Source organism: Crinia signifera, chromosome 4, assembly GCF_055691185.1.
Source record: "Crinia signifera chromosome 4, ASM5569118v1, whole genome shotgun sequence".
In the NCBI taxonomy this organism is placed as follows: domain Eukaryota; kingdom Metazoa; phylum Chordata; class Amphibia; order Anura; family Myobatrachidae; genus Crinia; species Crinia signifera.
In genome coordinates, this window is record NC_139220.1 from 16,262,069 (window position 1) to 16,390,575 (window position 128,507).

Genomic DNA, 128,507 nt, shown 5'->3' on the forward strand with positions numbered 1-128,507 from the left:
TTAAGGCCCTTCATAACCAGGTTCCAAGGCACCTGCAGGAGTTGTTGACTCCCATCTGCAGATTATGAAGGACTGGTAGCAATTGGCGCAAATGTGTCAAGTTGTCCACTGAGTTTGCGTTGGGTTTGTATAGAAAGATGGACACGTCTACAGAGGAGAAGGTAACGCATGCAGAAGAGATAGGTAAAGGTAATTCTAGCAAAATGCGGAAACTATTTTCTTTGGCATCATAAGATTATTACAGTTAGATAATGTAGTGTGGGGGGGAGGGGCTAACACCCGCTTACACTCTGCAGACCTACAGGAAAGACCGCCCAGAAGCAGGACCAACGCGTTTCATTGTGCTTAGTAAATTATGTATTTTCAATGCTACTGTGTTCGCCCATTAGTGATGCAATGATGTATTTATTTATAAATATATATTTTGTTATATATTTTTGTTCTTGCTCAGCCGCAAACAGACCATGTGCTGTGATTATACCCTGAGGGTTTAAATCCTGGGTCTGTAGACAAGTCCTAAAAAATAAGTATTATATAGAATTGCACCATGGTTGGCGTATTGGTTAGCATCAGCACATTTCTAACCAAGTCCCTAACTGTGTGGAGTTTGTATGTTCTCCCTGTGTTTTCATTGGTTTCCTCTGGTTGTTGTGGTTTCCACCCCCAATCCAAACAAGATCATTCTAGATTTAATGGATTCTGACCAACCCATGACCCCTCGTATATAGGTGCACGCGTGTCCATGTGAAATTGCCAAATAATGATTTCCAAACTGTGTTTGGGTCTGAATCAGGCCCTCTGTGAGGTAAATTGACTAAGATGGGAGTTCTATTGAAAATTTGATGTTGCTCATATCGACCAATCAGATTCTATTATCTTCTAGAACAGGGATGGGGAACCTTTGGCCCTCCTGCTGTTGTTGAACTACACATCCCAGAATGCTTTGCTACAGTTTTAGCATGGGCAAATAGCAAAACTGTAGCAGTGCATGCTGGGATGTGTAGTTCAGTAACAGCTGGGGGGCTAAAGGTTCCCCATCCCTGTTCTAGAAGATGCAAAATAAATAAGAAGTAGAATCTGATTGGTTGCTATGGGTAACATCCCATCTTCAGTAGAACTCCAATCTCCTACGAAGCGAAGGCAAAACCGATGTTAATGGCAGCAGCGGGCTATATCAGCAGTGATGTATGAATCTATAAAATAATTGAATTAAAGACGATCCATTTCAAAGAAAGAGGAGAAAAATTAAATAAATATGAATAAAAATCCACATATATGAATGGGAAATATCTGAGTTGCGCTCAGAGGTGAGAATGAATGGGGTCACCGGGTAATTATATGTTAATATTCAGTTTACTGGCTCATCCAGCTGTATTCTATTTATTAAGAGTCACATATGGTGTATTGTTTCCCTTTGCTGCCACACTTCCCCCATTGCAGCAGCAGCCCCCCACCCCTCCCCTGCCTGTTTTGCTGCCTGTCTCTCTCCCTGCAGCTAGGCCCCGTGTCCTTACTTCCCCCCCCCTGCCCTGGCGTCCCCCATCTCCATGGTAACAGCAGGGCCCGGCGCCAATCAGGGACGGCCGCACGTTCGGCACGTCCCCTGGCTGGCAGCCGCGTCTGCCCTCCAGTGTGTGAGGCGAAGGAGGGAGCGGGACGTACCATCTGCCCTGTAGGGGGGGACGGGCTGTACTACTATCATGCGCTCCTCCGCCCTTCCCCCTGACAAGGAATAATCTCTCGCCAATGGGAGGCTCAGGGTTACACTAGTGACGTATTGACCCCAAAATATCAACATCTACCCAAGTGTATGGCGTCATACGGTGGTTTCTTCACAGGGAATACCCCCCTGTGCGGCGTGGTACATCCCACCATGGGGTCCGCACTAGCATGTCGGTTTTTATTAATGTGTTCTATTTCTGTACTTGTGTGTGTGTAGACTTTTATTTATGGTGCCATTAGGATATTCGTGTTTTGCATTTTGCTGTTGGCTGGCTTCCTCATACATCATGGTGTCACACTGGCAGCACAGGCAGAGCAGGGCATTGCATGCAGAGCAAATACTGGATAGAAATCTGTGTCCATATGTATCACTAGCTGTAGACTTTATATAAATAGATATAATATAGCGATCTTCCCTCCCCTTCTGGAACAGCTGGGAGGCTCCCACAAATCGGGTGATTCTCCCAGCCCTCTGGAACGGTGGGCAAGTATGGCACAAAGCCCAGGAACCTCACAGGTTGTCATTGTACCGAGACCCCAAGCATCAGTGTGTCATTGTACCAAGACCCTGTCCTGGGGTCCAAAGAGTCAGTGTGCCATTGTCCTGGGGCCCTAAGATTTACTGTGCTATTGTACTGGGGCCCTAAGAGTCAGTGTCACAGTGTACTGGGGCCCCAAGTGTCAGTGTGTCATTGTACTGGGGCCCCAAATGTTAGGGTGTCATTGTACTGGGGTCCAAAGTGTCAGGGTGTCATTGTACTGGGGCCCTAAGAGTAAGTGCATCATTGTACTGGGGCCCCAAGTGTTAGGGTGCCATTGTACTTGGGTTCCAAGAGTCAGTGTGCCATTGTTCTGGGGCCCTAAGATTTACTGTGCTATTGTACTGGGGCCCTAAGACTCAGTGTCACAGTGTACTGGGGCCCCAAGTGTCAGTGTGCCATTGTACTTGGGTCCCAAGAGTCAGTGTGTCATTGTACTGGGGCCGCAAATGTTAGGGTGTTATTGTACTGGGGTCCAAATCGTCAGGGTGTCATTGTACTGGGCCCTAAGAGTCAGTGCGTCATTGTACTGGGGCCCCAAGTGTAAGGGTGCCATTGTACTGCGGCCCTAAGAGTCAGTGCGTCATTGTACTGGGGCCCCAAGTGTAAGGGTGCCATTGTACTGCGGCCCTAAGAGTCAGTGCGTCATTGTACTGGGGGCCCAAATGTTAGGGTGCCATTGTACTGGGGCCCTAAGAGTCAGTGCATCATTGTACTGGGGCCCCAAGTGTAAGGGTGCCATTGTACTGCGGCCCTAAGAGTCAGTGCATCATTGTACTGGGGCCCCAAGTGTAAGGGTGCCATTGTACTGCGGCCCTAAGAGTCAGTGCGTCATTGTACTGGGGCACCAGGTTGTTGCCTCCCCAATCTAGGGGGGTACATTTACTAAGATGGGAGTACTATTGAAGATGGGATGTTGCCTATAGCAACCAATCAGATTCTACTTCTTATTTACAATCTTAGAAGATAATAAATCCCATCTGTTTGGTTGCTATGGCAACATCCCATCTTCAGTAATACTCCCATCTTAGTAAATTTGCCCCTAGATACCTGGGTAAAGGGAGAGATAAACAAGCCCAGCTGGATCTTCCGGTTACCAGTGTATCTGAAGCAGCCGGTTCCCGGCTGTAATGTGTGATGTCTGTGTGTGTTTACTGTCTGCGAGACCCACGATTGTCATATCTTCAGTATAATAGCCTGATTCTTCCACATGCTGCAGATCTAGCGAAATAATCCTCGCAGAGAGATCTTCTTATTTGCAGGACATGTTACCACAGGATATACAGCGAGCGTCATATATAATGATAAATACCATATGTGACTGTTCTGAGTAGGATCTATGTATTCATTAGTCATTGTGTTGTCAGACAGCTCGTAGCAGTACAAAGCTGGGTCTGTGACGATGTGAATCACTACGACTGACTGACTGACTGGCCGGTGGGTGAGCGCGGGTGTGTCATGTGTGGACGGTGACAAGTCAGGCAAGTAAGTGAGCGTCTGCTGAAGGAAATAATCCCTAAACACAGAGGGGTAACTTCCACTTGATATATAAAACACTTCTAATCGGATTCAGTATTGAATCCCGGCGGTCGGGATCCCGGCGTTCAGAATCCCAACGCTGGAATCCCGACAGCCGAAATGCCGACAAGGGGGGGACGTGGATCGCCCCCCCTTGCGGGCTCGCTGCGCTCGCCACGCAGCGGGCCCGGTGCCTCGCTACGCTCGGCACACTAATTTATTCTCCCTCCAGGGGTGTCGTGGACACCCCAGGAGGGAGAATGTGTCGGCATTTCGGCGGTCGGGATTCCGGCGTCGGGATTCTGAACGCCGGGATTTTAACTGCATCCCTTCTAATCGCATATAAAGCTATTAACCATACTGCACCAGCTTATATCTCTTTACTTATCACAAAATATCTCCCATCTCGACCACCCCGCTCTGCACAAGATCTGCACGGATCACTAGCTCCCATTCACTATTACAGGCAGGGCCGGCGCCACCACTAGGCAGCTCTAGGCATTTGCCTATGGCGCTGGCTACTGGAGGGCGGCAGTTCGCCCCTCACCCGGAGGTGAGCGGAGGTGCGGGCAGGGGTGTCCGTGCCGCGGGGGTACCACTACCTGCGGCGCTGTGTCCGTGTCGCCATCTGGCAGGAGCGGGCAGGGGTGTCCGTGCCGCTGGGGTACCTTCGGCACTGTGTATTAAGCTGTCGGCGGCGGCGGGGTCCCTGCAGTGATTAGCAAATAACTAGCGCTATAGACCGACATAGACACCCCCAAAAATCAGGGGCAAAAAATCATGTCTACCTTTTCCCATGTCAACCTTTTCCAGTTTGACCTTTTCCTTGTGTCGATCTTCCGCCTGTTGACCAATAGTGATCAAACTAATGACTGTAGAACTTAACACTGTCGACACGCACTATATTGATAACTACGTGTGCTCCCATGGGCCGTGAGTGATGTCCTCCGTCGTCCTGTATGTACAGGCAATGGAGGACACTGTTATAAAGCATGGCCCCTCTACATACTGCAACTAATGCAGCACAGGTAACTAACACGGAATTAACTGGGAGCAAATCTGCATATTGGATGGTTTGCTAATTAGGGAAGGCCATCAATTGTTGCAAACTATTTAAAGGATGACCATTGATGGTTTTATCACCCAATGGTCATCGCTGTTCTTTCACTGGCTGGTCCATGGGCCAATCAGAACATGGGGGCAGGGCTGTGTGAGTGACAGTGGGTGGGTCTATGCTCTGTGCCCTTGCATCTTGTGAAAAAAAAAAAAAAACAGGTGGTTCTGTAACATCGATGGTGGGAAACAGTATGTTTCTGCTCCATCGATGTCTAAGTATTCACCATCTATTTATGTTTGACCTAAGGTAAACTTGACAACTTTTAGTTTCTCCTCTTCAGAAGTCTGGAAAGTAAAGGCTAATGATAACTCCAGGGGTGGCTCTGACCGCCTCACATCACTAGGCCATACCCATTTTGCAGTCATGGGTCTGTGGGAAGGTGGTGAATCTAAAAAGGCCTAATTTCTATCGAATCGCATCATATTGTCCCCACCGACTCCCTACTGACCTACGATTTGCAATATTATTCTCCCTATCATGCCTAATTCAGGAAACGGGTGAGATGAATTTGCCTTTGCCAGTGAACCAGAATAAGGGCCACAGACCGTGCAACATTAACCAATAAAAAGCAGGTAGGTCACAAGTCATGCAGAAAATTTATAACATAGGCCCTCCCTGGTTTAAAATAGGTTAAAGTGCCGGCAATAACGATTCTAAATAAATTAAAAAAATATATATAATAAAACTGTATATATTGTCTGTCTATAGCCGAGTTCTTGGAGAGATCACATAGCTGCGCCGAGGTGTAATTGGCTTTGTGTTTTCCCAAGCCAGATGTGGTTTTACTAGAGAAGATGACATGTATGATAATGTGCTTTCACTAGGCTGCAAACAATACATTTTTAATGTACCCTTTAGATCTAGGGAGAACATGCCATATCTGTGTGAGCCTTTCCCTGCTCCCCTCCGCCCCGACGAGGATGCTGGGAGCCGGGCGCTGCAGTGAGACCTCTTGACAGGGAACATGTGCTAAGCGAGAAGCAGAAAAAGGGCACTACTGAGATTTGCAAATATACAAAACCCTCAGCACCTGCACCGATAATCCAGGGAGATTTTACCGCGCTGAAAATAATGGATATTCAGAAAAAAAAAAAGAACAATTCTCATGGGGATGAAAAAAATCCCCACAGCAAATGCGTCCCTCGTCATATTACCTTAAACGCTACATTGCTCACATCGTCACGTACTGACGGTAAATGCATTAAATGTAGAACGTCGCAGCAGAGAAATTATTCTACTCCCCCCCGACCCCTATTGCATGTAAGTTTCTCTAATGCATTCCTGTAATGTAACGACGTGTGCCAACCTCAGCGTTTACCAGGCTAATGTAATTAGGGTTCCGGTAAAGTGTTTTTAGATTAATAGTTTCAGTATTAGGCGTGTGGTATGAAATGAGGGGCAGATTTATTAAGCTTGGAGAAGAGATAAACTGGAGCTAAAGCTGAGAAAAGGTAAAAGGAGATAAAGCACCAGCCAATCAGCTGTGTTTGAAAAAGACAGTTGGGAGATGATTGGCTGGTGCTTTATCTCCTTTTACCTTTTCTCTGCTTTATCTCCAGTTTATCTCTTCTCCAAGCTTAATAAATCTGCCCCTGAATGAGCAATTAGGACAGAACGGCGTTTAGGTAAACGGTTCCATTGAAAAAAACAACCTGTAATATAAGGCGGGTGGTATGTGCAGCTTGGATAAACAACTGCCATATTGTGTGTAGGAAATATACAATAAAAAGAAGCTGGACTTTGATGTTTAGTTGCTGGGCAGTAATACGGAGCGTTTCATCGTCACGATAAAGCAGATGAATGGTAACTAATGAGAAGCGCTGAGAGGCTTCCGTTACTGTGCAGAGCAGCGATCACGTGGAGATATAGGAAGATACTGAGGATGAGGAGACAGTGCGGGAGGCAGTTATTGTGGCACAGTTACATTGTCTGAGTATGAATGTGAAACAGTGACTTGTTTAGAATGGTGCACATGGGGCCCTGAGTCCAGGGGCCCACAACGCACATGCTGCATCCATTTTTTTAATACTTACCCCTCCAGAGACCCACGACATCAGCAGCAGCAGCGCTGCGGAAATACGCAGCAGGGTCTCAGCGCTATAGTACTCAGACGCTGCAGTGCGACGCTGGTGCCGGCAGAGAGGAGGAGGCCCGGTGGGAGGAGGATGCGCACAGGCCTGCTCCTCTCTTTAAACTCCCTGATGTGAAAGTTACTAGTACTGTAAATCATACTTTATACCCCATTTCCGCTACGACAGTGACCTGGATTCTTGCTGGGCCTACCCAGGTCACAGCTGATATAGTTCGGTGACGTCACTGGTGCCCGCTAAACATGCAGGTCGTTTGGCTAATACTGCATGTTCGATAGATATCAATCATCATTAACGATATTGAGTGTACACACTAGACTATATTGTGAAAGATATCGCTAAGAAATCTCTTCTAGTGTGTATGGGGGCTTATGTTTTGGAATACTCAGGTTACGAAGCCCCAAGCCAGCCCTGTCCAGGACACTACGTAGTGGAAAGGGGGTATAAGTGAGTTGGAGGCAATGTGGGGCAGCGGATGTTATGCAGAATATGTGGGCACTGTATAAATAACTTTTGTTCATATTATTATTAATAATAATAACAACAATATAATGTTTGACCAAGTGGTAGGCACCCTGTTGTGCGACGGGGTATTGCCGACGGGTAAGGGCTCGTTCTTGGCCGCGCAGAGTGAGTTCCCTGTGTTGTTCCCCCAGCCGTCCCCAGAAATGCAGTAGCCGGGTCCTGATCATCTACCAGGAGCAATGTACACAGAGTGCTGTGATCTATGCTGAGTACATAACAGGCCGGATGAATCCTCTGGGATCCGGCGGCTCGATACAACAGAGGAAGTAACTGTCATGAAAATGGTACATTCAGGAACTTGTCGAGATGACTTAATTCACAGCCTGTTCCCTCCTGACACATTGTGTAATAGAACACAGGGGGGTTTGTGTAGGAGGATGGCGGAGGACGGGGCCGCTGACTAGAGGAAGAGCGCTGACGTTTCTGTTTTTGAGAACAAGAAAAGCGGGGGAATCCTGAATCGCAAATTTTTTTTTTATTTTTTTTTGGCCCTTTTTTTTATTTTTGAGTCTTGTGTGGGCGGTAGTGTGACTCAGTCGTTTCAGCTCAATTCCAACAGGGGACGGCTTCTGACATCTGCAGGCGGCATGACAGAACTCTGAACATCTCAAAGGAATCATTCACGTTCACGCTGCAATAGAGGATAAAGGCAAATTGTATCAATCACCCCGTCAGTGACTTCAGCGTCCATTAAGGAGAAGCGACAATGAAACAAATGGACTTGGCGCAGATCCGGGGGGCGGAACCTTGGAGTCCGGTCATCTTCTAAACATAACAGGAGTCACCATGTAGGGCTAGGGTTAGGCTGTGGGGAGGGAGGGTTAGGTTTAGGCGGCTGGGTAGGGGGGTTAGGTGTAGACACTAACGGGGCAGGGAGGAAAGGGTCAGATCTCTTAGGTATCACGCTTCAAAAAGCGATACAGTGGAGAGTGATAAACAACCGGACAATCGGCTCCTAACTGCCATTTTTGAAACATGTGGGCAGTTGTGTCAAGCTTCAAATAGTGATAAAGTGGAGAGTGATAAACAACCAGCTCCTAACTTTCATTTTTTATAAAAAAAACGACTCCACAGTAAATCCCAACCCCTCGTCTCTTGCCATAAACTTTGGAAAACTTAAGTATTACACAGTAAGGGGTAAATTTCCTAAATCTTCTGAAAATGAAAAAAAAAAAAAAAAAGTGATGTTGCCCATGGCAACCAATCAGATTCAGTCTTTCATTTGCTATTGCATCCTAGAAAATGATAGACAGAATCGTATTGGTTGCTCAGAGCAACATCACAAGTGTAGTGATGAAATCTGCATAAAAGGGATGCCCCAGATCACTGTTGGAAGTGGATGGCAGCTATAGCGGACGCTCTAAATGTAATACATGATGCTGGATGGTGTGCTAAACTCTATTAAAATAAATATATTACATAAAGGCTCCTGTCACCCACAGCGGAGTGAGAATTTCCACAACTCCGGAATGAGTTATACTATGCCAGAGCCGCAGGGACTTTTAACCCTTTTCCACCCTTTTGCAGTATGTGGATTTTCCTCTTGGCAGTAACCATGTGTAAGCAGCGCTTGTTGCTGGCGTAGGAGTAGGAAGCTGGCTGGGCGACGTCTGTTAAACTGTGCATAATATGGATCACGGGGAAGTGACGGGCACATAAAAACATGATTAAAATGCAAGTGTATGTTATGGTAACACTTCCTGAGATCAGTGCGCAGTAACTCCGCCAGAAAGTGGTATCGGGGAAGGTGTACTAAGCCTTCCCGCCAAGCAATAGGTCGACATGTACCACATGTCCATGTCACAGTTTTTTTTCATACTTACATACTCCCATCCAAGTGGGCATAGAGGGAGAATACAATAGTTTGCAGGGAGCAATGCGAGCAGACAAAATACTCTTATACATTGTCCATGTTGACATAGACACAAAAATGTGAAAACTCATGTCAACTTTTTTCATGTCCACCATTTCCATGTAGACCTATCGCCCATGTTGACCTAATGTATGTCAACCTATTTTATGTGTCGACCAATAGTAGTCGACATATTGACAGTCAACCTTATTAGTGTCGACCCTATGACACATACCCGTTTAAAAAAATTACAGTTAGGAGCTGACTGGTTGGTGCTTTCTCCAAAGCTTAGTACATTTCCCCATACTATCTTTCATGGTGGTATCCAGATGGCTGACAGACAATGTTTAGGTTGCCTGTTAATAGGTCGACACAAGCAATAACTCTATATATGGCAATGGTTGACACATAAAAAGGTCGACATTAATTTTTTCGTGAATTTTCCCACATTTCTGGAGTTTTCCATATTTTACTCAATCCGACGTGTAACCATAAAGCGCGGTGAGTGCAGCAAGCCATGAGAGGGGTCACAGTACACAAACTGGAGGCACATATGCTGAGATGTCGCACCCCTCAAAAAATGCAGGTGTTTTCACGTGTTGACCTTTTCCGCGTCAAGCTTTTCCTTGTGTTGAACTTTTTCCAGTGTCGACTTTCTGCATGTCGGCATAGACTACGTCGGCCTGTAATACCACACCAACGTGAAACGGTTAGCATGCCTTCTCCAGAAGGGTGTAGGATAATAGATCTCCAGGTTTTACATAGACAGTTGATAGGTCGCCCCCATATGATCAACATCCAATAGACCAACAGGTACAATGGGTCAACTGGGTCAAAGGTCGACATGGGAAAAATAGACAGTAGAAAAGGCAGACATGTCCAAAATGTCGACAGGGTCAAATGGTCAACATAATACAAGTTGGCACAAGTTTTTAAAACGTTCGGGGGTGCCATTTTGTTTCACCACCGGTAACCACAATTAGGCCTTTATTCAGATCTGATCGCAGTACAAATTTGTTTGGAAAATGGGCAAAACCATGTGCACTGCAGGTGGGGCAGATGTAACCTGTGCAGAGAGAGTTCGATGTGTGTGAGTTATTTTGTTTCTGTGCAGTGTAAATACCGGCTGCATTTTTTTTACCCTGCAATTTAGATTTCAGTTTCAACACACCCCACCCAAATGTAACTCTCTCTGTACATGTTACATCTGCCCCAACTGCAGTGCAGCATGGTTTAGCCCATTTTCCAAACAAATTTGTACTGCGATCAGATCTGAATAAGGGCCATAGTGAAGAAGTTTACCCTCGTGGACTCGGTTTGCTTTCCCATAGCCCCAGCACCCGGATATAAGGTAGTTTTGATGCAATACAGAAGCAGACGCCACTTATGAATGAATTGCTATAGACACACAATACAGGACAGAGCAGCATCCAGGTACAATAGGAGTAAATGCAGCAGTAGCTCATCAGCAGAGCACACTGGCAGTGATGTACGTACAGCCGTATACACGGCTCATTACTGCGTGCCTGCACAGCGCTGGAACCTGAACACATGAAAATAATAATTGTACCGCAAAGCCTGTTACTATGGGAGACAAAGTGGTTGATCCTTTAAGTCTACATGTGACAGACACAGACAGGCCGCATTATACAGACTAGGCACAATGAGGGATGTACAAAGAGAACGGCACGCGCTTCATACATATTCATACAATATTATTGCTGTTTACATCCATCCGTCCAATGATGAAAGAGCCGTCAGCCTTCGTTATGTAATAACCAGCAATGCCTCTGTTGTGAAGCTGATATTATTAATGAGCAGGGAATGGCATATATATATATATATATATATATATATATATATATATATCGTGGGGGAGAAGTTTACGGGGAACCCATACACGGCTCTGATTTAATCTATTTTTCATCCGAATCAGACGGATCGGCCCGATATATCGGATGAAAACTGGGCAAATCGGACCTGTTTGACATCCGACCCGATGTGTGTTCCCGTTCCAGATCGGATCCTGTAGATACATACGTGCAGCAGGTATCATCTACAGCGGCACATTGAGGGCGCTTTTTAGCACCGGCGATGTATCGCATCCATTCAGGGCTGAAGGTGTGTGCCAGCAGTGCTGTATCGCTGGCACACAGCTGCAGAGTGGAGAAGCACCGTGTTGGGATCATTTGGCCTACAGCATTATGGTCGACAAATATTAGGTTGACACCATTAGGTCGACATGGGTCTAGGTCAACATTGGAAAATGTCTACATGGTTCTAGGTGGAAAGGTCATTAGTTCGATAGGTCGTTAGTTCGACATTGTCTAGGTCGACAGTCAAAAGGTCGACATGGGGTGTTTTACAGTTTTTTTACCTGAATGTCAACACAGTCGACATGGACACAGTTTAAAGTGCACTGCATCCCCTCGCATTTCTCGCTACGCTCGGCACACTATTTTATTCTCCCACCACGCCCTAGTGGATGGTAGGGCATGAAATACCGCCTGTTGGCACATGTCGGCTCATAAAACAGTGAAAAACCCCATGTCGACCTTTTGAATGTCGACCTAGACAACGGCAAACTAATGACCTGTCGAACTAACGACCTGTCGAACTAATGACCTTTCAACCTAGAACCATGTCGACCTTTTCACATGTCGACAAAGACCCATGTCGACATAATGGTGTCGACCAAATGACCGCATCCCCAGGGTAAGTCCTCCTCCTGTCTTCCTGCATACTACCAATCCACCTGTGCATTCCCCAGTGCATCCACCTGTGCATTCCCCAGTGCATCTACCTGTGCATTCCCCAGTGCATCCTCCTGTGCGTTCCCCAGTGCATCTACCTGTGCATTCCCCAGTGCATCCTCCTGTGCATTCCCCAGTGCATCTACCTGTGCATTCCCCAGTGCATCCTCCTGTGCATTCCCCAGTGCATCTACCTGTGCATTCCCCAGTGCATCCTCCTGTGCATTCCCCAGTGCATCTACCTGTGCATTCCCCAGTGCATCCTCCTGTGCATTCCCCAGTGCATCCTCCTGTGCATCCTCCTGTGCACCCTTGCATTACACCTCGTGCTCTTTCTGAATTTGTTTGTTTTGTACGCTATTCATTTATTGCAATTCCTACATATATTCTTTGCTTGATTTGCCTCTTGGGGACTGATTCGGACCTGATATACACGCAGCCTAGCGAACAGATAAGTGCCCCCACAAAACGTGCACAGACCCCAAACACGTGCAAATGAAGTGCAAATAAGTGAATATTGTAGGTTCATTTGGTTACAATTAAGGACTAGGCAACATTTTTCTTCTTTTAGACCTGGGCTGCAGCAATTAATTAAAAGCTCTGCCCCTTGGATGCACTCCGTATTACAGATGTCGCTTGGATGCACTCTGTAATGAATATAGGCCACTAGGATGATCTCTGTATTGTGTATAGGCTACTAGGATGATCTATGTATTGCATATAGGTCACCAAGATGCTGTCTGTATCGTACAGAGATCACTAGGGTGCTCTCTGTATTGTATGTCGGCTACTAGGATGATATCTGTATTGTATATAGGTCACTAGGAAGCTGGAATGCACTAAATTAATTTAGTTCAGAGAGCGCACTTACAATGACTTCCCTTTTCAGACTTCAAATTTATTAAAAATAGTTATCAAGTATATTGTATACCCTTCTGGATTGTATATAGGCTACTAGGATGAACTCTGTATTGTATATAGGTCATTAGATGCTGTCTGTATAGAACAAAGATCACTAGAGCAGACATGGGCAACTTGTGGCTCTCCAGCTGTTGGCAATGCATGCTGGGATGTGTAGTTGCACAACAGCTGGTGAGCTTTAGGTTGCAAATGCCTGCACAAGGGTGCTCTATGCATTGTATAGTCTACTACAGGGGTTCCCAAACTTTGTGGAATCACGGCACCCCAGAGTATCAAAAGTTAATAAAATTGTGTTTATAGCTCATCCTTAGGGACAGTTTTGTGGTAATTATCAGGATTCACCTCTGTTTGTCCACAATTTGGCTGTTACTTTGGTCATAAACAACTTAAATTTGATCATGGACCACCAATCCAGGGCACCCCTGCAAGTCCCCGAAGGCACCCCAGGGTGCCACGGCACACAGTTTGGGAACCACTGGTCTACTATGATGATCTCTGTATTGTATATAGGTTACTAGGGTGCTGTCTGTATAGTACAAAAGTCACTAGGGGGCTCTGAATTGTATATGGGTAGGGAGGTAGTGTATATTAGTAACTTGAATAGTCCATGCATTAAATACTATCCATAATCAACCTCTCTCTCTCTCTCTATCAATCATATGCTCTATGGACACAGTTCTGATTCGTCCACTACACATTTTCATTCATAATTACTCCAACTTACCCTCTCAATGCAGACGGCTGAGGACTCGTCTAGTTCCGGAACGCATCGGCTTCGTTCGTCAATTCTCGGCTATTGCTATGAAGCAGTTGGCCGAGCCCGCCCCCCATCCGACGCTGCAGCCAATCAGAAGGCAGGAGCTAGGGCAGAGTGTGGGCGCCGGCGCCTGCGCACTGGTCAGCTCGGCTCCGTGCTGTGTGTGTGATGTCTGGGCTGGAGAGTGGATTTTAAAGATGGCCGGAGCGGCTCCCGTCTACTGTGTCTGCCGGCAGCCGTACGATGTGAGCCGGTTCATGATCGAGTGCGACATCTGCAAGGACTGGTTCCACAGCAGGTGAGAGGCGGCTGGCTCAATTGGGGGAGACCGGAGGGATCTCCGTGGCCCCTGGGGGCGGAGGGGACGCCTGGGACAGGGAGAATAATAACAATAAGGTGGACGAGGAGAAGTCAGGGCCCCGGCTGGCTGCAGGCACACCGAGAGGAGTCGGCTCCCAGGGCTTGCTGCAGCCCCTCACTCTGGCACAGGGGTCTGGGGCAACTGGACCTTTAGAACTTAACTGCAGACCCCTAACTTGGTGGGGTCACAGATGTCACCTCCAAAGTAGTTGCTTGTCTGACATGCAGGGGTTTTTAGGTGCTCCCCAAAGTGCTGACATGTTTCGGGTATGGGCGTGTAGAATAATGAAACATGTTTTTGCGTTTAAGCACCCCTACCCCAAAACATATTGATATGCACCCCAAAAAGTATTGACATTATGGGGGATCATGGGTGCATCCCCCAAAAAAGCTTATGTCAAGTTGGGTGATGGGGGCATGGGTGTTCACTCCCCCCCCCCCCCCCCAAAGTGTTGATAATCTGGGGCTTTACTGGTCGTCGTCCCCCCCCCCCCCCCCCCCCAAAAGTCTTCATGTGTTGGGTTCACCCCTCAAAAAAGTTTGACATGCTTGGGTTGGTAAGTTGACCCCTGAATGTGTTGACATGCTGGGGGTGTTGACATGATGGGGTTCAGAGCTGCCCCCCCCTTCCCCACACACACACATGTGTTGACATGCTGCTGGAGTGCAGAGGTGGCCATCCTGAATGTGTTGAAATGCTGCCGGTACAGAGATGGCCCCCCTGAATGTGCTGACATGCTGGGGTTCAGAGGTGGACCTCCGAATGTGCTGACATGCTGGGGTTCAGAGGTGTCCCCCTAAATGTGTTGACATGCTGGAGTTCAGAGGTGGCCCCCTAAATGTGTTGACATGCTGGGGTTCAGAGGTGGCCCCCTGAATGTGTTGACATGCTGAGGTACAGAGGTGGCCCCCCTGAATGTGTTGACATGGTGGCGTTCAGAGGTGGCCCCCCTGAATGTGTTGACATGCTGGGGTTCAGAGGTGGACCTCCTAAATGTGTTGACATGCTGGGGTTCAGAGGTGGCCCCCTGAATGTGTTGACATGCTGGGGTTCAGAGGTGGCCCCCTGAATGTGCTGACATGCTGGGGTTCAGAGGTGGCCCCTTGAATGTGTTGACATTCTAGGGTGTAGAGGTGGTCCCTAGAATGTGTTGACATTCTAGGGCTTAGAGGTGGTCCCTTGAATGTGTTGACATTCTAGGGTGTAGAGGTGGCCCCTTGAATGTGTTGACATTCTAGGGTGTAGAGATGGCCCCTTGAATGTGTTGACATTCTAGGGTGTAGAGGTGGCCCCTTGAATGTGTTGACATTCTAGGGTGTAGAGGTGGCCCCTTGAATGTGTTGACATTCTAGGGTGTAGAGGTGGCCCCTTGAATGTGTTGACATTCTTGGGTGTAGAGGTGGCCCCCTGAATGTGTTGACATTCTTGGGTGTAGAGGTGGCCCCCTGAATGTGTTGACATGCTGCGGTACAGAGGTGGCCCCCCTGAATGTGTTGACATGCTGGGGTACAGAGGTGGCCCCCCTGAATGTGTTGACATGCTGGGGTACAGAGGTGGCCCCCCTGAATGTGTTGACATGCTGGGGTACAGAGGTGGCCCCCCTGAATGTGTTGACATGCTGGGGTTCAGAGGTGGCCCCCTGAATGTGTTGAAATGGTGGCGTTCAGAGGTGACCCCCCCCTGAATGTGTTGACATGCTGGGGTTCAGAGGTGGCCCCCTGAATGTGTTGAAATGGTGGCGTTCAGAGGTGGCCCCCTGAATGTGTTGACATTCTAGGGTGTAGAGGTGGCCCCCTGAATGTGTTGACATTCTAGGGTGTAGAGGTGGCCCCCTGAATGTGTTGACATTCTAGGGTGTAGAGGTGGCCCCCTGAATGTGTTGACATTCTATGATGTAGAGGTGGCCCCCTAAATGTGTTGACATTCTAGGGTGTAGAGGTGGCCCCCTGAATGTGTTGACATTCTAGGGTGTAGAGGTGGCCCCCTGAATGTGTTGACATTCTAGGGTGTAGAGGTGGCCCCCTGAATGTGTTGACATTCTAGGGTGTAGAGGTGGCCCCTTGAATGTGTTGACATTCTAGGGTGTAGAGGTGGCCCCTGAATGTGTTGACATTCTAGGGTGTAGAGGTGGCCCCTGAATGTGTTGACATTCTAGGGTGTAGAGGTGGCCCTATAATGTTTTTTTTGGTACTTCCTCATCTTTGCGGCCACAGCTTACGCTACAGAATGTACGTAGCGTAACCCGCACCACCCTGTGTCCACGCCACCCTCCGGTGTCCACACAACTATCGATTACCTTTAGTAAAGTTGTGGTGAGCGGCGCGAGACACCAAGCCTGAAACTTGGCGAGCGAACAATTGTGTTATTCCGAAAGCGGCTGACGTCACTAGCGTAAGCTGTGGCTGCAAAGACGAGGAAGTACCATTTTTTTTTTTAATACCCCTTTCACACCGGCCTAAATCCAGGGAAAATTTGCTTGGATTTTAACCCAGGGTTGTACCTGATCGGTGTGAAAGTGGTAGGGGTACTAACCTGGGTTGCCGGTCCTCGGTGTGGGCGGTCAGGCTGGGGATCCTCACAGGCGGTGGGTGCAAATAACAGGACAGGTGGCGGATGAAGATGACGCAGCTCTCCGGCGCCCTCACTGCAGCCAGAGAGCTGCGTCCTCTGTGCCCGCCGTCTGACCTGTCATCTGTGCCCGCTGCCTGTGAGGATCCCCAACCTGCACAGAGGAGCGGCAACCCGGGGTGAGTACTGCCCACCGGCTCCGCCGCCATCCCGTCTCCTACCCACACCAGAAAATGCAGGGACTTTTCTGGTGTGAAAGGGGCCAACCAGGGAATTCCCCAGCATGATCCCTGGGCCGTATTCCCAGGTAGGTCCCTGCATTTTCTGGTGTGAAAGGGGTATTATATATAAATGCTGGTTTGCTCATGGGGGCTCCCTATAATGTGTGTTGACCTGTCAGGGTGCTAAGTGCCCACTATACACATGCTGGGGTTTTGTTAGCATGTGGAATGCCAGGGTGCTGGTAGGTGCCCAATGTGTTGTCACTCTGGGGTGTACAGCCTCAGTGCCTTCTACTAGGTTATTACATGTGAGAATAGATTACCTCAAGTTGTACCCTGACATGTAATTGAGTATGTAGCATGTGTTGTGTGCTCAATGTGATGTCACTGTGTATGTAGTATGTGCTGTGTGCTCAGTGTGATGTCACTGTGGGGGTTATTTTGGTTCACTCTTTCTGACAAATTCCTTCTTAGAGGGACAAAACCATGTGCACTGCAGGTGGGGCAGATGTAACATGTGCAGAGAGAATTAGATTTAGGTGAGTTATTTTGTTTCTGTGCAGGGAAAATACTGACTGCTTTATTTGTACACTGCAATATAGATCTCACTTTGAAGTAAAACCCCACCCAAATCTAACTCGCTGCACAAGTTACATCTGCCCCACCTGCACTGCACATGGTTTTGTCCATCTAAGAAGGAATTTGTCAGAAAGAGTGAACCAAAATAACCCTCTGTGTATGTAGCATGTGCTGTGTGCCCAGTGTCATGTCAGTGTGTATGTAGCATGTGCTGTGTGCCCAGTGTTATGTCAGTGTGTATGTAGCATGTGTGGTGTCAGTGTGTATGTAGCATGTGCTGTGTGCCCAGTGTATATGTAGCATGTGTTGTGTGCTCAGTGTATATGTAGCATGTGCTGTGTGCACAGTGTATATGTAGCATGTGCTGTGTGTATGTAGCATGTGCTGTATGCCCAGTATTATGCCGGTGTGTATGTAGCATGTGCTGTGTGCCCAGTGTTATGCCGGTGTGTATGTAGCATGTGCTGTGTGCCCAGTGTTATGCCGGTGTGTATGTAGCATGTGCTGTGTGCCCAGTGTTATGCCGGTGTGTATGTAGCATGTGCTGTGTGCCCAGTGTTATGTCAGCCTGCAGACTTCTGTTTCCACCTGATCACTTTGAACGTTTGGCTGGTGGCATTCTGACCCACGCCCATGCCTATAGGTGCACGCTTCCCTGAGGACAATGGGCCATAAACTGCATTCCAGGTGCACTTATTTCCTTGTCTATTGTTGTGTGCGCATCTGACCTTACACTGAGATGTTACACAAGCTGCCGTGGGAGCTGCTGTTCTCCTCTCACCACTATGACAGCTGGAAACTGTGGAGGACTCATTCTATAGATGCACTGGATGGGACTTTGGGGAAGTTTGATCTTCTCTATGCTGTGCATGGAGGGGACAATGTGGTGCTGTTAAAGTGTTCATTTAAACAAAGGGAAGTAGTTTGGGGTTTGCTGTCCCCATCCACTTTGCTGTACACGTTTTCCCTTTGGTCATTGCACTCAGTCAGTTGTAGTTTTTTTTCGTGGGCTGTGTTTTGCTCTCCTCTGGTTTCCAGCTTTGTTTTCAGGCATCAGGCCGGGGTATTTGCTCAGACACAGGGGGGAGGTGGTGATTGTAAGGGGAGCTGCTGATTGACAGCATGGCTGGGAGGACATTTAAATCCTCCCCTTTAACAAAACACGCTGAGCGCACGCTGCTGCCCCCAGCGCCCACAAGCCGCAACTGCAGCCCAGTGTGACATAATCCAACTCTTCATTTGAAAAGTCACTTTTCTTGTTGAGTGACTGCAGTCTGGATTCTTGTGTGTGTGTGTGTGTGTTTTCTGGCTTGAATAAAACTTGATTGCTGTTGTTAAATGAGCACATTTTTTATCCTTATTTCAGTTTTTTTTATATTGGTTTTTAGGTTATTAATTTCATTCCTTCCCGCTGATTGCACCTATTTATTCAGTTATTATACAAACTGTTCATATAAATGATGTGGATTCACGGGCAGAAAGCTGGCGTGTCCTAATTATACATGGTAACTGATTGCAGACATACTACCCATCTAAAGCCCTGTACACATGCATCGATTTTTCTCCATTTGATTTTGCTTATAGAAGCAAAATCGAATAGTTTTTGGATGACTTTCGATCTACATTTGATTAGATGCGCGCTCCCGTTTTCACAAAATCAAACAGAAAAATCGACTGTGCAGCCAAGGAAATATCGAATTTGTTCTAGTAAATCAAATGTGTACAATGTACCATGAATGAATATCGAATTCGATATCTAATGCAAAAGTACAGATCTAATGCCAAATCGAATGGAAAGATCTAATAGAAAATTGAATCAAAACCAAATCGATGTGTGTGTACAGTGCTTAAGAGTTTGTCAGGTGCATGGATTTTTTAATGAGGGATCCCAGGGTAATGGTGCCCATACATGGTGCAATCTGTATTGGATCCCATTGCCTCTACTTCAAAATCGCATGTGATACGCTACAACAGAGTATGTTCCAAAGTAAATGCATTGTGATCTAGTACAAGATGTACTGCCTGTGCATACTTTTTTGTCCTACGATATGAACTGTAGATTGTAAGCTTGCGAGCAGGGCCCTCCTACCTCTATGTCGGTTTGTTTCTACCAAGTTTGTTTAATCACTGTTGTTTCTAATTCTAAAGTGTAATATATATATAAATAAACTATGTGGGAGCATGCATTGCAAGCCAAAATAACAGAGATGTGAACAACACGCAATACGTTTTGAAATACAAAGTTTAGAACGTATCCAACCATTGCATCATGAGAGTAGCCAGATATAAGGTTTTCGAGATGGGTGCATTTTCCAGTGACTTCGTCCCAACAAGCATAGTAGTATAGCGAAGTTGTTGTTCACATTGTACTGTAGCGGGTTTTCGGAGATACTACAGGTGCACGCTTCCTTCTAAGCATCCCTGGAAACACTACTTGGTAGCCAGATGGGCAGGTGGAAATTAGCAATGCTCGTTGGTATTAAGAAGGGATAAATTCTTCTTTTGGCTTTAAATACTGCAGAATATATAGCGAAACCCTGAAAGGAGACCTTTTTAAATGCAAAAATAATATTCCATGCACTGCATAAGAGGCAAAAGTAAAGTTGTATGAGGGTGCACTGCCAAAATGTAAAACTAAAACAGTGTTTTCCAAATCTGGCCCTTGTGTAACCCTAAAAGTGCATTTTTCCAGATTATCTAGGTGTGGTGATTGGCTTAAGCTGGGTACACATCTATAGATATATCTCTAGACGGATCGAGATGCGTATTCTGCATACACGGATACACACCCACCCAGTTGCGCTGTCAATCACCGCCGGCTTGATCGCCCGTGCACACAGCATGATGCACCGATGTATATTTGAATATATGGACTGTCATCTGATACCCACGATGCATTATGTTTGTGGACGACGTCTTAAGCTGACATATCAATGATACATATTGGCCGATGGACCAGCGATGATATATTTGTAATGTACAACTAAGCCTGCTCAAAGCAAATGCTTCGAAAGCTTGTATTTGCCTCTATGTTTGTGCATTTGTGAGAGAGAAAGATGTAGTTTCACTTGCTGCTAACCGATGGCAGTGTTTCGGAGACACACAATCAGACACTAGACCTATATAAAGATGATTGGCTCATAGCAACCTATCAGCTTCAAGGTAGTCTTTGTAAAGTACATTCGATAAAATGATAGGTAGAAGCTGATTGGTTTCTATCTGCAATCTCTCCAATGGTTGACCTCCCCACTGGTTACACTGCGGGATCCATCTCCACCTCAGTATTTTAGCCCGTTGCTCCCATCAATCAAAGTGCATGGGTTCCCAAACTTGAATCACAGCACCTTAGCGCGTTAGAATTTTTTCACAGTTCCCCTAGGATAAAATATACATAGAGTTTGAAATCGCTCCGTTCCTATAATGTAAAAGAGAATCAATTCCCCCCCTCGTCCCCTCGTCCCCTCCACACTCAGAGCCTCTGTTTTGGCATTTAACCAGTATCCACGGTTTTCAAAAAAATTGTTGTAATCACCTTTTTGTGTTTTGGAGAGATAAAGGATTTCCCTTTGATCCCAGAGAAGCGGATAATCCGTTAGATCAGTAGAATTAGCTTTGTATCATCTGTAAAAAGTTCAGCGTAAAGCATCAATCTGAGGATTCAGTAGGGATATTTTTCCCTTCTTACAATATCAAATGCAATAGATTAGGACATGAATTTGGGTATAGGTGCATTGGAAATGGATGATAATTATGGCCGTTCAGTCAACAATTTTTCTTTTTTTTCTTCTGAAATTTATATTTGTGAATTGGTATTTTGTTTGTTCCCTGGTGTGTGTGTGTGTCTGTGTGTCTGTGTGTGTGTGTGTGTGAGAATCTGGCTGGTCTAGTTCTCCTGAACTTTATATTGTTTGGTGTTAAGGTCATATAACACTTAATCATGACTTGTATTGAAAAATATTTTCTCTTGTGAGTGGAAACAAGGACAGTCAACTTTTAGGGGGCACAGTGTGGTCTTTATATCAGCACTGATATGCAAACCAGACCTGTGCTAGAAGCACCACAGCAGACAGCGACACCCCAGGCAGGGAAGAGGAACTGCATGGGTTTTCAAAGATGGCGGGTGCTAGAATGAACACTACCCCGGGGGTATTCAATGTAGAGTAACGACAGCCATGACCCTGTCCTGTTCTCGGCCGGCTCGACTGTGATTTTACAGGTGGGATTCAATGTTCTGCCTGCCGACCGCTGAGAAGGGGTCGTGGCCATGTGAAGTGGCCAGAAATTGACGAGCTGAGGCCGGGAGCTCGACAATTCCCAGCCGTTCTCTGCAGAACGTGCCCGTCTGCTTGTGAAGTTGGGCACGTTCTGCCGAGATCCCTGTATTGAATAGGAATTCTCCGCCGTTTCCCCCATTGGGAATGGTGGTGGGAGATTGAATATCCCCCTTAAGATGTTTACTTGAAGTTTGTCATTACAATCGTGTTTATTCATTTTCATCCAGATCCGCACCAATGGAGCTTACAATCGAATTACCTTCCACCAATGTTTGGCGTGTCATTCAACCTTTCATTGTTTTTTTTTGTAGGGGGGGGCAATGAGCAAGAGGGGTGTGGTATAGCCCACTGACAGTCAGGATTCCGACAGCGGGGCTAGTGCAATGAAGCTACGGTCGCCACCTATTCTATAATCGTGCACCCACACAAGGGAGAGTAGCGCTGCCTGTCGGGTTTTGACAGTTGGGATTCTGACGTCGGTGTAATGACTGTCGGTCAGTTGGAATCCCGAATGTCGCTCAGTCTTCCCGCACCCAACCAAGAGGTAGGGGGTATACAAACTCACTTAAGTACTTTAGGCTAAAGGTGCGTACACACTGGTGTCGTTCGCATATAAATTGCGTGCAACACAGATATATCAGTGCTGAGTGTGCGCGGCAATCTGCTGTCTGCCCGTACAGCCGTGCCGGGAGCCGCTGGTGATTGACAGCTCAGTGGGCATGCGCCCACCCATTTGAAGGATCTCCATACACGCAAAGATTGCTGCAATAAATATGGTTGCAGCGACCGAGGGTTAGGTGCCGTTGGAAGCAGTATGAATACAAATAGTCTGTTGCTGAGTACACACTAGACAATTCCCGCAGCTGCCGATCTAGTTCACTATATCTGTGGTGCCGCGGGAGGGTAATATTGAGCGTACAAACTGGACGATATCTGTCAGTGATGTCAGCCACCCCCCGCTCCCCCTTACATGCTGTCAGGGAGGTTATGTACATACCAAGTGAATGGTGTTTGTGTCAATTTTCCGTAACTTATAAATGCGTTGTGTAGGTTTTGGTGAAAAGCTGTAATATGGAGACTCTGCAGAGCGGCACCTAATGTACGTTCGCGCTCTGTAACGTCTCCAGATCACACCTCACTGGAAAGTATCACCGTTCGCCACTGCAGCCGTTGCCAGGAATAGTAATATTGCAGCATATTTCCACTATATCTGGTCTGAGAGTGGAACCTGCTCTCCTATAACATACGTACATCGCTTAATGCGTCTTATTCTGCCTTCAGTTTCTGCTTTTAAACTTTTTTTTTTTTTTTTTTAAATGTTCCATAATCACGGTGTCATCCAGTGCGGAGGGCTCCGCCGAGATTCCCCAATGATAAAAAGGCTTGGCTGAGAAATTCATCCACCGTAAGAGGAACTGTACAAGCCAATAGATGAGACGTCTCCGTGCCGGAAATCTTTTTTTACTAATCCCAAGCAGGGACCCCTAATTATATAATTGGCAAACTAATTGGTGGTAAACATAGGAAAAAAAAAGGTCACCGTTCCCCGTTCTACTCCGTCACCACCGGCTAAAATCCCCTGACATACACCTGTGTATGTATAGTTGGATGGCAGACCCCAGGGGGGTCTGGCAGCCTCGCAGAGCATCCAAACCGGCATTTAGGCTGCTAATCAGGGAGTCTCATGTGCGGCGGTTGGCGTGTGTGTATATGCATTGATTGCCGGCGTAACCGACACTTGGAATCAATTGCTGGGTAAATATTTAGCACGCTTGCAAAATTACATCCCTACAGCGGTTCTGCTGTTACATAATATTCCACCTGCCGCTTTCTGGCTTTTTTTTTGTTACTTATAATTTCTCTCCAGAACTTTCCCGTTGCAGTCTCCTGCCAAAGGCTTCTCATTCCACTGATCCGTCGTGTTCAACCTCATTTGCTTAAGCAAGTGTCTTAATTTCTGTTAATTAGTGTCGGGCATCAATAGCGGAGCCAATTCAGAACGTTCTGCTGTAAATCGCAGGCTATAAGACGTATTGCTCAGGCTTCCCGGCCTGGTTAATTAAACCGTTAATGTCAACACTTTGCATCAGAAATGATGCTGGTACTAACGAAGTAGAATGTTCTTAAATGCTTTGTAGTTACGTTATACAACCGCGTGGTACATGCAGACCGAGTGGCGAATACTACTTTTTAAAGGGGATTTGGACTATACGCCAACATAAATTAAATAAACCACTATTGTTTGACACTGACAATAGAACGGCACGGTAATAAACAACACAGGACTTAAGTCCTCGCGGCGATGCTGTTTGCACCGTCATAGGCGTTAAAACCGTTTGCACCCCGGGACAGGTGTGAGCAGAAATCCACCAGTCAGCATTTGCAGTGTGCTGATTAGAATTGCGCCGGGAGCTCTCTCCTGGTGCTATTCACAGCACGGAGAATAAAGCTGACCGCACTTTTAATACTTTAAACCACACCTAATTGTAAAAGTTTGCTGTCAAGTTGTACCAAAGGAACAGCGATGGCATTGGTGGATTTTGCAGCAGTGGCGGGCCACCACAATCTGCGAGATGCGGTACGGATGGTGGTACAGGATCACGAATACCGGCTTTTTCTCTAGCGATCAGCTGACCAGCTCTGATTGGTTCTCTCCTAATAATTGGTTTTGGGCCTAGTTGGACATTGGCGGCTCGAGCAATTGGTGCGGCAGAGCTGTAGAAGTATTGGGTATGATCCGGAACCGTACACAAACCTGATGGTTTATGTAAAAACCCATGTTTGGGGGTTTTCAAGGTGCGCAGGACCTGTTATGAGCAATTGTCCTGTAAGATCGCTCACAGTCGTCAAGGTTTGTACGATGGTTATTAGTTGGTCCAGGGTTTCCTAAACAGTCCTCATGTTACCATAGCAGTGCAGCTTGTATGAATATTCATGCTTATACACAGATGGTATAGTTCAGAGTTTCCAAAATTCCACCACTGCAGTCCACGTTTTAAGGAGATTCCTGTTTGTGCACTGGTGGTACAGACTGAGATAAAGTAGCAACTAAACCGCTTAATGTTAAAGGCTGTGATTGAAAAATTACAGGAGTTGGTTCTTTGGGTGGGATGTACCGAGCAGTGGCGGTACATCCCGCTGCCCATCGCGCAGATGCTGCTTTTTTTTTTTTTTTTAAGTGCAGTTCTCCCTTTATCTCTGTACACTATAACTCTCTAACACTTAGTACATAGGCCCCTAAGTAAGTCACCTGTGCTTAAGCACGGATATTCTTCTAACCTGGACTGTTATGGTCAACAAGTCAACCACTTGCTAAGAAAATGATAAATGGTTCTCTAGCCAATCTGCTCCTTCATGCCCCCACTTGTCCGATTTGGGCCATTTTCACCCGATTCCAATGGATCGGACTGAAACATCAGGTGAAATCGGCCCAAATTGTATTGCTCCAACCCAATACAAGGTCTGATGTGTACTGGGTCGGTGGTTGGACGTGCTGCATGTCCGACCCCCACCTGGCGACATGGAATGGGGGTCTCATGCAATACATCATATGCAGAAGACCGCATGCGATCCTGCCACCGAGGAAGGTCCTGAATGTGTTTGAAAAATAACAGGAGCGAATTGGCTGAAGCATAGCTTATCATTAGGATCGTGTGTTAACAAGACAATCAATTGATAAATAGGGGGGGGGGGGTCTATGTTATAGGTGTGTTAAGACTTCAGGTACCAACCAATCAGCTCCTTACTGCCATGTTACAGGCTGTTTGAAAAAAATTACAGGAGCTGATTGGTTGGGACTTTATCTCTACTTTTATCACTTTCCAAAACTTCTGCACCTTAGTATGAGACGTGTCTAAGCTCCTAGGTGTGTGCCCGACAATATGTCACTGATCGAACGCTGGGCAATTTTTACCAGGCATCGGTTATCCATAACCCAAACTACATATAAAACACAACATTAATTGCAACATGGGTGCATATTCTGACAAAAAAAGTGGCGTTCATTTTGTCTGTAACTAATTAACCTATCAGTATGTTTTGGGATTTTTTGCGGGGGGGAAACAAAATCACAGAAACATCTGGAGAACATATAAACTCCACACAATGGATTGTTCAGTATACACTCCTCGGATGTCGCCTGTTTGGCTTCAGTGCCTCAGATTAGACTCTGCCGTGTCTCCGTCCCTAGTGGAAAGGTATTGTCTAGAAGTGGAAGTGAGGGGGACGTAATGCCGCGCACTTGGCGAATGTTTTACATCTCATTGATAGAAGTCTTAGATACGTGTCTTGTCTGACTGCCAAATATCAGTCAAGGTATAATGTCCTGGCAGAGCTCCCAGGTGCGTGAGGGATTCCCCAAAGGCGCCCGCTCTGTGTTTGAGCCCTGTGAAGTATCTCACGGCGAATTCATGGGATAATGCTTTTTCTCTCTCTCTAGATTTAATCCCCAGCCGTCCCATTGGACAATAGGCTAAGAAGATGGATTGTGACCAAGCTTTTGTTCGTGTGACGGATGTGCCTTACGGCCTCGTATAAATAGTCCCACACCGGCCCCCTCCGCGCCAGCCATTTGCACTGATGTGTTTGCTCAGTAATTGCCACCTTTTGTGCTTTTTTTGAGTTTAATAAATAAAACGTTGTTTGTTGTTTTCGCTGGATAGAGCAGATATAATGGCAGCCCAGGGATTTCCCAGGTACGTCCAGGGGAGAAGTTCTCCTGACTCTCGACCCTGATTAATTAGGCCGGAAGTGCAGTTTTTGCTTGGTTACCACTCAGAGAAACGGCTTGTTCTCTAGGTGTGTGAGTCCCCATGGGTCATAGGGTTGACTTAATGAAGGCCGACATTCATGTGGAGTTTATATGTTCTCCTAATGTTTCTGTGACTTTTTCGCCCAACCCCCTGGTTTCCCCCCAAATATCTCAAAACATACTCATAGGTTAATTAGTTACAGACAAAATTAAAACCACTTTTCTGTCAGAATATGCACCCATGTTGCAATTTGTCGTATTTTTATAAGCCGTTGCTAGGGTAACCGATGCCATGCGAGGGGACACTGTACACTTAGACGGTTTCCATGTCGACAAAATTTTTTAAAACTCATGTTGACCTTTTGACTGTTGACCTTGTGCTTTGTATTGACCTTCCGACCCTATCCGCCTTAGCCATGCCGCCTTATTTCATGTGTAGAGCCCTGTAGACCTGAGGTGGTCCACCCAATGTATGCCGACCTAGTTACCTTATCCCTTTCAGATAGTGATCAGTTGCTCTGTACTATGAAGTACGGAGTGGGATCCATTAAGATCCCCCCGCCCCATGCCTCCTTAGTTTCCCTCATTGTAGGTTCATGACCGTGTAAAGCAGGGATGGGGAACCTTCGGCCCTCCAGCTGTTGTTGAACTACACATCCCAGCATGCCCTGCAAAAGTTTTAGGATTGGCAAATAGCAAAACTGTAGCAAGGCATGTTGGGATGTGTAGTTCAACAACAGCTGGAGGGCCGAATGTTCCCCGTCCCTGCTTCCCTGGTGTAAAGTGAGGGATTTGGGCATTGCTGGGTTGGCCTGGTAGGGTGTTATGATGAATTGCCCTCAGACAAACAGGTTTTTGGGCTTTTCTTTTTAGAAATTGGTATTATTATTATTATTATTATTATTATTATTGTTTATTGCAGTAATGAACGGATCTGGCATTTTGTGAGTGGCCTTTTATAAAATAATTTTTGCAGATTTTATCCATTCCTAGGTCTAAAGGAATTCTTGGTAGAACCCAGCTGGTCACAACACATACAGTATACCGACTAGGCACCTTAAATGCAAGTTGTTGTAAATAAGTGACAAGTTCAACCCCTACGCATCAGCCACCACCGCCATTTCTGAAAATTTTTTAAAAAAATGCCCAATTCCCACCATTTTCGGTTAAGATTGGGGAATCAGGATTATAAGGCTTCGCAAAAAGACCCCATCATTTTCACGGTCACTAGCCAGATGCCCAATAAGTAACGTTCTGGTGGAAGAATGGTGTTGCCCACTGTTGGACAATGCCACAGAATAGTGCCCCTTACAAAAGATCTTACTGGTGGTTTATCCAATTGCATTATCTGTTCTATACACATGTAGACAAGGGTATAGTGGCGATTCTTTATCGCCTTTTGGCCGGGACGGTACATCTGGGGGCAGGTTGGATATTGATCCCGTCTCTGGTGATGTTGAGTTGGTGCAGCGGAATTGTCTTCTGGATGCCTTTTAAAGCTTTTAACCCGATTGGCCTGCCGCTCTGCACGGTCACAACTACAGTGTTGCCTGACCAAATGCAAATTGAACTTCAACGGATTTGAAAACCGGCTTTAGCGATCAATCTGGTTGTCTCTGGCTACTGGACTGGTCATGGTTGCGGACACTTGGTTTTGGGTCAGACTTTGTCCTGTAGTAACATTTGTTCTCGAAGATGAGCGGTGCTTTAAATAAGGGCTACGTTATTGTTTTGTGTGTGTGTGTGTGTGTGTGTGTGTGTGTGCTCGCGCACATTCATTGTAGAGGGACACTATCCTTTGTTTCGATTGGTCTAGCCAGGTCTCTGTAATATAACAGTCAGCACTAGTGAGCTTTTAGTAAATAGATTGGGAACGGTATACATCCCCCCTGCTCATCGGATGCGTATAAGCTGAAGTTTTGTGCGGCACTCCTGATATGGGGAACCGGTACCATTGGTTTTGGGCCCACCTTTGGATTTGAGTGCTACATACACGCTCAACAGTACTTGAGCTGAACGGATGGAAATTAGCTTTTCAGCCAGATTATGGCATAGAGCAGAATGTATTAAGCATCACTTACTATCGCAAAACCCAACTGTCCTTTGTGATGTCAGGACTTGCAGTTTCAACCCTAGGAATCCCTCGGCACATCATTCGGGGGTGCTGGGAGGGATCTGATTGGATCGCTCTCTGAAAAAAAAAAAAATGCAGCAAGAAGCCCATAGACTTCTATAGGGTAACACCACCAAAAGCTGGCTTCACCCTCGGCATCCAAGTTCCAGAATGTATCGCTTAGTACAATGCGGCCTAAGTCTGAAAATAGTAATTTTCCATTTTTATACCTCATTTTCCCTTACGCACATCTCGCCGTATGTGTAATCCAGCTTATCTGTGGATAGGGGGCAAAATCAAGGAATCAGACATTTCTCCTATCACAAAGAATACATCTGCTTGGATCTATTGACGTTGAAGTCACACTGCCAGATGTAGCCTCAGGAATCCTGGGATCTCCACATGGCAATTTCTCTGATGGTTCTCAGATCAGTTGAATACACCAGCTTTAAATTCCAGGGAGCGGTGGAGGACCAATCGCGAACTACGTTCTTCTGACGGTGTCTTATGATTGGTCGTGTAGTGCGAACGCCACTCCTGCAGCATATAGCCGCCTTCGGGAGTGGGGCACGTTGCAAAATTCTTTTACGTTGCTGGTAGCAGAAAGAGGCACACCGGGGCCGCGGACATAATGACATAATTACCAGCTGTATTGTTTCAGCTTTCACACTTTACTGCAATGGTTTGCAAATGTTTGGTTAAGCAGAAGTATTTTTCCTCTGCATCTGCTGTGAAACATCAATGATTATTGCACCCGTGCCCAAACAAAACCCTTTTATTTTATTTGTTTTTATTTTGGCGCAGCGTTCAAACCGGGTTGGCGGCGCTCCGGGACAGCGTGACACGTAGTGGGCTTGCCAAGTGTTCTCCGCGGAGAACTTTGTGTCTTTTCGGTGTGGCACAGAGATGTGTTGATCCAGCATTCAGCCTGACAGAGCTGGAAAACACAGCACGTTCTGTTCTCGTTGCCTCTCTATCGCGTTATTGTTGTCAATGTCCCGGAAGTATCGGAACAAGCACTTTCGTTCCTGTGAAGTTCTTGTGATCTGATCGCTCCGTCGGCTGTGTGCGATTTTGTCCACGGCAGCTGGGTTCGGCCAGCGAAATATATCCAGGGCCCTGGGGCTGCTACAGTTTCCCCCGGCTCTGCCAGTGACACAGAATACATCAAAGAACTAGCTGGAGAGAGCAATTTAGGTCACTGCGCCCTTCCCCCAACAGCGTTACCTTCATCTTTATAGCTGAATCCCCTAAAACCTTCTTTTTATTTTCCCTATCGTGAAATGCGCTGTGTATGTGCTCGGTACTGTACACCGCGCCACATGTTCATCTTATACCGGGCCAGATGGGGGCTCATAAATTATTAGCAGAGGTCAGTGCTGCTCGCTCTGAAAAAAAAGCTGCCATAATGTAGCCTCTTAGAGACCGCAGTGTTTATATTCTGTACGTTTCGCCTGCGCCTGATTACAGCCGACGCTTGGACTGAACCAACATTAACAAGGGGGTTTACGGAGTCTTACTGGGCCCCTCTGTCTTATGTACGTGCAGCTCAATCTGACATTATCGGCTGATTTATAATGTGAATGATATCGGTCCGCCAATTATAGTTAACAATGGCGGGGATCAATAATACCCCTTTTACACTAGGCAAGCCGGATCGCACCCAGGATTTTGTGCCAGGGTGCGACCCAATTTGCTGACCCTTTCCTAGTAGTCTCCTGACCCGGCATAAAGCTGGACGTCATTGGGAGGCGGGGCCGACGCTGGGTGATGAGCGCATCTTTCAGTGGCGCCTTTACGTTGCAGTGAGCGGAACCTGGGTCACATCGACCCGGGTTCCCAGTTTCCACTGCCCCTGGGACTGGGAATGTCCCAAGTCCAACCCGGGTAACTACCTGAGTTTACCCAAGTTAGCACACTTCCACTAGCAAAAAATCTGATGCGCATTGACCCGGGTTATTTTTGCTAGTGGAAGAGGGGTATCCTAAGTGCATCCAGCTTTACTGCTACATTACAGGCTGTGTTTGAAAAATGACAGGAGCTAATTGGTCGGGTGGATCAAGTTTCAAAAAGTAATAAAGAGGAGAGTGACAAACAACCAGCCAATCTGCTCCTAGCTGTCATTTTTTGAACCCAGCCTGTGACATGTCAGGCAGGAGCTGATTGGTTGGCCTTTTAGTGCATCTGGCCCCAAAGCTTTAGAGTGTGTGTGTGTGTTCTATTTCATAATGCAGTAAATTGTACGGATGTTAGAAGTAGCCGAGGAGTTCTGGGACCATACAAGGCTGTTCGCTTCTGTTTGGGGTTACAGAAACTTTGAGGTGACTTTGAAGATCCATATTACACCAGTTTTCCCAGTGTACATAGCAGTTCTGACTTCAGGATCAATGATATTGCTTACAGGTGTATACATAGACCAGGACTTAGGGCGGGATGTACTAAAGGGAAAATGCGGTAAAACCCCCGTTTTACCGCAGGCCAGGGTTTCACCGGTTCGCCCCGTTTTCGCAGGCCAGGGTATCGCCACCCAGAGGGTGGCGATACCCTATAGAAGCCTATGGGCTTCTTTCGCCGTGCGCCGTCCGCGCGCCGCCCCCCCCTCCCGTCCTCCTTTAACCTCCTCGTCCCCCTGGTGTGACAGCTGGGAGGACATCCGGCTTCAGGGGGGAGGAGGAGATGCAGGGGGACGCTGGCAGCCACCGGGAGGTGACGGAGACCCCCGCAGCCCACATCACAGGTATCGCGGGGGTCTCCGTTACCGCAGCCCGATGCTGGCCGCATATGTTAGTACATATGCGGTAGCATCGCGGCGGCTGCCGTGCGAAGGGCGGGGATGTATGTTGATACATCCCGCCCTTACTCAGAGACTCTGATATCATCAGGCTGATCCGGGACGGAGCAGACGTCACATGACTTCCCCTCCAATGCCTGGGCACACCTGCATCTTCCCTGACACTCCCAGAAACGGTCGGTTACCACCTTCCAAAGGCCTGGTCCTGTCAATCAGATTGTCCCCCCGCCCCCCCCCCCTTGCATCAAAGCCTCCGCGTGACTGGGGGGAATATGACAAAGGTAGTAATCTGGGTGGTTTGGGCTTCTGGACTGCTGACGGACCTTGAATAGGTTTGTGTCCATAACCTGGCACCCAGCCTGTGAATTTTTCTATGTATTGTATGAGAATTGACAGATTTATTTTCATTGTAAAGTAGGCATGTGTTTCTTGGACATCTAGGTGGACCTTCTGGTGGGGATTTTGCCTTCATCCATTAATCTGGTACAATTTTCTGTAGCCTAGAGTGTACTATTCACCCCAACCCCCCCCCTGCGGTTGGTGACGTGGTCGTTCTTCCATTGACAACCCCCAGCCTGATTCAGAGATGTGCAACAGAGTTTGAGTCTGTTAAGAAGTCCTAGCCCATTCACTAGAAAATGAAGCAGGTTTGACCAACTGTCCCGGGGAGTCTACCATACGTTCCTCGAGAGCAGTGGTTTTCAAATCCTGGTCCTCAAGAACACCCAACAGTGCATGGTTTCCAGTCCTTGAGGACCGAGTATGGGAACCACCTCACTAGAGAATGCAAGTTAGTCTTTAACTCGGGTTCCTGTTACCTACAAAGTAAAGCACAAAGTAACATGAAGAAATCCACGTTAAAGGGGATCAAATATTCATTGAGTTTACTTCCTGCTTTTCCTTTTAAAGTTTCTTCCATGACCAGTGGTACAACCGGGAACCTCTTCCATCAAAATAGATCTCACTGGTGGTTATTGCAGTCAAGTCCCTATAACCAACCAGGCTTGCAAGTGCCTACAGTGATGTGTGCGCATGTTTGGCATCAGCCCAGTTTGCGACCACCTGTACAATCTACCGCTGCCCTGGTCTGACCACCAAGCAGTAGGACCTTTTGTCAATCCTGGCCACATACCTGGGTGGACGTATTGGATGAGATCCTGCCCTTTAAGTGCGCATGTTTGGTAGCTGGCTCCCTTCAATGACACATGTGGGCTTGCAAGCACAGTTGTGAGAGGATTGCACACACGGCCGTTGGTGGCCATTTTCAGACCAGTGTTATGGACATGTCCAATGATCAGATCAGTGTAGGGTGTCTGAGTTGTTGTGGGGCCCATTCGCGCTGCCATATTATATTTCCTTTTAACAAATGGAATACTCAGTGTCAGTAGGAATTGTAAGCTCTTCATGCAATGTCATCACTCCGACCGGGCTGCTTGAAGTGATGACATCATTGCGATTTTCACGGTTAGCGGGAGTGATGACCTCATTGTGATTTCCCAGTTAGCGGGATTAATGACATTGTGTTTTTTCCAGTTAGCGGGAGTGATGACATCACTGACTGGATTGATGACATCACTGTTATTCTTAGTGTAAATGATGACCATACTCCTCTGTAAAAACTGATTTGTTTCTGTTTGCAAGACAGGGTGTTCTCCTGACACTGGTTTGCCATTTGCGCTCGCTTATGGGCGTCTGGTTCTCTCCTACTCGCCCCGGCAGTCTCCCCTCATTTGAACTGTATATTTTACAGCTTTTTTGCTTTTTTTTTTCCTCCAACCTTGAGCAAGTGCCTTATGGAGACTTTTATAGCTTTAACTCCAAAAAGGGAGGAAAAAAAAAAAACTTTGGGGAGTTGACGGCAGTGGAAACAGACTCTCCACCTGGCAGAAACTATTTTCCAAGCTAGGAAGATCCGTCCCACACCAGAGACGGCACAGCTGTGTGTGACCGCTGTGTAGCAGCCAGCAGATCTGCACGTTAGCACAGCTGGACGAGTATGTCTTTCAGTCCACGGTATTAAGCTGCAATCGGAGAGGTTCACGTTATTGCTTTAAAGCACTGGGGTCTCTAGTTCAATTCCCACCAACGCTTTATCTGTGTGGAGTTTGTATGTCCCCAGTGTTTGTGTGGGTTCCATCCCATTTAAGTCCCTAACCCACCCCTGCATGCTTACGATCGAGATGCCAGCTGTCAGGGTTCCAGTGCATGCAGTTCTAGCGGTGTTGGAGTTCCGACGCCAGCGTTGTGGCTGCCGCACAAGATTCCACCACAGATGTTGTTGCCGCTAGACCGTATTCCGGCGCCTGTGTTGCAGCCACCAGTGTCCTAATTGAATCCCCTGTATACCACTAAAGTGCGTTGTTATAACATATGCCTGTTGATACCAACCAATCAGATTCTACCTATCATTTCATAGAATGTACTAGCTAAATGGTATCAAGAATCTAATTGGTTGGTAAGGAAACTCTTTTACATGTTCTCCTCGGAGCGTTTGTTAAAGCTCCCACTTAAGTTTAATTACGTAGAACTGCAAATTATTTAGGGGCCTATTCACAAAGAGGTGGAGAAGTTGCCCTTGCCAGCCAATAAGCCGCTAGGTATATATATATTTTTTTTATAGCACGCATTTGATAAATGTTACTTCAAAGCTGATTGGTTGCCACGGGCAACTTCATCACTGGCCCACTTCCCCAATTTTTTTCACTGCATCGTGAATAGACCCTCTTTTGAATCATTGGGGAACAAGTGCAAGCCAATCAGTTGATCTCACCAAGATTTGATACATCTCCTCCCCAGTCACTTACGAAGTTTCCACGAGTAATTTCAGTGTAACTGGAGGGCAATTCTGTCCCTACTATTAAACAGTTAACCATAGTGACTTCGCATCGTCTGCAATGTTCCGGCTCGGGAACCCTTGGTCCTACAATATTCTGTCTGTGTTGTTTTTTTGTTTTTTTTTTCCCCCTTTTATAAATGGGAATTGCCCTAATTACATTGTGAAGCCTGTTTCCTGTAATTAAGATCAAAGCAATGGTTCTCTCCCAGTCCTTCCATTACAGTCCTTGTACAGTGAGCACTCACTCAGGCATCAGTTCCCTTTTGGCTGCGTCTTCAGCCCCGTTTGTTCTCGCCGGGGTATAAATATCCTGGGATTGTATTGTTATGTTGTCTGTGTGCTGTTTGTGTAGCCAAGTTGCAGGAAAGAATATACGTGTGTGTGTGTGTGTGTGTGTGTATGTGTTAGCATTGTACTTAAAGTATTTTTTTTTTGTACGTTTGTGCTCTTTAAATGTGGAGCTTTGACTGTTGCCAAAGATTTTTGTGCAATGGTGGTGACCTGTAAATATACCTGGCAGGTGCTTAAGTATAACTTTGACGGGTGCCGGACGCGGTCCCGAGAGCATGGAGCTGTGAGGGGAAGCAGCAGGGTCAGCCTATGCACCAACACTTCACCCATCAATCCCTTGTAAAAGTGTCAGTCCCCTGCAAATGTGTGTTCATGTCTTTTCTCTCCCCCCCCCTCCTCTCCTGCAGCACACATCAACCCCACCATGTGCTTTTTCCTGTATTGTGTACCTCCGCAGATTGCACACCCTGCCATCGCTGACCTATGCAGTGCACCAAGCTGGTTGCCTCAGATGGTATCTCCGCGGACAGGATGTGGATCACGTGGATGTTTCTGTGCAGGGTTTATCATACTACTACAGAAGTATTTGCTTTCCAATATATGCATTGGGTCCTTGTATGGCTCGCCCCTTACAGTGTAACCTTCGTAGTGCGCCCTCCATGGCTGCCTCATCTGGTGCACTTGTGAATGGGATGAAAAATACATGGACCTGAGTATACATTGAAATCATCCATTTTGGGTAGTTTCTTTTAGGGGTAATCTATTTCACCCTGGGTAATCCTACGCAGAGCGCCTAAAATGGCTGCCGCACTTGGTACCTTGTCAGGGTGGAGTAGACAACCCATGGAAGTTATTATCCAAAATGCTGCACCACTCCTGCATTATGCTTACTGTGTGCTCAGGGGCTTTTGTCTGTGACATGTCTGTTACTGTACCTCCAACATCCTCTGTATTATGTGCATTGTTTTTTTTAATGTCTGTAAGCGCCTTGAGTCCTGCTGGAGAAAGTGCGCTATATAAATTTTACTTACTTACTTACTTACATTTACCCGACGTCGGGATACCGACTGTCAAAACGCCGACAGACAGGTGCCCGATGGCCACCCGCTATTTTCCCTCATGGGGGTCCACGACCCCCATAGAGGAATAATAGAATAGGTGGCGAGCCACCGTGCCCGCAGCGTGGCGAGCGCCGCGAGCCCGCAAGGGGCTTTGTTGCGCTCACCATGCTGTCTGAGTCCGGGCAGTCGGGATCCCGATGTCAGGATCCCGACTGTCGGAACCCTATACCACACCCAACTTTGACTGTCACTCTTGCTTGCTTTGTGCCAGTTGTTGCATTCTAGAGGACAGATGGGTGTATGTATCAAAACTTGGAGAAAGTTAATGTGGCAACCATTCCGCTCCTAATGGTCAGTTTACTAATTATTAGGAGCTGACTTTATCTCTCTCTCTCTCTCGGGAGTCTGTGTACTAAGCCTTGGAGAGGGATTAAGTGGACTAAAGTAGCAGTCGATCAGCTCCTAACTGTAGTCTTTCAACCGCAACCTGTGACCGTTTGCAAGTTATTGGCTGGCACTTTGTCTTTCTCCAAGACTTAGTACATAGGGGGTTTATTTGTTTTTATGTAGAAGGCCACACACTTTATTTATGGAATGGGATTGGTATACAGAGCATTACCTACCTACATGAAGGCTCAATATAAGATAGAGGCTGAAACATCTAAAACTCTGTTGGGATATTTTGCAAGTTGGCCCAGTTCGTGGACCTGGGGCTTGCATTAGGACCCTGTCGTAAATTGGAGCGGACTTGATCTTGGCCAGCGTGGGCAAGGGAGTAATGAGGTTTCCAGACTTGCCATGTTGACTCTGAAGATGTAACCAATTAGATTTGTATTTTTGAGGTTAAAGTAGAGAAAGGATGAAGCCTAAAGACTGGAAGTTAAGTGGCCATTTTGAATTACAAAACTGCTGGATGATTGAGCGAACTGAAACCAAAACTTTGTTGGGCAAGTCCTGGGATGGACTGGGGGCAAGAGTGGGCCAAGACGTTCTTTGGGTACTCACATGGAAAAATAAAAATATCAATGGGATATTCCTTGAAGGTACCATTGAAGATTGAGGGACAGTGGCCATTACTGTAGCCTGATTCTTAACTTGCATTGTAAGCAGGGTCAGACTAGGGGCCTTATTCGAGTTCACTCTTTCTGACAAAATCCTTCCTAGATGGACAAAACCATGTGCACTGCAGGGGGGCAGATGTAACAGGTGCAGATAGAAATAGATTTGGTGATTTTTTTGGTGATTCTTTGCAGGGTAAATACTGGCTGCTTTATTTTAACACTGCAATATAGATCTCACTTTGAAGTAAAACCCCACCCAAATCTAATTAGATCTGCACAAGTTACATCTGCCCCCCTGCAGTGCACATGGTTTTGTCCATCTAAGAAGGATTTTGTCTGAAAGAGTGAACTCGAATAAGGCCCTAGGTGCTGGCTGAGCGCTGATCTGGATTCTGTGTGGTATATGTACTAAAGTGCTGTTACCAGATTCTACTTATTTTTTGGGGGTTAGCTTTGGGGAGGGGACAGGTGTTGTTGGGGTAAGACTTCCAATAAAAAGTAAGTGTTGAGATTGATGGAAATCTATTATTTATTCTTCTACTGTGTCAGTCGAGCACAGGTATAGTGAGAGCTGGAGGGGAGACCCTGTTCAATCCCTTTCCACTTGCAGCTCTCACTGGCTGCCTGATGCAGCTCTCACTGGCTGCCTGATGCAGCTCTCACTGGCTGCCTGATGCAGCTCTCACTGGCTGCCTGATGCAGCTCTCACTGGCTGCCTGATGCAGCTCTCACTGGCTGCCTGATGCAGCTCTGCCCCATCCACTATAAACAAATGTAAGGACTGTTCACTCTAATCAGTGCTTGTAAGCAATATATCTTGGGCAAGTGTTTTGCCCTCTTGTTGTTGGCATTAGTCTTACCACCCTTTCTTTTTATGGGTGCAATCCCTAAATTGGACACCTTGCCAAAACCAAGCATCGACCACAGTAATCTATTAAAAAGTGGCTCCAACACCAAGTGAATTAAGCCATTTTGCGGTCTGGACCTCTCCTTCGCTTATGAAGGAACCAGCCAACATTCAGAGGTACCTGTTGAGCAGGGCTGGGCAACGCCGGCCCTCCAGATGTTGATGAACTACACATCCCAGCATGCCTTGCATCAGTTTCAGCATGGCCACATAGCAAAACTAATACAAAGCATCCTGGGATGTGTAGTTCATTAACATCTGGCGGGCCGGTGTTGCCCAGCCCTGCTGTTGAGGAATGTTTTTTGAGTACCTTGTTCCAAGTGTATGTAGGTGGCATCTTCCTGTCTATGTTCCCTGCCCACAAAATGGCCGCTGCCTCATTGCGTATGGCATGGCTTATTTTTCTTGTGTTTACTGGTAATTCCAGAAGTCCAGTCGGTGGTGGGATTTCATTTATTTAATTGAAGGTTCCGCAATGATCTGGTTCATCTGTGTAATCCTATAATCTTTTTCCTCTCTCCACAGCTGTGTAAAAGTTGAGGAGCATCAGGCGGCTGATATTGACCTCTACCACTGTCCAAACTGCGAAGTACTTCACGGATCCTCCCAGTGTAAGTATACTCTTTAATGACGCACATGTATGTCTCGCAAGTATTTTAAATAGAGCTTATTCTGCCGTAGCGGTCATCAAACCTGACCACTTAATGATGTTTTTAATGGCGTAGTAAATCACAAAACTTGATTTGTGCCCGTTATCTACACATGGTGGAGTCGGCCATTTTATTGGACTACATCTATACTTTATCTATAGATTTACTGAGAAGGATGACTTGCAAAGTGCCACTTTGCTGATGCCACCAAATCCTTTAAAATGGCCGCCTCCTCTATCAATAGTTTGAGGGTACCATGTGACTTCAGTCTGTAAAGCACCTTGTCATATTCTTTACTGCCATTGTGTCAAATCCGAGAAATTGTAATCTTTTTTTTTTTTTTGCAAATTTAAGTTTTGCCGTTAACAATTTATTTTTTCCTGGAGTCTGAGGAAATAATTTAATTTGAACTATTTTTTTTTTTTTATTACACTGGGCGGAGTAATATTTTAACTGCATTCTGTGGAGCCCACGCACCTCTGAGCTTCGTTTAGTCGTTTATTGGAACAGGCGGACACTCTCCTCAGCATAAGCCGATTTGCTCCGACGGTGACTCAATCCGACAGACTCGCTCAGCCAGGCGTGCGCCTGTAGATTGCTGTGACTTTAAACCCTGTGTGATTTTTTTTTTTTTCCTTTATTTCTGGATGAACAATAGTCCGTATTATTATTCACCCCCAGCTCGGGGGCGGGCAGCCCAAAAATGATAATGCATCGTCTTTATTACAACGAGAGACCGCATACAGATGTGGCGCCTGTCTAATAATTATACGCCGCGTAACTGTCTCTTTACTCTTGCTACAAATCTCTGCCGCGGCAAAGCAACAATTGTTTTAACGCTCCCTGTAAAATAGTCCGTTTACGTTTACAGTATATGTTATTACTGTGATTTAGTGGTTACACTGTACGGCCTCTTTCTTTACGATGATGTGTTTTGCTCTTCGTGATGACAGTAATTATTTTGACCTGAAGCGAGAGTTTATCATGCGTTTGCCCTGTGGCTGAAGACATGCAAGGACAATGCGAGCTCCCTGATTACAAACCACTCTGGTATTCAAATACCCGCATGCTCAGTGGGACTTTTTCTTCTATAAGCCATCGTCCGTGCTAAATGGATTTCCAAACTGGTGCGTGCTGATAAAACATCCCCGGGGAAACACAAGTCACAGGGATTTTTTTTTTTTTTTTGTTAATGCGAGGGGAAAAAAAAAAAGTGGTTCATTTGAATCTCACCGTAATAGAAGATCTTAATGGCATCAGTCACCTAATGTGTATATCCGCAGGAGAGCCAGACAGTCTGCTGTCCCTTCTTTTAAGTTAAATTGATTATTGTGGGAGGTTAAGCACTTCGCTCTGAAACCGGGATTCACTGTAATGGGAGAGATAACTGGCTCATTGATCCTGTGACATGGCTGTAATGTGCCCTGTGTCTGTTTTATCATTTTAGTCATTCGATCCGCGAGGAACATTTCGACTGCGTTTTCATTTCACTGTAATGAGGAGGCATGTCACGCAGATTTCTCTCAGTCGCACGTTTTTGTACGTAGGCGGCCATAGTTTGTCTTGACCACTGAGGCATTAAACCTTTTAAAAGCACAATCAAAATCTTTGTTGATCTATCCATGCGTGTCGTTTACACACACACACACACACACACACACACACACACACACACACACAATGGAGGTAGCCATTTTGTTAGCAGCATAAGTTCATAAGTTCAATTCGCGTTGAACTAATGATATCACAAGTGCGGCCATTTTGGTTTTTTTTCATCTTGAAGGAGATTGCAGCCTTTTTTCGTTTTCCGGGGGACCAATGATATCAGACTTGGTGGTAAATTGACTAAAACGGCTACAAATTTTAAAGCGGGGATGTTGCCCATAGCAACCAATCAGAGTGGTTGCTATTGGCAACATCTCTTCTTTTCATTTTTAGAAGTTTTAGTAAATTTCACCTCTAAGGTCTGTTGTGAAGGGAAACCAGCAGCATTATTGAGTTGGTTCATGCCATTACAGGAATCTGGGACAGCAGACTGACTTTAGACCATGTGATTACAGGAACTAGTGACATCACATAGCGATACGTGATAGCAACCAATAACATCATGGAGGTACTTAATGCCATCCCAGGGACCAGTGACAACAGTCAGTTACTCTATGCTATAACAGAGCCTCCGTAACACCACCTCGCTGATTCATGTCCTCACAGGAACCAGTGACATCACTGTCACTACAGGAGGCAGTGATGTCAGAGTTTTCTGTGCCTTCATGCTGTCATAGTAACCAGTGGCAGTGTGTTTTCTCATGTACATTTGTCCATGACAAAATGGCTGCCTCCATTCCATTAAGTTTGGTAGATGATTTTTTGAAGTAGCCCACAACCTGGAAAACCATTAACCTTCTGTATAGCTGCCACATAGCTCAATAACAACAACAAAACAAAAGATGGGCTCTGACTGACACAGGAAACATTCTCCGCCTGCAGTGTCTCCCCTGCAAGCCTTATATCAAGCCCAAAATGAAGAGGTGGGGTATAGTTCTGCATAACATGGGGCTCCTGGTGGTACAGCAAAAAATAAGTAAAAATATGAAAAAAAGTGTGTGTGTGTTTTATGTATAATTTTTTCTTCATTGAGTGGCTTACAATGTCCCTGTTTTGTCACGGATCCCTATTTTTGCTGCACAGGAAATGATCTATTACTCCTGAGAACTAAAGTTGCCATTTTTTTCAGCTAAATTTATCATCCATTTCCTGTGCAGGAAACCGCGGACACATTTTGTCCTTTTTTTTAGAAAAAAATAAATTAAAAAAAATCCCACTAATATAAAAATATAGAAAACAATTCCTCGAAGGATATTTTAAAGGAAGAGATGTTTCTTCTTCAGGGCCAGATGTTCTAAGCTTTAAAAGTGATAAAATGGAGAGTGATAAACCACCAGCCAATCAGCTCCTACCTGTCAGGCAGGGTCTAAAAGAATGACAGCCAGGAGCTGATTGGTTGGTGGTTTATCACTCTCCATTTGGTCACCTTTCAAGGCTTAGTACATCTCGCCCTCAATGAGGTCTGTGCGGAAGGTATAGGTCATTAGGGTGACCCGTATTAGGTAGACCTGCATTGGTTTAGGGTAACACATGAAATAGATAGCAGTATAATGCCCAGCTGTTCCTGACCCGGCGTGCGACCTGCGCAGCGGGACTTACGTCATAGGACACGCTGCACCTCCACCGCCGGAACCCTTCTCCACCTGACCTCTCACAGCCGCACACAAGCATCACACCCACCGCATTCCTCCACTGTGCTGCCTCCTGCCCGGCTCCACCGCTCCCCCATGTAATTCAATGTGGGGACAGGGGGCGGTTTTCTATTAGGGATGTCCCAGGATTGAGCATTTTTCAATCCAGATTCCTGGGATTGAGAAAATGCCCCGGGATTGGCAGTGTCAAGCGCATCGAGGCACCGTGCCGAAGCACGACAAGCTCAGCGGTACACTAGCGTAAAGGTAAAAAAATTGCTCTCCCGCTGTTCCGTGCAGAGGCTTAGGGTCCTTGGGCAGCATACTGGCTTTGACCCCTTTCCCAAACAAAAACAAACATACATGTACAGTTAGCTGCTTATATGGCGGTTTAACCATCCTATATAATAAGACTAACACTGCACCTTACCTCTATGGAGGGAATTCAAGCGTTGTGTGCGCCAGTGGCCACAAGATGGTGAAGCAATTTAAGCATTGCTCCGTTTGGCCGCGGACGACTGCTAGTGCTGACATTACGATTATGATCCATCATTGTGACAAGCCGGTAACTAACACTCTATATCGGTTTATTTGGCTCTGTAGAATGTCTTCCTTATTGTCACAATTCCTATAGAAAATTAAATGGCTGCCTGAATTGAAAGTACCATTACCAGGGCTCTAGATTATTTCCGCGCTTCCGTTTTGTTATGGGCCAGATGTACCAAGCTTCAAAAAAGTGGGGCGTGATAAAGTACCAGCCAATCAGCTCCTAACTGCCATGTTGCAGACTGGGGGCCAGTGCACTGAGCGTCAAAAGTGATAAAAGGGAGAGTGATAACCAACCAATCAGCTCCTGCCTGACCTTTTTCAAACAATCTGTGACACGGCAGGTAGGAGCTGATTGGCCGGCTGTTTGTCACTCTCCATTTTATCACTTTTGAAGCTTAGTGCATCTGGTTCTGAAAAATGACAGTTAAAAAGCTATTGGGCTGGAAATTTATCTCTCTCCGCTGTATCACTTTTTGAAGCTGGCCCAATTAACCCAGCAAATAGCGGTGTAAGTGGTATACATAACCTATCCGTGAAGGCGTATGAATATTTACCAAAGGGCAAATGATACAGGAGATCTCATAAATATTTGCCTCCTGTTAGACAAGGGGTTGACTGGAAACCGTCGGTAAATTGACTTTCCAGTCATGCGGCGCTGTAAAACAGGTGTGTGAAGGGGCTGTGATAGACGCAGATTAACAGCTGGAATGGGGGTGAGCTGACTGGACAGCTGTTTCCCTAAATCAATAGAGACCTATTTAACATGTCAGCTTGGATTATCCGCTGTTCTGGTCTTGGTTTAAATATATATATATTCTTTTTGTGTGCCGTAGCAAGCAAAACTGTTCCATGGTCCTAAGCAGAAGGGTGAAGTTGACAATATTTACCTCATGTCTTGTCTGCATGACGCGACTTTCACCCGCACTGATGATGCGCCATGTTGGCCGTTTCACCTTGTTCATTGTCCTTGGATTGTCACCGCTGAGAGACGCCATGACCTCTGACCTCCCGGCTGTCTGCCTTCTACTTATTAATGGTTCTTTAACGTCTGCATTATGTTATTTTTTTTTTTTTTTTTTTGATGTAAGCATCTGAAGGCTTCGCACCGAGTTAGCGTTGGAGGCTTCAGCAGACACAAAATACTTAGGTGTGATAATGATGTTCTAAAAAAAATTCTTCCCCCTGTGTTTGACTTTTGGAGAATTCTTGCCCCAGGCACTTAACCCCACGGTATACGTTGACCTGAGTTTGCTTTATCGAGTGAACTGTTTTAACTCCAAAATCTCTTGTTCTGGGAGCTGCGGTGCAGAGTGACACGGGATTAAATTACCCTCGTTTAACTCCTCGGCGCCAGTGTGTTTAAATGCTTGCAGCGGGCCGGGTGCCAAGAAACTGACTACCAGCAGAAAGAGGCCGTCATAGGGGTTTTTTCCCCACTTTGTTTTTTATTATTATTATTTTAAATTGTAAAATTACTTGTTGGCTGAGGTCACTGAAACTGCTGCTGTTCACTGTGGTCTCCCCCCCCCCCCCCCCCCCCCCCCCCCACAGTAGCCGCTTTACACGGACAAAGTGTAGTTTTATACCGGCTACTTATTTGGCTGTTGAAATGTTATGACCACCCCTCTCAAAATGAATTCCCTAATTCGCTGTGTACAGTATGATTTATTAGTCTGAACAGTTCTGGGTAATATCTGCAAGGATACGGTTAAAGCCGGACTTAACTCTGCTTTCCCTGGCAAAGCATGCTGGGAAAGTGTAGCAGCGGGAGAAAGATAAAATCGCCTTACCTGGCCCAATAAGTTAGAGTAGACTGAGGCAGGTTGGCTATTTGGGAATGCTTTAGTGCCCTTCCTACATAGTTTGCTTTCGGCAAAATGAAATCTAAATTGGTCAGTAGAGTCGGCCATTTTGTTTTCTCAACTAACATCTTGAAAACCTGTTGATAAACGAGTGAGGTAAAGTAATGCCTCAACCACTTTGCCAGCTCTTAAGATGTTAAGAACTTTACCTCAAAACATCAAATTGAGGTATCTTTATAACATTTTTTTTATAAAGATACCTCAAATTGATGTTTTGAGGGACATCAACCAGATTTGTGTAGGACAGGCCTGGCCTACCCCTGGCTCGCCAGCTGTTTGTGAAACTACATGTCCCAGCATGCATTGCCACAGTTTTGCTATTAACTTAATGCTAGAACTGAGGCAAAGCATGCTGGGATGTGTAGTTTCCCAACATCTGGAGGACCACAGGTTGCCAATGCCTGGTATAAGACATGTCTCAAAGCTCCTGAGATGGAACAGTGTTTCGGGTGATAATTGTCCTCGCATCCCGGTGCAGACAGGGCAAAACGCTCCCCTCTGACGTTTTGTGGAAGATCACCATATAATGGTGGAAAAATTATAAACTATTTATGAATTACATGGAGAAAGCTTAAAAAGTCTAAATAATGTACTCCTTACATTCTGGGCATGTGTATGAGAGCGGAGTGTTACCCCTGTGTCAGCCAGAACCCATCTTCAGCGGCACACAACACGCAGGTAGACATTAATATTAATACAAAATATTTCATTACGTGCAATATGAATCAAATACGGATTTAGCAGAATATCCACAATTGGCATGTGGCCTCTGTGGTGGTAAGGTTGCCGCAGTCGTGGGCAATGCGTCCGCAAACACTCTCATTGGTAAAGTACGGCTGTCTAGGCCACACCCACAACTGAAACCACACCTTTGTGGCGGTTACAACATTCTCAGTAGGCCCCTCCCATTTTGGCCACCGGGAATAATGGCCGTGATCAGGTAAAGGAGGGGCATGTGGCAGTGGGATCATGGTGGGCAAAGTACAGTAATGTAAAGATAAAAGGGTGGGTGCTGATGGGGCATTCCATGGTCTTGGACTGGTGTGAGAATTAAATGAATAATTTGTTCTCTATTCTTTCTCCTAGGTTCTTAGTGCACTATTAAATCTGCAGTGCCCCCTACTGGAAGTCCGGGTGGATTAACTGCAAGCTTCCACCAACACCGACCAGTACCTACCGGAGGGTCTTTACTCAACTGTGGGGCTGTGCTGGTGGCCATGACTCCTCCATGCTGGTTTATCTTCACTTGTCAAAGATGACCCACCTAGAGATTATAGCTGTTATTCTAAGGGGGTGATTCAGGTCTCTGCGATGCGCGGCTTTGCACATCCCGAGAATTGCAATAACCCATCGTCGCATATTTTCCCGGGCAACTCTGTGTGGTGCAAGGGAAAACATTCGATGTTGGCGGTAGCGAGGTGTCGGCGTTCTGACCGTTTCTCCAGCACTTCGCTGCCATTGCTGCTAATTGAATTGCCCCCTTAGGTTCTATTAGGTCATGTACAGCGGTCTGAACAAGTAAAATTAATGCATGTGGACAGGTTCCTGGGTCTTTAATTTTGTTAAAAAATTTTGCACTCCCATCTGCACCCCCTTCCTTTTAAACTGTGGCGGCCATTGAGAGAGCTGAACCAGTATTCAGAAATGTCTTCGAGAAGCAGAATTTGATGTTTCATGGACACTGGCTCGGCCCTACACTTGGCCATCCACTCACTGCACATCGGTGGCCGCAGATGGGTTTTCTGTTGTATGTCATGCAACCACTTGGTCAGCTGGTAAAATGTCTCATTGTAGACGTATTCTCAAATACAAAAAGAATAGAATATGTATTTATTATTTATTTGTTTGTATTAGCCTTTGCTGTCATTATGTTGGTTATTATTCTGTTTTGGGTGCCATTGTCTTCAGCTGTTGTACGTATATGGATGAAAATTGGTTTTAAGATTTTGATTGGTAGGAAAAAAAACAGTTTGCTACACAAGCTTGTGATTTAAAAGGTGATTATTGAGCAGGAACATATTCTCCGTTTCAGTTTTGGGGGACAGTTTACTTGGCATACTGCGTGTTTAATTGGAAAATTTCAAGCGACAATACTGTTTAAAGAAAAAAACGCGTCATGCTTTGCTTTGTATAATTTTGCCACTTTAAATTTCCCGCGGTTAAAAACGCCTAGAAGCAGCAGGTTTTGTAAGCTGCCGTCCCAGCCATTTATATAGCATAGCTTCTAGCGCATAGGCCTGTGGCGAAATGCGTGGTCTTAATGCTGAGTTGTACCTATCCGATTTAACCTGTACCAGAATGTGGGCGAAACGCGCCACAATGCTACTATTTATTTTATTTATTTATTTATTAACAGTTTCTTATATAGCGCAGCATATTCCGTTGCGCTTTACAAAGGAGACAGTGATACCATAAATAGGGTATTTACAGACAGTCAAAAGGTATGAGGGCCCTGCTCGCGAGCTCACAATCTATAGGGAAATAGGCATTGATACATAAGGATAGATACTGTATTCTTTATTGCATCGATTCCACCAGAATGCAAGGTTCTGTGACTGGTTCTGGAATTTGATAAGCTTGCCTGAGGAGATGAGTTTTTAGGGAACGCTTATAGGTTTGGAGACTGGAGGAGAGTCTTATTGTGCTTGGGAGGGCATTCCACAGAGTGGGTGCAGCCCGAAGAAAGTCCTGCAGTCGGGAATGGGAGCGAGTAATAAGTGTGGATGAGAGACGCAGATCTTGGGAGGAGCGTAGAGGTCGTGTTGGATGATATTTTGAGATAAGAGAAGATATGTATGTTGGTGTAGTTTGGTTTATGGCTTTGTGTGTAAGTAAAATCATTTTGTATTGAGCACTGTAGAATACAGGTAACCAATGAAGTGACTGACAGAGTAGCTTTGCAGATGATGAACGTCTGGCTAGGAAGATTAGCCTCGCAGCTGCGTTCATGGTGGACTGTAGAAGCAGGGTAGCCACCATAATGATCAGCAATGGCACATTCTCCTATTGTATAAATTGATGTTGTATTTAACTCTACATCTGTCGAATAGACGAACAGGCAGGGGCCCCCTAAAGCTTCCTTTTTAAACTTCTGACATTTGCAGACAGAGGAATTTTTCAAGTTGCCAAAAATCCTCATGACCCAGTTAGTCGCCCTGGACATAGAGGAATTATGGCGCCAACTGGACCTAAAACATTTTCAATTGGCGTTTTAACAATGCAATTGAACTCCTCTCAATCCCACACCCTAAGAGCGGAACGGAGGGGAGGTTGCGGAGTTCTGCAAAGCTAATGGAAAGATGACCATGCCGGGAAGAGGAAATGAGACATTCTACTTCCTCTCTCTGCTGAGACATCATTGTCCTCCATTACTCGGTAGAGCGCCATGGTCTTGTTCCGTCTCTGCTCTGGTGGAACAGTCTAATGACGGTGAATGGAGGGCGTGCACAGATTCCGGTGGCGTACGGCACATGTCCCGAGTCTGATCTAGGGTTTAAAGGTGTAAATGGTCTTATGATATTTAAGGGTAAGGGGAAACGCGTCCCGCAGGATGTGGTGGGATTTGTTGTCTATCAGAATGTCAACATTTGACTTAGTGCTGACGTATTCATTATGCCGACGTTCCAGAACTCTAAACTTTTTAAAGTTTTTGACAAATGTTTTCTATTCCTGCCGCTCTCGCTGCAGCTGTCAGTGGCGGCTGCACAGCTATAATGTTCTCATCACAGTGAAGTGTGTGATTGTCACTTGTCTCAGCGGCACGTCTGTCGGTCCGGGACGTGTGTGCGTGCTGAATGACACTGTTAGTGTACCAGTTTAGTGTGCCTTTTTTTCTGGTAACTTTTGAACCAAGTATCTAATTACACCGCAGTGCACTCATTGGGGTGTAATTACTAAGTTGTTCTATTGAAGATGGTATGTTGCTAAGGGCAACCAGTAAGAATCTAGTAAGGGGTAGCTGTGCTCAGGGGATATGGTCACTAGGTTGACACCTTAATTATGTTGACTTGGCTAAGGTCGACACAAGTATTTGGTACCGACAGTCATAAGGTCTCTAAGAGTTTTTCAAACGCAGCCTGCGGCATGGCAGTTGGTGAAGCGGATTGGCTAATACTTTATCTCTCTCCACTCTATTGCCCTAAGGCTTAGTACATCTGACCCTATAGGAATAGAATTCTAAAACTAGTGGGTAAATTTACTGAAGCTTCCGAAAATGGAAAGAAGTGATGTTGCCCGTAGTAACCTGATTCTGTCATTTCTTTATTGCATCCTAGAAAATGATAGACAGAATCTGATTGGTTGCTATGGGAAACATCAACTCTACTAATTTTTAGTAGCGTAAGTAAATGTACCCCTGTGACCAGTGCAGGGGGTCGCCTCTCATTTCATTTTGGTAAATGACTGATCTGCTGTTTAACTGTCTGAGTGATCCGCTTGTGTTAAGGCCAAGGAAGCACCGGGCTAGGGAGCTGAACATGGTGGCAGAATGCGTTGGGTTAGAAGTGAAATGCGCCAGCCGTTTGGCGGTGTTTAGGTTCTCGCTAGGCAGCGAATATACTCTGCCTTGCGAGCCAACCTGAATCCGGTCCTGAGGACTCTAATGACCACAGCTGCCACTGACAAGTGTCCTGTGTTCGGTGATTGGCCAAGTGGTTGACGTGTGGGGGTCTCCGCAGCGATACCTTATTATTGTGATCAAACCACCATCCCGCGGTGAAGTCAGACATTCCTTGACAGAACCAATGTTCTTGAGCGTGCATTTATATAATCGCATCTGTGGCTTCGTCTAATCCATAATGAGTGACTGTTTTTGCGTTGTTGACATGACCTCTATCATAAACGTTCTCATTGCACCTTCCAGAGCCAGAGAAAGGCAACAATCAAATGGGTCGACACTAAATATGATGTGCTTTACGTTGACATTGACAAAAGTTCTAGTTTGAGTAGATAGACTGATAAAAGGTCAACATTGGCAAATGTCGACACAAGAAAAAAATGGCGCCATAAGTTTTTTTGTTTGTTGACACACAGATCCCTAATTAGTGTTGTACATACGCTCTATATGATACAGACATGGCGCCGCACTCCCTACTAAAAAAATTGTGAAAAGCTGCTGTTGGCCGTTTGTATAGATCATTGTGATTGTTGATATTTGCGTAGTGCATGTGGCGTGGCATCTGTAGCCTGCTGTAAGCGGTCGCACGTCTCCTGCACCTAGCGTGGCTGGAGACTGCTGACTAGTGGGTTCTGCTCAGGCCAGAGAGAATGCCGTGCCCCGCTGACCAATCAATGGGCCCCGTCAGCCCGCCTGCAGGGCGCAGGAGATTAATATCACTTGGCTCCGTCCCTGTGAGATGGGGATGCAGATAGCAAACATACAGACATCAATGTATAGCAAAAGACCCCCCTTCCAGCAGGCTTGAGTCACCCAGAGGAGGCTGCAATTAGCCTTTAATTAAATATGGATTTTTTTTTTAATTCTAATACTTATTAGTTGGGGGTAGTTTATTACATACATTTATAAAAAAAAAAAAAAACATCTGAAGATATATATATATATTAATTTTTTGTGTGTATTCTTTTAACCCCTTTTGCCGCTCCCTCTAGAAACATTCTCTGTTGTAGTCTAGTCTTTAAAAAGAGGCAGCGCGCGTAGTATTGATGCGTGAGATTGACGCATTGCACCATTATAGACCTGGTGCTCGACCATTGACCTTTGAACCCTGGAAAAGGCTTGCGATATTGGGGGTTATTCTGATTCACTCAGAAAGGCACAATCACTCTCTAATGGGCAAAACCATGTGCACTGCAGGTGGGGCTGATTTAACATGTGCAGAGAGAGTTAGATTTGGGTGGGATGTGTTCAAACTGATATCTATATTGAGTGTAAAAATAAAGCAGCCAGTATTTACTCAGCACATAAACAATAAAACACCCATGTTACATCAGCCTCACCTGCAGCGCAGCATGGTTTTGTCAATTAGAGAGTGATTGTGCCTCTCCGAGTGAATCAGAATAACCCCCATTGTGTCCAGCAATACACCCAGGTGACCAGTGATTTCCTTGAAGAATTCCCATTCTGCATAGATTCCTCGTTTAATCTGTTTCCTTTGTTTTTTTTGGCCGACTGTCAAAGCGTTGGGGGTCCCTTCCTGTTTTCTGTAACCCGTGTTTCCACCTACTTATCTGTTGTCACTGTCTCCCCCTAGTGAAGAAGAGAAGGAACTGGCATCGGCATGATTACACGGAGGCAGAAGATGGTACGAAGCCAGTCCAAGCTGGAACGAGGACCTTCGTACAACAGCTGCGAGCGCGGTCTTTCCCCAGGTACGTACGGTGGCGCCAGTATACAAGGGCTGGGGTACCGGCAACCAATTAGATTCTGCCATTTGTTTAGGGTGTTCTGTAAAATCGTAAAGGCTAATGTTGCTTCTCCCATCTATGAGGGATTCAAGTGTTGCTATGTTCGCCCCCACGTAGCCGCTGGCGCTGAAATAACGGTAATGATATTCTGTCATTTTAACGGGTTGATAACCAGTAACCGCTATGCATGTGACTAGCAGGGACGTGCAGGCAGGGGAGGCAGTGCTTCCCCTGTCATTTTTGTTTTAAAATAATACAAAGAATATACCTACAGATGGAGCTGGCCTTATTATTGCTGGCGGAGCGCCAGGACCGTGTCCCTGGCGATCCGCCAGCAATCTGGCGCTCTGGCTGAATGAGACGCTCGTGCGTCTCCCACGCACGAGCGTCTCAATAGCCGGGCGGCGAGGCGGCGCGGCGGGTGCAGTCCTGCCCGTCTCCAGCTTCAGGGAGACGGGCAGGGCTGCGGGGGGCTGCGGGGGGGCGGTGTGGACCGGCGGGGACCCGGGGAAGCCGGCGGGGACCCGGGGAAAGGCACCGTCGGAACGGGACGCGCGTGCACCTCGTGCACGCGCGTCCCCTTCCGACATACAGATGGCGAGGGGCGGGGGATGGCGGGTGGCGAGTCCTCCGCCATCCCCAGCAACGACAAGCCCGGCGCTATCTGTATGACCACATATTCTGTATCATAAGTATTTTCTTTATATTATTTTACTAGTTTCAATTATTTAACCTACTTTGGGAGGCATCGATAAGCGTGCCTCCTACAAAGAACTGCAAGGGCATGAAGCGGAGGAGTGGGTCTTGGGGTGGGGCTAAATAAGCCCATTAAAAATAACACCAAAAGCAGCACTTCTAGAAGTGCCTAATTGACAGGGGCTGCTGTGATTGGACAGCAGATCCAACTGCTGTCCAATCACAGCAGCCCAGTCATTAAAGCTTCTGATAGTGACGCTTTTGCTCCCCTGTGACCTGTGCCCTAGCTCCCGAGTCCCGCTTCCCTGCCTGTGTGCGGTATGCCTGCTCCCCTCTCCCCTGCCTGCGGGGGGGGGGGAGTGTCTGCGGGTGGGGACAGAGGTGGTGGCAGGGAACGGCTGCTGCGGGCACTGGTGTCAGTGGGGGTCAGGTGCAGGGGGGGAGTGTCAGCGGGTGGGGACAGAGGTGGTGGCATGGGACGGTTGCTGGCTGCTGCTGGAGGTGGTGGGGGACAGCGGGTGTCGGCGGCCATCAGGTGCAGGGGGTGGGGGGCTAGGGAGGTGGCTGTGACAGTGCCTTTCCATTCACAGCCACCACCGCACGTCACTGGTGACTAGATTACTTGTCCAATTTAGGTTGCTAAATCTCCCCCTTTTTGTGTTTTGAGCGGGGTCATTGTGATCGCAAGCTGCGCCACATTCCCGATGTATCAGCTTTTAAAAAATATAATTTTAATGCTGTGACTTTTGCAGCGCTGACGATATTCTGTTGCGGATGAACGGCAGCCAGCTGACGCAGAGGTACTTGGAAAAGCATGGATTTAATCAACCGATTATGGTGCCGCAGCTCGACGACCTGGGCCTCAGACTACCGCCTCCCAAGTTCTCGGTGATGGATGTGGAACGCTACGTCGGTAAGGATTTTTGTTTTGGCCAACAAGCTGGGAGTAGTCGCGCTCTCTTTCTTGGGAACTTTTTTTATTTTTTTTCTGCGAATGATCTTTACATCGCCGTTTCTGTTTACAGCGCCAGCGTGCTTACGGTTGGTCACACGGGCATTTGTTATTCTGCGTATTGTATACACCATGCTGCCATTGTGTGACATGGGTTACAATACGGAGCCATGCCTTCAGTCGCAGCAAAAGAGAGAGATTTTACATTTATTTTTAATTTATATTACGCTGTATTCCCGCACAAAGGAATATTCTTGGTAATTGTGTCTAGTCGCAGAGTGTCGTCAGGACAGATGTGAGCCGTGTCTGAGATCGAATTATACGCCGTTATCTGAACTCCGCGCTCGCTCGCTCAGTGCCGTCGTGGGACCTCCGTGGCATTAATCTGCAATATGTTTCCCCGCTCTCTCTGTGCTTTACCGAGGTCCAGACGCTATAATCTGCATTTGGCTGCGTTCCCACTGCAATTTGGCCCCGCTTATTATCAAGCCTGGAACTCGATTCCACTTCATACGTGTTTATCTGTGTTTTATCGATGCAATTATTTGAATTGTCGGTGCGGCTTCTGGCATGGGTGCAGCGAGGGCAGCAGATGGCGTAATGCCCATGGGTGAGGAGGGGGACGGGCATGTCGATGCGAAATGTGTGCAGATCAGGTAACCCGGCAGCTGTACGGAGTTTGATCTGAGTATCGGAGCCTATTAGAATGAGTTAATGACGGTCGATCTGATTCGTCACTGTGTTCTGTAGGTGACATCTCCATCCAGTGCTGTTTGTGTTCAGCTACCGGGCTTCAACTTGCTTCTGTTTTCCTTGACAACTCTGTAAGTTGTCAGAGTGTAACGGGGGAGATGGCTCCGTAGGTGACTGTGCATGCAGATTGCAGGAGATACTCATTTAGGTGGTAGCTTTGTAGGTTAGTGTTCATCTGGGGTAAAGTCCTATTGAAGATGGGATGTTGCCCCTAGCAACCAAACAGATTCTATCTAGTATGTTCTAGAAGGCGCTTAATAAATAAGTAGAGGCCCTTATTCTGGTTCGTTCGCAAAGGCAAATTCCTTCTCAAATGGACAAAACCATGTGCACTGCAGGTGGGGCAGATGTAACTTGTGCAGAGAGAGTTAGATTTGGGTGGGGTTTTACTACAAAGTGAGATCTATATCGCAGTGTAAAAATAAAGCCGTCCATGTTTTCCCTGCACAGAAACAACATAACTCACCCAAATCTAATTCCCTCTGCACATGTAACATCTGCCCCACCTGCAGTGCACATGGTTTTGTCCATTTGAGAAGGAATTTGCCCTTGCGATTGAAACAGAATAAGGGCCACAATCTGATTGGTTGACATGGGCAGCCCTCCCGTCTTCAATAGAACTCCCATCTTGGTAAATTTACCCCATATCGCTGGCACTCGCTTAACAATATATAGGCAAACCAATATATCCATTAAAGTACCAGCAAACCTAAAATGAAAGTTTATTTGACTGGTATCTTAGCGGTTTTTATTTTTTTTGAAGTTTTTGATTTTTTTCCCTTCAAGACAAACGTCCCTGTGCCCGAACGATGTGAAATCGGTATTCTTTAAATGAAAGCTTCTGATGAGACTGGTAATAAAATACTTTGTTGACTTGCGTCGCCCTTTCTTCCAGGTGGGGACAAGATCATTGATGTCATCGACGTGGCGCGGCAGGCCGACAGCAAGATGAAGCTGCGGAACTTTGTGAAATACTTCATGAACCCCGAACGACCCAAAGTATTAAATGTCATCAGCCTGGAGTTCTCCGACACCAAGTGAGCAAACCTGCTAAAAACGAGCGTTACTATATTCTAAAATGCATGTGGAGTAATACCGTTTATTCTGGTTGCTCTGGGTAACGGATGTTGCCATGCACATTTTGAACGGTCTACTCTGCCCCCTTCAAAATTTTTTTTACCTGGTTGGGTAAGGCTTCCTTGGTCACTTGCCCTCCAGACCAGTAGATGGCGCTCATAGATCTTGGTCACCAGTGATGGCACCTTGGTAGGCCACTCCCCTTCCTATTGTCCTTTTAGGGTTTCACACCTAGTTTATTAGGGCCGTTGGGTAGATTTATCTTCTCCTGTGATTCCAGGATGGCGGATCTGGTTAAAGTGCCGGACATCAGTAAAAAACTGTCTTGGGTGGAGAACTACTGGCCTGAAGATTCGGTCTTCACCAAGCCCTTTGTGCAGAAGTATTGCCTGATGGGAGTGGAAGACAGCTACACCGACTTCCACATAGACTTCGGTGGCACTTCTGTCTGGTATCACGTCCTGTGGGTGAGTACTTATATGGCATTTGAGCCCTCCGCCGTCACGCTTGCACAGTTGAGAACCCGCGTGAAGTGACGATACTTTATACCGGCGTGTGGAAGGTCCGCTCACTGAGTACTTGTGTTAATCCGCAGGGGGAGAAGATCTTCTACTTGATAAAGCCTACGGACGAGAACCTGGCTCTGTACGAATCGTGGAGCTCCTCGGTCACTCAAAGCGAGGAGTTCTTTGGGGACAAGGTGGACAACTGTTACAAGTGTGTGGTGAAACAGGGGCACACGCTATTTGTACCAACAGGTAAATGGGGTTTCCGACAGACATTCCGCTGGTCTCGTTGGTTTGACTTGCGGTACAGTCGCTACGATGAAAGTTTAAGATATAGAGTACACCGGTATGTACGTACACGGGTCAATCCGGTCTTGAAGGCCTCAGATAGAAATTAGCAGTATGGACGCAGTTGAGGTTTATTCTGACATCATAAACATTAAGACGATACAGCAGGCGGACTACAGGGACAGTGCCACGTGTTTCCTAAACGCTGTGTTGTACATTCAAGTGATTGTTCCTTTTGTGGTTTTTAGGCTGGATTCACGCCGTCCTCACGTCTCAGGATTGCATGGCCTTTGGTGGGAACTTTCTGCACAACCTAAACATTGGCATGCAGCTCAGGTAAGTGCGTCTAACCAATTCCATTCGGCAATACTGCCCGCATGATCCAGGCTGCCGCCCCACCACCACCGTATGTGCAATGAGCACCTCCCCCATTCTTACATTGAATTAGAGATTATCGGGAGGATGAAATTCGATTTTTTTTTTTTTTCATTTTTTTTAAATTATTGTTATTTAGGTTTTTTTTTTTAACTCTGTAATTTATAAATTGTTCAGCGTGTTACCCGACCAAGACAAATCTCTTATTCTCAGGTGTTATGAGATGGAAAAGAGGCTGAAGACCCCGGATCTCTTCAAGTTCCCTTTCTTTGAGGCTATTTGCTGGTTTGTGGCCAAAAATCTACTTGAAACATTGAAAGGTAAAATTTCCGCCGCAGATGTCGCCGTACTTGAGTCTAGTCATCAATGGAAGCTGCGCATGTGAATTGCGAATTGTGTTTTTTTTTTTTTATTGTGTAAATGTACCGCTTCTGGTTAACCCTTTGAAATGCCGGCGCCGCTCACAGCTTTATGTAAATATTGCACCCAAAAAAAGAACAGTCTCTCTGTGAGCGGCGCTTGCATTTTTAGCAGATATTTTGAGGATCTCTCACAGCAACTCATTGGAACTCAAAGGGTTAATTTATTTTTCGCAAGTAAGCGGTCCAATTTTGAAGAGACCGGGAGAAGTTTGTGCGCCCAGAAGCCCAGGCTGACCCGCGCACGCACATACTCTATGGAGCTTCATCAGGTCCGCCTTGCTGTCACGCGGGAACCAATGGTCGTGCTGTGCGGCTGCGCGTTTCTGCACCGAACAAACTGTTTGCAGGTGCACACACCCAGGACAGCGAGCGGAGAGGGGGGGTGGGCTCCATTAGCATATGGGAACACCCAGCTTTTCTTGGGCGTTCTCCTGCTAATGTGGGCATGACGGACAGGCGCGGGGCGGGCAGCTGACATCACGTTACTGTGCCCAACGAGTGAATCACGCTCGTGAATGGGTGGTGGCAGCCAACCATTCGCAAGGTGGTGTTTGGTTGACTGGCAAGGATGCAAATTCGCATCCGAGTGAACCAACCGGAATAACCCCCTGTATGTCAACCATTGCATGGGCTTCATTTCCACCAAAAATCTCCCTAACCCGGGATACAGGATTTTCAAAAATAAAAGTCTGTAGTAACTGTAGTGCACTTGTAAAGCCCCATCGCCGCTGCGCCAAATGCTGATCGGGTTTCACTTTCCTTCCTACAGAGCTAAGAGAAGATGGTTTCCATCCGCCGAACTATTTAAAGCACGGCGTGAAAGCGTTAATTACCGCTCTGAAGAGCTGGATGAAAAAAGAGGTGAGAGTTTGTTTTGTTTTTGGTTGTTTTTTACGACTGGGGGTTTATAAACCAAATACAAATTTAAAATTGTATTTAAGAAAGAGATTACACATGGAAAGCAAATAACATTGTTGTATTGTGATACATTTGCAGTACTGTGTCCTGTGATTATATAACTGTGTATTTACTAGTGAGCCAGCTCGAAGCAAAAGCTTCGAAAGCTAGTCTGCTACCTCCTGTGTTTGTGCATGTGTGAGAAAGAGATGTAGTTTCACGCTGTGCCAGCAGATGGCAGTGTTTTGGAGACTCACGGACACTAGACATATATATGACAGATATAAGTGTGTAATGTAAATGGGGCAGTCACAGCTAGATGGTTATCTCTGGTCTGGTGATCCAGGTGGCTGCTGGGCTTCACCTCCCACCAATGAGCACACTGGCTTTACCTGTCCCAGCCAATGAGGACATTGATGAGTTACAGAGAATGTTGCCAGCATCTGATCCATCGATGTCTCTTCTTTCCCCCAGTCTGTAGCAGAACATGCATTTGAGATCCCAGAAAACATCAGACCCGGGAATCTTATTAAAGAGTTATCTAAAGTGATTCGCTCTGTTGAGGTAAGAGCACTGGGAGCGTTCGGCTCATTTGTTTTAATTGCATCAATCCTGTAACCTAATAATATAAGCTGTTATAGTGCGGCAATGATAAATCACAAACGGAACGCCCAATTAAAAGCTGGTTAACGGAATTTCTACATGTGATAGCCTGGCTGTTTCTTCAGCTGGTACACACAAGGCGATATGTGGCGGTCTAACATATCGGACCCTAGGGACGCACCAGAACAATGTACGAAGGATGGATTAGGCCGCTAGAGTAATTGCCTACATCTTTCAGATTGGGCTGAGATTGCGCCATTGTGTACTTGGCTTAAAATGTGACGCGTAAAAGAAATGTCTATGCCAGTGGTTCCCAAACTTGGTCCTGAGGGGCTCCAATGTCACCCGGCAGGTGCACTCATTTCTCACGGACACATTTCCCAGGTCACCCGGCAGGTGCACTCATTACTCACTGACACAATTCCCAGGGCAGGTGCACAGGTGTACTCATTACATACAGACACGATTCCCTTGTCACGGCCCCCCCCCCCCCCCCCTTAATGTAGGATTGCCATCACAGGTGTTTCACCACAAGTGACAGCAATCCTATATTAAGAGTAAGGTGCAGGAGCAGAGCATTGTGTCCTCCTGGAGAGGGTCATGCTGGGAGGTATGGCGTTGTCTCAGCACCCAGATGTTCCCTCTGCACCCTTCTGAACTCTGCGTCCTGTGCTGTTATACACTCTGGTTACTGTACAGTTATTCACGTGAATAGTTCCTACCCTCTTGTCCCCTAATAACCCAGCAGATCATTGTCTTCTGCATGGAAAGGCGTCGGAAAGCAATGCCGAGCAGAAAACCTTTATCCTCTGTTATTGGCGGCTCCGCTTCCTGTGCTGATTTCATCAGGGATCTTAAAATTCAATTACCTAATGCGGAAAGTATCTCAGGAGCAGGGAGTCCCTGCGGACTGCGGATGTGCACCTTCAGTCCTAGCGAGAGAGAGCTGTAATCTCTGTGATATCCGCTTCCGCCCGCTAGACGCTACATGCTTGACAAACGTTCATTGCGTGAAGGTGATACAATGGCCGTGTGGCTGTTCCCGCAGCTGCCGATGTTCTCATTACAGCAATAGGTAGACAAGTAATGACAATGAAAGCTTAGCAATTACAACCAGACTTGGCGATTGTTGCAGGCACTATGTGGCTGGAGCACATATCGAAGGCCTCACACTATGCGATCTTGGCTTTGCTAGCGATGCTGTGGGAGCGTGCATCATCGTTAGTCGGGCATCGGTGGTCATACACACTTTCAGATGAAAAAAGTGTGTATGGGCCTTTACAGACATTGGCAATGAGCCCTTAGTAACTCCGGTAGGATGTTATAGAGCAGTGGTCAGGGAACTCGGTCCTCATTACCCCACCTCATTACCCCACGCAGTGCATGTTTTCCAGGTCTCCTCACAGAATCACAAGTGAAATAATCAACTCCACCTGCGGACCTTAGAAAATGTGTCTGTGAGTAATTAGTACACCTGTGCACCTGCTGGGTTACCAGCAAAACATGCACTGTGTGGGGTAATTAAGACCGAGTTCCCTGACCACTGTTATAGAGGAAGGGGTTAATAATTTAGCAAGCACGTATTCTACAGAGCTTTTGCACCAGTGGAGCTTACAATCTGTATTCCCTTACACATGTACATATACACACACATTAGGGTTAATATGTTTCAGAAGCCGAGTAACCTGCCAGAATGTTCTAGGAGTGTGAAAAGAAACTGGAGCATCCGTAGTAAACGCACGCAAGCATTCAGAGAACGTACAAACTCCACACATAAGTGGATGTGGCATTGTGCTTCTGATCACAGTCTGAGGCTGCGTCTAACCACCGTGCTACCCACATCCATCCTGTTAATTGTCTGTGATTGTTTTGTGCTGACATGTTCTACTTTCCGCCCAGCTACATTTAAAATGCCGGTTTGGAAGGTTGGGTTTATGGTCGTTAGAAATGTCACCTTTTATTAAGTTATGTGTTAGGACGAGCAGGTGAGGTGGGGACTTCCGCGGCACAGGGCAGATTATTTGATGATAATTTATCAGACGATGTTCTCCTTTTAGTCCAAATTTCTAGCATGTAATAGAGACCCCTTGTGTTCTGCCTCACAGGAAGAAGGGAGCAAGCCAGTCAAATCTCAGGGAATCCACGGGCTGTGCCCGCTCTCCCTATCCTCGCCTGAGAAATCATCACATCTCTCCAGACGGAAAGCCAGGCAGCTGCGAGACCATTCCAACAAAGCCCCCTCTAACCTGGACATCCTGGAGCATCACACCAGGGAGGTGCTGAAAAGGTTGGAAATGTCTCAGTGGGAAGAGGTTAGTATTGGTATTATGGCTGTCCTGGAAACCGCTGCCACCCCCAGAAGTCCCTCGCCAGCTGCGAGGAGACTTGTGCGTAATGTCTGCGTGCCAGGAGACTTGTGCGTAATGTCTGCGTGCCAGGAGACTTGTGCGTAATGTCTGCGTGCCAGGAGACTTGTGCGTAATGTCTGCGTGCCAGGAGACTTGTGCGTAATGTCTGCGTGCCAGGAGACTTGTGCGTAATGTCTGCGTGCCAGAAGACTTGTGCGTAATGTCTGCGTGCCAGGAGACTTGTGCGTAATGTCTGCGTGCCAGGAGACTTGTGCGTAATGTCTGCGTGCCAGGAGACTTGTGCGTAATGTCTGCGTGCCAGGAGACTTGTGCGTGTTCTCTGCGTGCCAGGAGACTTGTGCGTAATGTCTGCGTGCCAGGAGACTTGTGCGTAACGTCTGCGTGCCGGGAGACTTGTGCGTAATGTCTGCGTGCCAGGAGACTTGTGCGTAATGTCTGCGTGCCAGGAGACTTGTGCGTAATGTCTGCGTGCCAGGAGACTTGTGCGTAATGTCTGCGTGCCAGGAGACTCGTGCGTAATGTCTGCGTGCCAGGAGACTTGTGCGTAATGTCTGCGCGCCAGGAGACTTGTGCGTAATGTCTGCGTGCCAGGAGACTTGTGCGTAATGTCTGCGTGCCAGGAGACTTGTGCGCAATGTCTGCGTGCCAGGAGACTTGTGTGTAACGTCTGCGTGCCGGGAGACTTGTGCGTAATGTCTGCGTGCCAGGAGACTTGTGCGTAATGTCTGCGTGCCAGGAGACTTGTGCGTAATGTAATGTCTGGGTGCCAGGAGACTTGTGCGTAATGTCTGCGTGCCAGGAGACTAGTGCGTAATGTCTGCGTGCCAGGAGACTAGTGCGTAATGTCTGCGTGCCAGGAGACTTGTGCGTAATGTCTGCGTGCCAGGAGACTTGTGCGTAATGTCTGCGTGCCAGGAGACTTGTGCGTGCTCCCTGCGTGCCAGGAGACTTGTGCGTAATGTCTGCGTGCCAGGAGACTTGTGCGTAATGTCTGCGTGCCAGGAGACTTGTGCGTAATGTCTGCGTGCCAGGAGACTTGTGCGTAATGTCTGCGTGCGAGGAGACTTGTGCGTAATGTCTGCGTGCCAGGAGACTTGTGCGTGTTCTCTGCGTGCCAGGAGACTTGTGCGTAATGTCTGCGTGCGAGGATACTTGTGCGTAATGTCTGCGTGGCGGGAGACTTGTGCGTAATATCTGAGTGCTGGGAGACTTGTGCGTAATGTCTGCGTGCCGGGAGACTCGTGCGTAATGTCTGCGTGCCAGGAGACTTGTGCGTAATGTCTGCGTGCCAGGAGACTTGTGCGCAATGTCTGCGTGCCAGGAGACTTGTGCGTAACGTCTGCGTGCCGGGAGACTTGTGCGTAATGTCTGCGTGCCAGGAGACTTGTGCGTAATGTCTGCGTGCCAGGAGACTTGTGCGTAATGTCTGCGTGCCAGGAGACTAGTGCGTAATGTCTGCGTGCCAGGAGACTCGTGCGTAATGTCTGCGTGCCAGGAGACTTGTGCGTAATATCTGAGTGCTGGGAGACTCGTGCGTAATGTCTGCGTGCCAGGAGACTCGTGCGTAATGTCTGCGTGCCGGGAGACTTGTGCGTAATGTCTGCGTGCCGGGAGACTTGTGCGTAATGTCTGCGTGCCGGGAGACTTGTGCGTAATGTCTGCGTGCCGGGAGACTTGTGCGTAATGTCTGCGTGCCAGGAGACTTGTCCGTAATGTCTGCGTGCCAGGAGACTTGTGCGTAATGTCTGCGTGCCAGGAGACTTGTGCGTGTTCTCTGCGTGCCAGGAGACTTGTGCGTGTTCTCTGCGTGCCAGGAGACTTGTGCGTAATGTCTGCGTGCGAGGAGACTTGTGCGTAATGTCTGCGTGCCGGGAGACTTGTGCGTAATATCTGAGTGCTGGGAGACTTGTGCGTAATGTCTGCGTGCCAGGAGACTTGTGCGTAATGTCTGCGTGCCAGGAGACTTGTGCGTAATGTCTGCGTGCCAGGAGACTTGTGCGTAATGTCTGCGTGCCAGGAGACTTGTCCGTAATGTCTGCGTGCCAGGAGACTTGTGCGTAATGTCTGCGTGCCAGGAGACTTGTGCGTAATGTCTGCGTGCCAGGAGACTTGTGCGTAATGTCTGCGCGCCAGGAGACTTGTGCGTAATGTCTGCGTGCCAGGAGACTTGTGCGTAATGTCTGCGTGCCAGGAGACTTGTGCGTAATGTCTGCGTGCCAGGAGACTTGTGCGTGTTCTCTGCGTGCCAGGAGACTTGTGCGTAATGTCTGCGTGCCAGGAGACTTGTGCGTAATGTCTGCGTGCCAGGAGACTTGTGCGTAATGTCTGCGTGCCAGGAGACTTGTGCGTAATGTCTGCGTGCCAGGAGACTTGTGCGTAATGTCTGCGTGCCAGGAGACTTGTGCCTAATGTCTGCGTGCCAGGAGACTTGTGCCTAATGTCTGCGTGCCAGGAGACTTGTGCCTAATGTCTGCGTGCCAGGAGACTTGTGCCTAATGTCTGCGTGCCAGGAGACTTGTGCGTAATGTCTGCGTGCCAGGAGACTTGTGCGTAATGTCTGCGTGCCAGGAGACTTGTGCGTAATGTCTGCGTGCCAGGAGACTTGTGCGTAATGTCTACGTGCCAGGAGACTTGTGCGTAATGTCTGCGTGCCAGGAGACTTGTGCGTAATGTCTGCGTGCCAGGAGACTTGTGCGTAATGTCTGCGTGCCAGGAGACTTGTGCGTAATGTCTGGGTGCCAGGAGACTTGTGCGTAATGTCTGGGTGCCAGGAGACTTGTGCGTAATGTCTGCGTGCCAGGTGACTTGTGCGTAATGTCTGGGTGCCAGGAGACTTGTGCGTAATGTCTGCGTGCCAGGAGACTTGTGCGTAATGTCTGGGTGCCAGGAGACTTGTGCGTAATGTCTGCGTGCCAGGAGACTTGTGCGTAATGTCTGCGTGCCAGGAGACTTGTGCGTAATGTCTGCGTGCCAGGAGACTTGTGCGTAATGTCTGCGTGCCAGGAGACTTGTGCGTAATGTCTGCGTGCCAGGAGACTTGTGCGTAATGTCTGGGTGCCAGGAGACTTGTGCGTAATGTCTGGGTGCCAGGAGACTTGTGCGTAATGTCTGCGTGCGAGGAGACTTGTGCGTAATGTCTGCGTGCGAGGAGACTTGTGCGTAATGTCTGCGTGCCAGGAGACTTGTGCGTAATGTCTGCGTGCCAGGAGACTTGTGCGTAATGTCTGCGTGCCAGGAGACTTGTCCGTAATGTCTGCGTGCCAGGAGACTTGTGCGTAATGTCTGCGTGCCAGGAGACTTGTGCGTAATGTCTGCGTGCCAGGAGACTTGTGCGTAATGTCTGCGTGCCAGGAGACTTGTGCGTAATGTCTGCGTGCCAGGAGACTTGTGCGTAATGTCTGCGTGCCAGGAGACTTGTGCGTAATGTCTGCGTGCCAGGAGACTTGTGCGTAATGTCTGCGTGCCAGGAGACTTGTGCGTAATGTCTGCGTGCCAGGAGACTTGTGCGTAATGTCTGCGTGCCAGGAGACTTGTGCGTAATGTCTGCGTGCCAGGAGACTTGTGCGTAATGTCTGCGTGCCAGGAGACTTGTGTGTAATGTCTGCGTGCCAGGAGACTTGTGCGTAATGTCTGCGTGCCAGGAGACTTGTGCGTAATGTCTGGGTGCCAGGAGACTTGTGCGTAATGTCTGCGTGCCAGGAGACTTGTGCGTAATGTCTGCGTGCCAGGAGACTTGTGCGTAATGTCTGCGCGCCAGGAGACTTGTGCGTAATGTCTGCGTGCCAGGAGACTTGTGCGTAATGTCTGCGTGCCAGGAGACTTGTGCGTAATGTCTGCGTGCCAGGAGACTTGTGCGTGTTCTCTGCGTGCCAGGAGACTTGTGCGTAATGTCTGCGTGCCAGGAGACTTGTGCGTAATGTCTGCGTGCCAGGAGACTTGTGCGTAATGTCTGCGTGCCAGGAGACTTGTGCGTAATGTCTGCGTGCCAGGAGACTTGTGCGTAATGTCTGCGTGCCAGGAGACTTGTGCCTAATGTCTGCGTGCCAGGAGACTTGTGCCTAATGTCTGCGTGCCAGGAGACTTGTGCCTAATGTCTGCGTGCCAGGAGACTTGTGCCTAATGTCTGCGTGCCAGGAGACTTGTGCGTAATGTCTGCGTGCCAGGAGACTTGTGCGTAATGTCTGCGTGCCAGGAGACTTGTGCGTAATGTCTGCGTGCCAGGAGACTTGTGCGTAATGTCTGCGTGCCAGGAGACTTGTGCGTAATGTCTGCGTGCCAGGAGACTTGTGCGTAATGTCTGCGTGCCAGGAGACTTGTGCGTAATGTCTGCGTGCCAGGAGACTTGTGCGTAATGTCTGGGTGCCAGGAGACTTGTGCGTAATGTCTGGGTGCCAGGAGACTTGTGCGTAATGTCTGCGTGCCAGGTGACTTGTGCGTAATGTCTGGGTGCCAGGAGACTTGTGCGTAATGTCTGCGTGCCAGGAGACTTGTGCGTAATGTCTGGGTGCCAGGAGACTTGTGCGTAATGTCTGCGTGCCAGGAGACTTGTGCGTAATGTCTGGGTGCCAGGAGACTTGTGCGTAATGTCTGCGTGCCAGGAGACTTGTGCGTAATGTCTGCGTGCCAGGAGACTTGTGCGTAATGTCTGCGTGCCAGGAGACTTGTGCGTAATGTCTGGGTGCCAGGAGACTTGTGCGTAATGTCTGGGTGCCAGGAGACTTGTGCGTAATGTCTGCGTGCCAGGAGACTTGTGCGTAATGTCTGCGTGCCAGGAGACTTGTGCGTAATGTCTGCGTGCCAGGAGACTTGTGCGTAATGTCTGCGTGCCAGGAGACTTGTGCGTAATGTCTGCGTGCCAGGAGACTTGTGCGTAATGTCTGCGTGCCAGGAGACTTGTCCGTAATGTCTGCGTGCCAGGAGACTTGTGCGTAATGTCTGCGTGCCAGGAGACTTGTGCGTAATGTCTGCGTGCCAGGAGACTTGTGCGTAATGTCTGCGTGCCAGGAGACTTGTGCGTAATGTCTGCGTGCCAGGAGACTTGTGCGTAATGTCTGCGTGCCAGGAGACTTGTGCGTAATGTCTGCGTGCCAGGAGACTTGTGCGTAATGTCTGCGTGCCAGGAGACTTGTGCGTAATGTCTGCGTGCCAGGAGACTTGTGCGTAATGTCTGCGTGCCAGGAGACTTGTGCGTAATGTCTGCGTGCCAGGAGACTTGTGCGTAATGTCTGCGTGCCAGGAGACTTGTGCGTGTTCTCTGCGTGCCAGGAGACTTGTGCGTAATGTCTGCGTGCCAGGAGACTTGTGCGTAATGTCTGCGTGCCAGGAGACTTGTGCGTAATGTCTGCGTGCCAGGAGACTTGTGTGTAATGTCTGCGTGCCAGGAGACTTGTGCGTAATGTCTGCGTGCCAGGAGACTTGTGCGTAATGTCTGGGTGCCAGGAGACTTGTGCGTAATGTCTGCGTGCCAGGAGACTTGTGCGTAATGTCTGCGTGCCAGGAGACTTGTGCGTAATGTCTGCGTGCCAGGAGACTTGTGCGTAATGTCTGCGTGCCAGGAGACTTGTGCGTAATGTCTGCGTGCCAGGAGACTTGTGCGTAATGTCTGCGTGCCAGGAGACTTGTGCGTGTTCTCTGCGTGCCAGGAGACTTGTGCGTAATGTCTGCGTGCCAGGAGACTTGTGCGTAATGTCTGCGTGCCAGGAGACTTGTGCGTAATGTCTGCGTGCCAGGAGACTTGTGCGTAATGTCTGCGTGCCAAGAGACTTGTGCGTAATGTCTGCGTGCCAGGAGACTTGTGCCTAATGTCTGCGTGCCAGGAGACTTGTGCCTAATGTCTGCGTGCCAGGAGACTTGTGCCTAATGTCTGCGTGCCAGGAGACTTGTGCCTAATGTCTGCGTGCCAGGAGACTTGTGCCTAATGTCTGCGTGCCAGGAGACTTGTGCCTAATGTCTGCGTGCCAGGAGACTTGTGCGTAATGTCTGCGTGCCAGGAGACTTGTGCGTAATGTCTGCGTGCCAGGAGACTTGTGCGTAATGTCTGCGTGCCAGGAGACTTGTGCGTAATGTCTGCGTGCCAGGAGACTTGTGCGTAATGTCTGCGTGCCAGGAGACTTGTGCGTAATGTCTGGGTGCCAGGAGACTTGTGCGTAATGTCTGGGTGCCAGGAGACTTGTGCGTAATGTCTGCGTGCCAGGTGACTTGTGCGTAATGTCTGGGTGCCAGGAGACTTGTGCGTAATGTCTGCGTGCCAGGAGACTTGTGCGTAATGTCTGGGTGCCAGGAGACTTGTGCGTAATGTCTGCGTGCCAGGAGACTTGTGCGTAATGTCTGGGTGCCAGGAGACTTGTGCGTAATGTCTGCGTGCCAGGAGACTTGTGCGTAATGTCTGCGTGCCAGGAGACTTGTGCGTAATGTCTGCGTGCCAGGAGACTTGTGCGTAATGTCTGGGTGCCAGGAGACTTGTGCGTAATGTCTGGGTGCCAGGAGACTTGTGCGTAATGTCTGCGTGCGAGGAGACTTGTGCGTAATGTCTGCGTGCCAGGAGACTTGTGCGTAATGTCTGCGTGCCAGGAGACTTGTGCGTAATGTCTGCGTGCCAGGAGACTTGTGCGTAATGTCTGCGTGCCAGGAGACTTGTCCGTAATGTCTGCGTGCCAGGAGACTTGTGCGTAATGTCTGCGTGCCAGGAGACTTGTGCGTAATGTCTGCGTGCCAGGAGACTTGTGCGTAATGTCTGCGTGCCAGGAGACTTGTGCGTAATGTCTGCGTGCCAGGAGACTTGTGCGTAATGTCTGCGTGCCAGGAGACTTGTGCGTAATGTCTGCGTGCCAGGAGACTTGTGCGTAATGTCTGCGTGCCAGGAGACTTGTGCGTAATGTCTGCGTGCCAGGAGACTTGTGCGTAATGTCTGCGTGCCAGGAGACTTGTGCGTAATGTCTGCGTGCCAGGAGACTTGTGCGTAATGTCTGCGTGCCAGGAGACTTGTGCGTAATGTCTGCGTGCCAGGAGACTTGTGCGTAATGTCTGGGTGCCAGGAGACTTGTGCCTAATGTCTGCGTGCCAGGAGACTTGTGCCTAATGTCTGCGTGCCAGGAGACTTGTGCCTAATGTCTGAGCGCCAGGAGACTTGTGCGTAATGTCTGAGCGCCAGGAGACTTGTGCGTAATGTCTGCGCGCCAGGAGACTTGTGCGTAATGTCTGCGTGCCAGGAGACTTGTGCCTAATGTCTGAGCGCCAGGAGACTTGTGCGTAATGTCTGAGCGCCAGGAGACTTGTGCGTAATGTCTGCGTGCCAGGAGACTTGTGCGTAATGTCTGCGCGCCAGGAGACTTGTGCGTAATGTCTGCGCGCCAGGAGACTTGTGCGTAATGTCTGCGCGCCAGGAGACTTGTGCGTAATGTCTGCGCGCCAGGAGACTTGTGCGTAATGTCTGCGCGCCAGGAGACTTGTGCGTAATGTCTGCGTGCCAGGAGACTTGTGCGTAATGTCTGGGTGCCAGGAGACTTGTGCGTAATGTCTGGGTGCCAGGAGACTTGTGCGTAATGTCTGCGTGCCAGGAGACTTGTGCGTAATGTCTGCGTGCCAGGAGACTTGTGCGTAATGTCTGCGTGCCAGGAGACTTGTGCGTAATGTCTGCGTGCCAGGAGACTTGTGCGTAATGTCTGGGTGCCAGGAGACTTGTGCGTAATGTCTGCGTGCCAGGAGACTTGTGCGTAATGTCTGCGCCAGGAGACTTGTGCGTAATGTCTGCGCCAGGAGACTTGTGCGTAATGTCTGCGCGCCAGGAGACTTGTGCGTAATGTCTGCGCCAGGAGACTTGTGCGTAATGTCTGCGCCAGGAGACTTGTGCGTAATGTCTGCGCGCCAGGAGACTTGTGCGTAATGTCTGCGCGCCAGGAGACTTGTGCGTAATGTCTGCGCGCCAGGAGACTTGTGCGTAATGTCTGCGCGCCAGGAGACTTGTGCGTAATGTCTGCGCGCCGGGAGACTTGTGCGTAATGTCTGCGTGCCGGGAGACTTGTGCGTAATGTCTGGGTGCCAGGAGACTTGTGCGTAATGTCTGCGCGCCAGGAGACTTGTGCGTAATGTCTGCGTGCCAGGAGACTTGTGCGTAATGTCTGCGTGCCAGGAGACTTGTGCGTAATGTCTGCGTGCCAGGAGACTTGTGCGTGCTCCCTGCGTGCCAGGAGACTTGTGCTTGTTCTCTGCGTGCGAGGAGACTTGTGCGTGCTCCCTGCGTGCGAGGAGACTTGTGCGTGTTCCCTGCGTGCGAGGAGACTTGTGCGTGTTCTCTGCGTGCGTTCTACTAGTCCTGTTGGTGTGTGTTATATTCTTTCCCCAGTACTTATTATTCTCGTGCTTTTTATCTGCAGATGTAGCCGCCGTGGTGGGCCACACGGAAATACCATTACACAAAAACGTGAATTTTTAAAGCACGCTAATGCAAAAAATAAAAAATATATCCCTATGTATAACTTTCCCTTTGTTAGTGTGTGTAATGTGTATAATAATGCTGGTTTTCTTGCAGAAATGTTTTATGTTAATATGTATAATATTGTTACTTTATTTGCTGGCAGAGCTTGTCCTGTGGCGTGGTGTTTTATGCCTTTTTGTCTTATAACTCCTTTATATTCTCCTGAAGCCCTCCTGTCAGTCTTACTCATGCCAAATAGTCCCTTCACAACCCAAGGGCATGGAGGAGTGGCCTAGTGGCAAAGGGCGGACATGGCTGGTCCTAAAAGTTAACAGAAAGCAGGTAACGGGGAGTCGGTCGCTGGTCTACCCCTAAAGCGAGAGACTATCAGACTATAATCGCCACATGCATTCCGCCTTAAGCAAGTGCCTCAAATCCATCATCCTAGGCCATTACCATAGAACGCCAGGTCGCTGAGAGGGACGGACTGGAAGACTTGCTGCTCTCGGAGACTAATCTTTTGTCTCTCTTTTCAGGACGTGGGCACTTATAAGTTGAATTTGAAATTTAATAAACCACTGCAACCTTCTTCGACTGTGCCTGACCAGAAAACGAAAGACAACGACATCCGCCTGCTGCTGTCTAACGGGAGGATAATAAGGTATGCAGACTACTCTCCAGTGACCGTGAGAGATACTTAGGGGCAGACTTAACGAATGCTCCAACCAGTCAGCTCCTGTCATGTGTTCAGCTCCTCAGCTGATTGGCTGGGGCACCATTTATCATTCGTAAAGAGTGATAACAAGAATATAATAATAAATGTGCTCTGAGGTATTTTTTGTAAGACGGGTATTCAACCCTTGCAGCAAATCCTGTTTAGGATTCGCTGCCCAATCGCCGGGTTCCGGAGGGCTGGAGCATTCGCTGGCAGCTTTCCCTCTCACCCTATTCAACGTGTCAGGGGCTCGCTGCCCCTGGCGGCGAATTTTAACCCTAGCCTGACTGCCATTAGGTACCGAGATGAGATCCTCAGACCCCTTGTGAGACCATATGTTGGTGCGGTTGGCCCTGGGTTCCTCCTAATGCAAGACAATGCTAGATCTCATGTGGCTGGGGTGCGTCAGCAAGACGAAGGCATTGATGCTATGGACTGGCCCGCCCGTTCCCCAAATCTGAATCCAATTGAGCACATCTGGGACATCATGTCTCGCTCCATCCACCAACAGACTAGGAGTGGGCGGATGCTTTAGTCGAGGTCTGGCAGGAGATCCCTCAGGAGACCATCCGCCACCTCATCAGGAGCATGCCCAGGCGTCGTAGGGAGGTCATACAGGCACGTGGAGGCCACACACACTACTGAGCCTCATTTTGACTTGCTTTAAGGACATTACATCAAAGTTGGATCAGCCTGTACTGTAGTGTGTTTTTCCACTTTAAGTGTGTGACTCCAATTCCGGACCTCCATGGGTTAATAAATGTGATTTCCATTTGATCATTTTTGTGTGATTGTTGTCAGCACATTCAACTATGTAAAGAACAAAGTATTTAATAATAATATTTCATTCATTCAGATCTAGGAAGTGTTATGTTAGTTTTACCTTTATTTTTTTAAGCAGTGTACTATAAAAACCAAACACTGCCAATCCAAGTTTCACAACTAATCCCCCGATGTTACTCTTCCATACACAGAGACGAAAGGCAGCCATTCACCGACCGGAGTCTCTACACTGCCGACAGTGAGGATGAAGACAACCGAGGGCGATCGAAAAAAACAAAGGACATCAAATCGGAGACGCTGTGCCCCAGCTTGGGGACGGATGGCAAAGCGGAGATTCAGAAACCACTAAATAGTAAGCCAAAACGCGTTACCTTCTTCTGTAAAACGCGTTTCTCCTCTGCTTCTGGGACAGTCGCTTCTAATTTACATTTTGTTTTTGTTTTTCCCGTTTCAGTGTTTTTTGAAAGTGTCAAATCGGAGCTCAGGAACGGAACCTCAGAATATTCCGATATTTCCGATACGGAAGGATCCAATACCAGTTGCACTAACCAGGTACGTTAATCGTGTTTGCGCCTTTTCTGGAATATGCGTAAAAGTCTTTCTGGGGTCATTTTTATTTAGACCAGAGATAAGCAGTGTTCCAGATTTTTTGTCGAACTACAAGTTACAGCATGCTGCGCCAGCCATCCAGAGTTTTCCCGCAAACGTTAAATATGGCAGCTGGTGGGTGTTCTGAGCCTACACCTAAAGTAACGGGCTCTAGGAGAATGAACGTACCAGCATTTGTGCCATTTAGCAGGGAGATATAAATCGGCCATTTTTTTAAATAGGAAAAACGAACCTGGTTTTATCACGCTCACAAAAAAAATTTCAATTCAAAATCTGCGAAATATCTGCACTTTCGGGAACCGGTAGGCTGTTACATTTGCATTCGGAGACAGCCAGCAGCTCTCCAGAGAGATGGCTTTGCCAGGGGTTAATTCTGGTGTCTGCAAATTTCTAGAGTAAGTCTGAAACAATGGCCATCCCTTCATATGAAGGAAAAGAATCATTAGATAATCCATAATAAAAAAAACCCGTTGCTTAATAATTAAAGGTCATTACATTTCCTCCCTCCGCCACTGCCCCTGCATTAATGGTGTTACCGGTAATAGTGCGGCTGTTCTGGGAATGAGAGGCGTGTAAACCATTGGGAATAATTTTTTTGCAAGGTTCTGTAGCGCCATCTAGTGGACATTTATTAGAATTATACTTATTTCATACTTTATATTACGCATTAAAATTTGTTGACCAAAGTTGTTTTTGTGATGTCCGTGTAAATGTTTAACAAAGCTGGAACTGCAATCTTCATATTAGATGTAGATTGGTTGAGATCTAACAGGAACGGCAATTTTATATTTTTTTTACACTGGGGATTTCAGACCGCGGAGTTGTGACTGTTGTATTTCTTTCGGCTTCTGTACAACATCCTGAGTATTTCTCACAGTATTTCTCTATTGGATCCAGCAGAACGACTCCTCAGAGGATACGGACAGCTCGGGTGATGAGCAGCCGCAGGAACACACTGCAAGTGTTAAGGAAGAGGACACAGGGTCAACCTGTGATGAGGACAGTTACTGGTCCGCTAGTGAAAGGACGCAGACAAGGTTAGATGACGTTGGCAGGGCCACTTACTGCTTGGGCCGTTACAGTTCTAGTTACACCCTTGGGTACATCTCAGATCTGGGAGGCGGGACTTGAGAGGAGACAGTGCGGTTTTGCTTTGCAAAGATGCTGTCCGGGCATGTGTGTGGATTGGCGGATTCATACTTGGGCAGGGCCAGTGAGGTCACAGTAGCTCGAATGACTGCAACCTCTGTTTTGTCCTGCATTGCCTCCTGTTCAGAAACTGCCCTTTAGATGTGAGAGGCGATAGTGCTGTGCTTTTTATTAATTCATTTTTATTAGTTTCAACATATAAAATACATACATTTAGATTATCACGCAGACCGTCACTATAAAATGAGAAAACAAAAAACAAAACACAAAAAAAAAAAAAAAAACCAAGCATATACACTCAACAAAAAAAGAACCCAGACTACCCCCTCCTATGCTCTTCATTATTACAACAGTGGATCAAGTTTCGCCACTCAGGGGCGCTCTAGCGCCAACTAATGAGCCCTACTCTCTGGGCATCTGCCCAGACCAATGTGCCCCTCCGGTTCAGGTCTGTCCTATTCCCTTAACAAGGTTCAGTTCCTAGAAGGGAGACAATGCCTAATTTAACTAGTCGCCCATCCAAGTTGTAACCACTTGTGCACCTAAGTTTAGACATCCAATTATAGTAATCGACCAATGCTCTTTCTTAATACTATTTTGTGAATATTCCTAACCAACAGAACAACAAAGAAAAAAAAAAAAAAAAAACTATACTAATTGTGCACAACCGAGGTTAGTTAAATCTAAACATCTATTCCATATTTTCCCAAACTTAGCAAGTGTTTTCCTTTGAGTATGGACATATTTTTCATGTTTTATTGTGTACTCTAAAAGTGCCAACCACTCCACAAACTTAGGTCCCGTGTCTGCCAGCCACGTCCTGGCTATTATCATTTTAGCGAGTGCACATATATTAATAGTGAGAAGTTTATCTTCACTAGACATAACCATATTATCAAAAATATTCAAAAGACACCCTCTATCCGTAAGGTGCTCCCTTTTCACTCCCCAAGCCTCTAGAGCATCTATAATTTTCTCCCAAAACTCCTGAACAGATGGGCATTGCCATATTAAGTGATAAAAGGAACCCGAGGCAGAGCGGCATTTTGGACACAACTCCGAAGTTCTTCCACCGATCTTAAACAACCTTGGCATCGTCATATAAGACCGATGCAATATGAATAATTGCACTTGTTGTATTTTAACAGAGTTGGTAGCTTTTGGTATAACTGCCAGAGCCCTTTGCCACTCATCTGGATCAACTTGTCCTAAATCCCCCGCCCACTTCTCCCGCAACATATCTAACTCGTCTCCGATCCCCAAAAGAAGTTGATTATAGATTTTAGATATCAAACCACGTTTTCCTGAGTTAATAAGGGTCTTAAGAGAGGCCGTTACAAAACCGGGAAGTTTGTTCTTAAAATGTGCCCCCAGCGCTTCTCTTAGCTGCAAATATCTAAAGAAGTAACTCTTAGGTAACGCAAACTCGTCCTGTAGTTGTTTAAATGATTTAAATGCCCCATTTAGATATAGTTGGCCTAGAGTGTATATACCGTATGGCTCCCATACTACTACTACCTGGAGCTGTGCAATTTCTTTTATCCTCTGGGGGTCATTTAAAGGATGTTCAAAATCTATGTCATAAAACCCTAGTGTCTTATTTGCTTCTCTCCACACCCTCACGGCCTGCACCACTATTGGTAGATCCAACTTCTGAATATGACCCGCCAATAATTTTTGTAGGGGTCTAATCCCTTTTACTTGGTGAGACACAACATCCACTATTGCTGCGTTATTGCATACAGGCCCTACCCAATCTTTTAATAATGCCAACTGGCTCGCCTTGTAGTAGAATCTAAGGTTGGGTAGGGCTAGACCCCCTTTATCTCTCTTTCTCATAACATCTTTTAGTCTGATTTTTGGGCGGCGCTTATTCCATATGAAAGATCCCAGTATACTATTGATTTTTCTAAAAAAAGAGTCTGGGACATACTTAGGGGAATGTTGCAGTGCGTAGAGAAATTTCGGGAGTATGACCATTTTTATCAGATTAACTCTTCCTGAGGTTGTCAAGGGAAGTTTACCCCAACTTTTAATTTTACTATTTAGATATCCCACCAATGGGTCGAGGTTTAACTTCCCATAACTACCAGGATCACGTGCTATTGTGACCCCAAGATATTTAAATGAATGCACCCATTTAAGCGGGGTATTAATTAATGGTGAGTTTGAGTCCATGGGCCTAACTGCAAAGATACTGGACTTAGTCCAGTTTACCCTGAATCCAGAGTGATCCCCGAATTTTTTAATAAGGCTCATTACTATAGGGGCAGCTTTAATACCGTCAGCTAAGAATATTAAAAGATCATCTGCATAAAGGGCCACTACTTCCTTTTTCGATCCTACATTAAAGCCCTCTATTTCCGAATTTTTACGCATAATACAAGCCAAGGGTTTAATGGCAAGCGCGAAAAGCGCCGGAGACAGTGGACACCCTTGTCGTGTGCCTCTCGAGAGTGGAAATGACTGCGACATGTCCCCGTTAATGGCTACTCTAGCGCAGGGGTCTGAGTACAAAAGTTTCACCCATTTTACATATTTGGGACCAAATCCCATTGCGCCCATCACCCCCCAGAGGTAATGCCACTCGACCGCATCAAATGCCTTGACTGCGTCCAGCGACATCACCACCGGGAGGGGATACACTGCATTTGGGGCCTGCAGATGCATCTGCAATTTCCTAATATTGATTGACGTAGATTTCCCGGGCATGAAACCAGTTTGATCGTCACAAATCAGTTCCTCAATGACCCTATATAGCCTAGTTGCTAACATCTTTGCTAAAATGTTTGCCTCGGTTACAATTAGGGAGATGGGTCTGTATGAGTCTAATAACAACGAATCTTTTTCTGCCTTAAGTAGAACAATGATTTTTGCTTCCAGCATGGAAGTGGGCAATCTATTCTCCTCAAAACAAGCATTAAACATTTCGAGAAGTAATGGAGCTAGCACATCAGAGTATTTTTTATATATTTCAGCAGGTATGCCATCGAGCCCTGGGGATTTCCCTCCTGGTAATGAGCTAATGGCTTCTCTGACCTCATGTAAACTAAAAGGCACCTCCAGTTCTAACATATTATCCCGAGATAGCTTTGGTAACTCTATATTGCTCAGATATTCACTAGTCTCGACCTGACTGGATTCAGTATTGGATTCATAAACCGCCTTGAAATACTCCCCAAAGGTATTAACAATCTCTCTACTATTACAAATTACTTTACCGGTGGGGTCAAGTATTTTTAGTATAGAATTGGGGGGATTTTCTACTTGTGCCATTTTAGCCAGGAGCCTCCCTGATTTATCCTCTGAGATATAACTAATTTTCGAGCTGTGCACCATCATCCTAGCGTTTTCTTCATTTTCATACATCACCCATCTCTCCTGGGCATCAAGCCATTTTTTTTTTTGACACATCATCCTTCTTATTTATATATTCTGCTTCGCAGATATCACATTCTCTTTCCAACTCCTGCCTTTTAGCCCATTTCTCCCTATTTAACTCACTTACACCTTTTTTAAGTCCGCCCCTCATCACAGCTTTAAAACAATCCCAGGTAATTCCAGCCGAGGCCGTGCCTCTATTGACATCCCAATAACCTTTCCACTGTTCACGAAGGTTATTTCTTTCATCCAATTTGTCCAACCATCTAGCATCAAACTTCCAGAATGAGTTCTGCTTACTCTTACTATCTGAGAGTTCGAGAGCCAGCGGGGAGTGATCGGATATCCCCCTTGTTTTATAGCACACATTCTTAACAATAGGCATTAGTTCCTGGGATATCAATGACATGTCTATTCTGGATAAGGAGTGCGTGGAGGATGAGAAGCAGGAGTACACTTCCGCATCCGGATTTCTCAACCTCCACGGATGGACCCAACCCATATCTCCAATGAAGGTATCGAAGCCCTTGTTACTTCTGCTGCTGGCCCCTGGCGATCTACTCCACCTATCCCTCTCAGTATCTAGCACGTTGTTAAAATCCCCGATGCAAATTATAGGAAGATTTGGTACCACAGCCACAAACTCCATTGCTATCTTCAGCACCTCATACGAGAAGGGTGGTGGAATATAGACCGCCAGTAGCAGCACCCTATTGGAGCATATCGTGCACTCAAGAAAGACATAACGGCCGTATGGGTCGATCTTCTTGCGATTGCAGGCAAATGGCAAGGACCTCTTGACTAAAACAGAAACCCCCCTAGACGAGGAGGTAAACGAAGAGTGAAAGGCCCAGCCTACCCAGGGTTTTTTTAAACCCAGTAGAGAGTTCCCTGTCAGGTGAGTTTCAACGAGGCATGTAATGTCAGCATTATATTGCCTTATTTGCTTCAATACCAGGGATCGTTTAACTTTGTTATTCATGCCTCTAGTGTTCCAGGCTAGAATTACCACCATTAACTATTCATTTCTGACAGTTTTCCCCAGAAAGATTTTCCTTTATATTTTTCCTTCCCCTGAGCAACTTCCATTTTACCCTGAGTGCGCAACACATTTACTAAAAATCCAAAGATGAGTGTAGCTGGGTACCAATACAGGACAAACTTACACATGCAACCCTCCCCCCACCCCCCCCGTCCCCCCCCCCCAACCCTGTATGCCCAATCCCATAAAGCATACTTGAAAGAGCAAAGAAAGTAGGAGAAAAAAAAAAAGAAACAAGAGAAAATTACCAGTCACGTGAAGAACTCCCCCAGGCGTTTGTACTGCCTTCGCACACCAAAAGAACGGGGAGCTCCCTGGACATAAAACTATTAATCTAATACATTAAGTTACAACATTTTGCAACAATTAGCTGCTAGCTGCCAACTGATAGGGGCCCGGGGCCCATTTATCCAGCCACATTGCAGCTTCATTTACTGACTGAAAGAAAATAACTTCTCCCCCCGCCACTACCCGCAACTTTGCTGGGAACATCATGGTATATTTCAGTCCTTTTTCATGAAGTCTCCGCTTGATTTCACTGAGTTTTGCCCGGTCTTTTTGTACTTCTATAGCAAAGTCAGGGAATAATGAAAGTTTAGTCCCATTGTATTCCAGTGGGCCTCTCTGTCTTGCTAAGCGGAGTACTGTGTCACGGTCCTGAAAGTTCATAAATTTCATGATGATTGTCCTTGGTGGTGCACCTGGGGGGGGCGGTCTGGAGGGCACTCTATGGGCCCTTTCGATATTGAAGACTCGCTGCCCAGTTTGTCTCGTATCCACTTATCAAGAAAGGATATCATCTCTGACCCTTCTTCTTTCTCAGGGAGCCCCACTAGCCTCACATTGCACCTTCGGAGTCTCCCCTCCATATCTGACATCTTTTCTCTGATGTCACGCATCTGATCAGATAATTTATCCACTTTGGTGGCTAGGACACTATTGCTGTCCTCTAGCTTAGAGACACGTCCCTCGGCCTCTTTATTTTGCTCCTTGACCTCTTTAATGTCTAGTTTTACCCGACTGACATCGAGCTGAACTGCATCAATTTTTTCGGTCAAACGTTGTTCGCAGCCATTTATAGCTTCTAACAGATGTTGCAGCGTAACTTCGCCAGAGTGCTGTGCTTTAGAGACCTTAGTTGGAGTCGACTGAGGAGTGGTGACCGGTGTCTGCCCATTAGTGTTTGTTTGTGTTCTAGCGAACTTTTCTAATCGCGCTGCTGCTGCTGCATTCCCACTCTTCCCCATATTGAGGGGCCTTGCACTGTATGGCCGTTAAGTGCCTTTACTTATAGGGATTACGTAATGCGCTCTTAGATGTCACTGCACACACTTTCTTTCACTCCCTTTTAGTACTGGGGAGAACTGGAACTAACAGAGTTCTGTTACAAAATAACAATAAGCGATATGTCCCTAGGAAATGCTCTAATTAAGACTCAGCCAGATAGACTCAGATAGACTCAGCAGAACCAGGTCACTTATGCACCGTACAGTAAAGAAAATAAAGGCAGCGTCCTTGTGCCTAGTAAAGATGTATACCACCAATTACTCTTGCATTTCCATGAGTCCTGACAGAGACACAGGGCCACTTGATCAGATTGCACAATTCAAAATAAGAGGCTTCTGACTTAGTCACACTCTTAGGTTGTATAAGCAGTAGCGTTTAGCGTTCAGGCTCCCCACATGTGGGGTACAGCTACAGATCACAGTCTTGCTCCAACAATCGTAAATGCCCCACACTTTAATCCGCTTTTCAATTGGATATAACTGTACCTAGGTACACAGTATAAGTTTTGCAGCAAGTGGACCCAAAAAGAAGGAAAAAAAAAAAAAAAGTTCCAACGCCCTCCAGCAGACCCCCGCACACACCACTTATCTCACCACCGGCACAGCACAGATCTTCCTGGGTTTAGACCCTCTCCTCTTGGTTGCCCACACAGCCTGGGGGTAGCTTAAGTGGTCTCCACAGCCGTCGAGCAGCACTTGTTAAATGCCTCTGAGCCTCTCTCCAACCTCTGCAGATTCTTCAGCTGGCGCCACTCACCCGTGCTAGCACGCCGGCAAGTAAACCCACCGGTATAGTTCGTGCAGCAGGGGCATGACACGAGCCCTAAGGTTTCCACCGGCGTCTGCCACGCGCCTCGAAGGGAGCCCGCGTCGCCCGCTATGACGCGCGTCCACTCCCGGAGCCCATCACACTGCAGCCCCTCTCTCCTCCGTCCAGCCGCCAGCCGCAATAGCGCTCCCGACAGACCTCTATCACAGGCGCCTCAAGCGGGTAAAGGTAGGGGGATCACGGAGCTCTTTCATGGGCAGGGAAGACTCTCAGTCACCCCAGTCTAAGTAGCTTGTCGGATGGTTTGTCCAGGGAGCTCACACTTCACTCCCTCACTCCCGCCTTGCCGTGGCCACGCCTCTGTACACAGTGCTGTGCTTTTTAACAGCTGCATAGAAATGTAAGCATTACCCTGAACAAATGTATGTAATTCATGGTCCTTATCTGAAAATTGAAAAATGTGGGTTTTGGTAGTTCCTATTAATATAAGCGGACAATAATAGTGCACACGAATGGATATTTTTGTCCTGCCGAGCACGCCAATTTAGCTGGTCCCATCCTTTGCCACAGGTAGCGCTTCTGCTCTTCTGGTCCTACCACCGTAACATACTTATCTCAGTACTGCAGAGTGGGCATTGTTTAGGGTAAATTTACTAAAGCTTCTAAAAATTAAGAGGTGATGTTGCCCATAGCAACCAACCTGGTTCTGTCTGTCATTTCTCTATTGCATCCTAGAAAATGATAGACAGAATCTGATTGGATTAGAATGGAAACTCATTGTTTTACAGCAGTAGACAGGCAGTGCCCTAATGGATCTATTTATAGCCTCTTCCTCACCTTGTTACTTTTTCGGATACGGGTCTGGGCCATTACAGCGCTGGTCACTAATGGGTTACATTAATATAAGCACTCGCACAGATCCACGCCACGAGTCCCACGCCCCGGCCACAGGATGTCAGTTTCTTTTTGTTCCACCAAGTGACCGGTGTTCTTGCCACCCGCAGGGAACGTCCAAGCTCCACCAGCATGGAGGAGGATGCCATCGAGGGTATGCTTTCCATGGCCGCTTTGCACTACTCTTCTGGGTCACCCGCCGAGGTGAAGAGCACAGGCTACAACCTGGATCATATTTACCCTCATCTACGCATCAAACTGTCTCAGGAGAAGCTGGATTCCGAAGAGCCCAAGTTGCTGAACAATGGTGAGAATTGGTGTCTTGATGCAGCCCGTGTGTGCTGGCGCTAGAAAAGGGGGCGGCTCTGTTAATCTGTTTGGTCACTAAGCAATGCCACCGATGTATTGAATATAAACCTTCCGCTGACATAGACTTGGTGGCCGGCGGGTCTGGCACGGTTGTGTTTCCACAGGTCACCATGGGAACGATGACGCCGACCTGACCAATTCAGAATGGATGAGTCGGAGGGATTCTTACAGGTCAAATCCTCAGGTGAGACTGGCAGAGGTTGCGCCACTGTCATACTTATTCTGGCGGGCAATATCAGTCTTCTCGATCATCCTATTAGACAGTATTTAAAAACAACCTTAGGCTGTTTTTTATATTTCCCCCTTATTTATCCTGGTGTAAGTATTAACCTACCAATCACGGCATAGACATACTGCTGGTATATATTGAGGTGTAATCCGCTATTCTTACTGGATCTACTTTAGTTTCTGTCTTATCCCTACTATATCTCTCCCCAAAATTGGGGTCTATGTACTGTACGAAGTCCTTGAAGAGGGATAAATGACCAGCCAATGGCTCCTAACTGTCATTTTTCAAACAGCCTGTAACGTGACCGTTAAAAGCGGATTGGTCACCACTTTATCTCTCTCCAAAGCACACACACACACTTACTACAAGGACAAATACTACAATGCTGTTGATTACTGACCAGGTTGGGAATGACATGTTGATATCCGCTGATATATCGACATGAGAATGCTGACACGGGTCTGACGCTACTTAGCGCTATTTCCTAACATCAATATAATTACACCCTAAAACTGTTGTTGTTGTAGCCCGTAACAGGATCCCAGCAACAGCGTTGTCATGTCAACATACTGACTGTGGACATGTCGAGGTGCTGACCCCATCCCTTACTGACCATTGCTGTCTCACCACAGGATTACTGCCACATTGTAAAAGCTCAGAGGCGGGAACATTCTACGGAGGCCAGCAGGAACCATCACAAGATTAAACGCTATTCGGAGAGCGACGGTTGGGACTCCCCGAGTTACCAGCCCGAGAAATACGACCAGGAGTCCAGCTTGAGCCCCAGCGACTGTCACCTGAGCGAGGGCAGCCTGAGCCCAGACAGGATATATGGAGACCCCTCGCCAACTGTCCCCTTGCATCCTACCAAGAGACCTGCCTCAAACCCACCCCCTATAAGTAACCAGGCAACAAAAGGTACAGAGATTACGAATGTCAAAATAGACGTATACATATATTTAGGTGTTTTTACTAAATCCGGCACTGTGTGTATAGCAATTAATACAGATCTGTCCCTATTACTAGATATAACGGATTGGCGTTTTTGGTGTGGGTAGTAGCAAATTGTTATACTCTATAGCCAGGGGTGTAACTAGAATTGTGTGGGCCCCATAGTAAACTCTAGAAGAGGGCCCCTCTTTACACATTGCGCCAGGTAGATCTCCCATTACACATTACTCCCCGACACACAGCCCCCATTACAGGTTATGCCAGGTAGAGCCCTTGTTGCATGTTATGCCTGTCAGGACCCCTGTTACCCATTATGCCTGGAAGAGCCCCAGTAACACCAGATACAGTCCCCATTACACATAACGGCAAGTAGAGCCCCTGTTATGTCAAATAGTAAAGGACCGAGGGAGGGGGAGAAAGAGAGAGAGGGGGCAGCTACTACTACCTGACTCCAGCTGCTGTGCTGCAGAAGATGGGGACGGGCATTTCCTGACCGTAGGCACTAAATACCTAAATGCCCCCACTTGAGTCCATGGAGGTTGTCCCTCCATGCGTCCTTCGAGGACGGGGTGGGGAGGGCATGATATAGGGTCGGCGGAGATGAAGCAGGGGAGCCGGTGACTGAGGTGCAGGGAGATTAACTTGGGCACCATAGCTTCTGCGCCCTCTGTAGTTACGCCATTGGCTGTAGCATAAATTGCCTTTTTTTATTAGTGAAATAAAACATAAAACTTTTTGTTGGAAACAATAGACACACTACTCCACCAGGCCATACAATTGTGCATAAAAACGTCAAGGTACTGCCAAAATATTTAATTCCAAAATTAAAACGAGATGCGCGCGCGTCCCCTTCCGACGGCACCTCCCCGCTCTCCCACCTAACCCTGTCCGTCTCTCTGAAGCGGAGACGGACAGGGTTCCCGTCGCCCCGCCGCTCGGAAACTGAGACGCGCGTCTCGGTCAGATGGAGACAATCTGGCGATTCGCCAGCAAGAGGGAGGCTGGCTCCATCTGTAGGAACTTCAGGCAAAAAACATGGAAACACACTAGGGCACCTGTGCCATCTTGATTTTATACTAATCCTTTGAAATCCAAATGGATGCTGAGGTCACGCTCCTAGTGTGTAGAAGGCATCGTCAATCATGAGTTTGTATTCCACAGAAAGGAAGTCAGTTGGGCATGAGGGGAACAAAAAGTTTCAAAAGTAGTTTTTGTATAGAACGCACTCTAGGCCTAACTTGCTTGTTTTTGAAGGGATTTCAGAATCTGGTGAAGACCATGTAGTTTTAATGTCACCAAAGTGAGAGACACCTGAAGAAATATCCAGCTGGCCATCACCCAGCCCGTGTAACTTTTTTGTAACTTTTTTAATGTTTTCAGGTAAACGGCCAAAGAAGGGCATGGCAACAGCCAAGCAACGCCTCGGCAAAATTTTGAAGCTCAACAGACATGACCATGCACGCTTCTTTGTTTGACGACCTACATTTCTTGCTCATTACTTCTTGCATATTACAGTATTGAGGAAAGCGTAGGCCTGGAGCCTTTTGCCTTCCATTTACCAAGGGTGGACCTACAGGTTCCACACCAAACACTGCCTGATGAACAAAGATTTTTTTTTTTTTTTGTTATGCGGTTTTAGTTGTTTTGGGGTTTTTTTTGTTTTTTTTTTAAAAGCTTTCACTGTGCCACACCCATTCAGCAATAACCGAAGATGAATTTCCAATCAGAATTCTTGCATGGCAGTTGGAGCCCTTTTAACTTCGGGTATGGATTTGGACTAAATTCGCTCTTCTGATTTTTCTCTGATTTTCTCTTTGTGCAGCTGGGAGTGGCGTGGGAGTATGGCACTGCGGGTGCTTCGGGGAAGGGGGGGGATGTTAAATAATTTATTGCAAACAGATTTCTAAATGATTTTTTTGCTCCTAGAAAAAAAAAAAATCATTTGGGTTTTTTAAAATTATTTATTTCAGACATTGTTTTGTAGGGTCTTATTAATTTTTGGATTTTAAGCAATGTGAATTTTTTTTATTTTTATGTATTATTGTATATGTTTTCGTGTGGTGAAAGGGAGGGCCACAAATTTGGGGAGATTTCTTGCTTTCTTTTACTTGATATTCAGGATGTAGTCTTAAACAGGGATTTGATGCATTTTTATTTTATTTGTTTTGTAAATTAAGACATTAATATGAAATCTATTCTATTTTTTTGTTAACATTTTTTTTTTTGCTTTTTTTTTGTTTTAAATGATGTAAGCTATTGGCAGTGTCACAGCCAAGAAAAGTAAACACTGTATTTTATTAAAAGGTGGGAGTCTTTTTATTTTTTTTCTGGAGATCCCTCCATGCTCTTCCTGGAAGATATAAGGGCTAAGCTAATTTTGTCATGAGGTTTCTGCTTTTTTTTACCAGTTGTTTTTTTAGTCCACTGTTCATTGTTTTGATCCTAGTTTCTCCCAACACTGATAGAGACATTGGTTTGATGCTCATTAGTATGCGACGGAACCTTTTTGAAATGATCTAATTTGTTACTTTTTTTTGTGCTACTTATGAACTTTTTAGAAAATGCTCCTCCGTGTAATACTGCGCCCTGACTTGATATTGAAATGCAATGCTTTTAAATTGTCTGGCTGGTAATTTGAATTTAGTTTTATTAGGAGGATTTTTTTTTAAATCATAACCTTGGCTTATTTTTTGTTTTAATGTAAAATCTGTATTTTTTTTTGCTGTTTTTATTTAAAAAAGAAAAGGAAGAAAAAGCTTTAACTCCATGATATAGACATCATATTAAACAAACAGGCTTTCATTAAAACCATGTGGATCTCAGGGTAATTGAATTTGGAAGTTGGCATAAAGGTGCCCGGTACCTGTGTTCAGGTTGTATCAGCCCCAACACCAATCTTCCATACACCCCCACCCCTACTTGACATTAAAATGTTTTAGCATTGGCTCATGGAAGAAAATGACTGTTATACACTGAGCATACTTCATTTGTAGAACTCAATTTTTTTTATGTATTGTGTGATGTTTTGTTTCTGTTTCTATTTGATTGTTTTTGGTGTTTCTGTATATTTATGCATCCATTCAGTCCCATTTTTGTGCCAGTCTCTGCAAATGCCAGTCTTGATTCTCTTGTATATAAACCGATTCTAGATTTTTGTATTTCTTGTAATATAATATTAAATATTTAACACTTCACCCCCTTACTTTTTTATTTTTGGCTATCTACTTTTATTTTTTTTATTTTTCAACAGTTATTAATTTGAAACTTTAGCAGATTTGTTGCTGCTATTCGCCACGTTAATTTAATAAACAAATTACAATTCTGGTATTTGGATTTAGGCCCAAGTATAATTTTTCTTCATTTTTATTATTTATTTATTTTTGTTTGTATTTTAAATTTTATATCAGAATACATGGAAAAGTCCATTCACTAGTACTTTATCAATGTTTTAAACTTCCAGAAATAATTCTGGAACTTGAATATTTAAATAACTATGTGGCCAATATGAAAACGTGAGTTATTTTAGTCCACATTTGACCTCATCGTAAAATTTCTTCCATCTAGCAAAATCTTAAAAATGTTCAGACTATTTATTTAATAATTGTAGGGTTGTTCTCTCTTCCTTTTTCATGTTTTCTTCTTTCTTCCAATTTATGGTCATGTGCTTATTATTGGTTTTCAGTCAAAATCAGTTGGAAATATTAAACTGTTTCCATCAACCATAGACTGTGTTTTTGGAGTTTATAATTTGGAGCGGTCGGATGGTTTATTATGAAATGATGCAAATTCTTTTTACTATGCTTCAGTTTACCCGGGGGTTTGTAACATGTCATTTCTGACTTTTTCCAATCCCACTTTTTTGTACAAAAATTCTATTTTATTTCTTGGATTTTCATAAACAAAACAAAAACAACAAAAAATTCTCAGTTATGCAAAGTACCATAGGGATAAACACATCAGTATTGAATCACAATCAGGATGCCTCACATTTTAGGTTATATATTCTTTAGTAAAATATTTTATCTGCAGGTAGAACATTTTCAGTGTTAATTGGAACCACTGATCAGAGAGACCAGACTGTGTGTCTGCTACATATATAAAATACATATACATGTGTAAGGCACAGACTGATTTTACAAGTAGCCTCCGATACTGGTTCTAGTGGTTTATAAAATTATCACAATATTAAAGAATACCTTTACGTATGCTCAGATAAAAATAAAATTCTGGCATTCCACATTAATTGATACAAAACTATTGAGCATTTATTATGATCAAATCTTCACCATTAGATGTAGGGGGGGTGGTTGATGAGCATTTTTTATTTTTTTAGGATTTATTTGCACTGAATGCATCTGATCATACTCTATAGTTAGGACATTACTGATTTTTATGTATATATTGTGGGATTCAAACTTTTATACAGAATATACCAAATGTGATTCCGCCTACAAACGTTTATAGCAGTAGCCTAAATTACCTGTTTTTACTCAACAGCATGATTTATACTCTAGAACTTTATCCTTGTTTGAGTTTTCTCCCTTCGTATGACTCGATCTTGAGATTCGAGGCTATTACAAAGCAACCTCAGTACTTACCTATGCAGCCTAAACGTGTCTACAAATGCCTACTTATACATTGCTACTTATGAGCCACAAAAAAAATGTTTTTCTAAGTTTCTGTTTTTGTTTTTTCTTTTTATTGTGAATTTAAAATTGTTGCATTACAAAAAGGGACCTGGAAAACATTCACAATGAAACCTACAGACCGACACTTTGTGTATTTTAAATTACTGTGTAAAGAAATAGAATTCTTTTTATATCTCAGCCATTCAAAAAGTTGCATGTCTGTGAAACATCAGTGAGATTGGGGTGTTGTGACCAGCTCACTGTGTTTTTAATATTACAATGATTTATGAGTTGTAGGTGAACAGGATATGCAAAAGTTTTAAGAAAGCTGCCACAAACTATTGAAGGGGTTTTTTTATCAATTTTTCTTAATAACCCGCTGTAAATTTATACATTTTTTAAAAAAATATACAGAAAATTGAAAACATTTTATAAAAAAATAGCATTATTGGTAGAAACGACTTTGTTGGAGCCTATATTTTGTGACTTTCTCAGTTTGTCTCTTAGCAGAGATCCACATTTTAAGGTTTGTGGTCTTCAAAAAAAAAATGAGATACAAATTCCATTACAGGATGTTTTTAGTGATGGATCTGGTAGGAACCCTAACAAATATCGATGGAGAATATGACATCGTGATGCTTGGTCAACACTTTAAGCATGAATCGTGCGTCCATTAGTATTTTAGTGTAGTATATTTTAACACCTCCCACCATTTTGAAACACCTCAATATTTCTCGAATTCTGTTTAAACCTAATGAACTTTGTGCTGTAGTCATAGAGAGGGGTCTCCTTGATCTAGCTTTAATTAATAGTATTTAAAGTCCTGTGTTTTATACCTATCCTGTTCACCTGCAGGCAGGAATTACTGTACATATATAAATATAGAGATTTTCTGTTTGTATGGGGTTTTTTTTACAGTGGCTCAAGAACAGTCGGTGTAATTTCTATTTTATATTTCTCTTCACCTTTTATCAGTCAAAAATTGCAATGAACTGTTGTACTTTGTTTTATTTATATGTAGCGTATAGATTAATTTCCCTCCTCCTTTTGCCAGATGTGTGTTTTTATCTTTTTTGAATGTGTAAATATCGTATCTGTAAATAAGGGCTTGTTTGAGAGAAAAAAAAAAAAAATTTGAATCACATTTGTTGTGTTTTTTCTTATTTCCTTACTGGGATATGTAAAAAATAAAAATTACATTTTAAATACTCTGAAAACAATTTGTAAAATTTGTGGCCGCAGAAGGTATATTAATGTGTGACAAGGGGGCTTATTACTTGGACATGTGATTGAGACTATTAACTTCTGTAAATGGGGATATGAACATATTATTCAGCTATTTTTAGAAACCCCCCCCCCCCCGGAACGAATTCTAACTTTAGCACTATAATTCCAGATTAGAAAAAAATGTTATCCTGTTTTACAAATGGATATAGTTTATTTGTAACCTTTTTTTTATTTATTTTTTATATACTTTATTAAATGGGTTTGGTGGTTGTTGTAATACTAACACACAGGTTCTCAAACTCGGTACTCGGGGACCCCACGGGGTGCATGTTTTGCAGGTCTCCTCACAGAACCACAAGTGAAATAATTAGCTCCACCTGTGGATTTTTTTAAAATGTGTCAATGAGTAATGAATGCACCTGCCGGGTGATTTGGGAAACGTGAACTGTGTGGGGTTCTGAAGACCGAGTTTGAGAACCACTATACTAACATATTGGAAACTTCTGATTTTACCTTATATAGGAGGCCAACTTTCCCTGTTATCTCATAGGTATAGTTCTAAAAGAAAAATGCAGAAACCAGGGTTTTGCAATGGTTGGTGGGGGCTATTCAGTCTTCCAGGACGTGCCACTGCAGAGTCATTTATCCTGTAGACCAGGGGTTCTCAACCTCAGTCCTCAAGTACCCCCAACAGTGCACGTTTTCCAGGTCATCCGGCAGGTGCGCAGGTGCGCTCATTATTCACCTACACATTTTAAAGCATCACAGGTGGAGCAAATTCTTTCATTTGTGATTCTGTGTGGAGACCTGAAAAAAAGAACTGTTGGGGGTACTTGAGGACCGAGGTTGAGAACCACGGCTGTAGAAGACCATGCAACACGACTGTGGTAGAGAAAAAAAAACTAGTCAAGCTCTTAGCATCTTTTATTGTAAGATGAATAGTGGATTGGCCTATGAATAACGAGGGACAACGGCAGCTGAACAATCACCTTTAGTAGGTTTTCTTTTCTTGGGGTACAACTTCCATCACTACTTGTAGCTTCATTGTCAGTCGATCTAGGATTGTTTAAAAAAAAATTACCAAAAATTATGTATATTTTAAAAAGGTGTTCAGGTGAAAGCATAAAGTCTGACAGGTGTGCAATACCACTAGCACCTAGGTTGCTTTATGGCGGTGACTATTACATTGCTTCAGCTTATATTACCATTACATACCGAGATTTCGGCACAGAAAAATATCCATAAAAGCCAAGGTCATGAGTGTAAACGCTTTAAGTGATCACAGTGTGTATAGTTTTGTTGGTTTCAGCAGAAATTTTGGCCAAGAGAACCAAACCGTTTTTTATTTAATAAATTTTTTTTTAAAAACATCAGATTTTGCCTAGAAAATAAGTGAATTAACTTCAATAATTTTCTACGCTTAATATAAAACTTGATGTTTGAGTTACTATAAAATTGATTAGTAAGGCATACCTTTTATAGAAAGAATATACATCCTTAAATACAAATTTGTTTTCATTATAAGTACAGGGAAGGGGGGGTGCTATGGGAGTCCGACAGTCGGGTTTCCGATGGTCATTACACGATGTCTGAATCCCAACTGTCTGTACTCCAACAGCGGGGCGAGAGCAAAGAAGCCCTTTGGGCTCAGTTTTCACCCTATATGGGGGTTGTGGACCCCCACAACTATGAATAGCCCCTGAAAGTCTGCATCCCGACATCTGTCTACTGACCATCAGAATCCCAAGTGTCGGGAGGTCATCTGGGTGGTTGAAGGTCTCTTTAAAGTTACATTAAAATCCACTTGAACTCAATGAACACTAGTACTTACTAAATGCATGTCTCCATCGCTCGGGCAGCCGTTGCCTGTGTACAGTTAAGTAATACACGGGTAATCCACTTAAGGTGATGAGACAGCCAATGCCGGTATTCACTGGATCGGAGTACAGCGACAGCGCCACAATGAATAAGCTCATCGTACTGAAGACAACGGGGATGATTAGTGGCACCTGTAGCGGAGTGGATCGGAGATCTTACATTTCATTGACTTGAGGGGTTTTCACAATTACATTTCTAAGATATAATCATTAAACATTGAAAAATAGACCCTGTACAAATGTAACTTCTATCATTAATCAATGGATTAATATATATACTATATATGCTTTAGTATTATTAACTTGTATGTTTTCCTTCCAAAAGGGTACAGTAATTAATTTAGTTTTTTATTTTGTACCCAGGCAGGTAAGCAGTGTAACAAAGCAATGAGGAAGGTTAGTCAGATGCATACATCACAAAAAGACGACCCGGCAAGTCAATTTTTTTTTTAACATGTATAGATTTGAGCAGCGAAGTGAAAGGGGAGACATGATAGAAACTTTCAAATACACCAAGGTCCAGGAGTGAGATGTTCTTCAAAGGAAGAGAATGATCAGAACATTTGGACATGAAAAGTGGAGGAAGTGAATTTCAAGGGAAATTTGAGTAAATATTACTTCACAGAAAGGGTAGTGGTTAAGTAATGATCTCCTATCAGGTGGTAGAGGCAGTAGAACAATTTTTGGTACTTGTGGCTCCCACGATGTGCATCACATAGCAAAAAATCGCATGCGGTTTTTAACAGAAAAGCATCCAAATGCATTGAAATTAGTATCAAACATGTTCAATGGCCCCCAAATGTAATTTTTGAGGCTGTACCACCCCCACTATCAACGCGAACCCGAAGCGTGGCGAGCCCGCGAGGGGTGGCGGTACGCCTCCTACGACCTTTTCATACTCCCACTATCCACGTCGGCGTGGAGTTGAGAATAGAAAGTGTGGCGAGCGCACCGAGCCCGAAGCATTGCGAGCGCAGCCGGATACCTTCACAGGTATACGCGTCCCCTCGCGGGCTTTACAGGTGTCCGCGTCCACTCGCCACACTTCGGGCTCGCTGCGCTCGCCACACTTTCTATTCTCAACTCCACGCCGACGTGGATAGTGGGGGTATGAAAAGGTCGTAGGATGCGTACCGCCGCCGCTCGCCACGCTTCGGGTTTGCGTTGATAGTGGGGGTGGTACAGCCTCAAAAATGACATTTGGGGGCCATTGAACATGTTTGATACTAATTTCAATGCATTTGGATGCTTTTCTGTTAAAAAACGCATGCGATCGTATGCGATTTTGTAAAAAAAAATTGGTAAAAACTGCAAATATCACATGCCATCGCATGCCACTATATACGGCATGCGATGGGAGCTGTGATAATCCACAAGTACCCAATTTTTAAACTTGTTTGGTATAGACCTAAATGGATCAAGGATGAAAGAAAAGGGTAGACTAGATGGGCCAAGAGGTTTTTTGTTTATCTGTCATTACATTCTGTCTTCTAGAAAATGTATCTAACCTATGATAAAATCTGTAATGGCCTGTCCAACTTTTAGACCATTATTAACCGATGATGAACCTTACTTCCAAGAAGTCTACAATTTCTATACAAAGAAAGATCCAACGATAACAGATTCACTCCCACCGCAATATCTTTAGAAAAACAAGTCACCTTAAAGGGTCGAGGGAGATCAGGATATTTCCGTTGATGAATAATCAGGCCGACCGTGCACAGTCCCATGAACAGCCATCTTGAAAAGCTATAGAAATTCAAGAGTCCATAAAGATCGCCAATTCCAATCATCAAGAAGACCAGCGGCATCTGGAAGAGACGTACAGAGATGTATACCAGTGAGGACGCAGTGACCTTGCCCAATGTTCCCAGCACAAACATAATGGATTTTGGTCTGCCCACCACAAGTTTCTGGCAGTTGAATGGGAATCAGGCTGGTCTCCACTGATGATATCTGCTCACTTTTTTATATGAAATGACTGAGATGTATATATCTGATTGTCAGTGGCTAGGACCCTAGATTACATGATTACTCCAACGGACCTGCTCTCTACAATAAAATCTTGGGGGGAAAAACTACGTACCATTAATAACAAGGCAGGAAGGGGAGTGTTCCTTCGGATGTGGATCATTGAAAACAGAGGCGGCCACTGCCCTTCTCTGGATGCAGCAAACAGCATCCTAAGTACGTGGGAGAAAGAATGATGAATCACAGAACAATGTTGGTTATGGTAATATATATATATATATGTCCAACACCATGGAATTTGTGTAACAGTATATGTTCTGTCTTGCCCATGTGGGTTATACTATGTGGGGGGCAAAACAAAATGCAAAATGTCAATTTAAGGAGCGGGTGGCGAACCACCGCTCCGCAATACGGCCAACTATCCGTTTAGGCACCAGTGACCAACCAGTTGCGAGACACTGTGTCCAGAAGGGACACCGTATCCCCAAGCATTAGATCAAAAATTGTAGACCATGACCCCGAGGTGGGGACCAAAGCAAACGCCTGTTACAAATAGACTGCAAGTGGATCTACAAGTTAGATTTACTTGCACTAAAGGGTCTAAATGAACAGACTGGCTTACATTACTTTCTGTAAATGCCAGCTCACGCAGCTTCTTCGTTCTGTATAAAAGTAAAAATGAATGTGACCGCTTCATGTACTTATTTATGTATATTAATATTTGTATTGCAGCAATTTTCTTGTTGGCGTATTGTACTACATTTCATGTAATCTGTTTGTAATTTGTATGTCTTTTGTAGAATATGTTTCACTTAAATCACCATTTAATACTGTTTTTATATGTGTTGATGGTGCGGCTCTATATATAAATTTATTTTTATTTTTTTAAGGCTAGCGAGGTTAAACAGAAGTCTAATGAAATTAGTAACTAAGAAAAGCTGTATAATAATCAGAAGGGTACAAAGCACATACTAAGCGCAGGAGGGGGAGCGAGGCCTACAGAAAGCACATACTAAGCGCAGGAGGGGGAGCGAGGCCTACACAAAGCACATACTCAGTGCAGGAGGGGGAGCGAGGCCTACACAAAGCACATACTCAGCGCGGGAGGGGGAGCAAGGCCTACACAAAGCACATACTCAGTGCGGGAAGGGGAGCGAGGCCTACACAAAGCACATACTAAGTGCAGGAGGGGGAGCGAGGCCTACACAAAGCACATACTAAGTGCAGGAGGGGGAGCGAGGCCTACACAAAGCACATACTAAGTGCAGGAGGGGAAGTGAGGCCTACACAAAGCACATACTAAGTGCAGGAGGGGGAGCGAGGCCTACACAAAGCACATACTCAGTGCAGGAAGGGGAGTGAGGCCCTTCACGAGGTGGAGATCTACCCCATTCCATGAAAATTGATCAAAACGCAGACATTATTTGATTAGACTTTAGTACCTGGAGGAAGCAAATATCCCACCATTTAGAGCTCCAAAACAGGACAGCGCCACCAGTATAGAGATGATGGACGAGGCTTGTTTCAGTGTTTGATTGGCGAAGCTCTATAATGAATACAGAAAGTAAAGAGAGAAATATATTAGATATATATATATTTCATCTTCTAGGACAATTTGTCAAAGTTGGGTGTGATATGTTTCTCCGACAGTCGGGATCCCGACAGTCATTATCCCGACGTCGGGATCCTGACTGCCCGGACTCAGACAGCGTGGCCAGCACAACAAAGCCCCTTGCTGGCACGGTGGCTCACTACGCGAGCCACCTATTCTATTCTCCCTCTATGAGGGTCGTGGACACCCACGAGGGCAAATAGCCGACGGCCGTCGGGAACCCGGCCGTCGGTGTTTTAACAGTTGGGATCCCAACGTCGGGTTAATGACTGTCGGGATCCCGACCGGCACCCGTCAAAGTTAAATTACTTGAAAGAACACACAATAGGTCAACAAAGCACAAAACTGTTGTGTTCGGCCAATGATAGGAGGAAGGTGATGCTCCTGACAAAGTCACAGTAGTGCAATTTTTTATTTTACTTTTATAAGGTAAAAAAAGGCCCCCATTTGCACCTTGCAGCACTTTGATGAAGATGTGCAGTTGTAGGCACGTTGGCCAATGGTAAAGAATCTAGCAACGTGTATTAAGGCACTAGCCTGATTCGGACAGTTTTCACCTGATTCCGATGGATTGGGAAATCCGATGGATTGGTCTGAGAAATCGGGACAGAGCGCACTTTGATATCCAAATAAACCCGATTTGTGGACCCGTGCGCATCTGGGCGGAGGTAGGACATGCTGCACATCGTGCTTTTTAGCACTCAGATGTATTGCATCAACTTAACTTCCCTTGAACTCCGCAATAAATTGGATGTAAAATATGGAACATCAAGTAACAAGCTGGATGAAGGACCCCCGCGGAAGTTGGAGGGAAAACTGGTCCGACTTGTGCCTCCTTCCTGGCTGTTGGCCATACACCCACCTTCTTTCCTACACAACTTTACAGTCCCACGCTGTCCCCACACCCACCACTGCATATCTCTAGATATTGAGGCGTGGAATATCCAAGCAGCTATGCACAGCTAAGAACCACCTATTTCTAGGTCACTAGTTGGAGGTCCTTCCTGGCTGTAGGCCATACACACACCTTCTTCCCTACACAAGCCAAGCGCGCTGGTGCACTTTTTATTGGCTTCCATGATTATGTTTGCCCAGACCACCCTACAAGCTGGCACCAACCAGTGGCTATACTTTCAGCCAAATAGCAAATCTTACCTTCTGGAACCACACTAGTTAGCCATCTACAGTTCAGGAAATACTAAATGGAACATGGTGTGAGGAAACCAGATCTTCTAACCCATTTCACCTACAGAAAGTCACCCTCATTGGGTAGTTGATTATGGAGGTAGGTTATGCTCACCATGGCCACCGCTTGTGAGGTGAGAACTTCATTGGGGGTCAGGATGGTGTAGTAGGAGACATTTGTGAGAAGGTAGCAGATAGTGACAATGATAAGGGAAACCACCACCGTGATAGGGATGTTCCTGCAAGATACAAAGAAATGATTGCACAAGCTGGACCTTATCCTCAGTGAGGGTGGAGATGTATCAAGCCTTGTAGAGAAATAAAGTTTAGAAGTTGTCCAAAGCCACCAAATCGGCTTCTTTGAAATTACAAATGCTGATTGGTTGCTTTGGGAAATGTCTCCACTTAATCTCTCTCCAAAGATTGATGCTTCCCCCTCCTGAGCCAGATTTCAATAGGAACTTGTAGCAGCTTTTGCATATTAAATAGACGTCCATCTTCACTCCTGCCTGCACACCGCCCCCCTGGCGCTGCTGAGCGCTATGTGGTTTTGTGGGCCAACAGTCCACCCAAAGGGTGCCTACCACTAATCTTGTCGCAGACTGTTTCCATGCCCGTTCTGCCCTGGCCGGACATGATCCCACATCAGCTGCTGCACGCAATTATTTCTTCCATCGTCTTCTCTTGACCTTCTCGAAAGTTGTTCTTCTGTACTGAAACATTTGGAAAATGCAGCCACCTCTACCACTGCCCACAGATCTCACACGCTCAAAGGCTGGCCCTCGTGGAAAAGGAGAATGGGCATCCCACGTCCTTCTGCTCATACAACTCCAGTTCCTCTCCTTAGGACTGGAGCGGATTGGTTGCTACTTTACCTCTCTCCGTGCTTTGATAAATCTTTCCCCAAATCCTATATTCCCTGTGGAAGTAGAAACCCACAAACCCAACATTGTTTTCCATTCCATCCCTTTAAGCTCCAGGCCTCTTGCTTATTACAGATCTCGTACAATCCACAATCTCTGACTGACAGCTATCATTTCCAAAAGTTTCTTTATGATTGGGTTTATGTTTGTTTGGTTGTTTTTTTAATTACAAGAGAAACAAAAGTCTGACTTACCTCTCGGGATTTACCACTTCCTCCGTAACAAAGGTGATGTAAAACCTGAAATGTAAAACCGAACTTAGTGACACATTTAATGTACAACCGAACTTAGTGACACAGGTAATGTACAACCAAACTTAGTGACACATTTAATGCACAACCGAACTTAGTGACACAGGTAATGTACAACCGAACTTAGTGACACAGGTAATGTACAACCGAACTTAGTGACACATTTAATGCACAACCAAACTTAGTGACACATTTAATGCACAACCGAACTTAGGGGGTTATTTTGGTTCACTCTTTCTGACAAATACCTTCTCGGATGGACAAAACCATGTGCACTGCAGGTGGGGCAGATGTTACTTGTGCAGAGAGAGTTAGATTTGGGTGGGGTTTTACTTCAAAGTGAGATCTATATTGCAGTGTAAAAATAAAGCAGCCAGTATTTACCCTGCACAGAAACAAAATAACTCACCCAAATCTAATTCTCTCTGGACATTTTACATCTGCCCCCCTGCAGTGCACATGGTTTTGTCCATCTAAGAAGGATTTTGTCAGAAAGAGTGAACCAAAATAACCCCCTTAGTGACACAGGTAATGCATAATCAGAAATAGTGACACAGGAACTAGTTGCACAGGTCACATAGGGCCGGAACTAGTAGTCGCACAGGTCACGTAGAACCAAAACTAGTAGTCGCACAGGTCACGTAGAACCAAAACTAGTAGTCGAGCAGGTCACGTAGAACCAGAACTAGAAGTCGCACAGGTCACGTAGAACCAAAACTAGAAGTCGCACAGGTCACGTAGAACCAAAACTAGAAGTCGCACAGGTCACGTAGAACCAAAACTAGTAGTCGCACAGGTCACGTAGAACCAAAACTAGTAGTCGCACAGGTCACGTAGAACCAAAACTAGTAGTCGCACAGGTCACGTAGAGCCGGAACTAGTAGTCGCACAGGTCACGTGGAGCCGGAACTAGCAGTCGCACAGGTCACGTGGAGCCGGTACTAGTATTCGCAAAGGTCACGTGGAACCGGAACTAGTAGTCGCACAGGTCACGTAGAACCAAAACTAGTAGTCGAGCAGGTCACGTAGAACCAGAACTAGAAGTCGCACAGGTCACGTAGAACCAAAACTAGAAGTCGCACAGGTCACGTAGAACCAAAACTAGAAGTCGCACAGGTCACGTAGAACCAAAACTAGTAGTCGCACAGGTCACGTAGAACCAAAACTAGTAGTCGCACAGGTCACGTAGAACCAAAACTAGTAGTCGCACAGGTCACGTAGAGCCGGAACTAGTAGTCGCACAGGTCACGTAGAGCCGGAACTAGCAGTCGCACAGGTCACGTGGAGCCGGTACTAGTATGTGCAAAGGTCACGTGGAACCGGAACTAGTAGTCGCACAGGTCACGTGGAACCGGAACTAGTAGTCGCACAGGTCACGTGGAGCCGGAACTAGTAGTCGCACAGGTCATGGACAACTAAAAAGTAAAAGGATAAAAGTACTTGCGTTGTCTACGTATTCTCATTTCACTATTATGAGATATTGCTGGGAGTTATGACCAGTGATACATGGAATATCTGCAATCTGTTATCCTGATGTGAATTTCCAACTGGCGCCTCTCCGGAAGTTTTGAACCTTTGCTTACCCCATAGGTAGCCATATCTCCCTTACATTCACCTGTTGCTCTAGAACCTGCTCTTATTTTGCCGCCATTGGTATAATGTCTCGGACACAAGCGAGTTAGAGGGGAGCAACCTACCAGCCTCCGTATGCAAACATCCCAGAGTAGAACGCCAGCGGAATTTTGTCCAGGGCCAGAGAGGTTGTGTCAAAAGCATCTTGGAAGTTCTCGGTGTGCCCTGTAAGATAAACACCCAACTAATACAGATAACGGAAGACAGCACTAAGGTGGTGGCTGGGTGGGGGTGATGGTGGTCTTCTGTTTTACTCATTGACATGATAAAAAATTGTTTTTGCAATGACAATGATGACCCAATCGGTTTATTGTCTTCTGCTGCAATTCTTAGACCAGGAATGTCTGCGGCAGCCATACTACTACAGAATTTATTTTTTTAATGGAGGTGAATGTATCAGGCAAAATACCTGTACAATTACACCATTAGATCAGGACTTGCAGCACAGAGCCCCGAGCCTGACTAGGCTAAGACCTCGATTTAGACGTGTTTCCTGAATCATGCATGTGTATTGCACAGGGGAGGGGGTGGGGGGGGAAGGTTTCTGGTTGGTTTGCTGCAATGCAGGTGGGGCAGATGTAACATGTGCAGAGAGCTTTACATTTGGGTGTTATTTTGTTTCTGTGCAGGGTAAATACTGGCTGCTTTATTCTTACACTGCAATTTAGATTTCAGTTTGAACACATCCCAAATCTAAAGGCCCCGATTTGCCCTAAGGGCAAGTCGGACCAGTTTGCCCAGAGCCCCCGGCAGCTCCCACACTGCTGCGGTGGCGGGGTGAGGGCAGTGGGGTCCGGCCAGCTGGTGGTGGCGGGGGACAGGCAGCAGGGTCCGTATGAGCGGCAGTGGCAGGGAGGCTGGTGCATGTAGCGGCATTTTGCCAGGCGGCGGGATGCGGCTGCTGAATATTTTTAAATGTTGCTACAAGCTCCAGCCTCCCAGCCGCCGCCGCTTGGACGGACCCCACTGCCCCCCCCCAACCGGCCAGGCTCCGCAGCCCGCCCCCCTCCGCAGCCCGCTGCACAGGACTACACGCGACTGCACATCGGGCCTGAGGGGACATCAAACTGAGCCGATTTGGGCTGATTTCATGGCCCAATTCGTCGCAATCACCCGAAATCGGCCCAGTGTATGGGCACCTTTACGCTCTCTGCACCTGTTACATTTGCCGCACCTGCAGTGCCCATTAGAGAAAGACTTTGCTTTGGCAAGCCAACCTGAATTAGGCTCAGGGGCGGCATCTTGCCAAAGACGAGCGCAAATCGCTAAAGTTATTATCAAATGTGATCTGTATGTGTGGCTGGGTTCCACTTTTATTCCATTCCCTCCATGTATTTTTATAACATATATGTGTGGAGCTGTGGTGAAGATCCCAACAGACAGATTAAAAAAAAAAAAAATGGTACTTATGTATTATCTGGGCTCCCATGTTAAATGCACCCCATTTTTTCATACCCCTACTATCCAACTACGCATGGAGTTGATTTTATATAGTGTGGCGAGCGCAGCATGCGAGCGGACGCGGTTTCATAAGAAAAACGGGAGCCCAGATATTACATAAGTACCAAAAAAAAATTCCCAGCAATATGAGACATCGTATATAGTTTTATTATCGGTGTGCTGTAAGTGCTGTAATATGTTTTCTCTAATCTTTATTATTACTAATTATCTGTTAAAGCCATTATTACTTACCAGCTGTTAGTGCCATCATCCCGGGTATTATAATGAGTCCTACCGCCACAAATTTCAGAACTGTGAAAGCCGTCTGGAGGTTCGCAGACCAGGAGACACTCCAACAGTTCAGCGCAATGATCACGGCTAGGGATAAGAAAAAAGTCCCCAAAAATATCTATATTTGGCTAAATAACATACACCTGTAACATAACCACTGTGGAGGCAGCCATTTTGTTGTAGCCTATCAACGAAGAGTTCGTAACATAACAGGGGCACAAGGTACCAGTACTCCATCTCCTGGCTAGGTGTGGGAATGACGGACGTTATATAGTCTCATCAATGTTTCAGGAAAGACGGCATCCCCGGTATAAGAATACATGCGATCCAGTCACTAGGTCTACAAGCATTAGGTCAACACCACTAGGTCGACATGCATGAAGGTCGACATGACTGAATGCCGACATGGGGTTAGGTTGACAGGGTCATTAGGTTGAAATGAGGAGGGTCGACAGTCAAAAGGTTGACATGGGGTTTATCACTGAAAACCCAATGTCAACCTTTCGACTGTCAACCTTCCCCATGTCGACCTAATAACCTTGTCGACCTAGTTGCTGTCCATTCAATGATCCATACCTGAATACATTTATACACAACTCACCGATCCCAAGGGAGCTGATGAGCTTGACGGCCGTGTCCGGCGCATTACAAGGCGTAAAAAGGGGCTCGATTAAGTAACGTCCAAATGCTAAGCAGACCACGGCGATATTTGCTGGCCTAGAAACACACAAAAGTTACAACAACTGTTTAGAACGCTTGATACAAAGTCTGATCAACACTGGACCTGATAAAGCTGTGGATGTCGGAGTACAGAAATGTACTTCCGGTCGGGGCTGGGGATGGTCGCACACATGCGAGCTCCCATCCACCGGAGCTTACATCCCCGGCCCACAGAGAAACGGCTTCCCGTGGAGATGCAGACGGGGGAGGACGGAGGGGGAGAAGGAAGGGAGGACCTGACGGCAGCTACCGGCTTCTGGCGACACGGTGACCACCCACCCGGCCGGGACGAGCGCACTGCCACGGCCCGGCATGAGGACCACCTCTGTGCAGGGGGGTGCCTGGAGGAGCCAGAAGGGGATGTGGCATTGGACCCGGCCGCCGACGAAGACACCCGCGGCACAGAACTCGGCCCCCGGGATGACACCAGAGGCTCAGGAGGGAGGACCTGCATGACCTCTGAGTCAGCTGTGACCCCTATCATCGGCACCCGGCTGACCCGCCGATGAGAAGAGACCAGGCCCGCAGGCCCCAGCTGCTGATCCCCAGCACCAGAAGTTGCAGGAGCTTTTTATGTCTCTGGCGGCGCCCCCCCACCCCACCAGGGAGGAGGTATGACCAGACCATTGAGACTCAGCCCAGGGAGGGCCCAACTCCAGCCCTAGGCCCCACTGACTCCCTCAGGCCTCAGTGACTCTTTCGCCCCCTCCCCCCCCCCCCCCATGTTGGCTCTCCACGCTGGTTCTCCTACAGGAAGCTGGCGCCGCAAATGGCTGCCTAGGATCTGTGCACTCAGCCATATGTAACCCCCTATGTCCCCTGTGTGATACTGTACTGTCTCTGCTATAACTGCTGTGTCTTTGCTCATACTGTTACCACCCGGCTGCTGCAGCGACCAGTGGCGCCGCTGATGGCTGCCTAGGCGCTGTGCAGCTTGGCGGGTATATGTTCTCTGAGTGATAATGTACTGTAAAAAATTAATACTAAACACATTTAAAGAAAGCGTGCCCCAGGTAAGACTTTTTCAGTCTTATTCTTGCACCTCACCGCAAGAAAACCCCCCCTTTTTTCCAGTAAAGTTCTCTGAAACTTGTTCTGGGAGCACCACCAACAGGAAATACAGGAGATCATCTCTTCATAAAAACTACGTTGGTCTAGCAAATAGATAAACACTCACAAAAGTTTATGTGCGGATTCACACAAACCCCGTTTTTCCAATGATAATGTACTGTCCCTGCTTATACAGCTGTGCTGCTCGGCGGGCATGTGTTGCCAGCATGAAATGTGTCAATGTTACTTATGTAATGCCTCCCCCCTTCATCCCTGCTTGATGCTGCACTGTATATCCACAACAAATTCTGAGTGTGCGCAAGCACACATGGCCAATAAAGTTGATTCTGATTCTGATATTGGAGGGTGGGGACATGGGGGTTCTACAATTACCAGCCATTTCCAGCTTGGATGTTGGACAGAACGTTGTAGGGGGACCCCGTTTTCTGCGCAGGGGACACCTATTTGTGCATCTCTGATATTATCCTATGCTGTAAGGAATGATAAACGTTACCGGATCATGACGAATTCCGCCCATAGTCTCAGGAAGGCTGGCACAGGCCCGAGGGTCTCCAGTAAATAGATGTAGTGCCCACCAGACTTCTTGATAGATGTGCCAAGGTCTGCGTAAGACAAGGCACCTAGAACACAAGCAAGAATAAACCACATTGATATACTGTGCTCATATACTATATCCTACTTCCCAACACATACTGGCCTGTGATACCATATACTGCTCTGTACAGTACATACTGGCCTGTGATACCATATACTGCTCCTTACAGTACATACTGGCCTGTGATACCATATACTGCTCCTTAAAGTACATACTGGCCTGTGATACCATATACTGCTCAGTACAGCACATACTGGCCTGTGATACCATATACTGCTCCTTACAGTACATACTGGCCTGTGATACCATATACTGCTCCTTACAGTACATACTGGCCTGTGATACCATATACTGCTCCTTGCAGTACATACTGGCCTGTGATACCATATACTGCTCCTTACAGTACATACTGGCCTGTGATACCATATACTGCTCCTTACAATACATACTGGCCTGTGATACCATCTACTGCTCCTTACAGTACATACTGGCCTGTGATACCATATACTGCTACGTACAGCACATACTGGCCTGTGATACCATATACTGCTCCTTAAAGTACATACTGGCCTGTGATACCATATACTGCTCCTTACAGTACATACTGGTCTGTGATACCATCTACTGCTCCTTACAGTACATGCTGGCATGTGATACCATATACTGCTCCTTACAGCACATACTGGCCTGTGATACCATATACTGCTCCGTACAGCACATACTGGCCTGAGATACCATCTACTGCTCCGTACAGCACATACTGGCCTGTGATACCATCTACTGCTCCTTACAGTACATACTGGCCTGTGATACCATCTACTGCTCCTTACAGTACATACTGGCCTGTGATGCCATATACTGCTCCTTACAGTACATACTGGCCTGTGATACCATCTACTGCGCCTACAGTACACACTGGCCTGTGATGCCATATACTGCTCCTTACAGTACACACTGGCCTGTGATACCATATACTGCTCCTTACAGTACATACTGGTCTGTGATACCATATACTGCTCCTTACAGTACAAACTGGTCTGTGATACCATATACTGCGCCTACAGTACACACTTGCCTGTGATGCCATATACTGCTCCTTACAGTACATACTGGCCTGTGATACCATATACTGCTCCTTACAGTACATACTGGCCTGTGATACCATATACTGCTCCTTACAGTACACACTGGCCTGTGATACCATATACTGCTCCTAACAGTACACACTGGCCTGTGATGCCATCTACTGCTCCTTACAGTACATACTGGCCTGTGATACCATATACTGCTCCTTTTACAGTACATACTGGCCTGTGATACCATCTACTGCTCCTTACAGTACATACTGGCCTGTGATACCATCTACTGCTCCTTACAATACATACTGGCCCGTGATGCCATCTACTGATCCTTACAATACACACTGGCCTGTGATGCCATATACTTCTCCTTACAGTACACACTGGCCTGTGATACCATATACTGCTCCTTACAGTACACACTGGCCTGTGATGCCATATACTGCTCCTTACAGTACACACTGGCCTGTGATGCCATATACTGCTCCTTACAGTACATACTGGCCTGGGATACCATATACTGCTCCTTACAGTACACACTGGCCTGTGATACCATCTACTGCTCCTTACAGTACACACTGGCCTGTGATACCATATACTGCTCCTTACAGTACATACTGGTCTGTGATGCCATCTACTGCTCCTTACAGTACATACTGGCCTGTGATACCATATACTGCTCCTTACAGTACATACTGGCCTGTGATGCCATCTACTGCTCCTTACAGTACATACTGGCCTGTGATACCATATACTGCTCCTTACAGTACACACTGGCCTGTGATACCATCTACTGCTCCTTACAGTACACACTGGCCTGTGATGCCATATACTGCTCCTTACAGTACATACTGGCCTGGGATACCATATACTGCTCCTTACAGTACACACTGGCCTGTGATACCATCTACTGCTCCTTACAGTACACACTGGCCTGTGATACCATATACTGCTCCTTACAGTACATACTGGTCTGTGATGCCATCTACTGCTCCTTACAGTACATACTGGCCTGTGATACCATATACTGCTCCTTACAGTACATACTGGCCTGTGATGCCATCTACTGCTCCTTACAGTACATACTGGCCTGTGATACCATATACTGCTCCTTACAGTACACACTGGCCTGTGATACCATCTACTGCTCCTTACAGTACACACTGGCCTGTGATGCCATATACTGCTCCTTACAGTACATACTGGCCTGGGATACCATATACTGCTCCTTACAGTACACACTGGCCTGTGATACCATCTACTGCTCCTTACAGTACACACTGGCCTGTGATACCATATACTGCTCCTTACAGTACATACTGGTCTGTGATGCCATCTACTGCTCCTTACAGTACATACTGGCCTGTGATACCATATACTGCTCCTTACAGTACATACTGGCCTGTGATGCCATCTACTGCTCCTTACAGTACATACTGGCCTGTGATACCATATACTGCTCCTTACAGTACACACTGGCCTGTGATACCATCTACTGCTCCTTACAGTACACACTGGCCTGTGATACCATATACTGCTCCTTACAGTACACACTGGCCTGTGATACCATATACTGCTCCTTACAGTACATACTGGCCTGTGATGCGATTTTAAATAGTACAAGCACCCTGATGTGTCATTACTATGTTAAATGCACCCCCATTGTTAACGCCACCCCCACTATCAACGGCAACCCGAAGTGTGGCGAGCGCAGCGAGCCCGCGAGGGGCGGCGGTACGCGTCCTCCGACCTTTTCATACCCCCACTATCCACATCGGCGTGGAGTTGATTTTAGATAGTGTAGCGAGCCTGAAGCGTGGCGAGCGCACGTGGATTACATGTGAAGTAATCCGCGTCTCCTCGCCATGCTTCGGGCTCGGTGGCTCGCTGCGCTCGCCACACGATCTAAAATCAACTCCACACCAACAAGGATAGTGGGGGTATGAAAAGGTCGGAGGACGCGTACCGCTGCACTCGCCACGCTTCGGGTTGGCGTTGATAGTCGGGGTGGCATTAACAATGGGGGTGCATTTAACATAGTAATCACCCATCAGGGTGCCTGTACAATTAAAAACTGGGTCAAATCGCATCGCATGCAATCGGATCGCATGCGACGCGATGCGACCAATACAATGTCGTACGATGGAAATCTTGGGCGCCCTGATAATACACAAGTACCGTCTATTGCATCAAAACTCACCCCCCTGTGTCAACCTTTTGACTGTTGACCTTCCCCATGTCGACCCTGAAGTGTCAACCTAATGCTTGTCTGTCTAGTGACCGTATCCCCCTCGAGGGCCCCCAACAGTGCACGGTTTTCAGGTCTCCACATAGAATCACAAGTGAAATAATTAGCTCCACCTGTGATCATTTAAAATGTGTCAGTGACTAATTAGTGCACCGGTCAGGTGACCTTGAAAACGTGCACTGTGGGGGGTCCTCGAGGACCGAGGTTGAGAACCACTGATTTAGTGCATTTGAAAAATCTTGTTTATTTGTTACTATGGTTACGTTTGGCGAAGGCATCGCCACATCCTGGTCGTATCACTGGTCCAATTTACCACACCCACAATGGCCTCACCTCCAGGCCACAAACGTGCTGCACATGATAAAAACTGGGGCGTTTAGGGACCCTCATTTGCCAATGAAAAGTATCAAAACCACTACGGACCCCAATATCAAAAACGCTGCAGAGAAGTGAGCAGGAGGCATCACCCGGGGGTTCCAACGTAGACAGTCAACATGCCGACACTGTATGATCATCATGCCTTAAGACCACATGGTCAATAGGTCGCTAGGGCAAAAGGTACACAGTGCTCAAGGTTGTCGGGTTGCGGAGATCTTTTTGATCCACGTTGATCTTTTGTCCCAATCGACTTTTTCCATGTCGACCTAATTTATGTCTAATGACGGCAGATCCATACCACATGCTCAGGGTGACATATAGGACACACACACACGTTTATAACGGAATGCTGGACAAACTGTATAAGTGCTGGTTTCCCGCATAGAATCTCAGCAATCCCGTATTGTTGGACTGATTCAATAACTATCTCAAAAGCAAACTCTTTCTTTAGTGGGTGAAGCTTGCAGGTGGGGCAGATGTAACGTGCACAGAGAGAGTTAGATTTGGGTGACTTATTTTGTTTCTGTGCAGGGTAGATACTGGCTGCTTTTGCATGTAGCCCACAGCAATATCTTTTCACTGCAATTTAGATTTTAGTATAAACACACCCTGCCCAAATCTAACTCTCTCTGCACATGTTACATCTGCCCTACCTGCAGTGCAGCATGGGTTTGCCCTTTATAGATTTTGCTTTTGAGATCTTTACTGATGTGTTTGCACCTGTACCTACATGCAGGAAGGTGTCCGAGTGCCCCCTGAGAACTTCCCCCGAGGGCCCATGTACTCACCACACATCGAGAGGACACCACACAACAACCAGATGATAAGGGACAAGCCTACGTTGCCAGAGTTCTTCAGGACCCCTTTAGGAGATATAAAAATGCCGCTTCCAATGATCGTCCCGATGGTCAAGGAGATGGCCCGCACCAGCGTGATTTTCTGACGCAGGTAGACCGCCCCGTCCCCTTTCTTCGTGCCCCCATCAGCTGGAGTTTCCTCGGAAGCCCCCATTGCTGCTGGTCTCTGGAGCGTTCTCTCTGCGTTCTTCCACCTCTGGCTGACAAACTCTTTCTAGCTTTGAACGTTCTGTGAGAATGAGGACAGACGGCGCTCTCTCCGGTGACTGAGAACCCAGCTCGCTCTTCCAGCCGCTGGTCGCTGTGTTCTGTGAGAATGAGGACAGACGGCGCTCTCTCCGGTGACTGAGAACCCAGCTCGCTCTTCCAGCCTCTGGTCGCTGTGTTCTGTGAGAATGAGGACAGACGGCGCTCTCTCCGGTGACTGAGAACCCAGCTCGCTCTTCCAGCCTCTGGTCGCTGTGTTCTGTGAGAATGAGGACAGACAGCGCTCTCTCCGCTGACTGAGAACCCAGCTCGCTCTTTCAGCCTCTGGTCGCTGTGTTCTGTGAGAATGAGGACAAACGGCACTCTCTCCGGTGACTGAGAACCCAGCTCGCTCTTCCAGCCTCTGGTCGCTGTGTTCTGTGAGAATGAGGACAGACGGCGCTCTCTCCGGTGACTGAGAACCCAGCTCGCTCTTGCTCCCAGCCTCTGGTCGCTGTGTTCTGTGAGGTGAAATAGTTCAGCTCACCCCTGCTGGTTGCACTAAACAGGATCAAAGCCCACCTTCCATCTGTGCTTATAGGGGGGGAACCTCAGCACCAGAGCAGCGCTGCAGGTCCATCTTCCCAGGGTCAGCAGCACAGCGCCGAGTGTAGCATCATCACTGTGTCGCTCGCCTCTTATCTTCAAGTGCTTGTTTCACAACTGGATAAACAACGTATAATCGTGGAGTGAGGTCAATAATTTCAGGGACACTGCCAGGAACCAAGGGAGGGGCCAGGCCTGGACGGATATGGGCCCCCCAGGCATTACATATCACGTCTAGGGCCAGATTCTCTAAGCTTCAAAAGTGATAAAATGGAGAGTGATAAACAACCAGCCAATCAGTTCCTGTCTGACATTTTTCAAACACAGTCTGTGACATGGCAGGTAGGAGCTGATTGGCTGGTTATCACTCTCCATTTTATCACTTTTGAAGATTAGAGAATCTGGCCCCTAGTCAGACCACACAGGACAGTGCTATGGAAAATAATACTAGGCCGCCCTCCCCACGCCGTGCCGGAGTCACTCGCTATTAAATGGTTAAAAAGTCAGGCTGGGTGCCGGATAACGCTCCGACATTTGGGATTCCTCCGACATCAGAATCATGACTGCTAAATGCCCAACAGGTGGGATCCCGACTGATGGGCTATTTTCCCTCGTGGGGGTCCACGCAAGCCCGCAAAGGGGCTATGATGCGCTCACCCCCTGTCAGACTACTCAGGTGGCACAGGTGCCTCACATGGGTACAGATAAGTCTGAGGTGGCATAGGTGCCTCACATGGGTATAGAGATCTGAGGTGGCACAGGTGCCTCAGCTGGGAAAAGAAAACAGTTACTTTATCTCTCTCTAAGACTTAGTGAATCTCCCCTAGACTGAGGTGGCTCCTACACAGCTGCCGTGTCTGTGGAATGTCATCCAATTATTACTAATTATTGGAGGACCAGAGGATGTGGGGGACAGCTCTTTTGGTATCACGCTGGGTCCCGTTGCAGTAAAATATAATATAATATATGTATATATTATACATTTATTGCTACTTATGAGCATATTATTCACCAGAACTCCCTTACTGACCACATTGCTGCATCTTGGACTGATTTAGTAATAATTGGGTAAATATAATGACAGTTCCGTTTTCCCAGCCGGATCAGCGGGGTATTCCAGTCGGGACACTGCGGGACTCCGGATTCATGTTTCCCAGTCACTTTAAGTTTGTGTATCTTACTCCAGCCATCTGTAAAGAGACACCCAGCGCTGTACACACACACACACAGCACAGCCTGACACACACACACACACACACACACACACACACACACACACAGCACAGCCTGTACACCCAGCACTGTACACACACACACAGCACACACACACACACACACACACACACACACACACACCAGGATAAAAACTGCCCCACACAGTAAATCAGGGGTGCTAGCCATGAGGGGCACCAGATCTGTCGAACCACGCACGCGAATGTCGCTTTTTTGACTGAAATTCATTCAGACCCAAAACTAAAGGTTTTAATTGTTGAAACGGACACTAAAAACTATTTTGCTATTACGGCGAGTTAAACCATTGCAGGGCATGCTGGGATGTGTAGTTCCACAGCAGCTGGAGGGCCGCATGTTGAATACCCCTGCTGTAGGTTTTAAATATGGCCTTTTACAAACTGCCCCCCTTAACATATCAACAACCCCCTCCTCCTAAGGCCAATCACATTTCATACAAGTGACAGACTGAGCAGCACTGTCACATATGCAGCGTCTGAGACTCTGAGGGAGGATGAGGATGAGATACAGAATGTTTTACCAGGTGGAACATGAGGGGATGGTATCACTTGTACAAAGGCAGCAGCGAGGGTCCGCTGTTACTACAGCTGGGGAGAGTGCAGTGACAGAGGCTGACATCATGTGATTTTATATTTATTTAATTTCTTTCAAATTCTCCAGCCTCTGACAGGATCTTTGAAGGTGTTTATGTGGAAAACATATATGATGGGGGTGGTGGTGGTTGGGGGGGGGGGCGTGACCTAAAGTAACCATGATACCCCGCACAGAACGCTTACAAAAGAGAAGAAATTCCGGCAAAAAGATGGAGGAAAATGGAGGGAGGGTGAAAGACAAGAACGATTCTATGTCCCATACACCAATATGTGCATAAGCAAGTAAATTTCCGTACCATAAATAATGCAAATGGTCTTAGAGATCACGGATGGAATTCATTAAACCAATATAATACATAGTTGCCTACCCTCCTTCATTCTGCAGGAGACTCCCTGAAATAGCAGCAATCTCCCTCATTAGTCTAGCAATCTCCCTCATGTCACCCAGCCCACATTACACTGTTACATCATAGTTACCTCCCCTCCTGCAGGAGACTCCCTGACATAGCAGCAATCTCCCTCTCTCCCTCATTAGTCTAGCAATCTCCCTCATGTCACCCAGCCCACATTACACTGTTACATCATAGTTACCTCCCCTCCTGCAGGAGACTCCCTGACATAGCAGCAATCTCCCTCTCTCCCTGATTAGTCTAGCAATCTCCCTCATGTCACCTAGCCCACATTACACTGTTACATCATAGTTACCTCCCCTCCTGCATTCTGCAGGAGACTCCCTGACATAGCAGCAATCTCCCTCTCTCCCTCATTAGTCTAGCAATCTCCCTCATGTCACCTAGCCCACATTACACTGTTACATCATAGTTACCTCCCCTCCTGCATTCTGCAGGAGACTCCCTGACATAGCAGCAATCTCCCTCTCTCCCTCATTAGTCTAGCAATCTCCCTCATGTCACCTAGCCCTCATTACACTGTTACATTTTTAGGGAAAAAAGGAATGTGAGATAGATACAGTTACAGTATACCATCAGCAACATTTCCCAGCACTTTACCAAGTACAGTATCTCTTACTAACTGCTTTGGGCTCATCTACATTCGGATATAAATCATTTTAAAAGATTCCTCTCAGATGTAGCAGTACACACCCACGCTTCTAGGTGCCACGTGCACAATCTCTCAATATATGGAACTAGCCACGCCCCTTTGGTTAGGAGAATGACACGCCCCTTTAAGGGGGGCTTTGCTAAATTCTATTACCAACTATAATCTCCCTGAAAATTGTTTTCAAAAGTAGGCAAGTATGATATAATATAAAATGCTGAAGGCATCAGACTCTGTATAAATACCCTTTTATCATACAGAGGGCTCCATTCTTAGGTCAATTATATTTCTCTGTAGTTATATATATATTAACCTGAGCGGTCAAGTACATTACAGGTGAATTATTGTCGACAATAATAGTGAGTGCAGCACAGGTATATGCATCCAAATGATGCCAACAGGGACACAGGCCGAGCTTCACCCTGCTGCCCTTGAAGCACCCCCCCCCCCCCCCCCCCACACACACACACACATACACCCTTTTAGTTATTATTACATTTATTAACAAACATGCATATATGCCAGTGATGGCTAACCTTGACACTCCAGCTGTTGTTGAACTACACATCCCAGCATGCTCTGCATCAGTTTTGGCATGGCCAAATAGCAAAACTGTAGCAGGGCATGCTGGGATGTGTAGTTCAACAACAGCTGGAGTGTCAAGCTTAGCCATCACTTATATATGCCATACTTGCCTACCTGACCCTCTCCATGAGGGAGAAAATGCTCTGTTCCTGGACTTCCCTGGTAATGTAGGATTGCCGTCACCTGTGGTGAAACACCTTTTTTTTATCAATTACCTAGCTCCCCACAGGTGACGGCAATCATACATTACCAGGGAAGTCCAGGAACAGAGCATGTTCTCCCTCATGGACAGGGCCGTTTTTAGAGGCGGACAAGCCGTGCAGCAGCCCGGGGCGCCGCATGGCTTGTCCGCCTCTGATAATTAGCTGGGGCGCCCGGCAGCTTCTCCAGCGCTGCCGCCGCCGCCTCCCCCCTTCCTATTTCTTGCGCCCGCCGCCCGACTCCGAGATCATCACGGGTCCGTCGGCCGCGGCAGGATATTGCGACTGCGCAATGGAGTCCTGGCTCCAGCAACAAGCTGGCCGCCGGGACTCTGGCTCTGCTGCAGTCTAAACAATCCCCCACCGATGTGTGCGGCGTGACATAATGACGTCACGCCGCGCTCGATAAACAAGGAGCAGCGCCAGCGCAGCAAGACTTGCTGCATGCCATGGAGAGAGGAGCTGCCTGACAGCCACCCTGACCGCTTAAGGTAAGGGGAGGGAATGGGGGGGGGGGGGCTGCGAAGTGTGCCCACTGCCCACCAATGTATATATTTATACATCCACTGCCCACCAATGTATATATTTTAATATGCCCACTGCCCACCAATGTGTATACATTTATACATCCACTGCCCACCAATGTATATATTTTAATATGCCCACTGCCCACCAATGTACATATTTTAATATGCCTACTGCCCACCAATGTATATATTTTTATATGCCCACTATTGCGTATATTTTTATACATCCACTGCCCACCAATGTGGATATTTTTATATGCCCACTGATGTATATATGTTTATATGCCCACTGCTACCAATGTATATTTAAACACCACTGCCCACCAATGTTTATTAACAATAGGTGGTAACGTATAAATTAATGGCGCAGGCCAGCAATATATATGTTACTGCCTATTATTAATAAACATTGGTGGGCAGTGGTGTTTAAATAAATATACATTGGTGACAGTGGGCATATAAATATTGGTGGGCATAAAAATATATACATCAGTGGGCATATAAAAATATACATTGCTGGGCAGTGGGCATATACAAATATATACATTGCTGGGCAGTGGGCATATAAAAATATATACATTGGTGGGCATCGAACATTGGTGGGCTCATCACATTGTGCAGCGTAATGTGTAATTGTCATCACAGTGTGCAGTGTAATTGGCATCACAGTGTGCGGCGTAATGTGTAATTGGCATCACAGTGTGCGGCGTAATGTGTAATTGTCATCACGGTGTGAGACATAATGTGTAATTGTCATCACGGTGTGAGACATAAAGTGTAATTGTCATCACGGTGTGCGACAATGTGTAATTGTCATCACGGTGTGCAGCGTAATGTGTAATTATCATCACGGTGTGAGACATAATGTGTAATTGTCATCACGGTGTGCGGCGTAATGTGTAATTGTCATCACAGTGTGCGGCGTAATGTGTAATTGTCATCACAGTGTGCGGCGTAATGTGTAATTGTCATCACGGTGTGCGACATAATGTGTAATTGTCATCACGGTGTGCGACATAATGTGTAATTGTCATCACGGTGTGCAACAATGTGTAATTGTCATCACGGTGTGCGGCGTAATGTGTAATTGTCATCACGGATAAATAGTGTTTAATGATTTAAGTAGTAGCCTAAAGTGCGGGAGTACAATAACAATTCCTGCGGACATGCAGGTTGCAAAGGTGAGATGTAAGGTAATTGTTTTCCTGCTAGACCACGCCCTTATATTAAGCCACACCCCTTTTAAAACAAACCACGCCCCCTATTTCGGCGCAGTTTCTTCTCTGTCGCGTTAACTTTTTTTTTTGGGGGGGGGGGGGGGGCGGCGCATTTTTATTCCTTTGCCCTGGGAGCTAAATTGTATGGAAACTGCCCTGCTCATGGAGAAGGTAACCCTGATATTCACATGTGTGGCCTGGCTTTGCTGGATCACACATGTGCAGTGAAGACAGACCCTTCGTTATTGACCGTCTTCCATCAGGTACAAATTTCTCTGCTCCTAAACTTCCACCAGAATTTAGGTTTGCAGTCACCTGTGTGACGTCAGGATGGGGAAAGTATTTCACCACAGCAATCAGCAGCCTAAGTTAAGAGGGAAGTCCAGGAGCGGAGCATGTTGTACCTGGTGGTGGTATTTGCCCACTATTGTGTATATTTTTATACATCCACTGCCCACCAATGTGGATATTTTTATATGCCCACTGATGTATATATGTTTATATGCCCACTGCTACCAATGTATATTTAAACACCACTGCCCACCAATGTTTATTAACAATAGGTGGTAACGTATAAATTAATGGCGCAGGCCAGCAATATATATGTTACTGCCTATTATTAATAAACATTGGTGGGCAGTGGTGTTTAAATAAATATACATTGGTGACAGTGGGCATATAAATATTGGTGGGCATAAAAATATATACATCAGTGGGCATATAAAAATATACATTGCTGGGCAGTGGGCATATACAAATATATACATTGCTGGGCAGTGGGCATATAAAAATATATACATTGGTGGGCATCGAACATTGGTGGGCTCATCACATTGTGCAGCGTAATGTGTAATTGTCATCACAGTGTGCAGTGTAATTGGCATCACAGTGTGCGGCGTAATGTGTAATTGGCATCACAGTGTGCGGCGTAATGTGTAATTGTCATCACGGTGTGAGACATAATGTGTAATTGTCATCACGGTGTGAGACATAAAGTGTAATTGTCATCACGGTGTGCGACAATGTGTAATTGTCATCACGGTGTGCGGCGTAATGTGTAATTATCATCACGGTGTGAGACATAATGTGTAATTGTCATCACGGTGTGCGGCGTAATGTGTAATTGTCATCACAGTGTGCGGCGTAATGTGTAATTGTCATCACAGTGTGCGGCGTAATGTGTAATTGTCATCACGGTGTGCGACATAATGTGTAATTGTCATCACGGTGTGCGACATAATGTGTAATTGTCATCACGGTGTGCGACATAATGTGTAATTGTCATCACGGTGTGCGACATAATGTGTAATTGTCATCACGGTGTGCAACAATGTGTAATTGTCATCACGGTGTGCGGCGTAATGTGTAATTGTCATCACGGATAAATAGTGTTTAATGATTTAAGTAGTAGCCTAAAGTGCGGGAGTACAATAACAATTCCTGCGGACATGCAGGTTGCAAAGGTGAGATGTAAGGTAATTGTTTTCCTGCTAGACCACGCCCTTATATTAAGCCACACCCCTTTTAAAACAAACCACGCCCCCTATTTCGGCGCAGTTTCTTCTCTGTCGCTTTAACTTTTTTTTGGGGGGGGGGGGGGGGGGGGCGGCGCATTTTTATTCCTTTGCCCTGGGAGCTAAATTGTATGGAAACTGCCCTGCTCATGGAGAAGGTAACCCTGATATTCACATGTGTGGCCTGGCTTTGCTGGATCACACATGTGCAGTGAAGACAGACCCTTCGTTATTGACCGTCTTCCATCAGGTACAAATTTCTCTGCTCCTAAACTTCCACCAGAATTTAGGTTTGCAGTCACCTGTGTGACGTCAGGATGGGGAAAGTATTTCACCACAGCAATCAGCAGCCTAAGTTAAGAGGGAAGTCCAGGAGCGGAGCATGTTGTACCTGGTGGTGGAAGGGGTCATGTTGGAGGCTCTGCAATGGCATGTTCTGGTACTTATGTAATATCTGGGCTCCCGTTTTTCTTATGAGACCGCGTCCGCTCGCCACGCTTCGGGCACGGTGGCTCGCTGCGCTCGCCACACTATATAAAATCAACTTCATGCGTAGTTGGATAGTAGGGGTATGAAAAAATGGGGTGCATTTAACCATACCTCCCAACTGTCACGATTACAGCGGGACAGTCCCAATTTTCGGGTCCTGTCCCGCTGTCCCACCCGCGGCAGGCATTGTCCCGCTGCGGGGGGTGGCAGTTGGGAGACCCCCCAATCTAATAGAATAGACGCTGTGCGCATGCGCACAGCGTCTATTCTCGTATGAATAGTCGTGGCTAATTAGCATAAGCCGTGCCCTCATTTGCATACACCCCGCCCCCTTTTCGGGCGCGCGAGTGTCCTTATTTCTTCAGCACGAAAGTTAGGAGGTATGATTTAACATGGGAGCCCAGATAATACATAAGTACCCATGTTCTTTTTAGGGCAAACTGGCATTTAATAAATGCATACCCGACTTCCGGTTCCGGAGCTGGAGGAGCAAGCAGCTCAAACTTAGAGCTCCGGGCGCTCCCCAGCCTTATACCGGCACAACTAGCTCTAACCTAGCGAAAACCTGCCACAGCACTCCACCGCTGACTCAGACACATATCCCATCCACCGAGGAGATGCCAAGAGATTTACCCACACGGCTACGAGTCCCGGAGGTCTGAACGCTGCAGACGCCATTGCTGAGCCCCAGCCGCGAGCACGTGACCGGCGGGGAAACAGCCATATACCAGCTGGCGCCTGACACTCGCGGGCGCAGATTCACCCAGATCCCCCGATTACCGAAGGGAGGCTGGGAGACCTCCTCCTGCGGCCACGACCCTCGGAGACCCGAGCCCTACAGACGCCATTACTGAGTCCCGGCGGAGACCACGTGACCGGCGGCGAGTCATCTGTGTGCCCGCTGCTGACTGAAACTGAAAACTCGCGGAATTCTTTGCCCTGCCTGCCTCCTTAACTGAATCCAGTCATTATGGACAAAACTAAAGAGGGGAATACTGCCGCAGACACTCCCAGGCACCGCTCCTCTAGTAGAAATACTAGAGACAAGATGGCGCCTAAAGCTGCCGCACAGAACCAGACACAAGCGAAGCAACAGCAACCAGCTGGGAGAGGAAGGAGAGAGGCAGAAACTGCAGACACCACGCCGCTTACATTCCAGACAGTAAGTGACAATCCTTCTGATTCAGAAGACTCCCGTGACACCCCAGCACTCCCCCCAGCCACTCCAGCCCTATTTCCCTCTGCTGAGGACACAGCATTGCTCTCACAGCACACGCATGAAGGCCCTATAACATACTCTGATATGGTTAAGGCCATCCAGGACACCATTGGCCCCATAATGGAAGCCCATGCAAATAAAGTATCACAGGCAGTACAGGACCTTAAATCGCAATATAAGCAGATCTCTAAGAGACTCACTGGCACAGAACAGGTGGTGGGAGGTGTATTTCAAGATGTTACTGAACTAAAGGACAGCACCACTGCCATGCAAAAAGCACAATTCCAGATGCAAGCCAAATTAGATGATCTCGAAAATCGCTCACGCAGGAATAATCTGCGAATAGTGGGTCTCCCTGAAACCTTGAAAGGTCCAGCCCTGTTCACATTCCTTCAATCTACCCTCCCGGGACTATTGGAGGTGGCTGATGAGTGTTCCGGGATGATAGTAGAGAGAGCTCACAGACTTGGCCCCCAAAGAGCCTCAGCAGATGCCCGGCCCCGCCCTGTGATTCTTCGCTGTCTAAATTACGTACATAAAGAGGCATTATGGTCGGCGTCACGCCGAAAACGAGATTTGATATGGAATGATGCGAAACTTTTCATATTTCAAGACTATTCGGCGGAGGTAGCGAGAGCAAGGAAGGAATTCGCCCCCTGTGTTCCCGCCTTGCAAGAGGCAACCGAAAATTTGCTTTGCTCTACCCTGCTCGCCTCCGCCTCTTCTCGGGTTCAGCCTTCAAGGACTTCTCCACTGTTAAGGATGCAGAGGATTTCATAATAGAGGAAGATAGCGAGACAGCCTCCCCCTCCTCGCCTCCCCAGGACCACCACGCTTAAGACTCAAGGGTCACTGAATGTGAAGAACTCACAGACTTTATGGGATATCCTGATTTATTTTGGCTGACACCAAGAGATTCCCAAAAGGTTTATTACACATCACGGTTATACCCTCCTTGGAGGATTGGGAGAAGAGTGAAGGAGGATCTTCCAATCCCATGTCTATACTTTTCGTTAAAGCATTTAGTTTTATTGCTTTTTCTCTTAATTTTATTCTTTTAGGATTCTAATCATTGAGAATGAGCGGGTTCACAGATGTTTTGAGTTATATGTTTGATATTATTTAACTTAGAGCGTTAAAAGTTGATGCTATTTGAACCAACACCGATTAGGTGTTTACATTCATCTGTATGGCAGGGTTGGGGGGGTCCCGAAGCCGCTGGTTCGGATCTAGGGCCCTATGCCTGATTTTGCCACACGCGTAATTAACTGGAAGATACTATTTAGAAATGTTTTGCTAGCCAGGAGTGGTGGCATTCCTGGTTGCTACAGTTTGTTTGTTTGTTTGTTTGTCCCCCCCCCTTTCCTTCATGTTTCTTCCCTCATGTGTCAGAACCTGTCTAATGTCAAATTGTACTTTCAGTTCTCTTCGGAATAGAACAACCTTTATGTTGGATCTCACGGATGACGACTTGACCTCCAGGACCTGTAATGTATCACCTATCTTGATTGGTAAATGATTTCTCTAAAAATAGGTACGTTTAATGTTGGAGGCTTCCACTCACCTGCAAAGTGCAAAAAAATACTTATATACCTATCCAGATTAGCCTTGGATGTAGTCTTTATACAGGAGGCCCATCTGATTCCGGCAGAAATACTCAAACTAAATACAAGGGGTTGGACAGTGTTGCTGTCTGCCCCATATAACTCTAAGGCACGGGAGTGGTCACTTTAATCAGAAATAATATCCCAAATACGACCCATTCGCTCCAAATTGATACTGAAGGACGATATTGTATAGCTGATGTCACCTTATATGAGACCCGATATATTTTGGCAAATATTTATGCCCCAAACTCTAATCAAAGCCAATTTTATATAAATCTGACGGCTAAGTTACTGCCCTTGTCTCACCAAAATTTAATACTGGCAGGAGACTTTAACAACACAGCGTCCCCTGCGCTGGATAGAAATATACGGACCACCACTAGAAGATCTAATCCAAAATACGGAATAACATATTTTATGACCCAACTGCATCTGATAGATGTGTGGAGGGCATGCCACCCGATTGATAGAGAATATACGTGCCTCTCGGCCGCCCATGGCTCACTATCTAGAATAGACTATGTTCTCATGTCTACTTCATTATTCCCGAAGGTTATAGATTCAGCATTAGAACCAATTACTTTATCAGATCATGGGGTGAGCTGGGTATCAGTGGCAACAGAATTTGACAAAGGCCCCAATAGACAGTGGCGATTCCCATCCCAGCTAACAGATAATTTGACTTTCCGAAATATGTTGGAGGCGTCCTGGATGGAATACAAACATAATAATATTCAGACAGAGGAAGAATCACCCTTATTGTTTTGGCAGGCCTCTAAACCTGTATTACGGGGGAATATTATTTCCTACACAGCTAAACATAAAAAGGATTCCCAGAAATTATACCTAGATGCTCAAACAGAGTTGACCGAAGCGTATCAAACATTCCAGAACTCCCCTACACCGACCAATAAAACAAAATATAATGAAAAAAAGACTCTATTTGATGCTCTTTTATCTCAATTAGAGTCAAAAATCACATTTCTATCACAGGCCAGATTCCATAGATTTGGCAACAGATCAGGCAGACTACTGTCTAATCTATTGAAGGGCCAGCACCCCCCTAGTGTTATTCATGCACTTAAAACAATAGATGGTACTGTGGTACACTCTGGACAACAAATCACAGACACACTTCACAAGTTCTATGAGACATTATATTCCCCACCCTCAGTAGATGACCAGAGAGGGGAGACGTTCTGGGAATCGCTCCCACACCCAACCCTAGATTCAGATTCTTCAAATTCACTACTGACACCTATAACTGAAGAAGAGGTTTTAGCCACGATTAAAACGCTTAAACTAGGTAAATCCCCAGGCCCAGATGGACTATCTAACGAATATTATAAACTACTGGCCCCTAAAATCGCAAAACCTTTGTCCATATTATATAACTCCATATTACAAGGCACACCTCCCCCACTATATTTTAATTCGGCCCTCATTAAAATTATTCATAAGTCTGGCAGAGACCCTTTACTCCCGGGATCCTACAGGCCCATATCTCTTCTAAATTCAGACTACAAAATTTTTGCAAAAATATTGGCAGATAGGCTTAAGCTTAAGCTCCCCTCGCTGGTACACCCTGACCAAACAGGATTTGTTTGGGGCAGGCATTCGGTCCTTAACAACCGCAAAGCCCTTACGGCCATGCAATGGGTGGAGTCCGCTGGTGACCCACAACATTATGCCCTACTCTCATTAGATGCTGAAAAGGCGTTTGACATGGTCACATGGAAACATTTATTCGATACTATGGAGAGATTTGGGCTTCCGGCGGACTTCATTCGTACTATCAAACTATTGTACTCAGATTCGAGATCTCATATATTAACAAATAATTATTTATCCAAACCGGTGTCATTGTTTCGAGGCACCAGACAAGGCTGCCCCTTGTCACCCTTACTATTTGCGCTAGCAGTTGAGCCACTCGCAATAGCGCTAAGAGCCTCAAAAGAATTTAATGGAATAATGGTAAACCGTGCTGAGGCCAAGCTTAGCCTCTTCGCGGATGATATCCTTTTATTTATAGCTAAACCCGAGACTTCGATCCCTGCTATACAAGAGATTATATCTCGTTTTTCAGTCTTCTCAGGGTTTAGGGTGAACTATGAAAAATCGCGTTTGCTGCCATTGAACTCTTCCTCGGCATATTTTAATTCCCCCTCTTTCGCGTCACAGTTCACTATCTGTACACACTCTCTTAAGTACTTGGGAGTCCAAATTCCTAAAAAACTAAATGATCTCTATAATACAAATTTTAATCCCTCATACACACTAATTGAAAAACTTCTGGTTGGGTGGATGGGATTGCCTCTGTCTCTAGCGGGCAGGATAGCCGTAATTAAAAATATAGCCTTTCCCAAACTATCCTACCTCATTCAGATGTTGCCACTACAGCTTAAAAATGGAGACTTGCAGAGATTCAGGTCCTTATTTCTTAAGTTCGCATGGGCGGGAAAGGGGGCACGGATACCATATACTCGATTAAAACTTAACAAAGCAGATGGTGGCTTTGGCATGCCCGACATACAATCATTCACCCAGGCAGCCCATTTTAGATATATTACTGATTGGTTCACAGCTAGATCAGAATATACCTCCCTCTCCCTTGAGAAACAATTATTTTATCCTTATTCCCCAGCGGCGCTGTTGCATGCTCCAAAAAAACTAATACCTAAACCAATCAGAGATTTCGTGTTATTCAAAGACACTTACAGGTCCTGGAGGCAAATCAATAAAGTGTTGCACAGGCAATATACCTCATCCCCATTTACAACTCTATGGGGAAACCCGCAGTTCCTACCGGGACTTGAGAGTGTGGAATATCTAGACTGGAAAGAAAAGGGTATATCTAATGTTCGCATGTTATTTGATCCGGGTGGTTCAATACGCCCATTCTCAGATCTGGTAGAAAAATTTGGTTTACCTAACAGACAATTCTTTATGTATCTCCAGTCGAGACATTTTGCGCAGTCTCAGCCACCCCCTATGAGCTTGTCCACACAGACAGATCCAATAGTATCTTTGTTACGTCCTGAATGTGTGTTGGGGTATAGGATTAAGTATTTATACTCAGAGCTTATTATGGCAGAGAAAGATATACAACTTCAAAAATTACACGCTAGATGGCTTCTGGATATCCCTGACCTTCCAGAACCAAACACTCTATATAATAAACTGTTATCTACAATGAAGCATCTGCAGTCGGCTGCTTTACAAGAAACCCATTCCAAATTTGTAAATAGGGCATATATGGCCCCAGCGCAGAGGGCGCACTGTGTTCCCACAGACACTGGGGCATGTTATAAATGCCAAAAGTCTAGCGCCTCCTACTTCCACAATTTTTGGGAGTGTAGAAAAATCAGATCCTTTTGGGATAAAGTAATTAACTATATAAATAATATTTATAAATTGAAACTACAAAAGCATCCGACTGCATGCCTATTTCTATATTTCCAAGTCTGGGACCTCGGCCCCAGAAAAACACAGATCATACCTGTATTGACCATTATTCTTACCCTAGCAAAAAAACTGATCCTTACACACTGGATTCATAGAGTGGCCCCATCTATTGCTGAGCTAAAAAAAGCCATTTTAAATACTTTGTTCTACGAAAGACAAGCAATGAGATCAGATCTTGAGAAAGGAGCTCCACGCTTTTACAAAAAGTGGGAGACATACATACTGAGTCTTGAACAACAAACTCAGATGCAAATACAAAAAATATTTGAGTCCACTACCTGGTTTCTTCTCCGACAATTATAGATTTTATCTTTTTCTTATGAGATATATGGCTAATTTGGAGATCTATATACCAAACAATAAATTATATGAAGAGAATGTTACGTTATAAATGAAAAACTTTTTGGTTCTGTCTTGTGTTTCCCCCTTCCCCCCCTCCCTCCCTTCTTGTTATGTCCTTACCTTATCTCACCCATTTATTATTAGTTACAAGTTGTAGTATAGAATAATACTATCTCGATATAAATTAAATTATGTTGAGTGAAGAGAGGTATAAGTTTGATATTGGTTAAATATTTTGAGAATGCTAGATACGTTGATGATAAAGCATAAACAAAAAGAAACTAAGAAACTCAGACAAGATGATTGACAATACTATGTTTATTGATATGTTTTTTTTTGTTTGGCAGACAATACAATAGGACCATTGGACTTGATTAACAAGCTTTTCACGTCTAGATATAAGTAATGCTATTTTTCAAGAGGGCAGGTCTTTCTGATAAGTAATAACAATATCATCTCTTATATGAAGATTATGTATATCTGGCTCCCAGAAGACTTGTCACAACACTATGTACCTCAATTCATGTCATTTGCTATCTGCTATTTGTATTAAGCTATATTGCTCTGTTTTGTAAAACAATAAAAATTGTTATTAAAAAAAAAAAAAATGCATACCCTCCAACATTCTCAACTAAAAAACCGGTACAGGGGTGTGGCCATTGATAGAGGGGCGTGACCAAGGGTAAAGGGGGCGTGACCTAGACATTTTACTTTCAACCACATTGCCAATTTCATCAATTTCATCAAGCGTTCAATTTTAATATAAATATTGGGCTGGCTGTTCCTACCTCGTGATGTCACACCGCCCCAGAGGTGGTGGCTTGTGCTGTAGCGGCCGGGACTTGTAGTCTCTGCACAGCCGAGACATCCCCAGTCTCTCCCTGAGCAGGGGGAGCTGAGCCTGACACAGCCCTCCGCCGTGCACCCTGGGAGATGTAGTCCCAGCTGGCTGCTCCTCCATGCTCCCTGGGGAGCAGTCGACAGTATAATTAACTACATCTCCCAGAGTGCCCCAGTCAGCCAGAGCTGATATTAAAAAAACGGTACAATCGGTACAGTTTATTTTAGCCGGTACAGACCGTTAAAAAACGGTACTGTACCGGCTAAAACGGTACAGTTGGAGGGTATGTAAATGCTGGGATAAATTTACTAACGCTTCTAAAAGGGAAGAGATAATATTCTGTTTATCATTTCCTAGGATGCAATAGAGAAATGACAGGCAGAATCTGATTGGTTGCTATAGGCAACAGCTTTAGTAAATTGACCCCACTGTGGGCCAGATGTAGCAAGCTTCAAACAGTGATAAAATGGAGAGTGATAAACAAGCAGCTCCTACCTGCCATGTTACATGCTGGGTTTGAAAAATGACAGGTGGGAGCGGATTGGCTGGCTGTTTATCACTCTCCAATTTATCACTTTTTAAAGCTTGATACATCTGGCCCTAAATAGAGAAGCCGCCAGCATACCCCATAGATTTGCAAATGGATTTTTAGCAATTTTACCCCATGACCACAAAGCTGTGAGACCACTTTACACCTGTGCTCTCCATGATTTGGGGTCGTGATGTAAAAATATCTTTTCAACAAAACATCTCACAAACTTTTTGTTCAGAGAAAGCTAAAAAACTTTTACAAAACTGTTAGCACTATTAAACTAAAGTGTTTTAAGTTGCAACAGCGCCATCATGTGGATACAAGTGTGAACTACACAATGCTAATTTTGTCATTTTGTAAAGAAAACAAATGTATTTAGAGAGATAGAACGGTACTTGTTTCCTAGCACGGCCACAATCGCGGGCATCGCGGGTAATTTTTAATGGTCTGCGATGCGACCGACGCGATGCCCGCGATTTCCCATTGAAATGCATTGAAAAAGTCAAAATCGTGTCGGTCGCATCGTATGCGGCCAAAATAAGCATAAGATGGTACCGACGCGATGCCCGCGATTTCCCATAGGGAACAATGTAAAATGCCTCAATTTACCCAAATCAACATAGGGAACAATGTTAAATGGGCCAGAGACCCCAAACCCCCCCCACAGTGAAATGGCCCCCCAAAAATAGTTAACGCCACCCCACGATCAACGTGAACCCGAAGCGTGGTGAGCCCGCAAGAGGCAGCGGTACGCGTCCTCCGACCTTTTCATACCCCCACTATCCACGTCGGCGTGGAGTTGAGAATAGATTAGTGTGGCGAGCGTAGCGAGCCACCGAGCCCGAAGCGTGGCGAGCGCAGCGAGCCCCGCGGATACCTGTGAAGCCCGCGAAGGGACGCGTTTACCTGTGAAGGTATCCGCGTGCGCTCGACACGCTTCGAGCTCGGTGGCTCGCTGCGCTCGCCACACTAATCTATTCTCAACTCCACGCCGACGTGGATAGTGGGGGTATGAAAAGGTCGGAGGACACGTACCGCCGCCCCTCGCGGGCTCGCTGTGCTCGCCACGCTTCGGGTTCACGTTGATCGTGGGGTGGCGTTAACTATTTTTGGGGGGCCATTTCACTGGTCAGGGGTTTTTTTGGGGGGTCTCTGGCCCATTTAACATTGTTCCCTATGTTGATTTGGGTAAATTGAGGCATTTTACATTGTTCCCTATGGGAAATCGCGGGCATCGCGTCGGTCGCATCGCATGCGATTTTTTTAGCCCGCATGCGATGCGACCGACGCGATTTTTTTACCTGCGATGCCCCAGATCAAGATCGTTGTGGCCGTGCTAGGAAACAAGTACCGATAGAACGAAACCTTGTTGCCATAGTTACAACTTGTTGGAACAATCTTAAACAACTTCCTATATGCAATTCACGATCTCTTATATATTTGGCTACATCTGTCACTCAAAGTGTGTCTGGAGCTGTAACGCTGGGTGGAGCCTCTGACTCACATGACAGAGAACCAGCCCAGTGAGCCCACAGACAGTGCCAGACACCCTCTGCCTCTCCATGTTACACAGCAAAGACACAGCTACTCACCAGACGAGCGCCCCACACCTCCATACCTCCCAACATGACCCTCTCCAGGAGGGACAGAATGCTCTGTTTGTGGACTTCCATCTTAATTTATGATTGTCATCACCTGTCATTTTAAACAGGGTAATTGATAAGAAAGGTGTTTAAGCACAGGTGATGGTAATCCATAAATTAAGAAGAAAGTCCAGAAACAGAGCAATGTGTCATGTTGGGAGGTATGCACCTCCCTCCCTCCCCCCCCCCCCCCATTCACGGCATCCCCACGATTAAATGGCACATGCAAAACACTGACATGGCTATGGTCAACAATGAAAAAGGTTGACAAGATTTATTTTTCACTTTTTCAATGTTTTCATATTCATTCTCATGTGTCGACATGGACACCAATGAAGTGCCACACTTAATGTCAACATTTACATGTGTTGACCTTTCTGTGTTGATTTTTTCTTGTGGCGATTCGCGGCACCCCCCGCGACCCCCCTCCCGCGATTTGCAGAACACCCCCGCAATTCGCGGCACCCCCGGTGACTCCCGCGATTCGCGGCCCCACCCCGTGACACCCCACCCCTCCTGCGATTCGCGGCACCCCGCGACCCCCCTCCCACGATTCGTGCCAACCCCCCGGGCCCCCCTCCCGCGGTTCACGGTGCCCCCCACGACCCCCCCTACCGCGATTCCCCACCCCTGACCCCCCCCTCCTGTCATTGCGGCAACCCCCCGCCCCCACGACCCACCCTCCCGCGATTTACTGCAACCCCCCGCGCCCCCCCCTCTCACGATTCGCGGCACCCACACCCCCCCCCCTCCCGCAATTCACGGCATCCACCCACGACCCCTCCTCCCGTGATTCGCGGACACCCCTCACCTCCTCCCTCCCCCCCCCCCACCCCCGCGCGCGATTCACGGCAACCCCAAGATTAAATGGCACATGCAAAACACTGGCACGGCTATGGTCGACAATAAAAAAGGTTGACATGAGTTTTTGAAGATTTATTTTTGCTTTTTTTTATGTTTTCATATTCATTCTCATGTGTCGACATGGACACCAATGAGGTGTCACACTTATGTCAACATTTACATGTGTTGACCTTTCTATGTTGATTTTTTCTTGTGGCAATTTTTTTCCAGTGACAACTATGAACTATGTGCACGTCAACCTACACATCATCAACCAATTCTTAGTATAATATATAACACCTGTTCTGTTTTACTGTAGGTGTTTTAAGTCAGATCTTTTTTTTATGCAATCAATTTTTATTGAAATTATACAAGGTTTACAAATTGTGCGGGCAGTACATCATACTTCCAATATAGAGAGGAAACAAGGGAACAAAAATGGCCACCAGCCTTAACAGAAAACTCAGCAATAATTATAGTTATGTCAAACATTCAGTACAGTCTTAGTTAGTACTGACCGGAATTTGTCCAATATCCTTCACGTATAAGTATGAAAGCACCACACACATCGTACAGGCGCAAATTGCAAACAACAAAAAAAACAAACACACCATTATTGCAAGATAAGAAAAGAAGAAATCAGGAGAAAGAGGAAGAGGGCCATCCATAGGAGGTGAATGACCATAAGTGGGAAGAGAAGAGAAAAAGGAAGAAGTAAACTACAGACAGAGTATGGGTATATCGGGAGGGGGGGGCGGTGTGCTGAGGGGGGGAGGGGGAGGGGGGGGAGGAGTGCCGCTCTAGCCCCTCCTAGCTTGAGTTAGAGAGTTGCTTATAATCTGCGGATTCTTTATAAGTAAGCCAGTTCAACCAGGTGGCCGTAAATGATTCCGGGGAGTTTTTTTAAAAAGGACGATAAATCTTCCATTGACATATATAAATCAATTCTGTTGAACCAGCGAACCAAGGGGGGGGTTTGTTTGGCTCTCCAATAGCAGGGAATAATCGCCCTTGCCGCATTCATCAAGTGTTTAAGCAAGGATTTTTTGTACCGGGAAATAGGTACCTCCATCAGATTAAGTAACCAAAATTCTGGGCTAAAGGGTAGAACAGGGTTGCCGACCCTCCCGGAATTTCCGGGAGTCTCCCGAAAATCGGGTACCCCCTCCCGGCCCCCGGAAGGGTGGGCAACCCTCCCGGATTCAGGGGGGACCCCCGCTGACCCCCGGATCGCGGCATTAAAATGCCGCAATCCTCGGTTCTCAGAGGAGGGGGCGGAGCTAAAACGGCACAATCGTGTCATTTTAGCCCCGCCCCCTCCATGGAGATCCCTGAATTTGATGCTTTTAACAGTAAGGGGCGGGCTTAGTGATGTCACTCGTAAGCCCCGCCCCCTGAGCGGCTGCTGAAACTCTCCTCTCCGGGCTTCTCCCGGAGAGGAGAATGTTAAAGTCGGCAACCCTGGGGTAGAATGGACCCCGTAACTTTTTCGGATATCTGCTGGACCTGTCGCCAGTAAGTTTGTATGGCAGGGCAGGACCACCAGATGTGTAAGGGGGTGCCGGGTTGTTGTTCGCATCTCCAACAGAGGTCAGGCAGGGAGATGTTCATCTTATGTAGTACTGAAGGACATTTATACCAACGTGAGAGTATCTTGTACTGCGTTTCAAGAGTCTGAATGGAGGAAGAGGATGCAAATATAAACTTGTATATTTGACACCATTGCTCTTCTGTCAACTCCCGGCCTAGCTCCCTCTGCCAGGCCCCGACATATGAGGGTTTTGAATCCGAGAGGCTGCTCAGACATACTTGGTAGAATTTAGAGACCAAGTGTCTGGGGCTCTCCTGGGAGAGTATTAAGGACTCGAAGGGGGTCGGATCCCAGCCACCCTTCCGTTTAGGGAGTGAGGAAATGTAGTGTCTTATCTGAAGGTAGAACCAGTGGAGAGACACCGGCAAGCCAAGCTCCTCACGCAAGTCCTCAAACGTGCGCAAGCCCGCTCTGTCCACCAGTCCACCCAAGCATGACATATCTACGGAGAGACGGCTTGAGAGATCTCGCAGACCAAACCCAGGGAGAAATTCCGGGTTGTTTATCAGGGGAGTAAGCAGCGACACCCCAGAGTCGAAGTAGTTAAGACGCCGAAACCGGCTCCAGCACCTAAGTGTCGGGGTTAGGGTTGGGTGTCCTCTCGAAGGAGCTTTCTTAGCCCAGGGAATGACTTTCGGGGATAGTCCAACTGCGTGGCCCTCGATGGCTGGCCAAAGCTTACCTTGGCTCGGTCTGGACATCTCTACGATTCTGGTGATATGGACAGCGTGGTAATAACTTAAGAAATGTGGGAGCTGTAGTCCCCCCCTTTCTCTACTTTGAACAAGCACTTTTTGGGAGAGTCGGGGCCTACGGCTTAGCCAGATGAATTTACTCACTATAGTTTGTAGTTCTATGAAGTAGGAAGTAGGTATCGAAATGGGGAGAGCCTGGAGAAGATAAAGCAGTTTGGGGAGAAAATTCATTTTAATTGTGTTGATTCTGCCAAACCATGACAGTTTGAGTTCGGACCATTTCGCGGTCGAGGCTCTCAAGCTGGCAAGCAATGGCACAAAGTTTTAAACGAAAGAGATCTGAAGTATCTTTAGATAACACCGTACCCAGGTATTTAATGTTTGAGGGGTGCCATTGGAAAGGAAAGGCCTGTGTTAACCCTTCTACTATATTCGCCGGGGTGGAGATATTCAGGGCTACAGACTTAGAGAAATTTATTTTGAAATTGGATAGGGTTGCAAATTTTTCAAATTCTAACATCAGGGACGGTAACGATGTGGTAGGACTTGAAATAGTTGCCAGTAGGTCATCCGCGTACAGAGTTAATTTATGTTCATGTCTTCCGATTTGTATTCCTCTAATGTTTTCATTTCTCCGTATTGCACACGCCAGAGCCTCCATACACAATACAAATATTAAGGGAGATAATGGGCAACCCTGGCGTGTGCCATTACGAATCCTGAATGAATCTGACAGAGTCCCATTCACTCGTACTCGAGCGGAGGGGAGGCTGTATAGGGATAGTATACAATAGAGGAATCTCTGACCAAGGCCTATGTATTCAAGGAGAGTTTCCATGAATGTCCAATCTATTCTGTCGAAGGCCTTTTCAGCATCGGTCGACAAGAGAACCACGTGAGCCCTATTGATTTTTGTAAAATGGATCAAATCAATTACTTTTGTTGTATTGTCCTTTGCCTCTCTACCAAATACGAAACCCACCTGATCCTCGTGCACCAACCCAGGCAGAAGAGGGCCAAGTCGTTGGGCAAGCAGTTTGGCGAATAATTTTAAGTCTGTATTTAGGAGGGAGATGGGCCTATAACTGGCGCACTGCGCAGGGTCCTTCCCCTCCTTAGGTATAATAGATATATGGGCTTCTAAACTCTGAGCCGAGAAGGCTGTTTCTTTAGAGATGGCGTTGCAGGCTTTAAGTAGGAGGGGCATCAAAGCTGTACGAAAGGATTTATAGTAAAGTATCGGGAAGCCATCTGGGCCTGGGCTCTTTCCTGTCGGGGTGTCTGAGAGGGCTCGTTCCAATTCCTGCAGCGTAAATGGTTGCTCTAGTGATATCAAGTCTACCTCAGTGAGTTTGGGGAAGTGCACGGATGCTAAATATTCGTTTATTTTCCGTTTTAATAAGATCTTGTCATCTTGGGAGGGGTTCTCCTTTAAATTGTATAGTTGGGAATAATACTCTACAAAGGCTTTAGCTATTTCAGAGAAGGCATGCCTCCGCTTCCCCTTAGAGTCTACTACTGTTTGGACATAGGTTTGAGCTCTCTGTCCTCGCAGGGCTCTCGCCAGCATAGTGCCGGATTTATTGCCCCATGTATAAAATTTGTGCCGGCACTTACGCAGCTCCAACTTAGTTTTGGCTTGCAAGAGAAGTTTAAGCTTTAATCTCGCTTCTGTTAGCTCTTTTAGCACATCCTCCGATAACGAGGATTTGTGCGCTGTTTCCAGCGTTTAAATCTGTGTGAGCAAGGCGACTTTTCCAGCCTCTCTCTCCTTTTTCATTAAAGCACCTAATTGTATACACTTCCCCCTGATAACGCATTTATGTGCTTCCCATATTACTACCGGGGATGTCAACCCATCGTCATTATTGTTAATGTATTCCCCTATTACTGAGGCGAGCTCTTGCTTGTATTTGGAGTCAGATAAGAGAAGCTCATTAAACCTCCACGTCCAGGGACGGGGATGGGATGAGGGGGTCTCCATTGTTATATAAACTGGGGCATGGTCTGACCAAGTTATTTGCCCTATCTCACAATGCGTAAACCGCTCTAAAAACCGATGGTCTACCAAAAAGTAGTCCAGGCGGGAATACACTGAGTGAGGTGGGGAAAAATAAGTATAGTCCTTCACCGAGGGGTTGAGAATTCGCCACGCATCAATCAATTGATGGTCGTGTAAGGCTTGTTTGACTCTCCGGTGTTCCCGTATACGAGGGGCGCTAGGAACAGGCGTACAATCTAACAGGGGGTCTAATGTCCAATTGAAGTCCCCACCAATCATTAGACAGCCCTCACGGAGCGGTTCAATAAGTCGCAGCATTCTGTTAAAGAATTGTCTCTGTTTCACATTTGGAAAATAGACATTCACGAACGTGTATTTCTGGGAGAGGATGGTGCATTTCAGGACCTGGCAACGTCCGTCTATTAGTATGTGGTGTGAGATGTCTAAAGGCTGAATCCGGCGGGACAGGAGGAATGCAACCCCCAGAGTCTTCCCTAAGGGGTTATTGCTAGTATAAACCAGGGGGTAATTTTGGTTGACTAATCTAGGTGCGGCCCCTGACTTAAAATGTGTCTCTTGTAAAAAAGCCACATCGACTTTTTTGGTTTTTAAGTCTCTAAGTAAGGAGGACCTCTTCTCCGGTACATTCAACCCCTTTACGTTAAAGGAACAAAATGTGAGTGTCATCTTACCCTGATGTTGTTCTGGGTGGCTTTCTGGAGTACCAATACCTTAGGCTAGCTTCGCTCCTCTCAAGGTTTGTACCATGTCGGCGGGCTCCACATGAGGGGGGGTTAGGGAGGATGGGGGGTTGGAAAAAAAGCGGGGAGGTTAAAGAGTGGGTAAAAAAGAGCATAAAGAATAGAAGAAAAAACAGTTGAAGTTTATCAACAGTCAAAATATTAACTAGAGACAATATAAATCCACCGTTGGACTTCGCGGTGCTTCTACACAGCATCGCGGTCCAAGAGTAATGTGGAACACCCAAACTGGGGGGACGTCCGCCCCCACCCCCGGGCACATGGTAAGTTTCGAACAATTATCGAACTAGAACATGTAAAACAGACACTGAAATTCGCGTAATAAGAAGCTAATTTCGGTCATCCATCCCAACTGGGGAGATAAGATTCATAGGCAGGTGTCATCACCGTAAACTTACATATTATTATGAACTCTCATGCTCATACCATGGTGTCGGTAAAGGGCAGTGCTCCTATGGGTCTAGAGTGTAGCAATGAAAGAGGGCCCAACCTCTCAAATAGAAAGGTACAATATAGCGTTAACCCCTTATATGTCTACTCAGGAGTCCCCTATTAGGCTAAACACATAGAGTACAATCATAGTGTAAAAACCTATCATTCTAAAACCAAACATTATGAGGCTACAACTAATTATCCAGATAACAGTCTCTCTACTTAGGGCAAGGGAAGAAGAGCATCTGCTTCAAGTCACATCGTCCGGACGGGCATCGTTGGAGGTTGAGGCTCTTTTTGTCTTTTTGCCAACCAGTTGACACTCAGAGCGGTTTACAGGAGGTCGAGGGGGTATCAGGCGCTCTGAAAGCTGGAGCCAGTCAGCCATCTGGGGCCTGGGGATGCCAAGCGAAGAGCAGAACGGGTCTAGATCTTCTGGGGACTGTAGAGTAACCGTTTTCCCCTCAAATGAGGCCTGAATACTCAGCGGGAAGCCCCATCTAAATCTGTTTAAGTCAGATCTTTTA

General features: G+C 46.3%; 2 protein-coding genes across 5 annotated transcripts; one reads left to right on the forward strand and one right to left on the reverse strand.

Annotated features, from left to right (window-relative positions):
* The first annotated feature begins 13,934 nt into the window (after positions 1 to 13,934).
* Positions 13,935 to 82,989, forward strand: KDM7A (lysine demethylase 7A). Of its 4 annotated transcripts, none has more exons than XM_083181228.1 (21): positions 13,935 to 14,092; positions 38,133 to 38,218; positions 50,114 to 50,231; positions 51,716 to 51,876; positions 53,564 to 53,705; positions 54,026 to 54,212; positions 54,341 to 54,503; positions 54,788 to 54,875; positions 55,128 to 55,234; positions 56,106 to 56,197; positions 56,708 to 56,797; positions 58,942 to 59,148; positions 67,847 to 67,960; positions 68,155 to 68,279; positions 69,308 to 69,468; positions 69,571 to 69,668; positions 70,623 to 70,762; positions 78,357 to 78,553; positions 78,720 to 78,799; positions 79,477 to 79,762; positions 81,176 to 82,989. In XM_083181228.1, exons 1-21 carry the CDS (start codon positions 13,992 to 13,994, stop codon positions 81,268 to 81,270), a joined length of 2,838 nt encoding a protein of 945 aa, XP_083037354.1. In that variant the 5' UTR covers positions 13,935 to 13,991; the 3' UTR covers positions 81,271 to 82,989. The 4 variants fall into 4 exon arrangements, with proteins under 4 accessions (XP_083037354.1, XP_083037355.1, XP_083037356.1 ...); XM_083181229.1 differs by having other exon boundaries at positions 70,626 to 70,762; XM_083181230.1 differs by lacking the exon at positions 67,847 to 67,960.
* Positions 82,990 to 86,561: 3,572 nt separating this feature from the next.
* LOC146073787 (cystine/glutamate transporter-like) lies at positions 86,562 to 104,648 on the reverse strand. The gene is made up of 12 exons (XM_083181232.1): positions 103,712 to 104,648; positions 99,117 to 99,243; positions 97,434 to 97,549; positions 96,794 to 96,919; positions 95,167 to 95,266; positions 93,413 to 93,457; positions 92,411 to 92,534; positions 90,941 to 91,044; positions 89,614 to 89,710; positions 89,189 to 89,338; positions 87,482 to 87,659; positions 86,562 to 86,706 (listed from the first exon to the last, which is right to left on the reverse strand). The coding sequence occupies exons 1-12, from the start codon at positions 103,932 to 103,934 to the stop codon at positions 86,642 to 86,644; spliced, it is 1,455 nt and encodes a 484-aa protein (XP_083037358.1). The 5' UTR covers positions 103,935 to 104,648; the 3' UTR covers positions 86,562 to 86,641.
* Between the last annotated feature and the right edge of the window lie 23,859 nt (positions 104,649 to 128,507).

Excerpts from the sequence above, each read along its gene's own strand:
- KDM7A (XM_083181228.1), top strand. The coding sequence starts at position 13,992 with ATGGCCGGAGCGGCTCCCGTCTACTGTGTCTGCCGGCAGCCGTACGAT. Across the intron at positions 55,235-56,105 it reads TCTACTTGAAACATTGAAAG|AGCTAAGAGAAGATGGTTTC; the intron begins GTAAAATTTCCG and ends TCCTTCCTACAG. Across the intron at positions 69,469-69,570 it reads GATTCAGAAACCACTAAATA|TGTTTTTTGAAAGTGTCAAA; the intron begins GTAAGCCAAAAC and ends TTCCCGTTTCAG.
- LOC146073787 (XM_083181232.1), bottom strand. The coding sequence starts at position 103,934 with ATGGGGGCTTCCGAGGAAACTCCAGCTGATGGGGGCACGAAGAAAGGG. Across the intron at positions 97,550-99,116 it reads GCGGAATTCGTCATGATCCG|GCCAGCAAATATCGCCGTGG; the intron begins GTAACGTTTATC and ends GTGTGTTTCTAG. Across the intron at positions 96,920-97,433 it reads CATCAGCTCCCTTGGGATCG|CCGTGATCATTGCGCTGAAC; the intron begins GTGAGTTGTGTA and ends TCTTATCCCTAG.